Source organism: Loxodonta africana, chromosome 2 (genome assembly GCF_030014295.1).
Source record: "Loxodonta africana isolate mLoxAfr1 chromosome 2, mLoxAfr1.hap2, whole genome shotgun sequence".
Taxonomy (NCBI): Eukaryota; Metazoa; Chordata; class Mammalia; order Proboscidea; family Elephantidae; genus Loxodonta; species Loxodonta africana.
In genome coordinates this window covers 220,144,677-220,288,855 of record NC_087343.1, presented here as the reverse complement: position 1 = coordinate 220,288,855, position 144,179 = coordinate 220,144,677, and the positions used below count along the sequence as shown (strand labels likewise).

General features: G+C 42.9%; 1 protein-coding gene and 1 non-coding gene across 2 annotated transcripts; one reads left to right on the top strand and one right to left on the bottom strand.

Annotated features, from left to right (window-relative positions):
• The first annotated feature begins 12,225 nt into the window (after positions 1-12,225).
• Positions 12,226-12,332, top strand: LOC111753099 (U6 spliceosomal RNA). The gene has a single exon (XR_002787954.1). It is a non-coding gene; the product is annotated as a U6 spliceosomal RNA (small nuclear RNA).
• A 42,904-nt stretch (positions 12,333-55,236) lies between these two features.
• Positions 55,237-136,030, bottom strand: PCP4 (Purkinje cell protein 4). Its single transcript, XM_023559108.2, has 3 exons — positions 135,934-136,030; positions 97,237-97,288; positions 55,237-55,820 (listed from the first exon to the last, which is right to left on the bottom strand). Exons 1-3 carry the CDS (start codon positions 135,940-135,942, stop codon positions 55,693-55,695), a joined length of 189 nt encoding a protein of 62 aa, XP_023414876.1. The 5' UTR covers positions 135,943-136,030; the 3' UTR covers positions 55,237-55,692.
• Positions 136,031-144,179: the final 8,149 nt, after the last annotated feature.

Below are 144,179 nucleotides of genomic sequence, written 5' to 3'. Positions count from 1 at the left end.
ATACTTAGGAATAAATCTAACCAGGGATATAAAAGACCTATACAAAGAAAATATAATAATAATACTTTACTTTGTCTTCTCGAGAGGCCCTTTGAAATCCTCTATTCAGTTCTTTTACTTCATCAATTCTTCCTTTGGCTTTAGCTGCTTGATGCTCAAGAGCAAGTTTCAGAGTCTCCTCTGACATCCACCTTGGTCTTTTCTTTCTTTCCTGTCTTTTCAGTGACCTCTTGCTTTCTTCATGGATGATGTCCTTAATGTCATTCCACAACTCGTCTGGTCTTCGGTCGCTAGTGTTCAATGCGTCAAATCTATTCTCAAGATGGTCTCTAAATTCAAGTGGGATATACTCAAGGTCATATTTTGAATCTTGTGGGCTTGCTTTGATTTTCTTCAGTTTCAGCTTGAACTTGCATATGAGCAATTGATGGTCTGTTCCACATTTGGCCCCGCCCTTGTTCTGTTTGATGATGTTGAGCTTTTCCATCGTCTCTTTCCACAGATGTAGTCAATTTGATTTCTGTATGTTCCATCTGGCGAGGTCCATGTGTATAAAAAAAAAAAAAAAAATTTTTTTTTTTTTTTTTTATGTGTATAGTCGCCATTTATGTTGGTGAAAGAAGGTATTTGCAATGAAGAAGTCATTGGTCTTGCAAAATTCTATCATTCGCTCTCCAGCGTTGTTTCTATCACCAAGGCCATATTTTCCAACTGCTGATCCTTCTTTGTTTCCAACTTTTGCATTCCAATAGCCAGTAATTATCAGTGCATCTTGATTGCATGTTCGATCAACTTCAGACTGCAGCAGCTGAGAAAAATCTTCTATTTCTTCATCTTTGGCCCTAGTGGTTGGTGCGTAAATTTGAATAATAGTCGTATTAACTGGTCTTCCTTGTAGGCATATGCCTATTATCCTATCACTGACAGGGTTGTACTTCACGATAGATCTTGAAACGTTCTTTTTGACAATGAATGCAACACCATTCTTCTTTGAGTTGTCATTCCCAGCATAGTAGACTATATGATTGTCCAATTCAAAATGGGCACTACCAGTCCATTTCAGTTTGCTAATGCCTAGGATATCGATGTTTATGCATTCCATTTCATTTTTGACGATTTCCAATTTTCCTAGATTCATGCTTCATACATTCCAGGTTCCGATTATTAATGGATGTTTGCAGCTGTCTGTTCTCATTTTGAGTCGTGCCACATCAGCAAATGAAGGTCCCGAAAGCTTTACTCCATCCACATCATTAAGGTTGACTCTGCTTTGAGGAGGTAGCTCTTCCCCAGTCATCTTTTGAGTGTCTTCCAACCTGGGGGGCTCATCTTCCAGCACTATATCAGACAATGTTCCGCTGCTATTCATAAGGTTTTCACTAAATGCTTTTCAGAAGTAGCCTGCTGGGTCCTTCTTCCTAGTCTGTCTTAGTCTGGAAGCTCAGCTGAAACCTGTCCTCCATGGGTGACCCTGCTGGTATCTGAATACTGGTGGCACAGCTTCCAGCACTACAGCAACACACAAGCCCCCACGGTACGACAAACTGACAGTATTATAATGACATGTGCAAAGAGCTGGAGATGGAAAACCAAAAGGGAAGAACACGCTTGGTGTTTCTCAAGCTGAAAGAACTGAAGAAAAAATTCAAGCCTCGAGTTGCAATAGTGAAGGATTCTATGGATAAAATATTAAACGATGCAGGAAGCATCAAAAGAAGATAGAAGGAATACACAGAGTCATTATACCAAAAAGAATTAGTCGATATTCAACCTTTTTAAGAGGTGGCATATGATCAGGAACCAATGGTACTGAAGGAAGAAGTCCAAGCTGCTCTGAAGGCATTGGCAAAAAACAAGGCTCCAGGAATTGATAAAATATCAATTGAGATGTTTCAACAAACAGGTGCAACGCTGGAGGTGCTCACTTGTCTATGCCAAGAAATATGGAAGACAGCTTCCTGGCCAACTGACAGGAGGAGATCCATATTTATGCCTACTCCCAAGAAAGGTGATCCAACCGAATGTGTAAATTATAGAACAATATCACACACAAGCAAAATTTTGCTGAAGATCATTCAAAAATGGCTGCAGCAGTATATCGACAGGGAACTTCCCAAAATTCAGGGTGGATTCAGAAGAGGACGTGGAACCAGGGATATCCTTGCTGATGTCAGATGGATCCTGGCTGAAAGCAGAGAATACCAGAAGGATGTTTACCTGTGTTTTATTGACTATGCAAAGGCATTCGACTGTGTGGATCATAACAGACTCTGGATAACACTGCGAAGAATGGGAATTCCAGAACACTTAATTGTGCTCATGAGGAACCTTTACATAGATCAACAGGCAGTTGTTCAGATGGAACAAGGGGATACTGATTGGTTTAAAGTCAGGAAAGGTGTGCGTCAAGGTTGTATTCTTTCACCACACCTATTTAATCTGTATGCTGAAAAAATAATCCGAGAAGCTGGGCTACATGAAGAAGAAGGGGGCATCAGGATTGGAGGAAGACTCATTAACGATCTGCGATATGCAGCTGACACAACCTTGCTTGCTGAAAGTGAAGAGGGCTTGAAGCACTTACTATTGAAGATCAAAGACCACAGCCTTCGGTATGGATTACACCTCAACATAAAGAAAACAAAAATCCTCACAACTGGACCAACGTGCAACCTCATGATAAATGGAGAAAAGATTAAAGTTGTCAAAGATTTCACTGTACTTGGATCCACAATCAACAGCCATGGAAGCTGCAGTCAAGAAATCAAAAGACGCATTGCTTTGGGCAAATCTGCTGCAAAGGACCTCTTCAAAGTTTTGAAAAGCAAAGATGTCACCCTGAAGACTAAGGTGCGCCTGACCCAAGCCATGGTATTTTCAATCACATAATATGCATGTGAAAGCTGCACAGTGAATAAGGGAGACCGAAGAAGAGTTGACGCCTTTGAATTGTGGTGTTGGCGAAGAATATTGAATATACCATGGACTGCCAAGAGAACGAACAAATCTGTCTTGGAAGAAGTGCAGCCAGAATGCTCCTTAGAAGCAAGGATGGCGAGACTGCATCTTGCATACTTTGGACATGTTGTCAGGGGGGATCAGTCCCTAGAGAAGGACAGCATGCTTGGCAGAGTACAGGGTCAGTGGAAAAGAGGAAGACCCTCAACAAGGTGGATTGACACAGTGGTTGCAACAATGAGCTCAAGCATTACAATGTAAGGATGGCGCAGGACCGGGCAGTGTTTCATTCTGTTGTGCATAGGGTTGCTATGAGTCGGAACCGACTTGAGGGCACCTAACAACAACACAACAACATACAAAGAAAACTACAAAACACTACTGCAAGAAGCCCAAAGAGACCTACATAAATGAAAAAACATACCATGCTCATTGGTAGGAAGACTCACCCAGAACCCAGTGCCGTCGAGTCGATTCCAACTCATAGACTCAACTTTTTGAAAATGTCGATGCTACCCAAAGCAATCTATAGATGTAAATGCAATCCCCATCCAAACTCCAACAGCATTTTTTAATGACATGGAGAAACTAATCACTAACTTTATATGGAAAAGGAAGAAGCCCCAGATGAGTAAAGCATTATAGAAGAGGAACAAAGTGGGAGGCCTCACACTACCTATCTCAGAACCTACTATACAGCTACAGTAGTCAAAACAGCCTGGTACTTGTACAACAACAGACGTATGGACCAATGGAACATAACTGAGAATCCAGGTTTAAATCCATCCACCTACAGGCACCTGATATTTGACAAAGAGCCAAACTCCATCAAAGGAGGAAAAGGCAGTCTTTTTAACAAATGGCGTTGTCATAACTGGATGTCCATCTGTTAAAAAAAAAATGAAACAGGGTCCATACTTCACACCATACACAAAAACTAACTCACAATGGATCAAAGACCTAACTATAAAACCTAAAGTGATAATGATCATAGAAGAAAAAAATAGGGACAATGCCATGGGCCCTAACACATGGCATAAATACAATATAAACCCTAACTAATAATGTATTAACACCTGAAGATAAACTTGATAACTGGGAGTGCCTAAAAATTCAACACTTGTGGGGCCAAGATGGAGGACTAGGTGGACGCTACCGCGGATCCCTCTTGCAACAAAGACTCAGAAAAACAAGTGAATTGATCACATACATAACAATCTACGAACTCTGAACAACAAGCACAGACTTAGAGACGGAAAACGAACAAATGCGGGCAGACAGCGACCGTTTTCGGAACTAGGAGCCAGTGTACCAGGCAGATGACCTTCGGAGCCCGATCTGGAGCAGAGCCCAGGGGGGCAGAGGGCACAGACAAGGGGCCCAGCCCTACCCCTCCGAACCCATCCCGGGAGGGAGTCTAGCTGGTTGGCGTGGGCGGCGTGGCGGCACAGCCGGAGGGAGAAGCACCCAGGAGGCAGTGACTGATCTTGGAGCGGGGAGAGCAGTGTCCCAGCCGGGGAGCCGTCCCGCCGGGAGTTTGGCGGGAAGCAGGCGTGGCGCAAGCGTGGGGATTAGCTATATTTCCCTAAAGCGACCCCGGGGTGGGGCCCACACGTTCGTGCGGGGGACACCCACCCAGTTCGCGTGTGCGGCGCGGTGCACCGGAGGGAGAAGTCCCCGGGAGGAAGTGACTGGTCTCGGAGCGGGGAGAGCAGCATCCCAGCCGGGGAGCCATCCCGCTGGGATTTGGGCACTCGTGGGTGGGGCGTGAGCGCGGGGTCCAATTATATTCCCCTGAATAGACCCCGGGGGCGGGCCCACCTGTTCGTGCAGGAGACGCCCACCCAGTTCGCGCTAGCGGTGCTCCGCACCGGAGGGAGAAGTCCCCGGGAGGAAGTGACTGGTCTCGGAGCAGGGAAAGCAGCGTCCCAGCCGGGGAGACGTCCCGCTGGGATATTGGCGAGACCGGGCGGGGTGTGAGTGCGGGGATCAGTTATATTCCCCTGAATTGACCCAGGGGGCAGGCCCACCTGGTCGTGCAGGTGACACCGACCCAGTTCGCGCGAGCGGTGCGGTGCAGTGGAGGGAGAAGTCCCCGGAAGGAAGTGACTGGTCTGGGATTGGGGAAAGCAGCGTCCCAGCTGGGGAGCCGTCCCGCTGGGATTTGGGCTCGCGCGGGCGGGGCGTGAGTGCAGCGTCCAATTATATTCCCCTGAATAGACCCCGGGGGCCAGCCCACCCGTTCGTGCGGGAGATGCCCACCCAGTTCGCGCTAGCGGTGCGGCGCACCGGAGGGAGAAGTCCCCGGGAGGAAGTGACAAGTCTCGGAGCGGGGAGAGTAGCGTCCCAGCCGGGGAGCCGTCCCGCCGGGATTTTGGCAGACGGGGGCGGAGCGTGAACGCGGGGATCAGCTCTATATTCTGTGGTGCTACACTCCTAGCTCTCTGATCCCTCCCCCACCCTCCCCAGGCGGCTCCATTAACATCCGAATACCCTGAGCCAGAGGGAGAATTCAGATAGGGATCTGACTGCATTTTTTTTATAGCTGATTACCTGGAAAATCTAGTTTCCCAGTGATGGCTCGGAGACAGCAGTCCATATCAAACCACATAAAGAAACAGACCATGACAGCTTCTCCAACCCCCCAAACAAAAGAATCAAAATCTTTCCCAAATGAAGATACAATCCTGGAATTATCAGATACAGAATATAAAAAACGAATTTACAGAATGCTTAAAGATATCACAAATGAAATTAGGATAACTGCAGAAAAAGCCAAGGAACACACTGATAAAACTGTTGAAGAACTCAAAAAGATTATTCAAGAACATACTGGAAAAATTAATAAGTTGCAAGAATCCATAGAGAGACAGCATGTAGAAATCCAAAAGATTAACAATAAAATTACAGAATTAGACAACGCAATAGGAAGTCAGAGGAGCAGACTCGAGCAATTAGAATGTAGACTGGGACTTCTGGAGGACCAGGGAATCAACACCAACATAGCTGAAAAAAAAACCAGATAAAAGAATTTAAAAAAATGAAGAAACCCTAAGAATCACGTGGGACTCTATCAAGAAAGGATAACTTGCGAGTGATTGGAGTCCCAGAACAGGGAGGGGGGACAGAAAACACAGAGAAAATAGTTGAAGAACTCCTGACACAAAACTTCCCTGACATCATGAAAGACGAAAGGATATCTATCCAAGATGCTCATCGAACCCCATTTAAGATTGATCCAAAAAGAAAAACACCAAGACATATTATCATCAAACTTGCCAAAACCAAAGACAAACAGAAAATTTTAAAAGCAGCCAGGGAGAAAAGAAAGGTTTCCTTCAAGGGAGAATCAATAAGAATAAGTTCAGACTACTCAGCAGAAACCATGCAGGCAAGAAGGGAATGGAACGACATATACAGAGCACTGAAGGAGAAAAACTGCCAACCAAGGATCATATATCCAGCAAAACTCTCTCTGAAATATGAAGGCGAAATTAAGATATTTACAGATAAACACAAGTTTAGAGAATTTGCAAAAACTAAACCAAGACTGCAAGAAATGCTAAAGGAGATTGTTTGGCCTGATGACCAATAATATCAGGTACCAGCACAATACAAGGTCACAAAACAGAACGTCCTGATATCAACGCAACTCAAATAGGGAAAGCACAAAAACAAACAAATTAAGATTAATTCTAAAAAATAAATAAATAAACAAAATAATACACATAACAGGAAATCATGAAAATCAATAGATAAATGATCACAATAATCAAAAAGAGGGACTAAATATAGGAGGCATTGAACTGCCAGATGGAGAGTGATACAAGGCGATATAGAATGATACGTTAGTTTTTTACTTAGAAAAATAGGGGTAAATAATAAGGTAACCACAAAAAGGAATATCAATTCCATAACTCAAGAAAAAAGCCAAGAAAAACGTAACGACTCAACAAACATAAAGTTAACCATTATGAAAATGAGGATCTCACAAGCTACTAAGAAAAACGTCTCAGCACAAAAAAGCATGTGGAAAAATGAAATGGACAACAACACACATGAAAAGGCATCAAAATGACAGCACTAAAAACTTATTTATCTATAATTACGCTGAATGTAAATGGACTAAATGCACCAATAAAGAGACAGAGAGTCACAGACTGGATAAAGAAACATGAGCCATCTATATGCTGCCTACAAGAGACACACCTTAGACTTAGAGACACAAACAAACTAAAACTCAAAGGATGGAAAAAAATATATCGAGTAAACAATAAGCAAAAAAGAAGAGGAGTAGCAATATTAATTTCTGACAAAATAGACTTTAGACTTAAATCTGCCACAAAGGATAAAGAAGGACACTATATAATGATAAAAGGGACAATTGATCAGGAAGACATAACCATATTAAATATTTATGCACGCAATGACAGGGCTGCAAGATACATAAATCAAATTTTAACAGAATTGAAAAGTGAGATAGACACCTCCACATATATAGTAGGAGACTTCAACACACCACTTTCGGAGAAGGACAGGACATCCAGTAAGAAGCTCAATAGAGACACGGAAGACCTACTTACAACAATCAACCAACTTGACCTCATTGACTTGTACAGAACTCTCCACCCAACTGCTGCAAAATATACTTTCTTTTCTAGTGCACATGGAACATTCTCTAGAATAGACCACATGTTAGGTCATAAAACAAATCTTTGCAGAATCCAAAACATCGAAATATTACAAAGCATCTTCTCAGACCACAAGGCAATGAAGCTAGAAATCAATAACAGAAAAACTAGGGAAAAGAAATCAAATACTTGGAAAATGAACAATACCCTCCTGAAAAAAGACTGGGTTATAGAAGACATCAAGGGGGGAATAAGAAAATTCTTAGGGAGCAATGAGAATGAAAATACTTCCTATCAAAACCTCTGGGACACAGCAAAAGCAGTGCTCAGAGGCCAATTTATATCGATAAATGCACACATACAAAAAGAAGAAAGAGCCAAAAGCAGAGAACTGTCCCTACAACTTGAACAAATAGAAAGTGAGCAACAAAAGAATCCATCAGGCACCAGAAGAAAACAAATAATAAAAATTAGAGCGGAACTAAATGAATTAGAGAACAGAAAACCAATTGAAAGAATTAACAAAGCAAAAAGCTGGTTCTTTGAAAAAATTAACAAAATTGATAAACCATTGGCTAGACTGACTAAAGAAAAACAGGAAAGGAAACAAATAACCTGACTAAGAAACGAGAAGGACCTCATCACAACAGAGCCAAATGAAATTAAAAGAATCATTTCAGATTACTACGTAAAATTGTACTCTAACAAATTTGAAAACCTAGAAGAAATGGATAAATTCTTGGAAAAATACTACCTACCCAAACTAACACATTCAGGAGTAGAACAACTAAATAGACCCATAACAAAAAAAGAGATTGAAACGGTAATCAAAAAACTTCCAACAAAAAAAAGTCCTGGCCCAGACGGCTTCACTGCAGAGTTCTACCAAACCTTCAGAGAAGACTTAACACCATTACTACTGAAGGTATTTCAAAGCATAGAAAAAGACGGAATACTACCCAACTCATTCTATGAAGCTACCATCTCCCTGATACCAAAACCAGGTAAAGACATTACAAAAAAAGAAAATTTTAAACCTATATCCCTCATGAACATAGATGCAAAAATCCTCAACAAAATTCTAGCCAATAGAATCCAACAACACATCAAAAAAATAATTCACCCTGATCAAGTAGGATTTATACCAGGTATGCAAGGCTGGTTTAATATCAGAAAAACCATTAATGTAATCCATCACATAAATAAAACAAAAGACAAAAACCACATGATCTTATCAATAGATGCAGAAAAGGCATTTGACAAAGTTCAACACCCATTTATGATAAAAACTCTTACCAAGATAGGAATTGAAGGAAAATTCCTCAACATAATAAAGGGCATCTATGCAAAGCCAACAGCCAATATCACTCTAAATGGAGAGAACCTGAAAGCATTTCCCTTGAGAACGGGAAGCAGACAAGGATGCCCTTTATCACCGCTCTTATTCAACATCGTACTTGAAGTCCTAGCCAGGGCAATTAGGCTAGACAAAGAAATAAAGGGTATCCAGATTGGCAAGGAGGAAGTAAAGCTATCACTGTTTGCAGATTACATGATCGTCTACATGGAAAACGCTAAGGAATCCTCCAGAAAACTACTGAAACTAATAGAAGAGTTTGGAAGAGTCTCAGATTATAAAATAAACATACAAAAATCACTTGGATTCCTCTACATCAACAAAAAGAACACCGAAGAGGAAATAACCAAATCAATACCATTCACAGTAGCCCCCAAGAAGATAAAATACTTAGGAATAAATCTTACCAAGGATGTAAAAGACCTATACAAAGAAAACTATAAAACTCTGCTACAAGAAATTCAAAAGGACATACTTAAGTGGAAAAACATACCCTGCTCATGGATAGGAAGACTTAACATAGTAAAAATGTCTATTCTACCAAAAGCCATCTATACATATAACACACTTCCGATCCAAATTCCAATGTCATATTTTAAGGGGATAGAGAAACAAATCACTAATTTCATATGGAAGGGAAAGAACCCCCGGATAAGCAAAGCATTCCTGAAAAAGAAGAAGAAAGTGGGAGGCCTCACTCTACCTGATTTCAGAACCTATTATACAGCTACAGTAGTCAAAACAGCCTGGTACTGGTACAACAACAGGCACATAGACCAATGGAACAGAATTGAGAACCCAGATATAAATCCATCCACGTATGAGCAGCTGATATTTGACAAAGGACCAGAGTCAGTCAATTGGGGAAATGATAGTCTTTTTAACAAATGGTGCTGGCATAACTGGATATCCATTTGCAAAAGAATGAAACAGGACCCATACCTCACACCACGCACAAAAACTAACTCCAAGTGGATCAAAGACCTAAACATAAAGACTAAAATGATAAAGATCATGGAAGAAAAAATAGGGACAACCCTAGGAGCCCTAATACAGGGCATAAACAGAATACAAAACATTACCAAAAATGATGAAGAGAAACCAGATAACTGGGAGCTCCTAAAAGTCAAACACCCATGCTCATCTAAAGACTTCACCAAAAGAGTAAAAAGAACACCTACAGACTGGGAAAGAATTTTCAGCTATGACATCTCCGACCAGCGCCTGATCTCTAAAATCTACATGATTCTGTCAAAACTCAACCACAAAAAGACAAACAACCCAATCAAGAAGTGGGCAAAGGATATGAAAACACATTTCACTAAAGAAGATATTCAGGCAGCCAACAGATACATGAGAAAATGCTCCCGATCATTAGCCATTAGAGAAATTCAAATTAAAACTACGATGAGATTCCATCTCACACCAACTAGACTGGCATTAATCCAAAAAACACAAAATAATAAATGTTGGAGAGGCTGCGGAGAGATTGGAACTCTCATACACTGCTGGTGGGATTGTAAAATGGTATAACCACTTTGGAAATCCATCTGGCGTTATCTTAAACAGTTAGAAATAGAACTACCATACAACCCAGAAATCCCACTCCTCGGAATATACCCTAGAGATACAAGAACCTTCACACAAACAGATATATGCACACCCATGTTTATTGCAGCTCTGTTTACAATAGCAAAAAGCTGGAAGCAACCAAGATGTCCGTCAACGGATGAATGGGTAAAAAATTGTGGTATATTCACACAATGGAATACTACGCATCAATAAAGAACAGTGACGAATCTCTGAAACATTTCATAACATGGAGGAATCTGGAAGGCATTATGCTGAGCAAAATGAGTCAGAGGCAAAGGGACAAATATTGTAAAAGACCACTATTATAAGATCTTGAGAAATAGAAAAAACGGAGAAGAACACATATTTTTGTGGTTACAAAGGGGGGAGGGAGGGAGAGGGCTTTTTATTGATCAATCAGTAGATAAGAACTGCTTTGGGTGAAGGGAAAGACAACACTCAATACAAGGAAGGTCAGCCTAATTGGACTGGACTAAAAGCAAAGAGGTTTCCAGGATAAAATGAAAGCTTCAAAGGTCAGCGGAGCAGGGGCTGGGGTCTGGGGAACTTGGTTTGAGGGGACTTCTAAGTCAATGGGCAAAATAATTCTATTATGAAAACATTCTGCATCCCACTTTGAATTGTGGCGCCTGGGGTCCTAAATGCCAACAAGCGGCCATCTAAGATACATCAATTGGTCTCAACCCACCTGGAGCAAAGGCAAAGGAAGAACACCAAGGTCACACGACAACCAAGAACCCAAGAGACAGAAAGGGCCACATGAACCAGAGACCTACATTATCCTGAGACCAGAAGAACTAGTTGGTGCCCGGCCACAATCGATGTCTGCCCTGTCAGGGAGCACAACAGACAACTCCAGAGGGAGCAGGAGACCAATGGGATACAGACCCCAAATTCTCATAAAAAGACCATACCTAATGGTATGACTGCGACTAGAGGAATCCCGGAGGCAATGCTCCCCAGACCTTCTGTTGGCACAGGACAGGAACCATCCCCGAAGACAACTCATCAGACATGAAAGGGACTGGTCAGCGGGGGGGAGAGAGATGCTGATGAAGAGTGAGCTAATTAAATCAGGTGGACACTGGAGAGTGTGTTGGCAACTCTTGACTGGAGGGGGGATGGGAAGATAGAGAGAGAGGGAAGATGGCAACATTGGCACGAAACGAGAGACTGAAAGGGCTGACTCAATAGGGGGAGAGCAAGTGGGAGAAGGGAGTAAGATGTATGTAAACCTACATGTGACAGACTGATTGGAATGGTAAATGTTCACTTGAAGCTTAATAAAAATTAATTAAAAAAAAAATTCAACACTTATTCTCATCAAAGACTTCACCAGAAGAGTAAAAAGATAACCCACAGACTAGGAAAAAAAAAAAAAATTGACTATGACATATCTGACAAGGGTCTAATCTCTAAAATCTACAAAATGCTTCAACACCTCAACGACATAAAGCTAATAATCCAATTAAAAAATGGGCAAAAGATATGGACACTTCCCTAAAGAAGACATTGGGGTGGCTAACAGACACGAGAGGAAATGTTCACAACCCGTTAGCAGCCAAACTCTTAACCACTATACCATCAGTGTTTCCCTGTTAGTCATTAGAGAAATGCAAATCCAAACTACAATGAGATACCATCTCACCTCAACAATACTGGCACTAATCAAAACAACAGAAAATAATACTCACTTTGTCAGCACATGTACTAGAATTGGAACAATACAGAGAAGATTAGCATGGCCCCTGCACAAGGATGACACCCAAATTCATGAAACATTCCACTTTTTAATAAGAAATTAACTTGAGCTGTAAACTTTCACCTAAAGCACAATAAAAAAGAAAAGAAAAGAAAATAATAAATGTTGGAGAGGTTGCAGGGAGATTGTAACTCTTATGCACTGCTGGTGGGAGTGATATGATATGTTATAACCACTACAGAAAATGATACGGTGCCTCCAGAAATAGAAATACCATATGATCCAGCAATCCTACTCCTAGGAATATATCCTAGAGAAATAAGAGCGGCCACATGAATAGACATATACACATCCATGCTCATTACAGCATTATTCACAATAGGAAAAAGATGGAAATAACCTGTGTGCCCATCAAGAGATGAATGGATAAACAAATAATGGTATGTACACACAATGAAATACTACTCGATGATAAAGAACAATGATGAATCCGAGAAACAGCTCACAACATGGATGGATGTGGAAGGCATTATGCTCAGTAAGTCAATCACAAAAGGTTAGATGTTGTATAAGAGCACTATTATAAAAGCCCAAGAAAATATTTACACACACACACACACAAAAAAAACAAACAACAAAGAAATGATGATTAAGGAGGAGAGGGGAAATCACTAAATAGTTGACAAGTGTCAACTTTGGTGAAAGGAAAGACAACACAAGATGTTGGGGAAGTCAGCACAACTTGACCAAGGCAAAGTCATAGAAGCTTCCTACACCACCACACACCCATTACTATGGAGTCAATTCTGACTCATCGTAACCCTATAGGGCAGAGCAGAACTGCCCCATAGGACTTCCAAGGAGCAACTGGTGGATCCAAGTGGCCGACCTTTTGGTTAGAAGCCAAACAGTTAATCACTGCACCACCAGGGCCCCTAAAAGCTTCCTAGACATATCCAAATACCTTGAGGGACCGAGCTGCTGGGGCTGAGGACTGGGGACCATGGTCTCTGGAGATACCTATGTCAATCGGCATAACATAATTCAAAAATAAAATATTCTATATTCTACTTTGGTGAGTAGTGGCTGGGGTCTTAAAAGCCTGGGAGCAGCCATCTAAGATACATCTATTGGTCTGGAGCAAAGGAGAATGAAGAAAACCAAAGATAAAAGGAATAGATTAGGCCAAATGACTAAAAGAGCACATGAACCACAGCCCCTCCCAGCCTAAGCCCAGAAGAACTAGATGGTGCCCAGCTACCACCACCAACCGTTCTGACAGAGATCACGATAGAGGGCCCGGACAAAGTGGGAGAAAAGTTTAGAACAAAATTCAAAGTCACTCAAAAAAAGACCATACTTACTGGTCTGACAGAGACTGGAGGAACCCCCAAGACTATGGCCCCCAGCTACCCTGCTTACTCAGAACTGAAGCCACTCTTGAAGTCCACCCTTCAGCCAAAGATTAGGCAGGCCTATGAAGCAAACAATAACACAGTTGAGGAACGTACTTCTTGGTTCAATCAAGTATAGAAGACCAAATGGGCAGCTCCAGCCCAAAGGCAAGACAAGAAGACAGGAAGGAACAAGAAAACTGGACGAATGGACACAGGGAATCTGGTGTGGAAGGGGGCCGCATGCTGACACATTGCAGGGATTGCAACTAATGTCACAAAATAATTTGTGTATAAATTTTTGAATGAACAACTAATATGTGCTGTAAACTTTCACCTAAAGCACAATAAAATTAAAAAAAAAAAGAAGAAGAAGCTTCCCTTGGGTACAGTGTTTTGGGGTTGTTTGTTTGGATAATAAATTCACATTATGAAATTCACTTTGGATTTGGGACTCAGTAATAAACTGCCACTTATCAGGATCCAACATAAATGTTTTCCTGATTTTGCACCAAAGTGACTAATATAAGAGTTTTCATATCTGAAGTCATTATCTCCCCCATTTGATAGGAGCGAATTTGTTCTGTTTTCTCTTTAAACACTCCTTTCTCCAACTTATAGCCTTTGTGCAGCATAACTTCAACAATATCCAGAAGCAGTCACTCAGCCTTTCCCGCACTGCAAAGTCTCAATAAAATCAGTACATAAGGCCTAAAGAAACCCTCATCTAAATCATTGATAACTTTACAACATGAGGTTTTCCTTTTGTCAAGCACAGCATTTTTTATGTTCTCTCTCCCAGATTGAAAGCTTCAACAGTCAACCTGTGAATTAAAGACCTCACAGCATTGTAACCTGCCTAACAATTCTACTTTTGGGGCTGTGGGGAGGAAGACTTGTAGAACCTACTACATTCACCAGTTGCATCTTGACAGGCTGCTTCCATTCTTAACGATAAGCACTTTACATTTTCTCTAAGATCATTCTCTACAGCTAGCTGTTATGGATGGAATGGTATTCACCAAAACCATGTGTTGTAAACCCTGACCCCTACACCTGCGAATCTGGGGCGCTGGTGGAATAGTGGTTAAGTATTTGGCTGCTAACCAAAAGGTTGGCCGTTCAAATCCACCGGCTGCTCCTTAGAAACCCTTTGGGCAGCCCTACTCTGTCCTACAAAATCTCTATGAGTTAGAATCGAATCCATAGGAACGGGTTTGGGTTTGGTTTTTGGTATAACTATGGATATAACCCCATTTGGAAATAGGGTTTTCTTTGTTGTGTTAACGAAGCCTTATCAGTGTAGGATGTAACTTAAGCCAATCACTTTTGAGATATAAAAAGAGAGATTGGGCACAGAAGAAGGATGTACAGATGAGGTACGACAGATGCTACATGGAGATCACAAAGGAACTGAGGAACAGAAGCTGAAAAGAGACAAGGACCTTCCCCAAGTCCACAGAGAGACAAAGCCTTCCCCTACAGGTCGCACCCCTTCGTGGTACTTCTGTTACAGCAGAACTAAGAAACTAAGACACTAGTCACAAAGATAAATGGGAAAACTAAGTATCGGATTTTACATCTTTACATTTCACAAGCTATATTCATCATTTCTGCCTTAGAACTAATAGTTTTAACAATTCCTTCTCATTGCACTCTGGGCCATTCATGCCAGGATACCCAGCAGTGAAGGAGGAAGAAGCAAAGTAACAAGACAACATGGCACAACTTCCTGGGTGCCTCTTCTGGAAACACTGATATCGTTCTCTCGTCGGTGATTCAAATGTAAACACTGGAGTATAACAGGCAATATGAATCTTTGCTAAAATGCCAGGTGTTAAACATATCTTGGGCCTTTGGGCTGCTCATGTCCTGGACTGGACATGACAAGAAGCATAACTTACAATTTCTCCTCTGTGGCCTCAGAAAATAGGTGAATCCAATATGAACAGCCATTGCAGAATGAGAACTTCAAAATGGCTCTCTCTGTGATTCAAAAATATCACAAAAAACTCTATTGCAAGGTGATGGACACTGCTAATTCTCTCAGGCTACATTCCTTCAGCAAATATTTATTGATGTATGCAAGTGTGCCAGGAACTAAGCTTTGCTCTGTTGCCCCACTATCTTTCCTGGATCTGGTGCATTGATTTGCTCTCTTTGTTTCTTAGAACACTGAGCTGGCTTTTGAGGCCCACTTAGGAGGCCCCACTCAACTCTCAGTTGAAGCAGAAGGTTTTCGTTAACATTTAAATTAAGTAATAATAAAACAAGGTGATGGGTATATTGGTTTCCTAGGGCTGCCAAAACTAAGCAAAACAAACTGGGTGGCTCATAGGAACAGGCATTTATTCTCTCACAGTTCTGGAGACTAGGAGTCTGAGATCAGGGTATCAACCATGCTGATTCCTTCTGAGCCTCTAAGGGAGAATCTACCCCATGGTTCTCCTCCAGCTTCTGGTGAAGGCTGGGAATCATTGGCAATCCTTGGCTTGTACAGCCATCTTCACATGGCCATAGTCTCTCTGTCTCTGAGTCTCTTCTCTTTTATAAGAACACCAGTTACATAAGATTAGGACCCACGGTTTTTTAGACTCCAGTGTGACCTCATATTGACCTAACTGATAACATCTTCAAAGACTCTGTTTCTAAAAAGGGTCATATTCACAGGTATCAGGGATTAGATCTTCAACAAATCATTTGTGGGATTACAATTCAATCTATAACAGCTGGGAACTGTGAATAAGCCTGTGCCAAAGAAGATCCTATTATGTGCTGAAGACAGGCCAGGGTGTTTGGAAAGTGAGAAAAAGCACATGTCCTGATTCTTGTCTTTAGATTACATATGACTTCTGCGTGCAGAAAAATGTACACATGAGACAAATGATGAACAACTTAAAAGAAACAGAAGAGAAAGTATACTATGTCACAGCACATGCTGGACAGCTGCTGAGTATGGGCAACCTGGACAAGAGAGTTGACAGTTCAAACTGTGGTACATTCAGAGAATAGTCTGTAAGTTCATACCAGCAAGGGGGTAGGAACCAGAGGCTACAGAAGGAAGCAGTGAAACATCCAGAAGAGATGGAGAAATCAAAATATGACAGCTGTTGTTATTAGGTGCCGTCGAGTCAGTTCTGATTCATATCGGCCCTGTGTTCAACAGAATGAAACACTGCCCCGTCCTGCGCCATCCTGAAAATCGTTGTTATGGTTAAGCCCATTGTTGCAGCTACTGTGACAATCTATCTCGTTGAGGGTCTTCCTCTTTTTTTGCTGATCCACTGCTTTACCAAGCATGATGTCCTCCAGGGACTGACCCCTCCCAAATATATCCACAGATTGTTTTCCAGGATGGGGCCAGCCCAAGGTAGAGATTTCAAAGACAGTTTCAGGGCAACCTGCCATTTCTGGCAGCTTTTCCTACATACCTTTTTTTAATTGTGGTAAATATATTTGTAACAAAACATTTGCCATCTCAACATTCTTCATGTGGACCTATTCAGTGACGTTAATTACGTTCATCATGTTGTTCAACCATCACCATTATATTATTCATTTCCAAATTCTTCTCTCACCCTTAGCAGAAGCTCACTGTCCTCTAAGTAATGACTCCTTCTTTCTCCCTACCTCCAGCCCACCCCTGGTAACCACTAATAAATTTTGGTCTCTATGTTATTGTTGTTGTTGTTGCTAGGCGCCATTGAGTCAGTTCCGATTCATAGCAACCCTGTGTTCAACAGAACAAAACACTGCCCAGTCCTGAGCCATCCTCACAATCGTTTTTATGCTTGAATCCATTGTTGCAACCATTGTGTCAATCCATTTTGTTCAGGGTCTTCCTCTCTTTTGCTGACGCTCTACTTTACCAAGCATGACGTCCTTCTCCAGAGACCGCTGCCCTCTGATAACATGTTGGTGTCTATACACTTGCCTGTTCTAGATTTTCATATAAGTGGGATCATACAGTATTTGGCCTTTTGTGACTGGCTTATTTCACTCAGTGTATTTTCAAGGTTCATCCATGTTGTAGCAAATATCAGAACAACTTCATTTCTCCTTATGGCTGAGTAATATTCATTGTGTGTATATACCACATTTTATTTATCTGTTCATCTGTTGATGTCATACCTGTCTAGATCTTCCTTTTCCAAGCATTTTGACCACAGACCCTGGAGTTGACTGGGTCTGCCATGGGGATAACAAAGCCCTTTCACTGGAGTCTTCCTCTGTCTGCCCTAACCCTGAAGGAGCCAGCACCTTCTCAGAACACAGAAAGCCCTTCAACCACCAAACTCTAGAATTGAAGTACTTTCCCAGTGGTTGAGGGTTCTGGGCTAACAATCGCCAGGTTTCCCCATGTGGTCGCTTTTTTGTACCTAGAACACAACTGCCCCAGAACAGTTTTGACAAGCCACCTACAACGTTGAGCTGCCATACCCCACATAAGTAAGTAGCATGTTTAATATTAACAGATTTTTCTGTTTACATCATTTGCTGTTTAATGGTCCTACTGTAGGTAATCCTCAATACTTTTAATATATCAGATTAGCTGTGCTCCATTGTTTCTAGCCTGTTCTTTCTGGGAAGCATTTTTGTAGACTCGTTAGTCAATCAGCTAGTCTTTGTGGAAGCAAATGTATCTTCAGGATATCTCACTTTTGATGAACAGAAGAGATGAGAAAGAACACCAACCTACCCTCTAGAACAGCATTGGTTAGGGTAGCCGTATTAGTGTACTAAAACTGCTGTAACAAATAACCCCAAACTCGGTGGCTTAAAACAACAGAAATGTATCCTGTTTTAGTATGGGAGGCCAAAATTTCTAAATCTGGCAGGGCTGCGATACTCTGGGGGCTCTAGGGAAAGTCTCTTTCTTGCCTTTTCCATTTTCTGGTGGCTGCCAGCAATCCTTGACTTACTGCTCTATCACTCCAATCTCTTCCTCTGTGTTCAGATTATCTCCTTTTCTGTCCGTGACATCTCCCTCTGCCTCACTCTTAGGAGGACTTGTCATTGGATTTAGGACCCACTGGATAGTCTGGAATGATCTCCTTACCTCAAGGTCCTTAATCTAATTACATCTACAAAGACCCTTTTTCCAAATTTGGTAACACCCCCAGTTTCCAAGGATTAAGGCATGAATATACCTTTTTGGGGACCACCATTTAATCTGCTACAGTGAGAAACCATCCCAGTTTTCCTGGGACTGTGGGGCTTCCTGAAACTTGGGACTTTCAGGGTGGACATGGAGACTAGTTTGTCCCCCTAACCCTGGAAAACATTTCTAGAAGACTAATACCCTTCAGCAGAGTAAGGCATTGGTTCTCAAAGCGTGATCTCCAGACCAGCAGCATCATGAGGGAACTTGTTAGAAACACAAATTCTTCAGTGCCTCCACAGACCTTTTCCAGTTGCCATCAAGTCAATTTCAATTCATGGTGACCCCATGTGTGTCAGAGTAGAACTGCACTCCATAGAGTTTTTAATGGCTGAGTTTCAGAAGTAGAGCACTGGGTTTTTCTTCCAAGGCATCTCTGGGTAGACTCAAACCTCCAACCTTTCAGTTAGCAACCGAGTACGTTAACTCTTTGCACCACCCAGGACTTCTACTCCAGACCTATGGAAGGAGAAACTCTATGGTTGAGGTCCAGAAATCTGTGTTTTAACTAGTGCTTCAAGTGATTTTAATATACAATAAAGCATGAGAACCAGTGAAGTAATTTTGGATCTTGACCTAAACAGAATAAAAGAATAGGAAAAAAAAAAAAAATCCAACTGGAGTTATTGTTCTTAATTCTGGCAACATATTGGCCTCACATGAAAAGCTTTGTAAAATTGCTGATGCCTGGGCAACGTAATTGGTCTGGGGTGGTGCCCAAACAGTGGTATTTTTTACAAGCTCCCCAGGCAATTACAACGAGAGTCAGGGCCAAGAACCTAAGCTGCAGGGCTTGATCTAGGGGCAGCTAATGAGCAGGTGAGCTGGAGGAGGTGTGGGTTTCAGGAGAGGCGTGCCACATTCCTTTGTGCTCTAAGTCACAGAAATCAACAGCACTATGCTTTTATGTTGAACTTACAAAGAATGAAAGACCGTATTTCTTTGGTCTATATACTCATGGGCTACAAAAAGTAATTTCAGGGTAATTTGGAAAACTCAAGTATATGAATAGCTTAGGTGTAAAAGAGGTCCCAAATTAAGACAGAGTGAGTGAGCATTTAATGTGGAAGAAGGGCAGAAAGAAGCTATTTCCCACATATGGTAGTGTGAGGCCAAGAAACTGTATCAGATTGGTAGGATGTTGTCCTTTGTCTGTATAAATCTCACCATTGCAGAAATATTCTGGCTTCCATCTTGTTTCTCTCCACACAGTCTAAAATCATTGGGTTCTTTCCCCCAAGTGTGTCTTAAATGGAGCCTAAGCTTGGCTGCTAACCAAAAGATTGGGGGTTCAAGTTCACCTAGAGATGCCTCAGAAGAATGCCCTGATGATCTACTTCCCAAAATATCAGCCAGCCACTGAAAACCTTTGGAGTACAGTTATACTCCAGCACACACGGGGTCATCATGACTCGGGGACAGCTCTATGGCAACTGGTAACTACAGCATTTAAAACCAGGAAGCTGATGATGGTGATCTGAGAGCCCACTTTATAGAAGCCATGGCACAGATAAGATGACCCAGGAGAGAGGAAACGAAGGCTGAATGTAAAGTCTGAGGCAATTCCCCCATTTATTACTGTGTGGGAGCAAGAGGAGGACCCAATAAGGGGAAGCAAGAAATCAGCAGAGAACAGGAGTGTCAAGAGAATAGAGAAGCAAAGAGTTACTGCTAAGAAAGTGCAATCCAGGATGATTTTTATGGACTGAATTGTGTCCTCAAGAAAATGTGTACTGGACTCCTGACTCTTATACCTCTGGATAGGTAAATAAGGTTTTCTTTGTTATGTTATGAGGTCATATCAGTATAGGGTACTTCCTAAACCTAATTCCTTCTGAGTTATGTAAAGAGGGGCATGGCCACTAGACAGTAGAACAAAAATGGGGGAAGACAGATGCTATTTGATGATGATGAAGCAGATGAATCTATAAGCCCAGAAACTCCGAGGATTACCAGGAGCTACTAGAAGCTGAAATAGGTGTAGAAGGACCCCTCCCATTCCAGATTTCTAGCCTCTTCAACTGTGAGAAAATAAATCTCTGTTCTTTAAAGCCATTCACTTGTGGTATTTCAGTTACAACAGCTTTAGGTAACTAAGGCCAGTGATCATCAGTGGCATTTGGAAGTATAGAATTGGGAAGTGGGGCCAGTCTGCAAATGCCTGGTGGGTAAGCACTTTCAAGAAATGTAGACAAAGGGCAGATAGTGTATGGTCCCACTTATATGAAATACCGAGAATCGGCAATGCACAGAGACCAAGGTTTATCAGTGGTTACCGGGGACTGAAAGGAGGAGAATATGGGGAGTTATTGTTTAAAGGGTACAGAGTTTCCATTTGTTGTTGTTGTTAGGTGCCGCTGAGTCGGTTCTGACTCATGGTGACCCTACGCACAACAGAACAAAACACTGCCTGGTCCTGCGCCATCCTTACAATCATTGTTATGCTTGAGCTCATTATTACAGCTACTGTGTCAACCCACTTCATTGAAGGTCTTCCTCTTTTCTGCTGAGCCTATACTTTGACAAGCATGGTGTCCTTCTCCAGGCACTGATACTTCCTGACAACGTGTCCAAAGTATGTAAGATGCGGTCTCGCCATCCTAGCTTCTAAGAAGCATTCTGGTTGTACTTCTTCCAAGACAGATTTGTTCATTCTCTTGGCAGTCCGTGGTATGTTCAATATTCTTTGCCAACACCACAATTCAAGGACATCGATTCTTCTTCAGTCTTCCTTATTCATTGTCCAGCTTTCACAAGCATGTGATGTGATTGAAAATACCATGGCTTGGGTCAGGCGCACCTTAGACTTCAGGGTAACATCTTTGCTTTTTAACACTTTAAAGAGGTCCTTTGCAGCAGATTTGCCCAGTGCAATGCATCATTTGATTTCTTGACTGCTGCTTCCATGGCTGTTGATTATGGATCCAAGTGAAATGAAATTCTTGACAGCTTCAATCTTTTCTCCATTTATCATGATGTTGCTTATAGGTCCAGTTGTGAAGATTTTTGTTTTCTTTATGTTGAGGTGCACTCCATACGGAAGGCTGTCGTCTTTGATCTTCATTAGTAAGTGCTTCAAGTCTTTTACACTTTCAGCAAGCAAGGTTGTGTCATCTGCATAACTCAGGTTGTTAATGAGTCTTCCTCCAATCCCGATGTCCCGTTCTTCTTCATGTAGTCCAGCTTCTCGGATTATTTGTTCAGCATACAGATTGAATAGGTATGGTGAAAGGATGCAACCCTGACCCACACCTTTCCTGACTTTAAGCCACTCACTATCCCCTTGTTCTGTCTGAACAACTGCCTATTGAGCTATGTAAAGGTTCCTCACGGGCATGATTAAGTGTTCTGGAATTCCCATTCTTCGCAGTGTTATCCACAGTTTGTTATGATCCACAGCCGAATGCCTTTGCATAGTCAATAAAACACAGGTAAACATCCTTCTGGTATTCTCTGCTTTCAGCCAGGATCCATCTGACATCAATAATGATATCCCTGGTTCCACGTCCTCCTCTGAAACCATCCTGAATTTTGGGCAGTTTCCTGTCAATATACTGCTAAAGCCATTTTTTCAATGATCCTCAGCAAAATTTTGCTTACGTGTGATATTAATATTGTTCTGTAATTTCCACATTCAGTTGGATCACCTTTCTTGGGAATAGGCATAAATATGGATCTCCTCCAGTCAGTTGGCCAGGAAGCTGTCTTCCATATTTCTTGGCATAGATGAGTGAGCACCTCCAGCTCTGCCTCTGTTTGCTGAAACATCTCAATTGATATTCCATCAATTCCTGGAGCCTTGTTTTTCACCAGTGCCTTCAGAGCAGCTTGGACTTCTTCCTTCAGTACCATCGGTTCCTGATCATATGCCACCTGTTGAAATGGTTGAACGTCGACTAATACTTTTTGGTATAATGACTCTGTGTGTTCCTTCCATCTTCTTTTGATGCTTCCTGTGCCATTTAATATTTTCTCCATGGAATCCTTCACTACTGCAACTCGAGGCTTGAATTTTTTCTTCAGTTCTTTCAGCTTGAGAAATGCCGAGCGTGTTCTTCCCTTGTGGTTTCCTATCTCCAGCTCTTTGCACATGTCATTATAATACTTTACTTTGTCTTCTTGAGCCACCCTTTGACATTTTCTGTTCAGTTCTTTTACTTCATCATTTCTTCCTTTGCTTTAGCTGCTCGATGTTCATGAGCAAGTTTCAGAGTCTCCTCTGACATCCATTGTGGTCTTTTCTTTCTTTTCAATGACCTCTCGCTTTCTTCATGTATGTCTTCATGTCTGTCAGTTCGTCGTACTGTGCGGGCTTGCGTATTGTTGTGATGCTGGGAGCTATGCCACCAGTATTCATATAACAGCAGGGTCACCCATGGAGGACAGGTTTCAGCTGAGCTTCCAGACTAAGACAGACTAGGAAGAAGGACCTGGCAGGCTACTTCTGAAAATAATTAACCAGTGAAAACCTTATGAATAGCGGCAGAACACTGTCTGATATAGTGCCAGAAGTTGAGCCCACCCCCAGGTTGGAAGGCACTCAAAAGATGACTGGGAAAGACCTACCTCCTCAAAGCAGAGTCAACATTAATGATGTGGATGGAGTAAAGCTTTCAGAACCTTCATTTGCTGACGTTGCATGACTCAAAATGACAAGAAACAGCCAAAAACTTCCTTTAGTAATTAGAACCTGGAATGTAAGAAGTATGAATCTAGGAAAATTGGAAATCGTCAAAAATGAAATGGAATGCATAAACATCGATATCCTAGGCATTAGCAAACTGAAATGGACTGGTAATGGCCATTCTCAATCGGACAATCATATAGTCTACTATGCCGGGAATGACAACTTGAAGAGGAATGGTGCTGCATTCATTGTCAAAAAGAACATTTCAAGATCTATCGTGAAGTACAATGCTGTCAGTGATAGGATAATATCCATACACCTACAAGGAAGACCAGTTAATATGACTATTATTCAAATTTACCCACCGAACACTAAGGCCAAAGATGAAGAAATTGAAGATTTTTATCAGCTGCTGCAGTCTGAAATTGATCGAACATGCAATCAGGATGCATTGATAATTACTGGTGACTGGAATGCAAAAGTTGGAAACAAAGAAGACGGATCGATAGTTGGAAAATATGGCCTTGGTGATAGAAACAATGCTGGAGATCGAATGATAGAATTTTGCAAGACCAACAACTTCTTCATTGCAAATACCTTTTTTCACCAACATAAACAGCGACTATTCACATGGACCTCTCCAGATGGAACACACAGAAATCAAATTAACTACATCTGTGGAAAGAGACGATGGAAAACCTCATTATTATCAGTCAGAACAAGACCAGGGGCCGACTGTGGAACAGACCATCAATTGCTCATGTGCAAGTTCAAGCTGAAACTGAAGAAAATCAAAGCAAGTCCACGAGAGCCAAAATATGACCTTGAGTATATCCCACCTGAATTTAGAGACCACTTCAAGAATAGATTTGACGTATTGAGCTTCTATTTAGGTGATTAAAAAAATTGGAGATGGATAATGGTGATGGTTGTATAACAAGATGACTGTAATTAATATCACTAAATTATACACTTAAAAATGGTTAAAATGGCAAATGTTTTGTTATATATATTTTACCAAAATATGTATATATATTTTTTAAAGTAGTCAACTTTTTAAAGAAATTCATCCGTGAAGGGAAGAATAGAAGTCTTAGAAAGTACCAGAGTCACTGTGGAGGTAATGTATTTCCAGAATATCTCGCTTTTGATAGGCACAAGAAATAAGAAATATTCCCATCCTTGAAGAGCAACGGTTAGGGCTACCAACAATCCCATTTTTCTTGGGATTAGGGTGTTTTGTTTTTTAAAGATAGAGTAGATTAGGCCTACTGCATATTTTTATGCAGGAAGAAAGGAGGCTATGATGAGAAGGAGACTGAAGCTTTAAGAAAAGGTGTGAAATCATTGTGGATTCCCTTTCCTGAAAAGGCAAGAAGGATTGTGATCCAGAGAAAAACAGCACTTGGATGCAAACCAAAAAGTTGGTGATTCAGACCCACCAGCCACTCCTTGAGAGAAAGATGTGGCAGTCTGCTTCTATAACTATTACAGCCTTGGAAACCTGATGGTTTTTCTGTCCTATAGGGTCACTATGAATCGGCATGGATTCAAAGGCAATGGGTTTACACACTCACACTATTAGTCTTGGATGAAGAACAGCTAAAGTTTTCCTTAGAAGCGAGGATGGTGAGCCTTCGGCCCACTTTCTTTGGATATGTCATCAGGAGGGACCAATTGCTGGAGAGGACGTCACTGTTGGTAAAATAGAGGGTCAGCAGAAAAGAGGACGACACTCAATGGGATGGATTTACACAATGGCTGCAACCATGAGCTCAAACATAGCAATGATTGTGAGGATGGTGCAGGACCAGGCAACATTTCATTCTGTTGCAAGTATGGTCACCATGAGTTAGAGTGAACTCTATGGCAACTAACAAAAACAACACCACATTCACACTAGGGGGAGTTTGAGGATTTCTTTTTGGCTCCATCAAAATGACCTGCACATAGCAATGAAAAGATCTAGCCAAATATCTCTGTGTTGAAGCCACCAGTCAATAAGTTCTATACACAGACACTTTTTTTTTAATAATTTTTATTGAGCTTTAAGTGAACCTTTACAAATCTAGTCAGTCTGTCACATATAAGCTTATATACACCTTTCTCCATACTCCCACTCATTCTCCCCCTAATGAGTCAGCCCTTCCAGTCTCTCCTTTCATGACAATTTTGCCAGTTTCTAACCCTCTCTACCCTCCTATCTCCCCTCCAGACAGGAGATGCCAACACAGTCTCAAGTGTCCACCTGATACAAGTACCTCACTCTTCATCAGCATCTCTCTCCTACCCCTTGTCCAGTCCCTTCCATGTCTGATGAGTTGTCTTCGGGAATGGTTCCTGTCCTGGGCCAACAGAAGGTTTGGGGACCATGACCGCCGGGATTCCTCTAGTCTCAGTCAGACCATTAAGTATGGTCTTTTTATGCGAATTTGGGGTCTGCATCCCACTGATCTCCTGCTCCCTCAGGGGTTCTCTGTTGTGCTCCCTGTCAAGGCAGTCATTGGTTGTGGCCGGGCACCATCTAGTTCTTCTGGTCTCAGGATGACGTAAGTCTCCGGTTCGTGTGGCCCTTTCTGTACAGACACTTTTTTAAGGCACTGCCCTTCAAGTATGAATTGACAGCCAAGGATCAGCAGGCATTTAACAAAAGCACCTAGTGCAGTGTTTCTCAACCACGGCACTATAGACATTTTGGGCTGGACAATAATTTGTTGTGGGAGCTATCTTGCGTGTTGCAAAATGCTTAGCAACATACCAGACCTCTACCCACTAGATGCCAGTAGAACCACATCCCAGTTGTGGCAACCAAAATTAACTCCAGACATTGGCAAACATCCCCTAAGGATAAAATTACCCCCCAGTTGAGAACGACTGATCTAGCATGAATGGAAAGAGAAATTATAAAACAAACAAAGAGAAAAAAGGGAACAGACCACATAGGAAGAATAATAAATCACTGGGAAGAAAAACTATAACTAATATCCTGATAGATATGGGTAGACACTGTCTTTATAAAACAAGAATAAAGTGTGATTCAAAACAATTACATTTAGGAAACAAAAAATAGTGTATGTTAAAAACTAAAAGTATGTATACCGCCATGGTAGTCAAAACAGCCTGGTACTGGTACAACAATAGACATATAGACCAACGGAACAGAATTGAGAATCCAGATGTAAATTCATCCACCTTTGAGCAGCTGATATTTGACAAAGGCCCAAAGTCTGTTAAATGAGAAAAAGACAGTCTCTTTAAAAAAATGGTGATAGCATAACCGGATATCCATGTGCAAAAAAAGAAACAAGACCCATATCTCATACCATGTACAAACACTAACTCAAAATGGATCAAAGACCTACATATAAAATCTAAAATGATAAAGATCATGGGAGAAAAAGTAAAGACAATGCTAGGAGCCCTAATACATGGAATAAACAGAACACAGACTATAACTAACAATGCACAAACACCAGAAGAGAAACTAGATAACTGGGAGCTCCTAAAAATCAAACACGCTCATCAAAAGACTTCGCCAAAAGAATAAAAAGATCACCTAAAGACTGGGGGAAAAAAATTGGCTATAAGATACACAATTAGGGTCTAATCACTAAAATCTACAAGATACTGCAAAACCTTAACAACAAAAAGACAAATAACCCAATTAAAAAATTGGCAAAGGATATGAACAGACACTTCACCAAAGAAGGCATTTAGGCTGCTAACAGATACATGAGGAAATGCATAGGATCATCAGCCATTAGAGAAATGCAAACCAAAACTACAATGAGATACCATCTCACCCCAACAGGGCTAGCACTAATCCAAAAAACACAAAATAATAAATGTTGGAGAGGTTCTGGAGAGAGACTGGAACACTTAAATACGCGCTGCTGGTAGGAATGTAAAATGGTACAACCACTTTGGAAATAGAATTGGCACTTCCTCAAAAACTTAAAAATAGAACTACCGTACGATCGAGCAAGCCCACTCCTTGGAATATATTCTAGAGAAATAAGAACCGTCACATAAATAGATATATGCACGCCCGTGTTAATTGCAACACTATTCACAATAGCAAAAAGATGGAAACAACCTAGGTGCCCATCCACAGATGAATGGATAAACAAATTATGGTATATTCACACAATGGAATACTATGCAACAGTAAAGAACAATGATGAATCTGCAAAACATAACATGGATGAATCTGGAAGGCATTATGCTGAGTGAAATTCATCAGTCACGAAAGGACAAATATTGTATGAGACCACTATTATAAGAACGCAAGAGAAGGTTTAAACACAGAGGGAAACATTCTTTGATGGTTACAAGGGTGGGGAGGGAGGGAGAGGGAAATTCACTAACTAGATAAAAAAAAAAAAAAATAGATAGCAGACAAAAATCATCTTAGATAAAGGGAAGGACAACACACAATACAGGGAAGTCAGAACAACTGGACTAAACCAAAAGCTAAGAAGTTTTCTGAACATAACCAAACACTTCGAGGGACGGAGTAAGTGGGGCTGGGGTCTGGGGACCATGGTTCTGGGGGACATCTAGGTCAATTGGCATAACCAAGTTTATTAAGAAAACGTTCTGCATCCTACTTTGGTTAGTGGCATCTGGGGTCTTAAAAGCTTGCGGGCAACCATCTATGATGCATCAATTGGTCCCAATCCACTTGGAGCAACTGAGAATGAAGAACACCAAAGACACAAGGAAAATATTAGCCCAAGAGACAAAAGGGCCACATAAACCAGAGACTCCATCAGCCTGAGACCAGAAGAACTAGATGGTGCCTAGCTACTACCAATGAACATCCTGAGAGGGAACACAACACAGAGTCCCTAATGAAGCAGAAAAGTGGGGTGCAGAACTCAAATTCACATAAAAAGACCAGACATAATGGTCTGGCTGAGACTGGAGGAAGCCCACTCTAGGAAACTCTATGGGTCAGTTCTACTCTGTCACATGAAGTTGCTATGAGTTGGAAACAACTCAATGGCACACAACAACAACAACAACAACATGGTGGTTATATAATGGCATGTAATTACTAAAATCATGAAAGTGTATATTTTTGAAGAGTTAATTTTATTATCTGTAAATTATACATCAATGAAGCTAGGGGAAAAAAGGGCATAAGAAATCTGAAAATAATTATTCACAACCTAAAATTTTATATCCAGCCAAACTAACAGTGAATTATAAGGATAAAAAGACAAGTATTATTTTAAAAAATGCTAGGTCTCAAAAATTATACCTCCCAGGTACCCTTTCTCAGTAGCAATCCAAAGATATATTCTATCCACATGAGGGAGTCAACACAGAACGAGAAACACATGAGAACCAGAAGACAAGAACTCCAGCACAGGAAAAAGGTTCAGTGACTACTGGAGGGATAATGAATAGACATCTCACAATGAAAGCTGTGTGGAAGGCCTACTGGAACAGCAGGAGAGCAGGATGTCTCAGGAAAAAAATGAAAGAGGCTACGTTTTACCTGATGTATTTGAATATATTGAGGAGAAATACACTTCTGGTTCAAAGTTTGGGATTAAAATAGTGGTAAGTACAAAAAAAAAAAAGGAGCCCTGGTGGTGCAGTGGTTAAGTTCTCTACTGCTCACCAAAAGTTTGGTAGTTTGAGCCCACCAGAAGGCCTATGGGAGGAAGATGTGGCAGTCTGCTTCCGCAAAGCTTTATAAACTTGGAAACCCTATGGGGCAGTTCTACTGTGTCTTATAGGGTCATTAGGAGTTGGAGTTGACTCAGAGGAAATGGGTTTGGTTTTGGGCTTTTTTCTTAAGTACATAAAGGCGGCATTGGTGGTTCAATGGTAGCATTCTCACCTTCCATGTGAGAGACCCAGGTCTGATTTTCGGCCAAAGCAACTCATGCTCAGGCACCACAGGTTTCAGCCAACCTTCTAAACTAAAATGAGCTAGGAAGAAAGGCCTGGCAATCTACTTCTGAAAGTCAGCCAGTGAAAACCCTATAGATCACAATGGTTCAATCTGAAACCAATCATGGGCATGAGGCAGAACCAGACAGCATTTCTGTCCATTGTGCATAGGGTCACCATGAGCTGGGGCCACCTCAACAGCAGCGAACGACAGCAGCAAGTACAGGAAGTCCCCAGGGTATGAATATGAGACTTAAGGAGGACTGGTACTTGTCCTTTAACGTTATGTAAATTTGCCCTTACTTTGGAATGACTGGACCAGCCCCCACTCGAAACAAATTCTTCATGACAATCACCTTCACTTGGTGCACATACAGCTTTCGAACCATTGAAAAGGCTTTGAGCCTTCTCCTTTACTAACCAAAACCCCAGACTCATGGCTGTAGAGTCCATTCCGACTCATAGCAACCCCATGTGTGTCAGCGCTCCGTAGAGTTTCCAAGGAGCAGCTGGTAAATTCAAACTGCCAGCTTTTGGTTAGCAGCCAAGCTCTTAACCAGTGCCCATCAGGGCTCCTTCTTGCACCAACGTAACGCTACATAAGAACCATATGCACCTGTTCCCACTTACCTACATATTTGACTTAAAGATACACCTAGGAATGAACAGATCTTGTTGGAAATCCAGTCACTGCCTGTATATAAAAACTAAGCAAAGGAAAAAAATTAGACAATTATGAACACGAGGGAAAATATTAACATAACATAGTATGAAAACACCCGAGCTGATTGAAACATAACTTATATTGGGAAGGATAGGAGAAAGGGAAAATCAGGAGATAAATCCTCCACTTAGGAGGTCAACACAGAATATCTGAAACTGAAAAATCAAGAAAAAGTTACATAAACGTATGTTCTAGATATGTAGATATCAAGGCTGGAGGAAACAGCTGAAAAAGTTGAAAGACGCCTTCCTTTGAAAAGAGGTCATCAGGGTGGGAATGGTAGGGGACAGCCCTGTTGTCCTAAGCCTTACAGAGTCATACAACATTTTTAAGAAGCAAATTTGAACTAAAAACAATGAAGGGAATGCATCAAGGGGGATGTAAAATGCGTGCCCTGATAAAATGGCTAAGCTAGGGGCAGAGGCTGAAAAGGAAGTGAAGCTCAAATGGAGGTGGTTGGAAGGAATGAATGAGGAGCTCAGGGCCATAGTTCAGAGCATGGATGATGAGCAAGGTCAGCAAATGATGAAGGTTGTAGACATGCAGAGGGCATGAGTAGAGGCAGTGAGGGTGTGTGTGTGGGGAGGAGTGAAATCTAACGTTATGATTAGAGCATTTGGTTTTGAAAATCTAATTTTATTTCTCAGACAAAATGTCCCATGTGCTTTATTCTAAATAATTTCATCAATAGAGTAGAGTTAGAATAGTGAAGGGCAGTTATCAAGGCGATAGCTGTTACTGCCCAAGTATTAAAGAGACAGGGGACATAAACATGCAAATGCTATAGCATTTTCTTGGAAACCCTGCCTTTCACAGATGAATGTACTTATCTTTCAATACCCTGGTCTGCTCTTCAAGATTAACTGAAAGTCTGCAGGACTCGTGATAAACATGAATAGAAAAACAGAGTCCGAATCGTTACGTGGACACAATGCTTTAAGACTTGGCATCAAAGGACATCAAAAGCATGGTGTTGTTGTTAGGTGCTGTTGAGTTGGCTCCAATTCATAGCGATCTTATATCTGTTAGTGTTGACGTACTGTTGTGGCTTGCATGTTGCTGTGATGCTGGAAGCTATGCTACAAGTATTTCAAATATCATCAGGATCCCCCAGGATGGACAGGTTTCAGCAGAGCTTCCAGACTAAGAGTAGGAAGAAAGGCATAGCAATCTATGCCCCAAAATTAGCCAAAGAAACCTTACTCAAAAGCATAGATGGTCTGAGAACCCCCAAGTCTAGAACACAGCCAATAGCTTTGAGTGGTTTTACATATATCAGCAAAATGAAAATGACCACGAAGCCCAACTTACAGGATTTTTGTCAGAGTAAAACAAGATCAAAGTGAGAGAACCTAGAGGGGTGCCTACACAGGTGTGTCTCAACACTGCCAGCCCTAAAGGTGTGCGTCCTGCAGGTGCGTCTCCCACCCACACATGGTGTCTGCCTTGGTCGTCTAGTGCTGCTATAACAGAAACATCACAAGCGGATGTCTTTAACAAAGAAGCTTATTCTCTCACAGTCCAGTAGGCTAGAAGTCCAAATTCAGGCACCAACACCAGGGGAAGGCTTTCCCTCTGTGTTGGCTCTGGCGGAAGGTCCTTGTCATCAGTCTTCCCTTGGTCTGGGAACATCTCAGTGCAGGAGCCTCAGGTCCAAAGGACGCGCTCTGCTCCCGGCACTGCTTTCTTGGTGGTATGAGGTTCCCATCTCTCTGCTTGCTTCCGTTTCCTTTTATCTCTTGAGAGATAAAAAGAGGTGCAGGCCACACCCCAGGGAAACTCCCTTTATATTGGATCAGGGATGTGACCTGGTAAGGGTGTTACAATCCCACCCTAATCCTCTTAACATAAACTTACAATCACAAAATGGAGGACACCATAGAATACTGGGAATCATGGCCTAATGAAGTCAATATGCACGTTTTTGGGGGGACATAATTCAATCCATGACAGTGTCTGTTCCTCTTTTCTGCGAGGTTTATACCCTACCTGGCAATGAACTTTGGTGTGACCTTGACTTTCCTTCCCTATTAGGCTGCCCTTGACTTTTCTTCCCTATTAGGCTGAACCATATTAAAGAGAAAATACTCCGTCTTATTTAACTTAAAACTTTCAGCCTGGTGGAGTGCAGGGACTTGCAAATAACAGGTGCTCAACCTCTGTTGTGAAATAATGGGTTTGTAAACTGATGAGCATCATCCAAGGATGCTTCCCCTCTCCAAAGGATGGCAGCATAACTAAGAAGTTGTTTGGGATTCCACAAAGAGGAACCCATGGAGATTCCCTTTATTTCGTCCATGGGACTTGAGCTGACAACAGGGCTCGTCTCAGACCTGTTAGCTGATGCGATGGAAGATGTAGACTCCCTGGCTGCCCACTTCCTGTTGATAAAATATGAATTCCTCATCTTTCATTCATAAATGTATTGATTAGGATGGTGTTAGCTGCTATAAAATATAAACCCCAAATCTCAGGAGAGTCACATAATAGACTTTGTATATACCCATGTTAAGTCCAAAAGAGGTATCCTGAATGTCAGGCAAGCGTCCACATGATCATCGGGGACCCAGGTCCCTTCCATCTTGGGGCTCTGCTCTCTTAAATCAGTTCCAAAGTCAACCTAGTGATCATCTCCTTCCTGTCTTGAAGGGGGAAAAAGAACGGAGGATTACATCAAGCAAGTTTTTTTTGTTTGTGTGTTTTAATGTACCGGGCTTAAAAGTGGCTCTCATTGTTTCTGCCCACATTCCATTGGATGGGACTCAGTCACAGGGCCACAACTAGCTGTGAGAGAGACTGGGGAGTACCTACTGGCTATGTTCCCAAGACAGGGTGAACTACTAACCAGCTCTGCCATTGTGGCTGATTTTTTTAAATAGATCACCAGGCCTTTCTTCCTAGTCTGTCTTAGTCTGGAAGTTCTGCTGAAACCTGTTCAGGATCATAGCAACATGCAAGACTCTACTGACAGACAGGTGGTGACTACACTTGATGTACATTGGCTGGGAATTGAACCCAGGTCTCCTGCTTGGAAGGAGATGATTTTCTTTCTTCTTTACTTTCTTTGTTCTTTTTTTATTCTCCTCCCTTCCTGCCTCTCTCCCTTTCTTTCCTCTTTTTACCCTTTGTCCATTCTCACTCCTTTCCTGGACTTTATTTCTTTCAAAAATTACTTATGTTTTGGTGGATGGTTGGTGATGTATAAGACAGATCTGGACCAATAACCAGTAACGAAGTACAAGATTACACAAGCTCGTTTTTCCCCCTTTGGTCTTCTGCAAGCCAGCAGAAAATTTTCCAGAACAGAAGGGGCAACAGTGAGAGAGAAAGCAAACCAAGCCCCCTCCTCCCCCCATGCCATGGATCCAAGTCCTTCTTGCTTACAAATATGCTGTGTTGCTCTCTTTAGACAAGGTCATTTGGATCCAATTCAAATGAGTTTCCAATTGATGTTTTGCAGCTTGATGTAGATTACGCTAGAGTTGCTGAAATGCAGTTCCATAAACAGCCAAAATAGAAATAAATTTGCAGAAGCCTCTCACTCCAAAGTCAATAATTGTGCTTGAATTACACTCACCAACTCTCCACCTACCCAGCTTCTCTTCTGTCAACCATCCTTCAATCAACTTGAGTCATCTGCATTGTCAATCCTCCCTGTCAATCAGAGTCATCCAGTAACCGAACCAGAAGATAAGCGCTTTGGCTGTTCCTCTGGTCATTAATGTGTCCTTGAACAACTCATTGCGAAGAGAAGGAAATTGAGACACTTTCCAGGAAGGAAGAAAAAAGCATTCCAGAGGAAAGGTAGCACTAGATAAGCACTTTGCTACACCCAGGTCAGGGGGAAGTGGTAGCTCAGTAATAGAACTCTCGCCTTCTATGTGGGAGACCTGGGTTCGATTCCCAGCCAATATACCTCATGTGTAGCCATCGCTCATCTGTCAGTGGAGACTTGTGTGTTGTTACGGTGCTATCTTGGTTATCTAGTGCTCCTATAACAGAAATATCCCAAGTGGATGGCTTTAACAAAGAGAAATTTATTCTCTCACAGTCTAGTAGGTTACAAGTCCAAATTCAGGGTGTCGGCTCCAAGGGAAGGCTCTCTTTCTCTCTGTGGGCTCTGGAGGACTGTCCTTGTCCTCAGTCTTCCCCTGGTTGAGGAATTTCTCAGGCCCAGGGACCCCAGGTCCAAAGGATACTCTCTGCTCCCGGTGCTGCTTTCTTGGTGGTATGAGGTCTCCAACTCTCCGCTTGCTTCCCTTTCATCTTTTGAGAGAAAAAAGGTGGGGCAGGCCACACCCCAGGGAAATTCCCTTTACCTTGGATCAGGAAGGTGACCTGAGTAAGGGTAGTGTTACAATCCCACCCTAATCCTCTCAACAAAAAATTACAATCACAAAATGGAGAACAACCACACAATACTGGGAATCATGGCCTAACCAAGTTGATACACTTTTTGAGAGGGACATAATTCAGTCCATGACAGGTGCTTAACCAGTTTTGGCAGAGCTTCCAGACTAAGACAGACTAGAAACAAAGGCCTGGGGGTCTACTTTTGAAATATCAGCCAATGAAAGCGCTATGGATTACAATCATCCAATCCAGTTGTACATGGGGTTGCCATGAATTGGGGACCAACTAGACAATAGCTAACAACAACATACTCAGGTCACCCTACAGTGATGAGTAAAGGAAGGCCTGAGAAAATGCTTGAGAATCTGTGGGGAACGGTTGCAATGGTGTCCCTCAAGGACAAGTGTCACAGAGACAGCATGGTACAGAGACGAAAGGCAGATGTTCCAAAAACAGGCGCTCAGATGAACACAGTGGTTCCACTATGCACAAACATCCTTGGTAAAGTCATCCAACCACTCTGTGTCTCAGGTCACTCATCTGAAAACTGGATATACTAAGAGCATCCACCTTAAGGAGTCTCTACTTCAGGGATTCCCTGGGTGGTGCCAACGGATAACATGCTTAGCTGCTAACCACAAGGTTAGAGGTTCAAGTCCACCCGGAGCCACCTCAGAAGAAAGGCCTGGTCGTCTACTTCATAAAAACCAGCCATTGAAAACCCTATGGAACACAGTTCTACACTGACACACATGGGTTGCCATGAGTCAGAATGGATTCAATGGCAACTGATTTTGGTTGGTTATGTACCTCAGAGGTTTCTTGTGAGAATTAAAATGACATAACCCTTGCAAAGTCCGTAGCAGAATACCTGGCACAGAGTACGTGCTCTGCGAGAATTAGTCATTATGTGGGAGACTGGCTGGGTGCTTGACAATTCCACTTCCTTCTCTGGGCAAACAGAAAGACTGTTTCCCAGAATGCCTTACAGTTAGAGCTGTGCCATGTGATTGATTCTGGCCAATGGAATGTGTATGGAAGTGCGTACCACATCTAGTCCTGACAATAAAACAAACTATGTGTACTGAGTTGGGTAGAAAAAAAAGATATGTTCACGTTCTGACCCCCGGAATCTGTGAAGGTGACCTTGTTTCGACAAAAGGATTTCGCAAATGTAATTAAGTTAAGGATCTCAAGATGAACTCATCCAGGTTTTAGGGTGGAAACCCTGATAGCATAGTGGTTAAGTGCTACAGCTGCTAACCAAGAGGCCAGCAGTTCAGATCCACCAGGCACTCCTTGGAAACTCTACGGGGCAGTTCTACTCTGTCCTATAGGGTCGCTATGAGTCGGAATCGACTCAACAGCAGTAGATTTGGTTTGGGTTTTAGGGTGGGCCCTAAATCCAATGTCTGGTATCCTCACAGGAGACAGAAAGGGAAAGACACACAGAGATACAAAGAAGAAGGCTATGTGAAGACAGAGTTATACATCTAGAAGCCACGGAACCCGAAGGATTGCCAGAAGTCACAGAGGCAAGGAGAGAGCTGCGGAACAGATTCTCCCTCAGTGTTTTCAAGAAAGAACCAGCCCTGCCAACACCTTGATTTTAGAGCTCTGGATTCCAATTGTGAGTGCGTAAATTTCTGTTGTTTTAAGCCATCCAGTTTGTGATAACTTCTTATGGCAGCCTTAGGAAACTAATATACAATATAATCATCCAAGCTCTTTCTATTGGAAGCAAACAATCCAGTGATAGCTGAGTCACCCAGGGGATGGAGCCTGCCTCACTGAGCCACCCATGGGTGGAGAGCTGGCCAGGAGAGTGGCACAACGCTCACCAGGCTATACAGGAGTGATAAACACACGTTTGTGTATTAAGCCATTTAGATGTTGGGTTGTTTGTTACAACAGCTGACATTAACTATCCCAAGAAATTCAACTATTATTATTTAGGGATCTAAAGTACAGATCAGGAGCCCTGGTAGCACAGTGGTTAAAACGCTCAGCTGCTAACTGACAGGTGAGCGGTTCGAACCGACCAGCCACTCCTTGGGGGAAAGATGTGGTGGTCTGCTTCCATAAAGATTTACAGCCTTCAAAACCCTATGGGGCAGTTCTATTCTGTTCTATTGGGCTGCTATGCATCAGAATTCGACTCAACTGCAATGGGTTTGGTTTGATTTTGGTAAAGTAGGGATCTAGATGAGCTAGAAAGAATGTGTAACCTGAATAGCAGGGAAGATGGAAAGAAGAGGAGATGGGCAGCCCAGCCTCTCAGCCTCAGTGGTTTATCAAGTTCTGGTACCATTCCAGGGGATAGAGGTCCAGGATAGAACGACCCACATGGCCATGTTAGTAGCCCCAACTTGTCCCTAAAAACTACCTGAGTTACTGTCCATTCAGACACTAAGTCAGACCACTTATAACAAACCAGTGTCACAAAGCCCATTAGCCCCATGGAGAGAAATGAACTTAATTTCATGGAGAAAATTCCAATTGAGAATGAACATAGTCCCAGGCTAGGGGAAGCCAAGAGACCCCATAGAACTGATTCAATGAGACAGAGCATTTGGTTTAAAGCAAGATAAAACCAGTTGCCATGGAGTCAATTCTGACCCATGGTAACCCCAAGTGCATCAGAGGAGAACTGTGCTCTGTAGGACTTTCCAGAAGTAAATTGCCAGGCCTTTCTTCTGCAGTTCCTCTGGCTGGACTCGAACCTCCAATGTTTTGGTTAGTAGTCCAGCATGTTAACCATAAGCACTACCCAGGGACTGGGCCATGTGCAGGCTGGGCCATGTGCAGGCTGTGGAGTCGAGTATCTCTGCAGTCTGGAGACAGTGGACAGTGTGTGTCCACCAGAGAAGCAATTGCATGAGGCATAGGGAACCCCCTGGGAAGCAATTACCCCTGGGGCAGAAAGCTTCCAGGTGACTAACATTAGACTTCTGCTCAAGGGGTTATTCTCAGGGAGAAGGGCCGTTTTGGTTATGGCCTCAGAGTTGGGGGGCAGAAGGGGCTTTAATAAAGAACAAAGAAGTAAACAGTGTCACACCTAATCTAGAAGAAGCACAGTGGCCCATGAGGCAATGTGTAGCATTGCTGTGGGGGATAGGGTAGAGCTGTGAATGTGTTACACCACATCCCTGTTCTAACCCAAGATGTAGAAGCAGATCCAAAAAAAAGTCAGTATATCCCAGAGACCTGACCACCAAACCATATCATGCAAATCAATAAAGAAAGCAATGTCTCTGACTGTTGTTGTTGCTGTCCAGTTGAGTTCAACTCATGGCAGCCCTATGTACAACAGAATGAAACACAGTCCAGTCCTGCTCCATCTTCACGATCACTGGCACGTTTAAGTCCATGTTGTGGCCAATGCACAGTACCTTCCAACCTATATTGTGTAGTACATTCCAGCGCTATATTGAGAAATATTCTGTTGTGATTCACAAGGTTTTCATTGACTAATTTTCCAAAGCAGACCGCCAGGGCTGTCTTCCTAGCCTGTCTTAGTCTGGAAGCCACCACCTGTCTGTCAGTCACACAGTGGTGGCCTGTGTGTTGCTCTGTTGCTGGAAGTTATGCCACTGTTATTTCAAATACCAGCAGGGTCACCCATGGTGGACAGGTTTCAGCAGAGCTTCCAGGCTAAAAATATCCCTGAATCAACCTGAAATTCCTGTTCTGCTAACCTGAAAAAGCCAGGGGAAAGTATGCATGCAGTTCCCAAGGGGCCACAAGGGAAGGTTTTGTGGCTGAAGTTCCTGTAATCAAATAGAAAGACGTGGTCTTGTTATGGATGTGGTGGCCCTCATCCTTAGAATATCCTTTATCTTCTTCTCTACCCCTCCAGGCCTCCTCCAGAAGCTTCCAGCTGCCCAGCCTGCTCATGAAGGCCTCTCCATCTCTCAGGACACATTCACTTTTTCATATGCCTGAGTTCCACTGTGGCATACCTCACATTGCTCTCTGACACTTATCACTTGCCTCCTCATGTATCTACACCTTGTCTCCCCAATAGGAATTAGCATCCCAGGAAAAGTGGAGCTCATGTCTGGCCATCTTTGCATCTTCAGGACATAACCAGAGCCTGATACTAATCAGATTGTCCTATTCTACCTTACTATTGAGTCAATTTTGACTCATGGCAACCCCATATATATCAGAATAGAACTATACTCCATAGGGTTGTCAATGACTGTGATCTTTCAGAAATAGATTGCCAGGCCTTTCTTCCAAGGGGCCTCTGGTTGAATTTGAACCTCCAACCTTAGCAGCTAAGCACTTAACAATATGAGCCACCCAGGGACTTTTTCCTTCAAGGAAGGGAAGGAACTAACTCTTGCTGTACAAAATTTAAGTCAATTCTTATCCATTTTAATCATAAGAGTGAATTTTTTTTAATAAAAGGGGGTGGTGAAAAAATATGATGTAAATAAAACATATGGCCCATATGGTTTTAGAATTTTTGGAACCTGGAGTTTTAGCTAAAAATCTTCCTTGCCATATGGCTTGGGTTAGGTTCCCTCAGAAGCAAACTATGTGTGAGAATTTGAACGCAAATGGTTTATTTGGGGGGGTTATCCAAGGAAGCATTGGGAGGGAAGTGGTAACATGAGATGGGGAAGGGAGGGAAGCCAATGAAGGGGGGTGTGTTTTAACATTGGAAACCCTGGTGGTGTAGTGGTCAAGCACTACGGCTGCTAACCAAAAGGTCAGCAGTTCGAATAAACCAGGTGCTCCTTGGAAACTCTATGGGGCAGTTCTACTCTGTCCTATAGGGTCACTATGAGTAGGAATCGACTCGACAGCAACCAGTTTGGGTTTTTTGTTGTTGTTGTTATAATATTAGGCTGGTTACTATGTGAGCATTCAGGGCTCAGTTCCACTACGAAACTCTGGGGGGCAGTATAGAATATGCCTCTGAGTGATGTTGCCCTGGAGAGAGGGACCTGGGGTATTTCCCACCACTTCCATCAGTCACTAGCAGGAACTGTTCTGAGCAGCAGGGACTCCCATCAATTCTGGCTGCCCTGCATGCAGACTGGAAGGGGCCCTCCGGGAGGCCTAGTTGCTAGAAGGAGGCTGTTGGCATTGACTGCAATGATGTGGGCTGCAGACATTTGGGCAGGTACACGTCAGAGCGATCAGTTTTAAGTCCCCAGGCCACACGATGCCAAGAGAAATGGATAGCTGCCAATTGTCTGGGGCACCTGGGCCATGTAGTGCCCACCTACATGGTTTAGGCCAAAAAACGATGCCCTGTGCAGTAGAGAGTGTGTGTTGGCCCTCTATATTCACTCTCCCAATCCTCTGTCCACTTTCCTCTCTCTGTGGCTAGAACGTGGACACGGAGATGATCAATCTTAGACCACGTGGGAAAGCGCACCCCAAAGATGGCCAAACAAGAAGATGGAAGAATACGGGCCCCTGATTCCACAGAGCTGCTAAAACAGCCCTGAGACACTGCCATCTGGACTCCTCCAGGTGAGAGAAATCAGCTCCTTTGTTTGAGCCCCTATTATTTGGGGTGTGGAGCCCTTGGGTGTTGCAAACAGTTAATGGGCTCAGCCGCTAACCTAGAGGATAATGGTTCAAATTCACTCAGAGTTGCCTCGGAAGGAAAGCCTGGCAATCTACTTCTGAAAAATTAGCCATTGAAAACCCTGTGGGACACAGTTCTACTCTGACACACATGGGGTCGTCATAAGTTGGAGTCAACTCAATGGCAACTGGTTTGGTTTGGGTTTTATTTGGGAGGTTGGTTAAAGCAGCTGAACTTATACCCTGATTGCTACATCCCTTCCCCACCACACTGTTGAAATTTGGACAGAAATACCAATGGAGTAGGCCATTATTTGTTTCTTCCCACCTTTCCTCCACTTCCATTCCCAGGGGATTCAGTAAAACGATTGGGCAACTCAGAGAGCAAGGGACTTGCTTGGGAAGAAGTGCAGCCTCCCTTGTCTGATGGAGGTTGTGGCTTGGTTGTGGCAGCCTTGTGTACGGGTGAAGCCCCATCAAGAGATGCACTGCTGGGTCTCTATGCCTGGCCTGGCTGTGCAGCGTGGGCAAGGCTCTCCATCTCACAGAGCCTTGCTTTATTCATTTATAAATTGCGAAGGTGGATGAGATACAGGATCCCTAAGGCAGCTCGCAGCACTAACGCACTTTGATTTATGATCATGAAGGCACAGAAGGGAGCTGAGATGAAGTGTAGGAACTGAGGAAATGAGAGTTGGATTGAGCCCCGGGCTGTTTGCAAGGGAGCTGTAAAACACCTTTGTTCGTTCAGACCCAGACGATAGCAAAAGCCAGGCCAGCCACTCCACCAACTGCTCCTTGGAGTTCCTTCAGCATCACATGCCCAACTAGGAGTTTATCAAACTAACCAAATACCCCCTTCCAGCTTTATGAGCCCTTGGCGCATTTACACCAGTGGCCTGGGCAGGGAAGCTCTTCTTCCTTTGCTTGGAGCTTGACAGCTTTATAAGGACACAGGACGTGCTGGAAGAGCACAGTGGAGGAATACAAATGATGCAATGGTGCAAAGCTCTGCATTGTCAACCCTGCTCACAGCACTGCAGTAGCAAAGCCATTCACACGGCCAATGTGTTTATCAGCTTGGCTCAGTGTCCTGGTGTTGCAGAGGCTACTGGCTTGACTACAAGCAAATTACACAGAAGAGCTTGAGCTTCACCTGACCTATGAGAAAATATGTGGCAATATCCAAATGCTGGCACAGGCCAGCTGCAAAGCAGGCCACTTCTACTTTGAGACTAGCCTCACTGTTGTCCGGTCATGGGCAGCTGCAAATGCCATAATGCTGCTGGGCTACTTCAGCTCATCAGCACCTCCTGTTCAGGGGGTCATGCGAAGACTATGAGTGTGTTGCTGCTGCTATATCTTCCGTTCCCAGGGACCTGGGTTGGTGACACAATGGTCTGCCGTTCATCTCAATGCATCACCGCTGTTTCACTTGCCACTGAGTTTTGAACCCCAACAGGTATGTATTTGGCCCCTCAAAAATGTGTCTCTAGGAGCCCTGGTGGCACAGTGGTTAAGAGCTTAGCTGCTAACTAAAAGGTCAGCAGTTAGAATTTACCAGCCTCTGCTTGGAAACCCTATGGGGCGGTTCTCTATCCTGTAGGGTAGTTGTGAGTCGGAATCAACTCAAAGGCAATGGTTTGGTTTTGATATGTCTATAAGCACCCAGTTACTAACCAAAAGGTTGGCAGTTTAAAACTCCCTCCCTCCTCCCCAGCACCTCTACAAAAGAAAGACCTGGGGATCTGCTTCTATAAAGATTACAGTCAAGAAAATCCTATGGGCAGTTCTATTGTCACATGGGGTTGCTATGAGTTGGAATCGACTTGATGACACCTAACAGCAGCAACATGTCTGCACTGTCTTTATAGAGAGAGATAAACATGGTCTCCCACCTTAAGGAATTCTCTGTTAGCTGGGACAATAAAATTATTATATGTGTCACAGTTAAATTACTAGAGCACACAGGTGTTAAGGTTCTAAAGACACAGCACAGAAAATATCGCCTTATTAGTTTCCTATTGCTGCTATAACAAATGACCTTAAACTTTGAGTGTTAAAGGAATACACATTTATTATCTTACAGTTCTGGAGGTCAAAAGTCCAAAATGCATTGAAAGTTTGCGGTCATGGTTTCATGGGTCCTTCCAGTTAATTGATCTAATTTCGTGTTTTGTGCTTCTTTTCTACCTCCTAGTTCATTGGGTAGTGCCTGGGGTCTTAAGATCTTGCAAGTGGCCAGCCAAGGCACAACAATTGGTCTCTATTCTCCAGAAGCAACAGAGGAAGGAGAGTCAGGCATAGGAGAAGGACATGAAACGTATGGCTAATTGCCTCCATGAATAACTGCTTCCTTTGACTGCAGCTACCATTACTGAACATTTTAGTCAAAGATTCTAAAGAAGAATATTGACCAGAAGAGGGAAAATGCATAATAGAATTTCAAAATCTCATGGAACCATGGAGGTTGGGGGAACCTCTGTTTTAGGCTGGTTTCTCTAGAGAAGCAAAACCAGTAAAGCATATAAATACATATAGAGAGGGGATTTATATCAAAGAAATGGCTCACGATGTTGTAGAGGCTGGAATGTCCCAAGCCCGTGGGTCAAGATAGAGGCTTCTCCTCATTCATGTAGCCTCAGGGTCTGGCAAACCCAAGATGGCAGGCCAGAGAGCAGGGCTCTTGCTTACAGACTAAGAAAATCAATGAATCCCAAGATTGGCCAACAAGACTGCAGGTAAGCTGCTAGCTCAAGTCCCAAGAACCAGAGATCAGACAAACAAGAGCAAACTCAGGATCCAGTGCAGGCAATTTTTTTTTTTTTTTATTCTGTCTACCACCAGTATTGGAATTCTGAGGCAGCAGGATTCCCTAAGGATTGGAGAGTTGAGAGGAGCATCATGGGGGCCACTGAAGAATGTAGAATGCTAGGAGTCCCTGGGTTGGGCAAACATTTAACACTCTCAGCTGCTCACCAAAAGGTTGAAGGTTCAAGTCTACCAAGAGGTGCCTTGGAAAAAAGGTCATTGAAAATCAGCCACTGAAAACCTTATGGACGACAGTCCTACTCTGACACATATGGGGTCACCATGAGTGAGAGTTGATTGCAATTTTTTTTTTTTAACAGTCCTCTACACGGATAGGAAGTATTGTAAATTACAGAAGGCATTGGTGTCTAATGCCTTATATTGGGTGGTGTAGGTGTCAAAGACAGTGGGCCCTCAAATCAGATCCAGATGAGAAATGCAACCTCATTCCTTGCTAGTTGCATGACCCTAACTATGTTTCTTGTCCTCTTTGAGCCTTAGTTTACTCATCTGTAAAATAGGTATAAAGTACAAGTAGTCCTCAACTTACAACATATTCAAGTTATGACGAACTGCACTTATGACTGTCTGTTTATTTTTATGATTTGTGTGTTTTTTATGTACATATTAAAATATATCTGTAAGTTTATATGTAGTAATCCCAACCCCCAAATACAAATAAAGATTGGATTTATAAAGATACTGATAATAAAAGGCAATAATAATGAAAACTAAAAAAAAAAAAGAGGTGTTCCACTTACATCAGAACCAACTTATGACAGAGTTGTCAGAACAGAACCCCGCCATAAGTTGGGGGACTACCTGTACTTACGTTATAAGATTGTTAAGATTAAGTGAAGAAATTCATGTAAGGTGCTTAGCACCTTGCCTCCACCTGACACACAGGAAGGATTCCATACCTGGTGGTCTTTCTGAATTCCTCCCTACCACTCTGGGGGCTTTATTATACCCACTTTATGGATGGGGAGATTGAGGTAACAGGAGGTTATGTTTCTTTCCTAGAATGACACCAGTACTAGTGACTGAAATGTGGTCTCCAACCACAAGCCCAGGGCAGGCTGCCCAACAGCAAGGGCAGTTTGAGAGGAGGGGTTATGTTCCATACAGAAGGGGTTACATGGGAAAATGTATGATAAAAAGGATCCTGGAAGTCTTAATAATTGTAAGGCAGTATTAAAGCACCTGTTGTTCTTGAGGCTACCACGGGCTTGGGGATTACTTTGGTCTCTTGGTGGAGAACTGGGGGAGGTCTAGAAATGTACTTGCATCTTGGTGACTAATTGCCCTGAGTTCCACTGTAAGTCTATCCACTGCAAAACCAAAACCAAACCAGCTGCCATAGAGTCAGTTCCAACTGACGGCAACCCATGTGTGTGAGAGCAAAACTGTGCTCCATAGAGTTTTCAATGGTTGATTTTTCAGAAGTAGATTGCCAGGTCTTTCTTCCATGGCACCCCTGAGTGAACTCAAACCTCCAAACTTTTGGTTAGCAGCCAGTCTCCTTAACTGTTTCCACTACCCGTGACTCCACTCATTGTAAAGAGTGCAGAAAAACAATGTATAACCCAGCTGGATTTCTAAGACCCTCTTTAGAAAAGAAAATTAAACATTGAAGAGTACAAGCTGACTTTGAACCCTAAAGTTCTACTTGGCCTAAATCAGTTCTGATTTGATGGTTTACCAAATGGAAACACAGGATTTCTCTGCAGACCTCTGCCTTCCCATACGCTGGGGAAGCTGATGGTTTCTGCGAAGCACACTGAACAAAGCCAGGCACCTATTTACCCATGCATTCTTTCAGCAAGTTCTCACAGAGCACCCAATCTGCCAGGAAAAGAGATGTCCCCAGTCTCATAGAGCTGAGTGACAGAAATGAGTGTTAATCAAAAAATCACAGAAATAAGTGTGAAATTAAAGCAGTGATAAGTACTATGAAGAAGTGGACTTTGTATTGGGGGGGCATGTGAGGGAAGGGGTTGTGTCGAAAACTACAGTGTTTTCTCCAAAACTGATTTCCTCTCCCTCCTGGACACACAGGTAGGCTGGGTGTTCCAGCTCCCCTGGCAAAGACGTGTGGCCCGGTGACTTGTCCTGGCCAATGGAATGTAGACGGAATTGATAGAAATCACTTCTGGATCTGGCCCTGTCTTGGTTAGCTGCTATAATAAAAAAGCCCACAGTAGGTGGCTTTTAAAAACAGGATTTATTTTTTCATTGTTCTGGAGGCTAAAAGTCCAAATCAAGGTCTTGACTGTGTCAATTATATCTATGTGCCTCTCTCCTAGTTTCTGATGTCTGATGGCAATTCTTGGTGATTCTTTGCATGTAGAAAGGTCCTCACATGAAGTCATCTTCGCCCTGTGTCAATTCTTCTCTTTTTTAAAAACACCAATGAGAAGGGATTAGGTTTAGGACCCATCTTACTTTGGAATGACCTCATTAACACAACAAGAGAAAATCCCTCTTTCTAAACAGGGTCACATTCACAGGTACAGGGGCTAGGACTTCAATACCTATTTTAGAGTGACACAATTGAATCCATAACAGGTCTAAGCAACCCTTATGCCATCTTCCACACGGACATGGAGACAGCTCTGAAATACCTACACTGCGTCAGACTCTGCGATATGTGAGAAATAAATGTCAATTCTGTGAAGCCAATAGGTTGGGGGGGTTGTCTATTAGATCCAGGTTTGATTCCTGGCCAGTTGGCCTCATGCACAGCCACCACCTGTCTGTCAGTGGAGGTTTACATGTTGCTATGATGCTGAACAGGCTTCAGTGGAGCTTTTGGACTATGACAGACTAGGGAAAAAGGCCTGGCAATCTACTTCCAAAAATCAGCCAATGAAAACCCCATGGATCAGAGTGGCCCAATAAAAGGAATGGCATAGGACTGGACAACATTTTGTTAAGTTGGGCAGTGGGTCAACATGAGTCAAGGGCCAACCTGAGAGCAGGTAACAACAGCAACATTGCTTACAGACATTAGTTTTACCCTAACTACTCTGGGAAGTAACCTGTCAGCTCAGAACTAAGGGTGATAGGAATGAAGCAGATTCAAAGACAGGAGCAGATGGAAAAGATGGAGAGGCACATTCAAACACCCTGGTGCGGGAGGTGGGAGGGCACATCCAAAGGATTGGAAACACCCAGAAAGTGAGGGGACGGTAACCAGGTGCAGCTCCTTGGAGTACACATGAGACTTTGGCTTTATCCAAAATAAGACAGTGGAGACATTGAAGAATTTTAAATTTGGGGCTAGGAAGGCATAGAAGAGATGATATAATCTGATTTTTATGATCTTTTTTAAAGATTCCTCTAGCTGACACAGCTATGCAAAGACATTCGACTGTGTGGATCACAACAAATTACGGGTAACATTGAGAAGAATGGGAATTCCAGAACACTTCATTGTGCTCATCAGGAACCTGTACCTAGACCAAGAGGCAGTCGTTCAAACAGAACAAGAGGATACTGGGTGGCTTAAAATCAGGAAAAGGGAATGTCAGGGTTGTATCCTTTCACCATACTTATTCAATCTGTATGCTGAGCAAATAATCCCAAAAGCTGTACTATATGAAGAAGAGCATGGCATCAGGACTGAAGGAAGAGTCATTAACAACCTGCGATATGCAGATGACACAACCTTGCTTGCTGAAAGAGAAGACTTGAAGAACTTACAGATGAAGATCAAAGACTAGAGCCTTCAGTACAGATGATACCTTAACATAAAGAAAACAAGAATCCTCACAACGAGACCAATAAGCCACTTCATGATAAATGGAGAAAAGATTGAAGTTGTCAAGGATTTCATTTTACTTGGACCCACAATCAACATCCATGGAAGCAGCAGTCAAGAAATCAAACGATGTATTGAATTGGGCAAAGATGTCACCTTGAAGAATAAGGTGTGCCTGACCTAAGCCATGGTATTTTCAATCACCTCACATGCATTTGAAAGCTGGACAATGAATAAGGAAGACTGAAGAAGAATTGATGCCTTTGAATAGGGAAGAATAATGAATATGCCATGAAGTGCCAGAAGAACAAACAAATCTGTCTTGGATGAAGTACAGCCAGAATGCTCTTTAGGAGCAAGGATTGCAAGACTACATTTCACATACTTTGGACATGTTATCAGGAGGGATCAGTCTCTGGAGAAGGACATCATGCTTGGCAGAGCATCAGTGAAAAAGAGGGAGACTCTCAATGAGATGGATTGACCCAGTGCCTGCAACAATGGCCTCAAACGCAGCAACAATTTTAAGAGTGAAGCAGAACTAGGCCATGTTTCGTACTGTTGTACATGGGGTCGGTAATTGACTTGATGGCACCTAACAACAACAACTAGCTGCCACAGGAGCTACAATGGAATGGAGAACATAGGTGCAATGTTGGGAGATCAGTGGTATGGATGCTGGATGGTGTTAAATCTATCCCCATTACTAACTCCCTCTAGGCCTTGTGGCTGGTCAAAATTAGAAAGTCAGCCACAAGTTTTTCTGTCAAGGGTTGAATACCCCTGTGCATGGCTCCCAACACACTGGTTAGAGTACTTGGATTCAGGTGGACACAGCTACACTGGTAGTGATATTTTTGGCATCAGTGGCATTTGCATGAGAAAGCAGCAAGGAAGAGTCCCCTGTTTCCCACCTATTTTATCACTGGTGTGAATTCATCCATATCTAGGTGTTTCTGTACAGCAATCCACTCATTAAGTGTGACAGTTAATGTTATATGTCAACTTGGTTAGGCTATGATTTTCAGCAGTTTGGCAGACACTGTACTGGGTGCTCTTCCATAAAGTAATATAATGTAATTACCTTCCGTAATGTGATCTGATATGGGTACCCAATCACTTGAAAGGGGAATTTCCTCGGGGTGTGGCCTGCCACCAGTATATAAATGGATATTCTGGCAAAGCTTTCTCTCTATCTCTCCTTCTCCCTCTCCCTCTTTCCCTCTCCCCTGCACTCTTCTCATTGCTTGACCTCCAGTTCTTGGGATGTAAACCTGTAGAAGTCTCCAGCCTGTTGCCTGACATGCAGATTTTAGACTCTCCAGCCCCACCAACCCCATGAGCCAGCTGAAGTCTCTAGTCTGCTGCCTGACCCACTGATTTGGGACTTGCCAGCATCCGCAATTGTGTGAGCCATTTCCTTGAATGATTCCTCTAGAGAACCCAGACTAGGACACTAAGTTAAAGCCTCACCTGGCTTTGGACAAGACAGCCATCTAACTTGGGCTCTCAGGTCCATTTTGCAGGTAAGGTAGGAATAGTTGGTGTTAGGGATTGAATTGTATTACCCCAAAACTATGTGTAAAAGTCCTAACCCCTGTACCTGTACATATGACCCTCTTTGGAAATACGCATTTTCTTTGATTATGTGAATGAGTTCATACCAGAGTAGGGTAGGGCTTAAGCTTAATCACTTCTGAGTTATAAAAAGGCTTTGAGTTTGTGTTTATGGTGACGAAAGATTCAGCAGCGCATGTTGGTGATGGTTGCACAACATGATTGGTGTAATTGGTGTCACTGAGAGGTATGCATGACAAATATTGAAATGGCAAATGGTGTGTTATATATTTTTTTACAACATAAAAAAGGATAAACAAACAAGAGCAGAAGGGACATTGAGACAAACACAGGAAGAAGATAGATGCCAAGGAATGCAAAGGAACTCCCAAGACGTCTGACAATGAAGGACCTCCCCTAGAATTGGTGCCCTGAATTTGGACTTCTGGCCTCCTGAACTGTGAGAAAATAAATTCCTGTTCTTTAAAGCCACCCACTTGTGGTAATTTTTGTTGCGACAGCATTAGGTGACTAAGATGGTAGGTGACCATAAGAAAGACTCCCAACATCTTGGTCAGTTGGCATAACATAGTTCATAAAAAATAAAGCTATACATCCTACTTTGGTAAGTAGCATCTGGGTTCTTAAAAGCTTGCAAGCACCCATCTAAGATCCATCTATTGGTCCCATCCTGTCTGGAGCAAAAGAGAACGAAGAGAACAAAAGACACAGGGAAATATTAGCCCAAAGCACTAACGGACCACATGAACCACAGCCTCCACCAGCCTGGGCCCAGAAGAACTAGATGGTGCCCAGCTACCTACCACCAATGGCTCTGACAGGGATTGCAATAGAGGGTCCCAGACAGAGCGGGAGAAAAATGTAGAGCAAAATTCAAATTCACACACACACACAAAAGACCAGACTTACTGGTTTGACAGTGACTGAAGGAACCCCCGAGACTATGGCCTCTGGACACCCTGCTAACTCAGAACTGAAGCCACTCCCAAAGCCCACCTTTCAGCCAAAGATTGGACAGGCCTATAAAACAAATAACACATGTGAGGCGTGTGCTTCTGAGTTCAATCAAGTACACGAGGCCAAATGGGCAACACCTGCCCAAAAGCAAAGACCAGAAGGCAGGAAGGGTCAGGAAAAATGGATGAATGGACACCAAGAACCCAGGGTGGAACAGGAAAGGGGGAAAGTGTTGATACATTACAGGGATTGCAACTACTGTTGCAAAACAATTTGTGTATAAAATTTTTGAATGAAAAACTAATTTGCACTGTAAGCTTTCACCTAAAACACAATAAAATTTTAAAAAATCCCCCCTAGAAGCCTGCAAAGCACCTACAGGGAAACGCATTTCCATCCTTGAAGAAGAGCCATGGTTCATGGGTCAGCATGTCTTCTGGCCACCAGGTATGAGAGAGACCCTCCAACACAAGCACATTCTCCATTGAAGTAATGAGAGTGCTTACCTTTTGTTTGTTTTGTTTTTTTTTTTTTTTTAAATCTCTGTGTTCAGATCAGCTTTACAGGGCAAGGAGGGGAAGAAAAAGAGTTCGGTTTTTCCCGTTTTACAATCCTCCTGCCGTGAAACTAGCAATTCATTTATCAATAAACCCTGGCATGGCACTGCCCTTCCCTGCACCAGGACACATGCGTCCTCCCAAACCCATCATTATCCACGCTCTGCACACCCCCAGTTCCCAGGGGTGTCACGTGAAGCTTAGCAGCATTCTGCTTACCCTTCATTCTTATTCAATTAAGCGACTGCTAGCAAAAAAAAAAAAAGGCGAACTACTGCCAAAAGGGCAATGTGGCACCGAACAGAGGCCATTGTCACAGCCATAAGGAAAATGGAGCCAGCATTAAAGCAATAACTAGAAGAAATAGTGGCGGGTAATGAGTATAAATCTGAGTCCTGCAATGAATCAACTGGGCAGTAAATAAAGTCCAATTTATGATACAGCCTGATCAAATCGCAGCAAATGAAAGCCAAGGCAGGCTGAAGAGCACTGTTCCTGTGAAGCTGGGTGTTGCAGAATGACCAAGGGACCTCACCTCGATTTTCCAAATTGGAATTAGGTGGAATCTCCTAAATATAACATGAATGTGAATGCTCACTTTATTATGCACAAATCCTCAGTCAGCCCTCACCCTTGGCTCTAACCCTAAAGTCTTTCTCTCTAACCAACCAACCAGTTGCCCTCAAGTTGTCTCTAACTCATGGGGACCCCATGTGTATCGGAGTAGAACTGTGCTCCATAGAGTTTTCAGTGGCTGATTTTTCAGGATTAGATCACCAAACTTTTCCTCTGAGGCACCTCTGTGTGGGCTCGAACCCCCAACTTTTCTTTTAATAGCTGAGCTTGTTAACTGTTAGCATCACCCTGAGACTCCTCTCTTTCTCTAACCTTCTCTTAAAAATTGTGCTTATTTATCTAGTTAATCTTCAGGGTATATAAAATTTATACATTCAAAGGTACAATAAAAGTCCCCCAATACTGAAGAAAAGATCACTCTATGAAATTCAAATTGGTCAACCTCAGATAGATAACCTATGGAAAGGACCACCTCGTGAGATGGTAGATGACTGTTACTTTTGAGCCTGGAACAATTCCTACGCTTCCCTCCAGGTACAAGAATGAATTATCAGGAAGACAAAACAGAAAACAGAGACAGAGAGACAAAGGAAATAAAAACAATAGATGAGAACGGACACAATAATCACTATTTGCAAATGATAGGATTGCCTACCTGAAATCCAAAAGAGTAGAATGAAAAATGATCAGATGTCATATAGTTCAGAAAGATAAGTAGTTATTTAGGTAAATATACAGAAATCAGTAATTTTCCTAGGTAACAGCAGAACCAATTAGAGAGGGCTTTGGAAAATATTCTATTAAGAAGGACAACAAAAACTGTGAAATACCTAGAAACAGAACAAAAGAAATAGGCAAGACCTATACGAAGAAAACTATAAAACTTTACTGAAAGTCATAAAATGTTATAAAGACAATAATATAAAGAAGTCAATTCATCCCCACCAGGCCCCAGTCTATTTATAAATTCACTGTAACTCTGTCTGCCCCTGGTGTTCTATTCTTTTCTCGGATGCCTTGTATGTTCTATTCTTGGATGTCTGTAAGACCTGAATAATTCTTTTTTTAGCAAGTTCAAGTAGGTTTCTGTTCGTTGCATCCAAATGACTAAATCAACCAGCAGGAGCCTAGTCTACCACCTCCACCCTTCTCTCCTGAGGCCAGGTATCTTGGGTCACTTACTGTATCTTCTTGCATCTCTCTCCAAATGGGCTCTTACAGCTTCTCCATGGCTCCTCAGAGCCTGTGTAACTTCAGCTTGGATCTAACTTCTACCTGCAGAGCCCAGGCTTTGGCCCCAGTTCCACATCTTCTTCCCATGACTCAGCTTCCATGACTCTTAGTTCAAACTCACAAGACAGAGAATCTGATTAGTTAAGCCCATCTCTTGGCTCATGTATCCATCACTGGTCCAAGGGGAGCAGAGTCCCATGATGTGTGTTGAGTCAGGAAAAGGGATGTTGGTGAAGGAGACAATGGTTGACTCTTAACCACAGTGGTTTATCAATAATAAGAACTTCCATTTATTTCACACCTACACTGAGTATTGAAGAAAAAAAAAAAGCAAAAACCAGTTGTCATTGAGTCAATTCCAATTCATGGTGACCCCATGTGTTTCAGAGTAGAACTGATCTCAATAGGATTTTCAGAGGCTGGTGGTTCAGAAGTAGATTGCCAGACCTTTCTTCCAAGGTGCTTCTGGGTGGATTTGAGCCACCAACCTTTAACCAAGCACTTAACCATTTGCACCACCAGGGTAACACTTTAGATTGGGTCAGGCATTCATTTATTTTATCTTCCTAACATTGTCCCAACCACCTTGCCAAGTAGATTTTACCATTACTTTAATGTTGTAAGGGAGTCCCTAGGTGGAGCAAACAGTTAATGCATTTGGCTACTAACTGAAAGGTTGCAGGTTTGAGTCCACCAGAAGCACCTCAGAAGAAAGGTCTTGTGATCTACTTCCAAAAAATCAGCCATTGAAAACCCTACAGAGCAGTTTTATTCTCATACAAGCGGGGTCACTATGAGTCAAAATCAATTCACTGGCACCTAACAACAACACTGTTAAGGAAACTGGCTGCTTGAGGTAGATGGCTTATCTGTGGTGGCTTGGTCAACCTGTAATTTAACAATGAGTCCAGTTCCAAGTCTCCAGTGCTTGCAACACTGCCTACTGGCCTCTCTGAGTTTGAATAACAGAGCCACATCTCTCAGGTCTGCAAGGATCCTCTGGGCCTACAATGATGAGCACCTCTTTTCTAGGCCCTTGCCCAGAAAGCTTCTCCGCCAACACTTCCCAAGCCTGGATGAGCAGCCTACCCTCTGTTCTGCCACAGCGTGGCCCTCAACCCTCTCTGTACTGGTCTCTCCATTCCAGCCATCTATTTACCTGGGGCTTTTCCCACCAGCCTGCCAGCTCCTTGAAGGAAGAACTTTCTCCCTGGTGGCCATAGCACCAAGCATAGAGTCCAGCTCTGAATAGGGAGTCAACAAATATGTGTGGAATGAAATTGAATTAAGGATGCTTCCACGTTGCTGACATCCTGTGCAGCTCTACTGGGGCGCAGACTGTGGAAACTCCTTTCTCCTCTCTTGGATGAAAACTGCAGCCCAAGAGAAGGGAAAGGTCCTAGGCCACTTCTCTCTCCTCAGACTCCATGAGACCGTAGACAACCTACCCAACTCCCATGCTGAAGGGGCACATGGAGTCCCCCTTGCTGTTTGCTGGAGTTGTGGGACCTTGTGAAACCTACTGGGAAGTGAAAACTTGAATTCAGCCCTGTGGCTCAAAGGAAGTCAGATATACCCTTGTCCTGTGATTGGGACAAAGGTGGCATATCGGAGCCATTGAAGGGCCTCCCCAAACTTCCCAGCCCCACCCATCTCCACTTTCACCTTTATGCCCTCAAGAAGACATTGTGACCAAGGGAGTGTCCCCTGTCCCTCGGAATGTGGAGGAAGGAAAAAGGAATTGAGATCCAGACCCCAGGATGTTCTCTTCTATGTGGAGAGCCCCCTTTAGGCGGAGCATCTTCGCTGTAAAACCAGATCTGCTTCCAAATGCCAATGTTTGGAGCAGAGCCAGAAAGAGCATCAGGGCTGCTCCTCACCCAGTAGGGGGAGGCCCCCACTTCCTTTATATAAAACATCCAGAGAATTGAGGGGATGATGGTGGTACTGGAAGTATGGGATAAGAAAGGAGTTGATTTGAATTATGGAATCATTCTTGTTTTTCCCAACCTGCTTACATTGGTAGCTTAGGGAATTCAAAGGAAAGTGCTACACAGTCTTTCTCATCTCTGTGTTTTCAGTGCCCACCCCCACCCCCACCCCATGTCTTGGGATGATTTTCCTGAAGCGTCACTTGAACCTCCTGCCCTCTTTGCAGTGGAGATGGGAGGCCACCTGGAGGCCCACCCAGAGCCTGGTCTGGCTGGTAGTGCTGAAGCAGTCCTGTTAATTCTCATCCGATTGGAAATCGATCTGAGGAAGCCATGAGTTTCCCTGTTCCCGACACCAAAAAAATTGTCCAGCAGGAAGGATTTCCTTCCACAAGGCAATAAATGCAATTTCAGATGGATTTTTCGAGACAGGCAATCCTCATAAGCCTGCCAGTTTTTCTCCATCTGTAACATGGTGACACCAAACGGGGTCTGGCCAGAGGGGCAGCATCTCCCCCACCCACCAGTCATGTACTGGCCCTCTCCTGGCTTCTACCATAGTACCCTTGCACGCTCAGACACACACATGTGTACACATGCACGCACAGCACGCACACCACTGCCTGCCTTTCTCTACCGTGGTGACCGCCATATTTACCCACCACCCTGGCCCTGGGGTAAGGGGCTGTTGGAGGAACCACCACTCCAGTTGCCAATGATTCTGACTTAGGTCGACCTTGTGTGCAAAGGAAAGAGATGCAGATACCTCACAGTGGTGCGCTGTGCTGACATGGAGCCATCCCGGGGTTTTGAAGACTAGATGTGGCTTCCACATCAGGTTCTCACATGGCAAAGGTCAAATGCCTGCCATAGGTGACATGGGGACTATGTGTCCTGCCACCTGTGGCCTGAAGGCAGGAATGTACTCAAACAATAGAAGCCAAACCCACTGCTTCGAGTTGAAACGAGTCAATTTCAACTTACAGTGATCCTTTTGGACAGAATAGAACTGCCCTACAGAGTTTCCAAGGCTGTCAATCTTCACAGAAGCAGACTGCCACATCTTTCTCCCGTGGAGCGGCTCGTGGGTTCCAACCACCAACCTTTCAGCTGGTATCCAAGCACTTAACCACTGCACTGCTGGGGCTCCTGGAACATACCCAGTCAACTGGAAAAAGCCAGTAGCTCTTAAGTGGAGAGGTCCTCTCCCCGTGATGAATCTCTCCTCGCTGCCTACAGAACCCCTTTGGGGTGTGTGAGGCAATTTATCTGTGACAGTGGGAGGAGATGGGGTGGGAGAGAAGCCAGACAGCATCTCCAGATTGTGGGTTATGGTAAATCGCCCTAGCAGGGAGAAGATCACAGTGCGAGGAGCATAGAAAAGTCTAGAGGAGGTGGAGGAGCCAGGAGAATGCGTCTCACGCCTGCATCCCTGCTGTCGCAGAGAAACTGCAGGTATAAAGCCCGTCGCCCCCATGGTGCGGCACCCCCTCTGGGTTTCTGAAATTTATGCCTGCTGGGTAAATCTGGTGGCACGTTCTCAGTGCACATGGGTCACCCTCCCCTTTTTGTTCTCCTGGATGAGTCATAATTTCTCCAGTGAAAATTCTAAATCGATGGCACCCCAGGATAGAGGGGGGAAATGAGGTCTCTTATTCCTATCATAAGAAGAAAGTGTACTGCTATTGCTAGCTGGCAGTTAGTATCCTCCAAATGAGACAGGCACAGCTGAGACTAGATCCCTCATTTTGGGCAGTAAAGCTCATAACGGAAGTCGCCCTTCACCATTTAAGAACCCATTGCTGTCAAGTCGATTCTGAAGTATAGCATAGCGACCCTATAGGACAGAGTAGGACTGCCCCCTAGGGTTTCCAAGGAGCAGCTGGTGGTTTCGAACTGTCGACCTTTTGGTTAGTTGCCGAGCTCTTAACCACTGTGCCACCAGGGCTTCCAACGTTTAAGAGAAGGAAATAGGCAGCTGGTTTGCACTCACCTGCAGTACGAAGTAACTTCCTAGATTAATAGAGAGAGAAAGGCAGACACTTTAATTACTCTTCTTAACTCTATTTTATTACAACATCAGGCAAGATAGTTGCAGGAGGAATGATACTGGAGATCGACACAGAGATGAAACCACTCACAATCTCATTGTTTTACACCTTCCTACAAGGGTATAAGTATCAGGGGTTTCTGTACATGCATTTTAAGTTTGCTTTGTGTGTGTCAGATGTGGATGGATAGTTTCTCTCTAGGGTGTTGTTGTTTTAATTCCTTGACAGGTGATGGCTGTATTCAGTGTCTCCTGGTGCACTATGAAGGGGGTCTCCCACTAGGACTGGGACCCCGCCTTCTTCTTCTGGAATTTTCTGAACTGAGACTGAATAGCCACTGCCGCGCGTTCTGTCTCTGGTGCATCCATGTCGATGTCAAACTCTTCTTGAACTTTCTTCTGCCCATCTGCAGAAAGAAAAACATGAACATAAGGCAATCACTGAGCTGAAAACAGGAGGGCAGACAGCAACTCTACGTGAGCAACAGCCGGCCAGTCCTACGTGTGGCACACTCAAGACTTCCCTCACCACCCCGAGGCCAAGACCTAGTTTGCAAAGTAAAATTCAGTGGAGCGTTTGTTTTTTTTTTTTTTTTTTTGACCCTCGTCAGAGTTCAGAACCTGCTGTCTTCTGGCTGCCTGGGCTCCACACCCGAGAGGACAGTGAAACTCAAGGACATAGTCTAAGCACGGGACACAGTCTTAACATTCCCTATTTCCTGCATATGATGTCCTGCTTCTTATGGCTACTTTTTACATATGGTTTGAAAAATATTAGCTGTGCTGTTACCTTCTCTGATATCTCCTGTAGAAAGGATTTAAATATTGTTACAGGTATGGAACCCACAGTGGCTGATATCACAACAGCTCTGAGTGAACAACTTCACCAACTGAGTTTCAGTTTATACATCTTCTGCTGATGAGATCTGTTTATTGTAATAAAGGCTTCTGTTTTTATCACTATTATGACCGAACGACACCATATGACCTGAACCTTCACGAGCTTGACATCTAATTCCAATGAGATAGGCTTGAAAATTCTCTCACTAAAGGCAGAAGGATTTGACTAATTCACACAGTAATTACCTTTGAAAACAGGACATGCAAAAAAGCAGAATGATAAGTTGAACTGCCAAATGTTGTCTTATATATATTTTTACAACAATAAAAGAAAATCTGGAAAACGTATGATTGTCCTTTTGTTGCTGAGTACATTACTGAGCACTGGCCAACTTCTAACCAAATAGTAAATACATAGAAATTTAAAATCCTCTAGCCCTGGAAGTGAAGAGTTTTTACAAATCACTGAGCCCAGTCAAAATCAGAATCATCAAAGCCATCATTTTTTTTTTTAATACAGACACTGGTGCCTCCCTTCCCCAGACTCGGGGTACCTCTTTGCACAACCCCAGTGGCAGCCATGAAGGGTGCTCCAGAAAGCAAGGCCCAGGTAAATAAATTGGTAAGTTGGTATCCCTGGGAGTGTGGCCAGACATCTCTACTGTTTTAAAAAAAACCCTCAGGAGATTCCAAATTGCAGCCAGAGTTGATATTCAAACCCCCCACCCCCACATTTACAGATGAAGTGACTTTTAAGACCCTGAATTCACTCCAGGCAGAATTGGCGACAGGACCTACCTCTCCTGGAACCTAGACCAAGAGCCTGGCAGCCCCCTGGGCTTGCACCTGGAGCAGAGGGCCCGCAGCATGGGAGCACATGTAGCTGGTGGGTAGTGCATCTTGAGGTAGTAGAGCAAGACTTAGCCAGGCAGGAGCAGCAGAGGGGGCTCTATTCCTGACTTTGTCCCCAGGCAGCCTGAGTTCACCCTTTAATCTAAGTGTGGTTCAGCTACTTCTCCGAGTGACTTTGGAGGAAGATGCTTAGGTCTGGGCACTGGGGTACCTGGCAAGTAAGGGAAAAGTTCCTCTCCTGCTTGCTCTAGTATTCTAGTGTTCTTTCTCTCTGTCTCTCTTCAGCTCTCTCTCCTCTCCTTGTCTCTCCCCCCCATCTCTCTTCCTCTCTCCCTTTTTCTCCTTTGCTGTCCCTTTCTCTCCTGTGTCTCTCTCTTCTCTGTCTCACCCTCTCGTTTCTCTCCCCTCTTCTCCCCTCTATCCTCTCTTTCTTTCCCTCTCTCCTCTCCTTCTCTTTCTCTCTTAGATAAATGATCATCAACCCTTATTTCAGATGCATCTGGTAGTGTGACATTCCCTTTGCAGATCCCTGAGCAGGCTTCGCTCAATTTTCCTAGAGATTAAGCAGGGTCGGCCTGGAGCCCTCCACTTGCCCCTCCATCTGGGAGGAAGGGCCTCTGGCACGTGCTTTGCAAGCCTTATTGGATTGATTGGTCGATGACCTAAATCAGTGAATCGTCTTCCTTTATCCTAGGTTTGCTGCCAATGCCCCTAAAAGCAGAGACTGCGAATGCACCGATGTCAGGAATATTGGGAGCCACCTTTTTTTATCCATGGGAGCCCAGATATTCAGGACTAGAGGAACGGCTTCTTACTGCATCTGGAAGCCATTCACACTTTTATCTCTACTGCACTTTCTTCAGGAAATCTACTAGGGGCAGGGCCACTGGGAAGGCCAGAAGTTCCCTGGAGATTAAGTTGATATTTAAAAAAAAACCCTCAACTAGTGCTATTACATGAGCCTGGACTAGAAAGCATATATCTAGCAAACCCATAATACGAATGGCTTTCAGATGTCTTCTCCACTTCTACTAACAACAATAAGCCCTTTAGGACCAATAGCATATAAGCAAAGATGTCACTTTGATGACTAAGGTGCACCTGAGCCAAGCTATGGTCTTTTTAATCACCTCATATGCATGCAAAAGCCAGAGGATGAAAAAAGAAGGCAGATGAAGAATTGCTTCATTCAAACTGTGGCATTGGCAAAGAATATTGAATATACTGTGGGGTACCAGAAGAATTAACAAATCGGTCTTAGAAGAAATACAACCAGAATGCCCCTTAGAAGCAAGAATGGAGATACTTCATCTTGCTTACTTTGGACACATCATTAGGAAAGACAAATTGCTAGGAAAGAACATCATGTTTGGTAAAGAAGAGGGTCAGAGAAAATGAGGAAAACCCTCAAGGAGATGGATTGACACCATAGCCACAACGATGGACTCAAACATACGAACGATCACAAAAATGGGGCAGGACCAGGCAACGTTTCATTCCATTATCATAAGATCTCCATGAATCAGAGCCAACTCAATGGTAACTAACAAAGATGGCAGCACTAGGAATTGCCATTTTTTCATAAAATGGTTTAGGGTCCCAAGCCCTTCCTCCTCCCAGAATAACTCTTGCATCAACCATATAGTGATTGCAAAGGGGGAAAATTAGCTTTGATTCAAAAGAAGAAGGGTGATGTCTTTTTTAGAGTGTTGCTGCAACATGAGGATTTCGAAGGGACCAATTCATCTTTTCCCTTTTCTAATAATATAATGAAGCAGCAATATTATTTCTGGATAAATGATAAAATGAAGATGTGGAAAATTATGTATATTTAGGGAATATGCAATAAGACAATACGGAAGGGTAATAAAAAATCAGTTTTACAATTGTATCTTAAACTAATATCCTAAGCCCAAAGTGATTCATTGATTCCTCCTGGCTTTGAAAAATATTAGTGTTTAAAACAGAAACCACTAATATTCAAGGAAATGTTACTTGCTGTTTACTTCATAGATGCACAGATTTCTTGGGGAAGGTATGCCATCTTCACACTTTCACAGAACCAGCCAACATGTGTAAACCAGAGTAGAAGGGACACTGATTGTGGGCGAGAAGGCACGACTAATTAGATTTGGTGACACATGGGTCAACCAAACAATGTAAGAGTGTAAAGATGCTCAGTGATGTCCTGGGAGGCTGGGAAAGGACTGCTCCAAACACCCTGGACCTCGGTGGAAACAAAGGAATGATAGCGATGAGCCTTGGGAAGGACTATGGCCAGTTACACAGCCCACAGCAGCTATGTCCCTCTCCAGAGCCTCAAGACCCTACAGATATTGAAGTCATTGAGTGTTATGGAATTTAATTGTGCCCTCCAAAAAGATATGTTGAAGTCTTTATCCCTGGTACCTGTGAACTTGACCTCGTTTGAAAACAGGGCCTTCGAAGATGTTATTAGCTAACATGAGGTCATATTGGTCCTAATCCAATATGAGCATTGTCCTTATAAAAGAGGAGAACAAACATGGAGACAGATACACAAAAAGGAAAGCAGCCATGTGATGACAAAGGCAGTTACAGCTACAAGCCAAGGAATGCCAAGGGTTGCTGGGAGCCATTAGAAGATAGGAGAGGGGCATGGAACAGATCGTTTCTCAGAGCCCTCAGAAGGAATCAACACGGCCAATGCTCTGAATTCAGATTCTCAGCCTCCAGAGTTGTGAGACAATAAATTTCTGTTCTCATATGCCACCCAGTTTGTGGTACTTGATGACAACAGCCCTAGGAGACTAATGCAGCTGTGTAAGTCAATCGGCACTTACACCAAGAGCTTTGCTATTGTGTTGGACGCGATGTGCCAAGAGCTGCAGAGGCAGGAGGGAGTGAGGTGGGCAGGAACATGATGTCCCTGTCTCTGCTCATAGTGAAGCTCATTGATTGACGGGGCCCCAGTGTGGGTGGGAGGAAACACTGTCCATGACAGCAGGCCAAATAGTCACCAAACACAGTGGGCAGGGGTGCTGCTGGAGCATCAGGCAAATAGGTAAGAGCCCCTCTCAGCTTCTCAGGCAAGCAGGAGGCTTCATGTTCTGGGCTTGGTTCCAGGTGGACACAGCTCCGCAATATAAGTCATGAAGATGAAGACCATACTTAACCTTGTTCAAAAGAGAGGCTTCCCACTGACAACCAGCACCACCCACAGCTCACTAGTCATGTAAATACTGTAAACCTGGGGCAAAACAGTCTGGCGGTTCTTCAAGCGATTAAACATAGAGTTATCACATGATCCAGCAATCCCACTCCTAAGTATATACGTAAGAGAAACGAAAACATACGTCCACACAAAAACTTGTACCCGAATGTTCATGTCAGCATTATTCACAATAGCCAAAGAATGGAAACAACCCAAATGTCCATCAATGGACAATGGATAAACAAAACGTGGTCTATGCATACAATGGAGTATTATTTGGCCCTAAAAAAAGGAATGTAATACTGATACATGCTACAACATGGATGAACTCTGAAAACATTATGCTAAGTGAAAGAAGCCAATCACAAAGGTCATATATTACATGATTTCATTCATGGAAGTTCAGACTAGGGAATTCCATAGGAATAGAAAGTAGATTAGTGATTACACAGGGCTGGGAGAGAATGGAAGAACTGAGGGAGATAGTTAAAGCACTTGAGGTTTCTTGTTGAGGTGACAAACATGTCCTAAAACTGATTGTGGTGGTGGTTGCCCATATCTATGAATATTGTATACTTTAAATACGGGTAGATTTTATGACCCATGACTTATATCTCAGTAAAGCTATTTAAAAACAAAACATGGAAAATGCAAAAGAAGAGTCTTCTTGGGTCTCCACAGCAAGGAAGGCAGTGAAATTTTAGAGCCCTCAGCCAGCTCCTATGTCCAAGAGAGGCCAGTGAGTCGAAATTAACTGCACAGGAAAATGTCCTTCTCATTTCCCGAGTGCAGCACTGCCATTTCCCTTATACTTCTATTTGATGCTTCATAAAGATGTTTGAAGATATATATATATGGACTGGGTGGGCTCTACCTGACATTTTTAATTAAGGTCCTGCTACCTGAAGTGAGCAAAATGCAACGGCAGTAACTCCTTGTAAACTACCTGGTACTGCACAGTTGTGGTTGTTCATATCTCTCTGGGGTTTCAGAATTCTGTCATTTCCCCTCTGTGTAGACATTCTGAAGATGACTCAAGAAAGGTCAACCATACCAATGAGCTGATTTGATGTGAAAAGGTGTTGTTGTTGTCGTTATTGTTGTAGCTGCTGACTAGTCAGCCATCTACTCATGGCAACCCCATGCACAATGGAACAAACGCTGCCTGGTCAGCATGGATGCGACCATTGTGATCCATAGGGTTTCCACTGGCTGATTTTTAGAAGTAGATTGCCAGGCCTTTCTTCCCTGTCCATCTTAGTCTGGAAGCTCCACTGAAACCTGTTCAGCATCAGAGCAACATATAAGCCTCTAGTGACAGGTGGTGGCTGCATGTGAGGTGCATTGACCAGGAGTCGAACCCGAGTCTCCCACATGGGAGATGAGAATTCTACCACGAATCACTAAAGTAAAAAAGATAATGATTGCCAATTCCATTAGAGGATGAGGAAAAACCCAACACTATGCGCTGTACGGAAACTGTGGTGGCGTAGTGGTTAAGTGCTACAGCTGCTAACCAAAAGGTCAGCAGTTCCAATCCACCAGGTGCTCCTTGGAAACTCTATGGGGCAGTTCCACTCTGTCCTCTTGGATCACTGTGAGTTAGCATTGACTCGACAGCAATGGGGTTTTTTATGGGCTGTATCGCTAGAAAGTGTGACAAGGATGCCCATAACCGTAATATCCTGTGTCCCTGGTGAGCCAGGATCCCCACAAATCCTTCAAACTTTGCCCAACTTGGTCAGGTCCAGCCCCTAAGGACATGTGGCAGTCTAAGGAAGTCAGAACCACAATCTGTAGTGAAAAGTCAGATAACTGGTCAGATTCTGTGGGATCATTCTCATTTTATTTACCAGTAGCCATTGAGTTGATTCTGACTCATGGAGACCCCCTGTGTGTCAGAGTAGAATTGGCCTCCACAGGATATTCAATGGATGATTTTTCGGAAGTAGATCGCAAGGCCTTTCTTCAAAGGAGCCTCTGATTGGACTTGAACTTTCAACTTTTCAGTTAGCAGCCAAGTGCCTTAATTGTTTGCACCACTAGGAACTCCTCTCACCTCTCTAGCAGCTCCAAATTGTCTTTCTGGGATCAAAAACTACTGCTGCAAAATAGCCCCAAGCGGTTGGGCTTTCCCCCTGGGCAGAATCTTCATCAAATAAGAAAGGGATGAGGCTGAAATGACACTACCTGAGAGCTTAGGACATCTCATGACTCAGTATTGCCACAACCTTCCCCCTAGGAAGCAACACAGTCCTATTTGGAATTATACTTTGCACTAGTATAGATATTTCTTACACTATTTCCCTCAAGTGTTGTCTTTTCTTTACAAACTGAGACAGAAAGTGGCACCTGCTGTTATGCGTTTTATTGTCATAAGAGAAATGCGAAGGTATCCCTTCTTAAAGATGTAATTTAATGCTCACTCTTCACTGAGCATTGAATAGATCTTCCCTCATGGATTTCAGTGGAATATTTTACAGATAATTTAATGGCAAATGTATAATAGAGAATCATAACCATAAAAGTAAGGGATTATTACCAGTTGAAAGACAATCCCAAATGAAAATTACAAGTCTCTAATGTTGTAATGGAGTCCCTGGATGGGGCATACAGTTCACATACTCAGCTACTAACTGAAAGGCTGGCAGTTTGAGTCTACCCGTAGGTGCCTTGGAAGGAAGCTTCGGTGATCTACTTCCGAAAAATCCTCCATTGAAAATCCTGTGGAGGCCAATTCTACCCTGACACACGTGGTATCACCATGAGTTGGAATTGACTTCAAGGCAGGCAATTAAAAAAGAAAATCCACAGAATGGGGAAATGGCCTGATTTTCCAAAAATCTCTTTGTTTTTATTGTTAGGTGCCGCCAAGTTGGCTCTGACTCATAATGACCCTATATACATCAGAACGAAACATTGCCCTGTCCTGCGCCATCCTCATAATCATCGTTCTGCTTGAGCCCATTGTTGCAGCCACAATGTCAATCCATCTTGTTGAGGGTCTTCCTCTTTTTCACTGACCCTCGTCTTAACCAAGCATGATGACCTTCTCCAGGAACTGGTCCCTCCTGATAACGTGTCCAAAGTACTTGAGACAAAGTCTAACAATCCTTGCTTCTAAGGAGCGTTCTGGCTGTACTTCTTCCAAGACAGGTTTGTTCCTTCTTCTGGAATATTCAATAATCTTCAGCAATACCATAATTCAAAGGCAGCAATTCTTCTTTGGTCTTCCTTATTCATTGCTAGCTTTCACTTGCATATAAGACAATTGATCATGGCTTGGATGAGGTGCACCTTAGTCCTCAAATTGAGAACTTTGTTTTTTACCACTTCAAAGAGGTCTTTTGTAGCAGATTTGCCCAATGCAATGCATCATTTGATTTCTTGGCTTCTGCTTCCATGGTGGTTGATTGTGGATCCAAGTAAAATGAAATCCTTGACAACTTCAATCCTTTTGCCATTTATCATGATGTTGCTTATTGGTCCAGTAATGAGGATTTTTGTTTTCTTTTTGATGATGTTTAATCCATACTAAAGTCTGTAGTCTTTGGCCCTTATCGGTGAGTACTTCAAGTGCTCTTCACTTTCAGCAAGCAAGGTTGTATCATCTGCATATCGCAGGTTGTTAATGAGTCTTTCTCCAATCCTGACGCTACGTTCTTCATATAGCCCAGCTTCTGGGATTATTTGCTTAGTATACAGATTGAATTAGTATGGTGAAACGATACAACGCACACCTTTCCTGATTATAAACAACACAGTACCCCGCTGTTCTGTTCGTATGAGTGTCTCCTGGCCTATGTGCAGGTTCCTCATGGGCACAGTTAAGCATTCTGGAATTCCCATCTTCACGATGTTATCCATAGTGGAATGTCTTTGCACAGTCAATAAAATACAGGTAAACATCTTTCTGGTATTATCAGCTTTTGCCTGACATCAGCAATGATATGCCTCCTTTCAAGTCCTCCTCTGAATCTGGCTTGAACTTCTGGCAGTTCCCTGTTGCCGTATTGCTGCTATCGCTTTTGAATTATCTTCAGCAAAATTTTACTTGTTTGTGATATTAACGATATTGTCCAATAATTTCCATATTCTGTTGAATCACCTTTCTTTGGAACAGGCAAAATAAGGATCTCTTCCAGTCAGCTGGCCAGGTAGCTGTCTTACAGATTTCTTAGCATAGATGAGTGAGCACCTCTAGCGCGGCATCCATTTGTTGAAACATCTCAGTTGATATTCCATCAATTCCTGGGGCCTTGTTTTTTGCCTATACCTTCAGTGCATCTTGGACTTCTTCCTTCAGTACCATCAGTTTTTGATTATATACTACCTCCTGAAATGGTTGAACATTGACCAATTCTTTTTGGTAGAGTGACTCTGTATATTCCTTCCATCTTCTTTAGATGCTTCCTGTGTGGTTCAATATTTTGTCCGTAGAATCCTTCGATACTGCAACTTAACGCTTGAATTTTTTCTTCAGTTCTTTCAGCCTGAGAAATGTCAAGCATGTTCTTCCCTTTTGGTTTTCTAACTCTAGGTCTTTGCACATTTCATTATAATACTTTGCTTGAACCACCCTTTGAAATCTTCTGTTCAGCTCTTTTACTTCATCATTTCTTCCATTCGCATTACCTGCCCTACATTCAAGAGCAAGTTTTTCAGAGTCTCTTTGGACATTCATTTTTGTCTTTTCTTTCCTGTCGTTTTAATGACCTTTTGTTTTCTTCATGAATGATGCCCTTAATGTCATTCCAAAACTCAACTGGACTTTGGTCATTAGTGTTCAATGCATCAAATCTAAATTCAGGTGAGATATACTCCAGATTGTACTTTGGCTCTCATGTACTCATTCTAATTTTCTTCAACTTCAACTTGAACTTACAGATGAGCAATTGATGGTCTGTTCCATGGTCAGCCCATGGCCTTGTTTTGACTGATGTTATTGAGCTTCTCTATCACTTTGTTCCACAGGTATAGAGGATTTGATTCATGTGTATTCCATTTTGTGAAGTCCACATGTATGTTTATGTTTTTGAAAAAGGATATTTGTGATGAATAAGTCAATGGCCTTACAAAATTCTATCATGCAATTCCTGGGGTCTTTTCTATCACCAAGACCATATTTTCTAATTACCAGTCCTTCTCTGTTTCCAGCTTTTGCGTTCCAATCACCAGTAATTATCAATGCATCTTGATTGCATGTTTGATTACTTTCAGACTGCAGAACTTGGTGAAAATCTTCAATTCTTCATCTAGGCATTAGCAGTTGGTGCATAAATTTGAATAATAGTTGTATTAACTGGTCTTCCTTGTAGGCGTATGGATATTATTCTATCACTGACAGCGTTGTACTTCAGAATAGATCTTGAAATGTTCTTTTTGATGATGAATGTAAAGTCATTTCTCTTCAATCTGTCATTCCAAGCATAGTAGACCATATGATTTTCTGATTCAAAATGGCCAGTACCAATCCATTTCAGCTCGCTATTGCCTAGGATATTGATCTCTGTGCATTCCATTTCATTTTTTGATGACTTCCAATTTTCCTAGATTCATTCTTCATACATCCCACATTCCAGTTATTAATAGGTGTTTGCAGCTGTTTCTTCTCATTTTAAGTCGTGGCATATCAGCAAATGGAGGTCCCAAAAGCTTGACTCCATCCACATTATTAAGGCCGACTCTACTTTGAGGAGGCAGCTTTCCCCAGTCGTCTTTTGAGTGCCTTACAACCTGAGGGGTTCATCTTCTGGCACTATCTCAGAAAATGTTCCACTGCTATTCATAAGGTTTTCACAGGCCAGCCTTTTTCAGAAGTAGGCCACCAGGTACTTCTTACTAGTCTGTCTTTGTCCGAAAGCTCCACTGAAACCCGCCCACCATGGGTGACCCTGCTGGTATTTGAAATACTGGTGACATAGCTTCTAGCATCATAGCAACATGCAAACCACCACAGTACGACAAACTGACAGATGAGTGATAGAAACGGGAAGTCAAACCAAAACCAAACCCAGTGCCGTCGAGTCGATTCCAACTCATAGCAACCCTGGTTATCAAATCATTGGACAGATACCTATTGAGCACCTAACCTAACTTCTGGGTTTTAAAGGCTTTCAAACAGTTTTATATCCTTTGCCTCATTTAACCTCTACAAGAGTTTATAGAAACTGCAGGAAAAAGTCACTGTCTCCATTCTACAACGGCTCAGAGAAGATAATGCACCTTGTCCAAGGTCACCTCTTGAGTATGTGGCCATAGGCTGACCTAGAATCCAGGTTTTGGTCCAAATCCTGTTTATACACTGCAGCATTGAGCTACTTCTGGCCCCTTAGATGTAGGTCAAGACGGCAGACTTCTGTAAGGACCAGCTGATGACCCAAGTCTAAACACATAACACAGTCAACCATTCTGCAAAATCTGCTTGTTTACTGGATGATCTGGGAGAATTAGTTCCAAATTCATCATTCAGCAAAGGATTTAAAAGCTCACTGCTATTGTAGGTGCTGGGAGAGAGCAGAGAACACACCCAAGTTTCTCCTTGGGTCACAGGGAAAACAGGAAATAAAAAGGTAAATGCAAAAATAAGTAATTGAATCCCAAAAATTCCAAAAATAGGGCAGGGTGCTGAGTGGGAGAGCAGGAGCGAGCCCAGGTTGTCAGGGAAGACCCCAGAAGCAGAGACAGCATGCAAGGATGCTCATCCCCAAAGCCACCCTTAACCTATCTGCCTCGGAGGAGATGAGGCACACTGGCTCTTCATCCATGAGAAGCAACACTTTCCAGAAAATGATTCTACAATCTCAAATGCTTAATGCATATTCTTGAAAAATTAACAGACATGAAAAGTCATCAAGGGCATAACAGAGCTATTCAAGTATACTGACAGCCACAGCCAGCGAGATGATAAAAAGTGTAAAAAGCTGCGTAATTCAGAAATATATCATAGAAACCCCTAGGCATTGGTGAAGGGAATTCTGAAATACATTTGTCTCAAAGTTTACGGGGATGTAAGTTCATTGCCCAGAGGTACTGTCAATAAGTCATGAACACAGCAGCATTTGGTTTTCACACACACACACACACACAAAAAAAACAGGTAAAGGCATTCATTTGCATACTTATAGCCCTCCATATCTTAAGATTTATTTTATAGAAACAAATTACCTCCTAAGGCCTAACCCTCTAGACCAAAAATTTGACCACAAGCAGTAAACTGGGAATATAATTGTTGTGAGCAGGACTTTCCTTGATGAGGAGTTGAAGCACATAGCCTACCATAAAAGGGTGTCGATTTTAGCATGCCAAAAAGAAATAACAGTCATTGAGCTTAAGGAGGCCTTGCAAACGAGGTATTTGGATGCCAAGGGTCTTAGAACGTCCTGCCTCCTTTTAAATTGTAGTACTAACTTTGAAATAACTAACATCTGTCAGTTGCGTTGCCTTCAATATAATTAAGCTAATTGGCACAGAGCCCTTGGCTCCTGGGGTCCTCTTAGTGGGATATCCACCTCTCCCCCACAGCGAGGCCACCTGATTGGCCAAGGAGAGCCAGTGGGGGCTCCATCATTAAGGACCCAAATGGAGGCCCCTGAGGCAAAGCAGAGTCAGAGACAGGTAAGCAAAGCAAGGAAGGATTGGAATCTTTATCCCTTAAGCCTCAAATTCAACCAGGTGATACCCAGCGAACAAAGCATCTAGCGTTAATGAAAAGGTCAATTTCTCCTGAGGAAAATAACTAAGTTTTTATGTACGGTACATAAAAATGCTGGCACACAACAGCACATTTTACGAAACATCAATAAAGGATAAAGACAATGTTCTCTTTATAAGGCTGGAAAGAGTCACTGGAAAGGCCACTCTGTCCTTCATCCAGTTATTCCTGAGTTATAAACAGTCGCTCCGTGGCTGGGGAGGAGCCTGGAATCCCAGCAAAGCCAGCACCGGAGCGCCAAGTGATTTCTCTTTCCTGCCGGCCAGCTCTGTATTTATTGAACGGGGGCTGCTGGTGCGGAGAATTGCAATTTTCCAGGTCTTTGCTAAGCGGCAGAGATTAATGAGCAAGGTCAGGCATTAGCAGTGCCAGGCAACAGGGCTTTCTGTGTCTATTGTGTTCTCCAGATCAAATTAAAACACAATTCCTTCTTCTTCTAACTTTCCATTTACCAAGTTAGCACGTTTTTTTTGGTATTTACAGTGATTTCCAAGAGACGAAATTCACTTTTGTCCTAAAATAAAGGTATGCTGAAACCTAGAGTCTTCGACTGTTCGAATCAGGTTCTGGTTACATACAAAATCTCATCTGGTCAGCTACAAGTGATATTTTATCTCCAGTTCTTCTAGGTCCTCCATTTCTGATTATTCTGTTTCTCTGGCCCCTTTCTAAATTCACCCTTGCTTATATAGCAACCCAATCACTACATTTAGATAATCAAGTGCAAATCTGGGGGAATCATTTGAAAAGAGTAAGCCTTGATAAAATCAAATCTTCCCCCAAATTCATTAAGCCTATGATGGAAACATGGTGTAGTGGTTAAGTGCTACGGCTGCTAACCAAAGGGTCGGCAGTTCGAATCCGCCAGGCGCTCCTTGGAAACTCTATGGGGCAGTTCTACTCTGTCCTATAGGGTCGCTACGAGTCGGAATCGACTCGACGGCACTGGGTTTTTTGGGGATGATGGAAACAGGCAACCTTGGGGGGTACAAACAGTTAACGTACTCGGCTGCTAACCAAAAGGTTGGAGGTTTGAGTCTACCCAAGGTGCCTCAGAAGAAAGGCCTGGTGATCTACTTCTGAAAAGCACCCATTGAAAATCCTAGGGCACACAGTTCTACTCTGACACACGGGGGTCGCCATGAGTCAGAATCAATTCTGTGGTAACTGGTATAAAGAGAACAAACAAAAAAAACAAGACATCAGTATCACTGCAAAATAATAATTTTTCTCTTGGAAAGGCAAAATTAGTTCCAGTCCAAAATGCCTACATTCTCCAGAAAAAAAATCAAGCAAGGCAGAGAGGTGTACTGAGAAATAGCTTAACCAGGGAAGGCCTGAATTCAAGTCCTGACGGCTAGACTGTGGTCCAATCATTTGCCTTTCTGAATTGTAAATCCTTCCTTGTGGTTGCATGAAACGGGGGGTGAGGATGGTGAATCTAGCCTTGTTTCTCTGGTGAGACAGTTGAGGGGCCAAGGAGAGAATATGCTTTCAAAACCACAAAGAGAAATTACAACAACCCAAGTGCGGAGGAATGCAGACTGGCTGCCTGATGTCGTCAGTTCGAGAATTTGCCGGGGTGGTGATCAAGGAGAAGACAGGAGCACAGGATGAAAATGTCGCAAAACAAGCTATTTTTTGGGATAGCACTTGGACAGGTTTACGTGTGGGGGAGTTCCTCAAAGCCTGAGACCTTCTGGAGACAGTGGCAATGGGGCCACCCAAAAGGGAAAGAGGGCAGGGAACTCCCAGAGGAGAAGGGAATTGGAGGGGGTGCTTCTGCGTCTAGGTGATATCACTTAGCAGCAAGGTGGGGAATTTCTGGGTCAAAGAGCTGCTAAGGGCAGGAGCAGTTTAGTATCATTTATAGGGTTGGTATGAGTCGGAATCAACTTGACGGCACTGGGTTTGGTTTTTTTTTTTTTTGGATAGCCTCCAGGGTTTCTCTTATCTAGAGCTAGCAGAGGCTGGGTAGTTTCTCAGTATATACAAAGCAGGCAGGCCCTAAGTGGTGAACAGTCTGCTTATTTGGGCTACATTAAAAACAATTGGGTACAAAAAATCTGAGTTTGGTGCTGGCAGGGTTATATATTTATTTATTTTTAAATTGTGTTTTCGGTGAAAGTTTACAGCTCAAGTTAATTTCTCATATAAAAATTTAGACACATATTGTTATGTGACATAGTTGCAATCCCTATAATGTGACCGCACACTCCCCCTTTCCACCCTGGATTTCCCATGTCCACCAGCTCCTGTCCCTTCCTGCCTTCTCAGCCTCCCCTTGGACAGGAGCTGCCTATTTGGTCTCATGTATGTGCTTGAACTAAGGGGCACACTGTTCACGAGTATTATTTTATGCTTTATAGTCCAGTCTAATCTTTGTCTGAAGCATGGACTTTGGGAATGGTTTTAGTTCTGGGTTAACAGAGCATCCGGGGGCCATGGCTTCAGGGGTTCCTCCAGTCTCAGTCAGACCATTAAGTCTGGTCTCTTTATGTGAATTTGAGTTCTGCTCCACACTTTTTTCCCCTGCTCTGTCAGGGACTCTCTGTTGTGTTCCCTGTCAGGGTGGTCACTGGTGGTAGCCGGGTACCATCTAGTTCTTCTGGTCTCTGGCTGATGGAATCTCTGGTTTGTGTGGCCTCTTTGTCTCTTGGGATAACATTTTCCTCATGTCTTTCGTATTCTTCATTCTCCTTTGCTCCAAGTGGGTTGGGACAAATTGATGCATCTTAGATTGCAAACTTTTAAGACCCCAGACACCACTCACCAAAATGGGATGGAGAACATTTTCTTAATGTACTTTGTTTTGCCAGTTGACCTATATTTTCCCCAAAACCATGGTCCCCAGACCCCAGATCCAGCTACTCTGTCCCTCAAAGTGTTTGGTTGTGTTCAGGAAACTTAGCTTTTAGTTTAGTCCAGCTGTACTGACTTCCTCTGTATTGTGTGTTGTCCTTCCCTTCACCTAAAATAATTCTTGTCTACTGTCTAGTTAGTGAATTCTCTTCTCCCTCCCCACCCTCATAACCGCCAAAGAATGTTTTCTTTTGTGTTTAAATCTCTTTTTGAGTTCTTATAATAGTGATCTCATACAATATTTTTCGTTTTGCAACTGATTTCCCTTAGCATAATGCCCTCCAGATTCATCCACATTGTGAGATGTTTCAAAGATTCATCACTATTCTTTATCATTGTGTAGTATTCCATTGTGTGTATGTACCATAATTTGTTTATCCATTCATCTGTGGATAGGCACCTGGGTTGTTTCATCTTTTTGCTGTTGTGAACAGTGCTGCAATGAACATCGTTGTGCAATATCTATTCATATGATGGCTCTTATTTCCCTAGGATATGTTCCAAGGAGTGGGATTGCTGGATCGTATGGTACTTCTATTTCTAGCTTTTTAAGGAAGCGCCAAATCAATTTCCAAAGTGGGTTGTAACATTTTACATTCCCACCAGGAGTGTTTAAGTGTTCCAGTCTCTCTACAACCTCTCCAACGTTTATTATTTTGTGTTTTTTGGATTAGTAGTTGCAGGCAGGTTGTTGAGCTAATGGGACCCAGTCAGTTGTGAAGAAGCAAATACTGTAGCACCAATACACAGAGGCCATCCTTGAATCATTTATATAACCTAATGCCTTCTCTCACCTCTCCTCCCTCTCCCAGAGAGGCGGGGAAGCTGGAGGAAATTCATTCCCAGATGAGTTGGAGTAGAATTCTGCAGCCCAGGCACTGGTGAGACCTGAGAAGGTATCAGTGAGCCCCAGAGGTGACAGCCAAACATAGAAGAGTCCATACTCTCGCAAGCACAGAGGCAGAGGCATTGGGGTCCTCTGGGGCAGTGTGGTGGCATTCCACTATCCAGTTCCTGGTGTCCCAGATGCCATGTGCCAGGCAGAGGCAGCAGGTGGGGGGGCGTCTGCTGCGACAGACCCACCATGTGGTTGAGTGTTTTTTCCGTGTGTATTCCTGGCTGTGCACCCATCAGGCTGGGTTCTCTGCCTCCCAGAAATTCTGTCAGGGGTATCGGTACCTTGCAGAATTTCTGGGAGGTAGGGGCCCCCTCTAGTTTTTGTGGAGGCAAGGGGAGGATAGGTAGAGCTCATTCATAGGATTAAAACAAACAAACAAAAAACCCCAAACCGGTTGCCGTCGAGTCTACTCCAACTCATAGAGACCCTATAGGACAGAGCCCCATAGGGTTCCCAAGGAGCAGCTGATGGATTCAAACCTTTTGGTTAGCAGCCGAGCTCTTAACCGCTGAGCCACCGGGGTTCCAACTCAAAGGATTGGCTTACTGCAATTATTATAACTATAAATGAAAGAGTTTATTCTATGTTTTTAGGGATAAGATTCCAAGCTTTCATTTGATTTGTATAGAAAATTCTTTAGTACACATTGGAAGATAACTTGAATGAAAGTAGGTAAATGAGAATCTTTTGGGAATCAGGGCAATATACCAAATATTTCCTTCCTCTTCTGAGCACATTGAACTTTCTTCCCAGGTATCAGCAGCAAACTTCCCTAGCATCAAACTACAGAAAGTCCAAGGTTGCCTTTGACAAAGAAAAACTTCTTCAGGCTTATTGGTGGGATGGAGAACAAATGGATCCTCTAACACTTTAGACAAGCCCTCCATGAGCACCAACCAGATACCTAAGGGCTTCAGAGGCTCCAGGAGCAGAAACATGTTGTGGCCAGGTCTGCTCATTGCTTTCTGCTTGTCTATTTATCCCTTTCTTCTTTCTTATAAAGCTCCTGATTTGGGGCTAAGTACATGGCTAACCAGAGCGAAGTTCCCAGCCCCCTTGCTCTTGGAATGGCCATATGACTAAATTCTGGTCTATAATGTAGACAGGAGCACAGAAATGCCCTGAAAAGAGAGATAACATAAATTCTTTTTCCTTTTTCTGCTGACTGGAATGCAGGTGAAATGGCTGCTGCTCAAGCAACTATGCTGGACAGTAAGTTGGAAGCCTTATGGCCAGGATGTGAAACAGTAAGACGTCCTTAAAGCCACCTGCCTACCCTGGACTTCCTGCCTCCAGACTTCTTCTATACGAGAGAAAGAAGCTTCTTTATTGTTTAAGCTGTTGGGGTTTCTGCTTCTTGCAACTGGACCTCATCTACTTATAATAAGTATATATCATCTGAAAACATTTCATTTCAAGCCAGAAATTCAGATAGACATTGCTGGTATAACTTTTCTTCGCTTACCTATATGCCTTTTCTTTTGTTACATACCAAAAACAAACCAAACCCAGTGCCATCAAGTCAATTCTGACTCATAGCGACCCTATGGGACAGAGTAGAACTGCCCCATAGAGTTTCCAAGGAGCGCCTGGCAGATTTGAACTGCCGACCCTTTGGTTAGCAGCTGTAGCACGTAACCACTACGCCACCAGGGTTTCCTTTACATCTGTCTAATTTCTGACACGGATGGTCGTTGAGTTTATAGCATTTAACCCTTTTAAAAGCCCAGCTATTTTTTTTTTTTTCACAAACATCTGTTTTATACTCAGTAACCTTTGCCAACCATCATTCTCAGGCTTCCCTGCTTCATGTTTTCCTTTTTCTCCTTTGTGGAATATCATCTTCTTCCTCCATGCCCTTCTCTTTCTGGCTTTGGAAAGTTGAAGCTTCTCTGTACTTGAAAATATAGAAACCTACTGCAAGGAAGGGCAACCTCCTAGGAGGGTGTTTTCCCTCATCAGGTTTTAGTCCACTCCTTCATTCAGCTCCAGGTCCTTTTTGTCTTTTCCTTTATAGTTTTGGAATAATTTGAGTTGTGCCCTTTCTCCTAGATTACCTAGTTTGGCCAGGCATCAATGGACCATCCTGAAAATAATCACTTCCTTGTCAGACTCACTTTTGTCCCTAGCTCCTACACTTCGAAAATATGGGCTTTAAAGGAGGAAATCCTTGAGAATCTCATCATCATCGTGTATTTTATAAAGCTCTCAGTTCTTTATAGAAAGAAAAGTTACATGCAGTTATAATTTCAAGATATATCTAAGTAGCCTCAAAGGAGCATCAGTTAGCCTAATTCACATGAAAACCTGAGTGAAGCCTATTGAATTTCTAACTCTCCTTGTCTCATAATTCAAGAGAGATTTTGACTTAACACAGGCGAGGAGAAGCCAGGACAAATGGGCTATCTTCTAGGAGTCGAGCAAAAGGAAGAGAAAAGCTGATGAGACCGAGTCCAGGCTGCCTTGTGATTTGAAATCAGCTGCCAAGCTAAGGGTTCCTGGATGGCACAAGCAGTTTGTACTTGATGACTAACCTAAAGGCTTGCAGTTCAAACCAACCCATAGCATGGAAGAAAGGCCTGGCAATCTGCTTCCATAAAAGATTACAGCCAAAAAATACCCTATAAAGCAGTTTTACACTGTAACACATGGGTTTGCCATGAGTTGGAATCAACTCCACAGCAATGGGTTTGGTGGTTGTTGTTGTTGTTGTCAAGCTAACAGCATGGATCGATAAAGTATTAAACACATACCAGAACAGGACCAAAGCTGTTTCCAAACTTTGGGACTTACAGACTTTTCTCCTTCCCTATGTTCTCTGTGGTGCTACCCATTTCAAAAGGCATCTTCATCCTTGACGGGCGTTTCTGCATTTTTCTTGGACCCTCGCCATCAGCTAAGCCGATGGGCTGCACTATCTCACCAGACACACCATCATCCTGGCTCTTCAGCCTTCCCCTCTAATCCAGGCAGACAGGCATTTTCCTTTGTGGACTTCCGGGGACTCCAAGCTTTCTTAGACGCCATGAGTCTATTCGGTAGATGGGTCAGTTGTATGTAGGATGCAAATCTCTGACTGACACAGTGAAAGCCGTGTGTGAAGCCAAGCCAGGACCAAGCTCGTCCCAGGTCCAGCTGCAGCAAGCTGATGAGTCCCCACGACCGCTCCTGCTCTCAGAACTCAGATTGTCACCGACCTTGACTCCCCATCCAGTCATGTGTCGTATGCTCTGCTTCACTCTCTTTACTTTTCGTGTGTGATGAGCAAACAGGAGCAGAAATGGACACGACTACACACATCCTCCATTTCCCATATTTGAAAATTCTGAACCTCAAACATTCTGAGCATGACCAAGTATTCCATGTCAGAATGTCACAAAGGTGGGGAAGGGTTCTGCACAGAGGCGTGGGCCTACGTGGCTGATTGTGTCTTTATGTGTCAGCAAAGGTGTGTGTCGAGCTTCAAGGAACTGCCAACTGTGGAAGTGACACACCCCACACTCTGGTGTCTGGATCCCACAGCTGCATTCCTCCGAGTCACTTCTCTTCACAGGTGTCAAGCCAAGACATATTGCTTCCATTTGCCTTTTAAAATTGATACTCGCTTAAGAGCTCATGGCAGGACACTTGAGGATTTGGTGGAAATAGCTTTTCAGAGGGTGTCATCTTAGGCTTTGAGTCTTATTATTCAGCTTACCAGAAAGATGAGTTCACATGTTTGTAAGAGGAGAATGAAAAAAGATTAAACACCCAACAAGGAATAAAAGTTTTGTTGTTGTTGTTATTAGTTGCAGTCAAGTCAGCTCTGACTCATGGTAGCCTTATGTATAACAGAAAGAAATGTTATCCAGTCCTACACCATCTTTGTGGTCATTGTTATGTCTGAGTCCATTGTTGTGGTTATTGTGGAAATCCATCTCATGGAGTGTTTCCAGGCATTTTCACTGACTCTCTACCAACCATGATGCTTTTTTCTAGCAATTGATCTTCCCTGATAAAGAGGGAGACCCTCCGTGAGATGGAATGGCACAGTAGCTGCAACAACGGGCTCAAACAATTGTGAGGATGGTGCAGGGCTGGGCAACATTTTGTTCTGTTGTGTCTAAGTCACCACGAGTCAGAGCCAACAGAATGGCCACAAATAAAACATGACAGGAGACCAAGGCCTCTGTCCTTTATCCACTTCCTTGAAGCCTCTCCATCCGAAAGTTCTCATATACCAAATATAAATCAGAGTATTATCATTTCTTTTGAGAATTCCAAAGATACTTCCAGTGTCAGGCAACAAGATCTAAGATTATTCAGTTTTGAAATTTTTTTTTTCAAAAACATAATTTTTCCAAGGATCAACATTGAGCTATGTATTTGCCCCTTGAAGCATTCTGATATAAATAGAGGTAGTAGAAGCTACTACTATGACCATGCAAAGACATTCAACTATGGGGATCATAACAAATTGTGGATAACATTGAGAAGAATGGGAATGTCAGAACACTTAACTGTGCTCATGAGGAACCTGTACATATATCAAGCGGCAGTCCTGCTAACAGAACAAGAGGATACTGCATGGTTTAAAGTCAGGAGAGGAGTGCATCAGGGTTGTATTCTTTCACCATACCTATTCATTCTGTATGCTGAGCAAATAATCTCAGAAGCTGGACACTATGCAGAATGGGGCTTCAGGATTGGAGGAAGAAGACTCATTAACAACCTGCAATATGCAGATGACACAACCTTGCTTGCTGAAAGTGAAGAGGACTTGAAGCATTTACTGAGGAAGATCAAAGACCACAGCCTTCAGTGTGGATTCAATGTAAAGAAAACAAAAATCCTCACAACTGGATCAATAAGCAACATCACGATAAATGCATAAAAGATTGAAGTTGCCAAGGATTTCGTTTTACTTGGATCTATAATCAACACCCAGGGAAGCAGCAGTCAAGAAATCAAACAATACACTGCATTGGGCAAATCTGCTGCAAGAGACCTCTTTAAAGTGTTAAAAGCAACGATGTCACCTTGAAAACTAAGGTGCACCTGACCCAAGCCATGGTGTTTTCAATCGCCTCATATGCATCCAAAAGCTGGACAATGAATAAGGAAGACCGAAAAAGAAATGATGCCTTTGAATTGTGGTGTTGGTGAAGAATATTGAATATACCATAGACTGGCAAAAGAATGAATAAATTTGTCTTGGAAGAAGTACAACCAGAATGTTCCTTAGAAGCAAGAATGGCAAGAATATATTTCACATACTTTAGACATGCTGTCAGGAGGGATCAGTCCCTAGAGAAGGAGGACATCATGCTTGGTAAAGAAGAGGGTCAGCGAAAAAGAGGAAAACCCTCAAGGAGATGCATTCACACAGTAGCTACAACAATGAGCTAAAGCATAACAATGATTGCGAGGATGGAGCAGGACCGGGCAGGGTTCCACTCTGTTGTACATAGGGTCTCTATGGGTTGGAACTGACTCGACAGCACAGAACAACAGCAACAGTAGAAACATTTCTGTCTAGATCAAAAACTTAAGTAGTGGTAAAATACACCTTTTTGGTTGCAATAGCTCAAGGGAGCATTAATAGAGGGTGATATCAAGGAACTGATGGAAAAAACCAATTAAGGTAGAATGTGAAGAGAAAAAATGTCTAACATCAGTCTATTAGAGAATGGGAACGTCTCCCAGGAGCAGTAGCATCTGGCCTTTTGCCAAAGTCATTTTAAGCTGAACTGAGGAAATATACGTCAGGGAGTTATATTTTGCCAGCTGTAAATGGCCACAGTGACCTAATAGGATATTTCTAGCTCAGATATGTAATTGGCAAGATTTTAGAGTTGTGTTCAACTTTGCGATGTGTGAGCAGAATAAGACTGAATGCTCTTTCTCCAAGTAGCTCACAATGTCTTCTAAGACCCTCTCCTACTCTCCCCAAAATGAATCTGGCTCATAATTTCATACCTGGAGCTCAACTCCTGCTTGGATTACCACCATTTAAGGTGTCAATGGGCTTGATTTACACAAAAGGCAAGCGAGGATTTTTTGAGTAGTTGAAAATCAATATTCAATTATCAGAGGGTTGGAAATGGTATACCTGGCAATGTCATGTAGGTTTCCAAAGATGAAAAGACACAGCTGTTGCTATGGGTTGAATTGGGTTCCCTAAAAATATATGTTGAAGTCCTAGCCCCCAGAACCTCAGAATGTGGTCTTACTAAAAATAGAGCCATTGCAGATGTAATTAGTTAACATGAGGTCATACTGGATCAGGGCGGGTCCTAATGTCTTTTTGACTGATGTCCTCGTAAGAGAAAACAGTGACACACAGAGAGACACATAGAGGGGAGATGGCCATGTGAAGGTGGAGGCAGAGAGTGGAGTGATGCATCTACAAGCCAAGGAATGCCAAGGATTGCTAGCAACCATTAGAAGCTAGCAGAGAAGCAAGAAAGGATCTTCTCCTAGAGCCTTCAGAGAAAGCACAGCCCTGCTGACACTTTGATTTCTAGCCTCCATAACTATGAGAGAATAAACTCTGCTGTTTTCAGCCACCCAGGTTGTGGCAATTTTTTACGACAGCTCTAGGAGACTGACACAACCATCATAAACACTCACTAGCAGGTGACAACACATGGCTTCACCTGGCATTGCCTAGGCCCACAGGTGAAATGGTTATAAAGTTTCAAAAGAAAAATTGTAGTACCTTTTTGGCTGCAAAATTGCAGTGACAATTTAATTTCAAGAGTAGGGGAGAGGTGAGAGCAAGCTCTTTGTGTGCATAGGTGTGCTCATTGTCACCATGCAAGGCCCTCCACCTCTTGCATTTCTGTCAAGAGTGGACCCTTGTCATCTATACCTGGGCTCACCTGCAGGCTGGTCGCCAGCCCAGCAACCTCATCACAGAACTAAATGTATATAGTACAGGAATGTCCAGAAAAATAACCCCAGTTTCCGTATTGAGTATTCAGCTAGTTGGAAATGCAGTTTGTCCAGATAAAAGGCCAAATTTTCCCATTTTCACCCATTTTTTTGAAATAGTTATTTGTTATCACACATTCACAGCCAGTGACAATCCTATTCAGATTCCGTCCATTGTATCTTCTTTCCCCTCCACTGTCTCCAACCAAGAAATACCACCATATTTCTCCTCTGGACTCACAAGCAATATTCCCTCAATGTGTTCAGAAAATGAAGTCAAAAGAAGTCAAAGATTCTTTAGTGTCCCAGGAAAGAAACAGCCACAGGATCAGGAAGTATTGAAATTAGACAAGAGCCTAAAGACAGCGTCATCCCACAATGAGGACCCAAAGAGATGGCGAACCACCAGCAAATGGCAAAACCATATCGTTCAGAAAGCATCGAGTTACTGTTTATGGTGATGGAACATTTGGCAATGGATATCGGTGATGCTCACACAACATGGTTGATGTAACTACTGTGACTGAAATTGGTACACGTGAAAAATGTTGAATTGGCAAATGTGTTATCTGTATTTTACAACAACTAAAAAAAAACAATGGGGGGGACTGAAGAAACTATGAGACTCGTTCTTACGCTGCTGATGAGCAAACAGAGAGTCAGAGATAGTTTCCTTGCCAGACCTTCAATGGGAACAGACTCAGGGATGCTGCAGTGAGCGAATGAATGGCTGGAGAGTAAGGAAGAACTAAAAGCAATTCATTGAAATCCCAAAGAAAACACAGCCTTCATAGCAAGGCGAGAAGGGAGCGTCAGCTGATTCCATGGATAACCCCAGTTTAAAACTTCCAACTGCTAAAAACTTCTCTATTTGCTCTTGAAATTCCTACAGAACAATTATCGAGCTGCCATTCTACCTGAGGGGAACATTTCGAGCACTTTCTGTGATCAGCAGATACATTCTAATCTACAACAAGCGTCTTCATGGGCCATCATTGATGATCTAGCCCATTTTCAAAGCGCACTGTAAAAGTGCTTTTTTATGGACTGGTGGGAAATTGAATTTTGGCGAATGCACACCAGTTCACACTGCTGAAAGGTTGATGTTTGCACTGCAACACTGAAGTCCAAATATCTAAGAAAGGGGCAAGAAGACAAGAAGACACAGCCTCTAATTGTCAGTGGTTACTAAACTGTGGGAAATGAGTTCTCTCCGTGTACAAAAGTCAGATGCATTGTGCCAAGCTTCTGCAAACTAGCTGTGATAGGGGGGATTCTGGAGTGGCGCCTTAGCTCACATCCGCATCTGGCCACGAAACCACCTCCCTGACATCAAGGAGACTGGGTTTTCTAAATGAATGCCACAGCACAGTTCAATTTTCAATTATCTTCAGGGTCTGGCATGGCAGAATGGTAGAGAGAGAAGAATGGGCTTTAGAAATATTGTTGAAGCTACTTGCCAAGCACAAAAACAGCAGCAAGCTTCCATTTCGCACAATCATAAATTACTAGACGGAATATTCTCGTAAATGTCCTGGCAGAAGAGACCATATCCTAGTCATCCCAATGTCTGCTCCAACCCTGGCCCCCATCTGGGTCTGTCAAACCAATACATATTACAGCTGACCATTGGTGTTATAGCTTGGGCTGTGTCTCCCCGAAAGATATGCTGAAGTCCTAACCCCTGGTACCTGTGAACATGACCTGGTTTGGAAATAGGGTATTTGAAGATGTTATCAGTTAATATGAGGTCATACTGGAGTAGGGTGGGTCTTAATCCAATCTGAGTGATATCTTTTCAAGATGAAGAGAGACACTGATAGACAGACAGAGGAAGGACGCTTGGTGATGCTGCAACCCAGAAACACCTGGAAGAGACAAGAAAGGATCTGCCCATACAGCCTCTGGAGAGAGCATGACCTGGCTGACACCTTGATTTTGGACTTCTAGCCTCCAGAACGCTGAGACAATAAGTTTCTCTTCTTATGAGCCATCCATTTGGTGGTGCTTCGTTACAGCAGCCTCAGGAAAGAAAGGCAATTTGTCTACACAACTCTAGATCACAATAGGAAGTCAGGTGTCAGCTGGAACATGAACCCAAAAGACAAGAACCCAAAAGATTTTCAAGGAGTTCATAAGGAGCATCCATCTGTTGGCTTGTTTTTTGTTTGTTTTGATTTGCTTTGCTTTGCTTTGTTTAAGGGGGTGGGTAACTTTCAAGGGAAATTTAATTTTTTTAGTGTCTTATTAAATTCAGTCTAAAACCAAAACCAAACCAAATCCGTTGCAGAGGAGAATTGCACCATAGGGTTTCCAAGGCTGTAAATCTTTACAGAAGCAGACTGCCACATCTTTCTTCCACAGAGTCACTGGTGGTGTCAAACCACTGACCTTTCGGTTAGCAGCTAATCATTTTAACCACTGTGCTACCAGGGCTCCTTACTGCAACACGGAAACCAAACTAAACCCATTGCCATCAAGTCAATTCAGACTCATGGCGAACCTACAGGACAGAGTAGAGCTGCCTATAGGACAGAGTAGAACTGCCCCATAGGGTTTCCAAGGAGCAGCTGATAGATTTGAACAGCCAACCTGTTGGTTAGCAGCCATAGCTCTTAACCACTGTGCCATCAAGTTTCCTAAATTCAATCTAGTGATGCACAAATAATTAGCCCACTCAACCATGATGAGAATGACAAAAGTGTTAAATGATAGAAGAAAGGGAGTAGTGAGACAGAGATAACTGGTAAGAGGAGGTAGTGTTTGGCCTGAGGAGTTACAAGATCTGCCCACAGAGAAAATCATGGTGAAAGGCCAGACTAAGAAGCAGCCATTTCTATAAAAAGCAAATAGTTGTTGTTGGTTGCCATTGAGTATACTCCAACTCATGGCAACTCCATGTGTGCAAAGTAGAACTGTGCTCCATAGGATTTTCAAGGTTGTGACCTTTAGAAGCACATTGCTAGGCCTTATTTCCAAGTGCCTCTAGGTGGGTTTGAACAGCCAACCTTTTGGCTAGTAGTCGAGCACTTAGCCATTTGTGCCACCCAAACCAAACCAAACCCATTGCCATCAAGTCAATTCCAACTAATAGTAACCCTAAAGCACAGAGTAGAACTGCCTCATAGGGTTTCCAACGAGCACCTGGTGGCTTCCAACTGTTGACCTTTTGGTTAACAGCTGTAGCTCTTAACCACTATGTCACCAGGGTTTCCAAGGCTGGAAAAAGTGAGGCTTGCAAAGAATTGCATTTTAATTCAATGACCTTACAAGAGTGATTATCCTTCTTCCCTCTTGAGCTTTCAGTACACAGCTTACATTAAAGGGGCTCCAGTTCACTTCTTTATGAAATACCTTCACTGAGGCACCTGAAAGAAAATTCCCTTGGCTGTGTTGCAAAAGAGAGGGATTAAATTTTCGGTCTGTTTTGTACTTCATTAGAAAAAGGACACTGTCACTTCTGATTTTTTTTTTTTAAAGCAGCTTGTATTCCAGTCAGACGTTTGAAGTTTAATTCAAGGCTCTGAAACAAAGGAATCCAAAAGGGACTTGAAGGAAAGCACATCTGCCCCTTGACCACACTCCAGGACAATGAAAGCAAAACCGACTGCCTTCTGTCTGTGCTGCCGTTCTAGGTAGCTGGGGACAGCTCACCATAGATGCAGTTTCAATATGGCTTCCCAGCCCAGATCAACATCTAAAGCAACAGGCAGGCAGCAGCCTTGCCATCCCAGCCTCCCTGGGAACACCTGGAGTCTGCTGGGGGCTCCAACTTCTCCCCTCCTCACCTCTGGGCCAGGGCAGGGGGTGAGTCTGGTGGAAGAAGGATGTGGACTCCCGTGGGCCCCAAGGAAGGCAGACTTTTTGGCCTACAGTCCCAGTCCCTGGAGAATGAGCTAAGGCCTGATCAAACTTCGCCCTGTTTGGTTCTTGTTGTTATTAGCTGCAATCTAGTCTTGCCCCCAACTCATGGCGACCCCATGGACAATGGAACAAAACACTGCCCAGTCCCACACCATCCCTATGATCAGTTTCTAACCAGATCATTGTGATATACAGGGTTTTCATTGGCTGATTTTCAGAAGTTGACGGCTAAGGCTTTCTTTCTAGTCCGTGTGGAAGCTCCATTGAAGCCTGTTCAGCATCACAGCTACACACAAGCCTCCACTGAGAGATGGGTGGCGACTGCATATGAGGTACGTTGGCCAAGAACCAAACCCAGGTCTCTGGCACGGAAAGCGAGCATGCTACCACTAAATCACCAATGCATCTCTTTCTTCGGCTGTGATAAACCTGGCTTAAAGGGGGCCATGCCTGCTCTGCCCTCTGCCCACATCCCAGTTGGCCTGTGTGCCATTAGGTTCATTTGATCAGCCAGGGGGAGATCTGCACAGAGCTGTATCTTCCCTCAACACCCCCTTTCCCAGCTGCCTCCCAAATTACCTCCCCTCCTGTGGCTGTCTCCTCCCTTTGCTTCCTTAATGACAGATGAGGGAAGGGAGAGGCGTGGAGGGGCGGGCAGGGAGCTCCAACTGACTGCCTTGAACACAGGTTAACCTTCACAGGGACAGACTAATTGCTACAGGAATGTCAAATATGTCATCTTTCAAAAACAGATCTGACAGATTTCTTTCTTTTAAAAATATTAAGCCAGCCAGTGGCACTACACAATTAAAAAAAAAAAAATGATGATATTGAGGGACCACTTTTCTTTCCTCTTTTTTCCTGCAATCAATGCAGAATTTGTATGCAAAAATCATTCCTGCATTGTCTTTGGGAAGGGGCAATCATTTAGAGTATAATAGGCTACATTTTTTAATCAGGGAAGATGAGGGGCATGGAGTGACCTGGCCCAAAGGCTGTGTGATGGAAAGTGTGTTGGCAAGAACTGAAGCAAGAGCCTTGATACAAAGTCATTTTCCTCCTTCAGATTCACTCTCCACCCTCTTCCTGCTCTACCTAACCATGGCTTCACGACTCTGGTTGGGTTCACCCAATGGTAGGCCATAGACGTGATCAGGAGAGAGAGGTCTGAGTATTTATCCTCTTAGCTACCTCTCTGTAAGTTGGCCAGATAAAACACAGGCTTCCCAGTTAAATGTGAATTGCAGATAAACAATAAAAATAACTTTAGCATAAGTCTATCTCAAATATTCCATGGGACCTACTTATACTAAAAATATTTTTTTTAATCTGAAATTCAAATTGAATTAAGCATTCCATATATTTATTTGCTAAATCTGGCAGCCCTACAAATCTCTCCAAAGTTGCCACAGCTCAGCTGTGTGCTTCAAGAGAAGGCCACAGCCCTCATCTGGCTACCCTCCCTATAGCACCCTCTCTGGACTCTGATGCCTCACCTTTCGGTCCTACATTGCTAGCCCAAGGTGTCACATTATCTTTTTTGGCATTTCCTAAACCCTACACATACCTTTGCAAATAGTCACTCAGTAGTAACTGTTGTTGCTATTAGGTGCCGACAAGTCAGCCCCAACTCATGGTAACCCCACACACAGCAGAAAACGCAGATAGGACCACTATGACCCTATGACCCATAGGGCTTTCCCATTGGCTGATTTTCAGAAGAAAATGCCAGACCTTTCTTCCAGGTCCATCTTAGTCTGGAAGCTCCACTGAAGCCTGTTCTGCATCACAGCAACACACAAGCCTCCACTGACAGACAGGTGGTGGGTGCACATGAGGTGCGTTAGCTGGAAATTGAACCCAGGTGTCCCACATGGAAGATGAGAACTCTACCACTGAACCACCACTGTCCTCATTGGTTATAAAACTCTCCTCAAATTACCACCTCCAGGATTCTAACTGATAACGTTTGTCATTAAGGACTTTCTACACCACTCTGCTGGCATGGCCCTCTGAAAAGATTGCAATCCCAGATCTGAGTATAGTGCTGGTAGGTGCTCAGCAAATATTTCTTAAAAGGTAGATGGATAGATAAGAGAAAACTAGATTCTAGAGTCTGTTACCTTCACAATATCTCCTTTCTAAATGTTGCCTGTTGCCGGCAAGTTGATTCTGACTCATAGCAAGCCTATATGATAGTAGAAGTGCTCCCATAGGGTTTCCAAGCCTGTAATCTTTGTGGAAATGACTGCCAAATATTTATTCCATGGAATGCCTGGTAGTTTCAAATTGCCAAACTTTCAGTTAGCAGCTGAGGACTTAACCATTGCACTACAAGGGCTCCTTTTCTCTGAATATTAAGGACCTATTTAAAAGAAAAAAAAAAAATTTTTTTTTTTTTTTTTAAATACCTAATCCTGAAGGGATTAAATTCTAACCAGCTGTGATGGTTATGGTTGTGTGTCAGCTTGGCTGGGCCATGATTCTCAGTGGTTTGGCTGTTATACAATGATGTAGTTTGGTGGTTATGTAATGATGTAATTTGGCAGTTTTGTAATGATGTAATTATCTTCCATTTTGTGATATAATGCAATCATCTTCATGATGTGATTTGATGTGATTAGCAAATCAGTTGTAAGGGCAGTTTCCTCAGGACTGTGGCCTGCATTCAATATATATGGACATTCTAACAAAGCTTTTGCTCACTCTGGATCCTGCGTCTGGCTCATCATCATCTGACCTCTGGTTCTTGGGACTTGAGCCAAGTGGCCTGCCATATTGGCTGCTGATCTTGGAATTCGTTGGCCTCCACAGCCTGTGAGCCAACAGCCTGCCATCTTACCTTGGATTCATCAGCCTTTGCAGTCCATGGGCCAGTGGTCTGCTGTCTAACCTGTTGATTTTGGGTTCGTCAGCCCCTGCAGATACATGAGTAAGGAGAAGCTTCCTGACTGATGCCTGACCCACAGTCTTGGGGCTTGCCAGCCTCTACACCCTCATGAGCCATTTCCTTGAAATCTCTCTCTCTCTCTCCAGCATGTAATTGAGGCAAGGGTGGGGTGAGAGGAGAGTAAAACAGAGATATAAGTATGCTCAGGTTAACTATTGTGTAGCTTGGGCTTCCTCACAGCATGGCAGTTTTGGGCCAGCCAGACTTCTTATATGACAACTAGTTTCTCTCACCGTGAGTGTTGTAAACCAGAGGAAGTGGGAGCTGCTAGTTTCTTAAGGCCTGGGCCCAGAAACTGATATTACATCACTCCTGCTGCATTTTATTGGTTTAAGGAGCACAGAGCCCACCCAGGTGCAAGGTAAAGGGACTTAGACTCCCTCTTCAAGGAATTTGCCACCATCTTTAGTCTATAATGAGATATGATCCAAAATAAGAACTCATACAAAATCACAACCAATGTAGAAAGTGATCCATGAATTTTGACCAATTCCATTAAAAAGTAAGGAAAATATAAACAGCAAGACAGTCCTATGCCCCTTACTTTGAAACTAGAAGGTCCATTTGATTCAAATGAATTTTTCCTACCAAAAAGTTTCTAATTATCTATCTACTATGCTTAAACCAGGGTAGCAGTTTACAAGCGCCGAAAAGAAAATGTATTGTGACATGAATGATATGTACTTAATTGTTAAAAAAAAAAAATGTGTATGGGATATCTTTCATCAGGGTGAGGCTCATGGGTGTGGGACCTGCCCAGTCACACAGGCTTGGTTTAATGCTCTGCTATTAAAACTCTTAATAATGTTTGAACAAGGGGCCCTGCATCTTCATTTCTCACTGGGCCTTGCAATTATGTAGCTAGTTCTGTTCTTTACAGACAGTTGAAAAGAAAGAGGGGACTCAGAGGGTTAAGACTAAAAACAAAACAAAACAGAAACAGTCGGTGTCGTCAAGGATGTGGAGAAACTAGAACCCTCATCCATTGCTGGTGAGAATGTAAAATGGTGCAGCTGCTGTGGATAGCAGTTTGAAGATTCCTCAAAAAGTTAAATATAGAATTACCATCCAAAAACCAAAACCAAACCCAGTGCCGTCGAGTCGATTCTTACTCATAGAGATCAGGAGCGCATGGCAGATTTGAACTGCCAACCCTCTGGTTAGCAGCCGTAGCACTTAACCACTACGCAACCAGGGTTTCCTAGAATTACCATAGGATCCAGAAATTCCACTCCGAGGTAAATACCCAAAAGAATTGAAAACAGGAATGCAAACAGAGGCTTGTGTGGCAGGATTCACAATAGCCAAAAGATGGAAACAGCCCAAGTGTTCATCAACAGATGAATGGATAAACAAAATGTGGTACATCCAGGCAATGGAATACTACTCTGCCGTAAAGAGAAATGAAGTCCTTATAGATGGTACAACATGGATGAACCTTGAAAACATTATACCGAGTCACAAAAGAACAAATGCTGTATGATCCCACTTACATAAGGTATCTAGGATACGTACATGTATAGAGATCAAGTTTATTAGTGGTCACCAGGGGTGATAGGAAGAGGGGAAGAGGGAGACCTTGCTGAGGGGGCACTGAGCTTATGTTAAGGGTGACAGAAAAAAAATTGGAAACAGATAGTGGTGATGTTTACACGACGTGAAGAACATAATTAATGTTACTGAATTATGTAAAAATGTTGAAATAGCAAGTGTTTTGTTGTACATGCACTTGTCAAAATAAAAACAATTTTAATTAATTTTTTTAATATAAGAAAGGGAGGGGAATAAGTTTGTTGGAGCCTTATCTTTTAATGTCCATGGCTGGGTGAGTTCATCCAGTCTCAAGACAAACACTGGTGCATGGTGTGCCCCCTGCCCACATCGCTGTCTTGACTGCCCAGAGCAAGCACCAGAGGGACCTGCCCTCCACCAGGCCACTGTGATGCCTGCCAACCTGCCAGAAGAGAGCACACATCCAAAAAATTCACTATCGCATTTTGAAGTAATTCATAAAAAGATAATTCAGAGCCAAATCTATTCTCAGCTTGCCTAAAGTTAATGGAAATTGGTCACTTCCTGAAAACAAGAACAGTCCCATTTAGGGGAGAATGAAATACTGTACTTGGAGCAAAACGGCATCAGCGCCACTTCTTGTTTAAGTTGTTTGTTAACAGCCTTGACCCAAATCTTCACAATTAATGAGTATTGATCGGAAACTCCAGCTTGCACTGATTAAGAATGCTGGAAGAAGCTGATTGATTGTCTGGAGTGGAATTTACATGAGCTCAAAACATTTCCCAGGTGCGCTCCCCTAAGCTGTGCTTCAGAACTGCTAGATTAGCTCATCGAGAGCTTTGTCTGGGCACCCAGAGGAACCTCTGCCCTGGGGTTCAAAGTAAGCTCTGTGGTTGCTCCAAGGACACCTGAGGCCAGGGACGTGTACAGGGACAGAGAGGCTTCCTTTTTCCTGTGCTATGTGGTTGGGAGAACAGCTCTAGCCTGCCCTGCAAGGGAGGTCCCAGTTTCTAAGACAATTCAGCCACCGAGAGCATCCTTTCCCTGGAAGGAACGTAAGCATTTCTATACACCTGGTTGTAACCTCAGATGGACCTCATTAATGTGAAACCCACAGATTTAAACCATCTTACCATTTCTTTCACCATTTAGCCCCATCACGTGTCTTGGAAGAAGTACAACCAGAATGCTTCTTAGAAGCAAGGATGGCGAGACTTTATCTCACATACTTTGGACATGTTATCAGAAGGGACCAGTCGCTGAAGAAGGACATCATGCTTGGTAAAGCAGAGGGTCAGCGAAAAAGAGGAAGACCCTCAACAAGACAGATTGACACAGTTGCTGCGATGATGGGCTCAATCAGTAATGATTGTGAGGACGGTGCAGGACCAGGCAGTGTTTCGTCCTGTTGTGCGTGGGGTTGCTATGAGTTGGAACTGACTCAACGGCACCTAACAACAACATCATTTAGCTACAGCAATGAACTCAAACCTACCAATGATCATCACGAGGATAGCACAGGACGGGGCAACGTTTCGTTCTGTTATACATAAGGTTGCCGTGAATTGGATCTGACTCAACGAACAACATCCTTTAGTCCAAGCTAAAGTTCAAGGTGGTTCTCTGAAAACCTGCTTGCTGTGCAGATTAATTCTATAAATAAAATGAGAAGTGTTTATCCAAGTTAAAAGACTGAAATGTTTTCAAGCACTTGAGAAATATTATTCCCAGACAAATAATTGGTAAGCAGAAAATGAAGCATTCCTATCTCCAGATTCAGGTAGGACCTGAAAGGACAGAAGGATCACCATTTTCTGGTTCAAGCTACTTCATAGGCTTAAAAGCTCTTAAACAGCAATTCTTCAGCATAATTTATAACTTCAGTTTTTCACCAAGGCATATGGGACTTCTCCCAGTTTAGTGATATGGAGCAAAGTCTTGTCTTTAGCAGGTCTAAAGTTATCAAGCATTCAATCTTAAAAAAAGAAAAAGTAAGAATGAACGGAAAGGGAAAAATGTGGATAAGCCCCCCCCATGAGTATACTACAGCAATGTTTTGTTTTTTGAAAATGAAAGTGGGCTGTCCCTGTCATAAGTCTGAGGTCACACATATTTTCCAGAGGCTAGTTAACTAAGGAGTGCCTGGGTGGTGCAAAAGGTTTGCATTTGATTATTGACGGAAAGGCTGCTGGTTTGAGCCCACTTGGCGGTGCCAAAGAACAAATGCCTGGTGACCTGCTCCTGTAAAGATTATAACTAGGAAACCCTAAAGAGTAGTTCTACTCTGTGACACATAGGGTTTCCATGAGTCAGAATTGACTGAATGGCATCGAGTTTCTTTTGTTTTGTTTTAGTTAACTAAATTGATGAGATGATGGCACTGTTGAGACTAGGTCCAAGCTTGGCCCTTATGTAGTCCTATCAATCTCATTCTGTTCCTTGGACTCAGACCACAGTCCCACCCACCCTTGCTAGTTTACAGACAAGAACCCTGGACAAGAAAGAACTCGGGACAGAGCCCAAATGGAGATAATCTGATGTGAGTGGACCAGATGACCAAAACTTTCCTCCTGGGCCCACCTACTTTCCTCTTATGTGACCATGGGCAAGTCACCTGACTTCCCCCAGGAATCTTCCCTAATGAGATGCTGTTGCTGGTAGGTGCGGTTGAGTTGGTTCTGATTCATAGGGACCCTATGTACAGCAGAACGAAACACTGCTTGGTCCTGTGCCATCCTCACGATCGTTATGCTTGAGCCCACTGTTGCAGCCACTGTGTCAATCCATCTCCTTGAGGGTCTTCCTATTTTTCGCCAACCCTCTACTCTACCAAGCATGATGTCCTTCTCCAGGGGCTGGATAAAAAAAAAAAAAAAAAAAAATAGCTGCCACAAAATCAAGCAAAAAGATCACGTATAAGAGCATTTTTAAACTATACAAATCTATACTTGATTCTGACTCATGGCAATGCCACATGTACAGAGTAGAACTGCTTCATAGGGTTTTCAAGGCTTTGGAAGCAGATCGACAGGCCTATCTTCTAAGGTGCCTCTGGGTGGGTTCGAATCGCCAACCTTTCAGCTAGTAGTCAAGCATTTAACCATTTGCACCACCCAGGGACTCCTACAAGTCTATACAGATATAAGGACATATAATCAGGGATCAGTAGACATCTCTGCTCCTATTGACAACACGTCAAGCATGTTTACTTCAAAGGCAGTGGATTAGAGGCATCCTGTTTACCCAAGATGTTACTTGCTCATGAAAGTTGTTATAATGCTAAATCTGAAGGGGAAAAATAGTTCACTCTTGTAACTGAGATTGACAGTAATAAAACAACCTTCTCGTGTATTGACTCACTTGTTGAACAATATTACCTTTGCCGAGATTTATGTGGAGACCCTGCTGGGTTTAGAGCCCAGGCTTAATAAGCAATTCCAATTTCATTTTCTCCCCGTCTCAATCAATATCAGAAGCAACCTTGTGTATCCATCTCTTCCTTCTGGAACATAGATTCTTTACGGAGTACAAAGCAAACATCCAGAGAATATAAACTGCTAGTAAGTTTTGAAAGCCACATTAGGATGTTAACTACTCTTGTTGAGAAATATTTTTTTCTAGTTGCTTGAAATACGGAAAAAAAAAGGAGAGATGAGACTCCAGATGGAGACCAGAGTCAGTTGACTCCCATTTGAATATGTATATGGTGCCCCACAGCAGCACTCCTGACATCTCAGTGTGGTGGATTCTGAGCTTGGCGCAGCTTGCGGTTTTATCACATGAGCAGGAAACAGATTTAGGGCTCTCTGGCCTGGGAAACGTTGCCCACCTTAGGGACTGATAACTTTAGGGAGGCACTTCTGACATGGAAGGAGCCCTGGTGGCGCAGTAGTTAAGCACTCTGCTGCTAACAGAAAGGTCAGCTGTTTGAACCCACCAGCCTCGCTGAGGTCCTAAAAAGATTACAGCCTGGGAAACCCTCTGGGGCAGTTCTACTCTGTCCTATAGATGGGGTCGCTGTGAATCGGAATCAGCTCAAAGGCTCCAGGTTCATTTTGGTTTAGGTTTTTTTCCACAGCAGTCTGCTAGAGTTGTAAACAGCACATTTCTGATGCATGTCACAGCTTGAGGCCCTAAGTTGTCTTTCCTTTTCAAAGAGGCTTAGGGTAGCAACCCAAGTTACCAGCTAAACTCCTGTTGACACGGATGCAGAGTTGGCGTGTTGGACCCTTGGTGTGGAACACAGCGTCACATCCCCTGGCTTTCAGACATGGGCCCCAGAAACAGCACAAAGCTAAATCGCAAGGCTGCTTGCTGTCACCCTTTTTCCACCCTCATACGTTGATCTGATCACTTTCATATTTGAAGCAGAACGGTACTGCTTTAGTCAGTAGCCGGGGAGAATCCCACCATAGCCTTTCTGAGAATTGTGTTTCTTCCTCTTGCCTTCCATCCCAGTCGTCCTGTGCAAGGGAGGAAGTTCAGTCAGGCAGCGCCTTCTGCCAAAATTGACCTCTCCTGGATGCAGTAATGAGTGCCTAATCACCTCTCCTACCTGGGCGCAATGTCTGTTCCTTCTTACGCCAAGCTAATGTTTCCCCCTCCCCGCCACCCGATGGCTCTCCCTACACATTTCCACAGACCAAAAAGAGGTGATAGTTTCAGTGTATCAGACACAAAATTTGCCCAAATTAATCGGTCCTGGAAAGACCATCAGAAACCCTGGTGACGTAGCGGTTAAGAGCTACAGTTTCTAACCAAAAGGTCAGCAGTTCAAATCCACCAGGAGTTCCTTGGAAACCATGTGGGGCAGTTCTACCCTGTCCTTTAGGGTAGCTATGACTCAGAAAGATCGTCATACACTTTGACACCAAAGAACAATTTTAAGTCTCTGCTATAGATGAGCTGGAGCCAACAGCATTTTTTTTTTTTAAAGGGTGGGTACTGCAGCAATAGGTATTCGATTCTTTTTTTTTTTTTTTCCAATCAGTTTAATGTTGTTGTTGTTAGTTGTTGTCAAGTCAATTTTGACTCATGGCAATTCCATGTGTTACAGAGTAGAACTGCTCCACTGGATTTGACTATAACCTTATGGAAGCAGATTTCTAGACTTTTCTTCTGCAGTACTGCTGGGTAGGTTTGAACCACCAACCTTTAGGCTAGCAACTGAGCGGGAACCATCCATGCCACCCAAGGACCTTCTCAGTTTAACGGTAGCGTATGTATCTATCTGTCTGTAACTGCAGGCCCTTCTCAATCTCTCCACCTACTTGATGGTAGGAAAACAAGAAAATTACCATATGTGTGTGTATGCCCTGAAAATCCATAAGCGAGATATACTTCTTTGTATGGTTTTGGTTTTATTCAAAACAGCAAGAGTAGGTACTCAGCACAACAATATTTTGTCTTACTCATTCTTAGCAATTGTACCAAACCGAAAATCTTAAATGCACCTAGCACATCCCGACACGTTGTAGAAACTTCTCAAGCCACAACCTCTTTCTCGAAGAAGGGGTGCACATATTCCAGGATGGACCCTACGTTTTTGCTGGGCGACTCACACCTCAAAGAAACGACAACTGCAATGATCCTTGTAGATAGTTTAGAAGAGTGCTTTCTTTTGGAGCGTTTTGCTACAACCTGGATTTGAGGGGATTCTTTTATTAAAATCAAGTACATTTCATATGCTTTTCACCCCCAAATGCCAGATCCCTTTGGAAACAAATGTACTGCAGCTCACTAAGTCAAGAGAAATCCATTCCGGTTTTAGAAATTCAATTTAGCTTGGGTAAGCTCTGAAAGTAAGCTCTGTCAAGAGGTTTATTATTCATAAATCTTTCCTCTAGATTGGAAGTCTCCCAGCAACCACTCTCCTCCCAGTATTTTTCTACTTGTGTACGCCAATAAAGAAATTTAACTCTTGGAGTCACTTTGGACTACTACCATCAAGATATTCAGCAAAATTGTTGTCTTACAAAAAATCTTTTGGCAGAGACTGGAGAAACCCCGAGATTACGGCTCCCGGACACCCTTTTAACGCAATACTGAAGTCATTCCTGAAGTTCACCTTTCAGCCAAAGATTAGACAGACCTATAAAACAAACAATAACACACAAAGTTCAACCATGTATATGAGACTAAATGGGCACACCAGCCCAAAAGCAAAAACAGGAAGGCAGGAAGGGGCAGGAAAACCGGACCAATGGAAATGGGGAACCCGAAGTGTATAAGCAGAAAGCGTTGACACATAGCGGGGTTGGCAACCAATGTCACAAAACAATTTGTGTATTGCTTAATGAGAAATTAACTTGCCCGGTAAACTTGCACCTAAAGCACAATAAAATAATCTTTTGGCTGTGTCTAAACAATTAATTTTGTTTTAAACAATTAATTGGTGATGATTAATCTAGGTCCAGATGGTTGTATCTGTATTTATAAACACATTGGAAATTAAAAAGAGCATTCTAATTCAGATAAAACAAACAAACAACAAAAAAAAACCCCATTGCTGTCAAGTCAATTCCAATTCAGAGACCAGATAAGGATTTGTAACTGGAGCTATGAACTATTGTTTCACTCAAATAAGGGTCAGAGCAAGAAACAAATGAAATCTTTGGCTTAAACTAAGTTAACAACCAAAGCTCTGTGTTCACATAGGAATGAAAGAACTTGACCCATCCAGATCCCAGTGAATTCATTTTAAATAAAGTAAGATGTCTGAAAAACCTGATTCCATGCTACAGATGATACTATGAAATCTAGAAACACAAGGAACGTCTGGATTTGTTGAGTGATATATACAAAGGTGTGTGTTCTGGGGGAGTGAGAAAGATATCAGGAGCATTCTGAATGGTATGGAGTATATGTCACAGTTCACATCGATAAACACCGTGACAACAGAGACAACAATAAAAATAAATCTTGGAATTACAAGAAGCCTGATTCCCAGCCAATAGCCCTCTCAAGATAATGTTTAATGTAACAAAATTTCAGCACAGCCCAAGAATTTAGATGCCCTCTGGAGTTTTAACATAAGATATCTGACTTGTATCTTCTGTGATGTGAACTATAATTTCAAGGTACCTATAATTCACTCCCATAGTCTTCATGGTTAAATAAAGTGTTAAATAAAGACCTCTCAACCTAATTTAACATATTTGGAATAAGAATACTTTGAGATTTGGAAGAATAATAAATTTAGGGGTATCCATTTTATGATTAATTGAATACTATCCAAACCTCATAACATTTTGATGCTTTAGTCTTCATATTTCTATTCTCATGGGTCTTTATTCCTTCAACACACATAGACAGCTTCATTTGATATTAATAGGAAATATACATTAAGATAATAGATCTCCCTAGAAACCCAGGATGACAGAGTAAAACAATTTGAATTTCAATGGAATAAATTAAAACAGAAACTCCAAGATAATTTTCTCACTTCAGGGATTTAAGAATAAAATGCCTTTTGGACTACCGTAGGCCTTTATTCCAATCATTTTGGCCTGCTACTGGCTTTTGTCTTTGCTCATTTTTAAAGGCAAAAGCACAAGCTTAATTTATAATAATGTATTATGTACATATATTAAGGTACAACATGTTAAAAATATTTTGATTTACGTTGTTGCTGTTGCTAGGTGCTGTCAAGTCAGTTCCACCTCCTAGCGACCCTATGTACAGTGCAACGAAACACTGGTCAGTCCTGGACCATCTTTACAATCATTGCTATGTTGGAGTCCATTGTTGGAGACATGCGTCAATCCATCTTATTGAGGATCTTCCAATCTTTTGCTAACCCTCTATGATGCCATCATTCTATAATTATTGAATAATCCCTAATTCTTATATCCCTTTTCTCTGCTCAAAAGTGAACTGTTCTTAAAACATAGAATTATATAATCAAAATCTTCATCCATAGTTATCTTGAATTTTCCCATTCAATTAACTTTTATTCTTCCAGAAAAGACTCGCCCCAGTTTCTACTGGGGTGGACCAGTTTTTGCCTGAAAGAATTTCTGTGCCTTTGAATGGCAGGAAGAAGTATATTCTGTAACAGCTGGCAATTCTCTTTGGTGGAAAACACTGAGCAAGGAAGACCGATGAGACGCCATGGCAAAGCTAGGGGTGCAGAAGCATCAGACACATGGGACCTATTCCTGGATTGGCCACCATTCCTCCTGGCAAGTATTCAGACTCCAGACTCCTCACACATGACACAGGAGTTCACTAGAGCAGCAGATCTGAGTATGGACCCGGAGCCCTGGGGTGCCTCCCTCCTTTGAGGGAATCTATAAGATCAAAAATATTCTTATAATACTAAGACATTATTTGCTTTCTTAACTTTCATTCTCCCAGGGGTACACCATGGAATTTTCCAGAGGCTACACAACATATACTCTCACAACAGACTGAATGCAGAAGCAGATATGAGAAGACCACTGTCCTCTATTAAGCCAGGCATAAAGCAATTTGCCAAAATGTAAAACATTGCCACTATTACCACTAAATTTTTATTTGTTTGTTTTGGAAAATATAATTATTCCCCATAAAAAAATGCTCTCCTCTTAACATGTTTATTACTTTATTCTTAATGAATTAATAAACAACGCTTTTTATATTTCTTAGTTTTGATTTCTAATATAGGAAACATCAGTAGGTATCACCAACATACATAAAAGTTCTTTGGGGTATTCAAGAACGTTTAAGAAGGGAAAGAAGTTGTGAGACAAAAAAAGTTTGAGGACCGCTGCAGTAGAGGATATCTGAGATGTCTTTTGACTGTAAGAGCTGTGATTCTAAGGTTGTGAGGTTCAATCAAAGTGACTTCCAATGAGCAGAGGGACATTAACCTATGAACAAGCAAAAACAGCTAAGGCCCCATAAAGCCTGTACATCAGTTGGTCCTTCCTTGTTTAAAAAAAAAAAAAAAATTTTTTTTTTTTTTTCAGGCAGCTCTAATTCTGCTCTGCCATTTAAAGCCCCATTCTTTGTTCCATCTGCTTTCTGACCTCCTTGCCAACATCCCACATCCACCCCGACTCATGAGCAGAAGTCAAGAAAAGCCCAGGGGGTAGGGCACACTGTCAAGATTGAGGACTACCTTTTTCCTCCCATCCGGCTCCAATCAGGGCATTCTCAGGCACTGACCTCTCTACTTATTAAAGCTCCTAGACCCTGTCCTCCATGGGGTCACCATGCTGGCTTTGCAAGATAGGATGCTCCAAATGAATGGACATGTCAGCAGCCCAGAGAAAAGTACAATGGGGAGGATCTATTCTTTCTCAGCTTCAGTCAAAGTCACCACAGAAGACCCAAAGTGGTTTACAGCTGCTATTTGAGATTGGCATTACCCAGAATTTGATTGGTGAACACCATCATAAATTCTACCCCAATGAAAGCAGGAGTAGCCTTCCACAAGAGGTGAGTTCATTTAGTAATTAACAGAAAGTAAGAAGCCCTTGGGTCTTCTGACCTCACCAGAGCCAGAACTGTAGACCTCAATGCTCAGAAGAGTTTTTTCATTATATACTTCCCCTCTCCATCACAGCCACTAAGCTGGGAGTCTGGAACTTAAACCCAGCTATGTCTCCTATAAGATCTATGATCTTCTTATTCCTGTCACATCCCAATTGCCCCACTTCAAACCTGAGTTTCCTCATCCATAAAATATGATGACAATCCCTACAAGGCTGTGGGGGAGAGCAGAGAGAAGGTCCTATCAGTATTGTTATTTAGATTTCCTGGAGGACAACCGCCTGGACGCTCACTGATTCAGCCCCTGTCCTGGGAACTGCATTGTTCCCCATATTAGGAGGAAGGCTAAAGCAAGTTTTAAAAATCCTTTCATGAGTTTCTCACTTCACAGTTTGCAAAGCACTTATCTCATTTGATCTCATTTTATCCTTGCAACAACTCAGATGATTCTCACCAGCGCTAATGAAGAAAGCAGAGAACTATATTTGCATTGTAATTATAATGTCACCCCAAATGGGAATCATCCTTTGGGAGGCAAATGGTTCTGAGCACTGCATTTAGCTAGCCTGACTTTCTTTAGGAAACCAGACTCTGGTGCTCACTATGAATTGCTAAAACCCTTTCTAAACTTAAGCACCGACACATATAGTAAGCTGATTTGAATAGAAGACATGGTCCACACCTGCTGCACACCCAAGGCTGCATATGGGAAAAGTGAAGTTGGACTATTCATGTCAACTTACCATTTTCACCAGATGTCTTGTCTTTTCCACTGGTTGCCCCAGAACCTTGTCGCTAAAGATATATAAAAAAGAAAAGAAAAAAGAAGAACTGTTACCACATATAGTCAGAATTATTTTTGTCCCCTTTAGAGTTTCAAATATCGTTTGCATTATACCAAGTTCTATGTCACTTTAACTCAGATGGTTAAATTACGATGCTCAAGACACCAGAGCCATGAGCTCAACCCAAGAAAGGAGCTGGTACAGTGGCAAAGACTCTGTCCCTTGTCCACTGGTCTACTAAGGCTGTTCACTAGTCACAAGGGAAACCAGATGAGAGACTATTGTAATACGAGGGCAAGAGCCAAGGGTTTGTGCAACTGCAAAATTGGAACCATCCTATCTGTCAATGATGGGTGTTACATGGCTATATTATCATTCCAATCACTATGCCCCTGTATTATTTTTAGATAAATTTTAATGAACTAAAATACTGACGAATAGGTAAAGCATAGGACATTTAAAAGAGAGTGAAACTATTCTGCATGATAGTGTCATGGTGAACATAGGACATTATGCATTTCTCAATATCCATAGGACCGTACAACACAAAGAGTGAACCCTAATGTAAACTCTTCAGTTATTAATGATATTAATATTAATAATACACCACCCATTGTAACAAATGCACCACAGGAATGCAAGATGTTAATAATGAGAGAAACAGTGTATGGGGAGAGAAGGAACATATGGGAACTCTCTGTACTTTCTGGACAATTTTTCTGTAAACTTAAATCTTTCTAAAAGTAAAGTGTATTGAATTAAAAAAAAAAACCTTATGTTGATAGTCAATTTCTCCTATCATTGAGTTATTTTTTTTGTCATTTTTTATGCCTATCCTGTGCATTTTCATTTTACCAGGTTTGACCAAAAAAAAAAAAAGACCAGACTTATGAAAATTCTATGGTTAGTCTTGAATCTTCAGGCAAGATTCTCTATATATCTGTTGTGTGAAATGCATTACATGTGTAAACATACAAGCATATATCCTCAAAGTTTATCCAGTTACTGTCTTTAAATAATAAAGCTGACAACTCATAAAAGGATCTTCATAACTCTTCTGGTACATGGAGAGAGAAGTATTTTATCAATTCAATTTTTTGATCATTACCAGAAAATATGTTTAAAGTTAAAAAAGCTTAAAGAGACAAACAAATCTTTCTTATATGAAATCCATCCAGAGTGTTCCCTAGAAGCGAGGATGACGAAGCTTCAGCTCATGTACACATCATCATCAGGAAAGACTAATCACTAGAAAAGAACGTCAAGTTTGATAGAGTAGAGGGTCAGTGAAAATGAGGGAAACCTTCAGTGTAATGGATTGGATTATAGCCACAACAATGGACTCAAACATACCTACGATCATGAAGACGGCAGAGAACTGGGCTATGTTCCCTCCTGTTATACATAAGGTCACCATGAGTCAGAGCCAACTTGATGGCAACTGACAACAGCAAAGAGACTGTAAAGTCTCTAACTTTCACCTAAAAAGAACAAATGAGGCCCTGGTAGGGAGTGTGATTTGTTCAAGATTACTTTGGTAATTAATTAGTTGGGGAGTCACTTCCTTGCAGGAATGTCATTGTTACATAATCATTCAAATGGAATCCTAGAAAGGGGGGCAGACACTGAACACAGAGAAAACCACTACTTCTTTTTGTATGTGACCCCCACTACAGGATAAGTTGGTGTTAGGTGCCATCGAGTCAGTTCCAACTCACAGCGACCCTATGCACAACAGAACGAAACACTGCCCAGTCCTGCACCATCCTTAAAATTGCTGTTATGTTTGAGCTCATTGTTGCAGCCACTGTGTCAATCCACCTCGTTGAGTCTTCCTCTTTTCCACTGACCCTGTACTTTGCCAAGCATGATGTCCTCCAGGTACTGATCCTCCTGACAACATGTCCAAGGTATGTAAGATGCAGTCTAGCCATCCTTGCTTCTAAGGAGCATTCTGGTTGTACTTCTTCTAAGACAGATTCGTCTGTTCTTTTGGCAAGCAATGGTGTATTTAATATTTTTCACCAACACCACAATTCAAAGGCGTCAATTCTTCTTCGGTCTTCATTATTCACTGTCCAGCTTTCACATGTATATGATGTGATTGAAAATACCATGGCTTGGGTCAGGGGCACCTTCGTCTTCAAGGTGACATCTTTATTTTTCAACACTTTAAAGAGGTCCTTTGCAGCAGATTTGCCCAATGCAATGCGTTGTTTGATTTCTTGACTGCTGCTTCCATGGGTGTTGACTGCAGATTCAAGTAAAATAAAATCCTTGTCAACTTCAGTATTTTCTCTGTTTATCATGATGTTCCTCATTGGCCCAGTTGTGAGGTTTTTTGCTTTCTTTATGATTACGTGCAATCCATACTGAAGGATGTGGTCTTTGATCTTCAAGAGTAAGTGCTTCAAGTCCTTTTCACTTTCAGCATTCAAGGTGGTGTCGTCTGCATAACGCAGGTTGTTCACGAGTCTTCCTCCAATCCTGATGTCCCATTCTTCTTCATATAGTCCAGCTTCTTGGACTATTTGCTCAGCATACAGATTCAGTAGGTATGGTGAAAGGATACAACCCTGACGTACACCTTTCCTGACTTTAAACCAATCAATATCACCTTGTTCCATCTGAACAACTGCCTCTTGATCTATGTAAAGGTTCCTCATGAGCACAATTAAGTGTTCCGGAATTCCTATTTTTCGCAATGTTATCCATAGTTTGTTATGATCCACACAGTCAATGCCTTTGCATAGTCAATAAAACACAGGTAAACATCCTTCTGGATGTGAAACCAGGAATATCATTGCTGCTGTCAGATGGATCCTGGCTGAAAGCAGAGAATACCAGAAGGATGTTTACCTGCGTTTTATTGGCTATGCAAAGGCATTCAAATTATTAACAGGACAAGAGTTTCCTCAAAATTTATAAATGGCCTCAGGACTTCAGCCTAAAACAGAATCATAGAAACAACCAGCAAGTCACTTTAGTTTTCAATGTTGTCATGAGAAATCCCCAGATCATTAGTCAACTCTTGATTATTGGCAGTTGCTTTCAAGTTTAATGTAGTTAAATAGGGTGGATGATAAAGACCTGTGTAAAACAAGTTCATCATTACTTTGCAGACTTATTGCCTTGTGCAGTTGATAACTCAAGAGACTAAGTAAAGAGTCTCCTATTTATTACCACCCCCGCCACACACACCTACACACCCATCCAAGTCAATATAAAATACATATGTCCTTCCAGGTTGTTGTTTGCTGCTATCAAGTCGGCCCCAGACTCACAGTGATGCACAACAGGATTGGTCCATTGTGATCCATCGTGTTTTTACCGGCTGAGTTTTTTTGAAGTAGATCTCCAGGCCTTTCTTCCTAGTCTGTCTCAGTGTGGAAGTTCCACTGAAACCTGTTCAGCATCATAGAAACAAGTCACTACTAAGAGGCCTGCACTAATAGATGGTGGCTACACATGAAATGCGTTGAATCTGGGTCTCCTGCATTGAAGGCAATAATTCTACCACTGAACCACCACTGCCTTCAAACCAGCTGCCGTAAGTCGACTCCAGTTCATGGCAACCTCGTGCATGTCAGAGTAAAACTGTGCTCTGTAGAGTTTTCAGTGGTTGATTTTTTGGAAGTAGATCACCGGGCCTTTCTTCCAAGGCACCTATGGATGGACTTGAACCTCCAAATGTTCAGTTAGTAGCTGAGTGCATTAATCATTTGCACCACCCAGGGACTCCCTCTCAGGTCACGGGGAGGAAAAGCCTCCTTTCTCCTGCAGGGAGTGAAGAGTAAAAGCGACAGGTAGGAAGGTTACATAAATGTGGGTCCCTTCTTCATATTTAATTTGGAGCATCTTGAATTTGCAAAACCCAAGACCTGCCTGTTTTCACATGGATATACAAGGTTGCAGTCCTTAGCCAAGCATCTATTGTTCATGAACAAACTGCCATTTAAATCTCAAGTCATAGCATCTCTCCACTACCCAAAATGAAAACCAAAAAACCAAACCAGTTGTCATCAGGTTGATTCTGACTCATGGTGAGCCTATGTGTGCAGAGTGAACTGTAGAACCATGCTCCATAGGATTTTCAAGGCTGTGACCTTTCAGAAGCAGATTGCCAGGCCTTTCTTCCAAAACACCTCTAGGTGGATTTGAACCACCAAACTTGTGGTTAGTAATCAAGCACTTAACCATCTGGGCCACCCAGGGACTGCTACCTAGTCAACCTGTTAGATATACCGCTTTGATTTAAAATAGCTAACGTGGGGACAAGATGGCCGAGTAGTCAGATTACTCAGGTGGTCCCTCTTACAACAAAAGCTCAAAAAAACAAGTGAATCAATTATATATACGACAAGGTAGGATCCCTGAACATCAAAGGCAAAGTTAAGAAACTGGACTGAGCAGTAGGGGGAGGGAGAGACTGTTCAGAAGCGGTTCCCTGACTCAGCAGGAATCAGCACCCCTCAGCCCCAATCCCCTGGCATGACTGTAGTTTCCTTAGCCACAGACAGCCAGCCACACAGAGTCTACTCACATCTCTGGAATCAGCAAAGAACAGCACTCTTTGCAAAAGATAAGTGTTTACGTCTAATTTACTGCATGGATCAAATAGCACCCCTTTCAAAAGAACTCTCTCCCACGTATCTGATCCCTCCTCTCTCTGCCCCAGGCTCCGAGCTGGCTTCAGTGACAGTCGATTTCCCTGGGCCTGAGATAGGTCACGCTGCGTGCGCTGAGCCATTCTTCCAGCCTTGGAGAGGAAAAAAATTAACAAATGGGGAAAAAATAATCTACCGGCTCCCCTAAACTGGTAACTTAAGGCAGAGGTAGCTCCTGTCCAGGCACAAACAGTGTGTGGACTTTGAACGCCTTTCACCCCTGCATGGACCTGCGTGGCCCCATTTCAGCAGCTAGGCCCTTGTTGTCACAGTGCAGGCATGTATATGCCTGAGGTCTGACTTTAACTCTTTCAGTTGTGTGGTGGAAAGGCAGGTTTTTGACATTTGACTCCACTCTGCCTAAGCTGGGTACTCACCTATCCACTTCAGGGGCCTGAGGACTGGTAGCTCCACCCATAACACCTAGCCACCTGCAACAGAGGTCCAAGGATAAGTGGTCCCTTCCAGTCATTACACCTAAAAGCATTGGGTACCTATGGTACAGCTGCAGAGCCCACCCACCTGTGCACTCTAGCAAACAGGGACATGCCTTCCTCGCAGACACTCAGAGGATGGTTGTCAGCCCTGTGCCTTGCTCAGAGTGTGACCCCTGCTGCAACCAGAAACCTGTGCATACACCAATCTCACTGCTCCTCTAAGACTGAAGGTGAGACCCTGCACCACAGTTGGTGACCAACTACCTGGACACCTGAGCTGAATCCATATAAGAAAAGTGAATGGACTCCTAAGCTCATATACCCGGTAACAGCTCTAGCCATCCCGTGACAAGACGTTAGAGCCTCAAAGGCTACAATAATCAAGCTAGATCACTGGAGCAGCCTATCCGGGTATATCAAAACAAAACAAAGCAAGAAGCTAGGACACAGTAAGCAAACATAAAATAAATTAATACGATAACTTATAGATGGCTCAGAGGCAACACTCAATATCAAATCACATAAAGAAGTGGATTATGATCATGTCAACAAGCTCCCAAAATAAATAATCAAGGAATCTTCTGGATGAAGAAATCTTCCTGGAATTAGCAGAGGTAGAATACAAAAGATTAATATACAGAACTCTCCAAAAGATTAGGAAAGAGATCAGGCAAAATGCAGAACAAGCCAAGGAACACACAGATAAGGCAGTCGAGGAAATTAAGAAGGTTATTCAAGAGCATAATGAAAACTTTAACAGGCTGCAAGAATCCATAGAGAGACAGCAATCAGAAATTCAGAAGATTAACAATAACATTTCAGAATTAGACAACTCAATAGAAAGTCAGAGGAGCTGAATTGAGGAAACGGAAGTCAGAATTATTGAAAATGAAGATAAAACACTTGGCACCAATATATTTGAAGAAAAATCAAATAAAAGAATTAAAAAAAAAAATGAAGAAACCCTAGGAATCATGTGGGACTCTATCAAGAGAAATAACCTACTAGTGATTGGAGTACCAGAAAAGGGAGAGAAAGCAGAAAATATTATAGAGAGCATTGTTGAAGATTTGCTGGCAGAAAACTTCCCTGATATCACGATGGAAGAGAAGATATCTGTCCAAGATGCTCATCAAACCCCACGCAAGGCAATCCCAAAAGAAAGTCACCAAGACATATTATAATCAAACTTGCCAAAAACAAAGATAAATGGAGAATTTTAAAAGGGGCTAAGGATAAATGAAAAGTCACCTACAAAAGAGGGTCAAGAAGAAAAAGCACCGACTACTTGGCAGAAACCATGCAGGCAAGAAGGCAATAGGATGATGTATCCTTGAAGGAAAAAAATTGCCAGCCAAGAATCATATATCCAACAAAATTTTCTCTCAACTATGAAGGTGAAATTAGGACATTTCCAGATAAACAGAAGTTTAGGGAATTTGCAAAAGCCATACCAAAACTACAAGAAATACTAAAGGGAGTCCTCTGGTTAGAAAATCAATAACATCAGATATCAATCCAAGACTAGAACACAGGACAGAGCAACCAGATATCAGTCCAGATAGGGAAATCACAAAAATAAATGAAGATGAAAAAAAAAAAAAAACACTCAAAACAGGGAAACATACATATCATTATGTAAAAGATGACAACATTAAATCAATAAAAAGAGACTAAAAAATGCAGTTGTACATAAAATAGTTAACACCTTGTTTACATATAGTAGATTTGTACCTAATAAAAGTGCCCCTCTCTCCTTGCTTGTCCTTACTTGGATGCCTCCCCTTTTCAGTCATGAAGCTGGTAAGATTGCTTCATGGAAATGATAGAAATCTTCTGACCGCCATTGTGGAGGGCCAAGCCAACAACACAGTAGCAGTCCCCAGCTCAGCTACTTTAGTGCTTAAACCCTCCACCCTTCCCCACAGAATTTACAGACAGCCCAGAAACAAAAATTGAATTCCATGGAATAAAAGGACCTTGATTGAGAGTTGAATAAAGTCAAATTAAATGGAATCCACACACAAAATGGATTCACCCCCTATGCCCACTGTCTTTAAATGTCTTAGGCTTTGACACCTTTCAAATGTCATGAACACCTAGCTCCATAGACGATTACTTTTTAGAAACCTGAGGAAAACCAAAATGACAAGTGCACAGGTGAGAAAGGAAGTCATTTTTCAGGATTTCTAAGACGGGGTTTTGGAGCCAGGTCTTATCTGATGGAGGTGGAATGAAGTTGATGGCTGTCACAGGAGACAGTGCCTCGCATCAGAAAACAGGCCTGATGGAAAAGATATAATTACCAAAAGCCTCTCATCTCAGAATCCTTTGAGATCTTGCAACCTTTTTAAAGCAAGACTGGGGGTAAAAAAGGGGAGAACTATCCAAGGGTGTGCCTATTCCCAGTGTCTAGGGTGGCCATCGAGGTCCCTGGATGGCTCAACTACTAACCTAAATGTTGGTAGCTCCAACTTGCCCAGCAGCACTGTGGAAGAAAGGCCTGGCAATCTGCTCCCATAAAGATTACAGCCAAGAAAACCTTATTGAGCAGTTCTACTCTGACACACATGGGGTCGCCATGAGTCAGAATCAACTCTGTAGCAAATGGTTTGGTTTAGAGTGATCACTACGCATTATTCTATCAGCAGGTGAGGTATCAGCAATAAACGGGAAGGGTCTATGCTGGGCTGGGAGTCTGGGTAGTCTTAGCTCACCCATGCTGGGACCAGACAGGACCTAAGCACTCACAGATATCATCCAGGCATTTAATTCTCACAGCATCCCTAAGGAGCTATCATTATCACATTGTTATCCAAATCAGCCTCATTTTACAGGTAATATCCTAAGGCACAGAGAGGAACTTGCTCAAAATCACACAGGAAAGAAGTGGAAGAGACAGAATTCAAACCCTGAGACACCAGCTCCAAAGCTCTCCCTCTTAACCACTATGCCTGAGTGTCCCTCAATATCATAGGTAGCATCCCTCCTGAGGGCCTCCATCAGCAGGGGACAGTAATGAGGCAGGCAAATCCAGGTTTTAAGGTTACCGTGACTTCATTAGGAGTCCCTGGGTAGTGCAAACAGTTAATGCATTCAGCTGCTAACCAAAAGATTGGCAGTTCAAGTCCACCCAGAGGCACCTTGGAAGAAAGGCCTAATGATCTGCTTCCAAAAAGTCAGTCATTGAAAACCTTATTGAGCACAGTTCTACTCTAACACAGATGGGGTCACCAAGAGTTGGGGTCACCATGAGTTGGGGTCGTCAGGACCCATAAGCTGAGAGTTTTGAGGGCATTTGGCTTACAGGAAGAGGCAGAGTCAACCCAACAGTGGATGGCTCAATTATATAATAGCTGTGAGATCTTTTGTGAAGCTTAAATAACATAAGAACCCAAAAGTAGGTTATGCTAAAATGAATAAACAGATGAATGTAGGTCTTTCTCCAGCGGTCCACTAGGGAAAAGATTCTTTTCATGAGGTGATAGAAGTTAGAGTCCTATGAGAGAGGCCTCCTTCTTTCCCCACCCAACTCTCATCCCCAAGGGAGATAAGACCCCAGTATACTCCCTCTATAAGCCCCAACCATGATCTTCTCCTCATCCTAAAAAAAAAAAAATCTGCTGCCTGGAAATAATCACGTCTCAACAGTATCACCTATACCAATTGGACTTATAAACAAAATCAGTGTTAAGGGAAAGGGGCATGCATGATAAACTGCCCTCAGCACAAGCCCTGAGATGAGAGTCTGGAATTCTGAGCTCTTTCCCTGAAATTTCAGAAATGCTTGTGTGATATCATACCACCACTTCATTATTCAGTTTACATATCAATATGACCTAATAGATTTGATTATGCAGAAAAGTTCTCTCTGGTCAAGTACATGCAATACAATTCCCAGGTTCACTCAGAAGGGAAAACATACTGTCAGAGTTATCTAGAAAACCAAGCATGCTTAAGAGCTTCATGAATGTGGCATTCAATAGCTTTCTATCAGGAGAAATTTGCTTTGATGTTTTCCCACAGATCTAGATAGTCAAATGTCATGGCCACTAAAACAGCAGAGGTTGATATAGGTGGGCTTTTGCCCATTTTCTTCTCTTGGGGGTACAGACAAAAAAAATCAACCTCAATTTTAACAACAGCAAAAACAGAGCCATTAGATCTTAGCATAATTTTGCTTCCAGGGGAACACCACCATGATGCTTGCTGTCTCCTCCTGGTCATGGTACTCCGCACAGGTGTCATATTCAGGTCCTACTCCCAGCCACACCCCAACTCTAACCACCTCATTTTCATAAGATGTTTCTGTCTGGGACTCTTCGCAACACCTTGTCCCATGGCAGGCACAGCACCTTCTCCCACATTCTCTTAAGTGTCTAGAATAAATGTCCCTTCCTTCTTCCACCATCTGAAATCATTGTCCCTATTTTTCAAGCCAACTGTGTTTATACTCCTCTGGCAATTCTACTGTCATCGCCAGAGACCTCGTCAAGGGACAGACGATCCATTGTGGGGGAGTGTCTCCCCCTCAGATTTACTTTCACAATCGTAAATTATAAAACCGCTTGGCTCCTCAGAGCAAAGACACCTTTTCCTCAAAACCAGCCTTTGGATACCAACCTCCTTTCACCATTAAAAAAAAAAAACATTAGGAAATGCTAAATACCCACCTACGGTTGCAATACAAGAACTTAAAATTAAAAAGTATTAATCTCTTTCTCTACCACAAAGCGACTGGCTTATACGCATGCTGTGGAACCATTGAGTAGCACTGGGGGAAATTAACCAGCTGCTGTCAAGTCGACTCCAAGTCATGGCGACCCCATGTGTGCCAGAGTAGATCTTTCAGAAGTAGATCACCAGACCTTTACTCCAAGGCACCTCTGAGTAGACTCAAACCTCCAACCTTTCAGTTGGCACCCGAGCACCTTAACTGTTTGCACCACCCAGGGCCTCTAGCATTGAGGACAACTGATGGAACTCGGCAGAACCCCTTCCAGATGAGGACTACTCTGGGTTCTCAACCCTTAAACACTCACCAAGGGGCTCACACCAGTCTCAGAAAAGGATATTTCCTACCTTTGTGATGTTCACTAATAAAAAGTTGTTGTTGTTGTTGTTGCTGTTGTTGGGTGCCATCAAGTCAATTCTAACTCATAGTGACCCTATAGGACAGAGTAGAGCTACCCACAGGATTTCCTAGGTATAATTTTTATGGGAGCAGATTGTCAGGTCGTTTCTCCCATGGAGCCACTGGGTGTGTTCTAACAGCCAACCTTTCAGTTAGCAGCTGAGCACTTAACCACTGTCCACCAGAGTTCCTTAATAAAAAAAGAGTATTTCAGAATTTAACAAAGCTCTAATTAAGAGGAAGCTAAAAAAAGAATAGGTATATGACAGGTCCTTGTGCCTTAAATGCTGCTTCTTATAATCTAGTACATGTCAGGCGGCCAAAAAAGGCAGGAGAGGTATTTAAAGGGATAATGTTTTAAGTCATTTTTCCTGAAAGTTCCATAGCACCAAGGGCTGCATGAAAATAACAGAGAATACATCTTAGTCTGGGTTTCCCAGAAAGCAGGGCCTGAGGCAAATGCCGTTGGTGCTACTACTTTATTAGTGAGGGTGACGCCAGGATGCAGAAGAGATGGGAAGCAGGGAAGGAGAAGGAGTCGATGGGAAGACATGCCATCAAGCTGGCCACTGCTTGGTGCAGCCAGCTGCTGATCCTGTGGGTCTGTCCTCCAAGAAGTTGTGTGAATTGCCTTTGAGGGCAGCTATATTAGTCTCTGGGGCCCTGGTGGCGCAGTGGTTAAGCATTTGGCTGCTAACCCAAATGTCAGCAGTTTGAATCCACCAGCTGCTCCTCGGAAACCCCATGGTGCAGTTCTACTCTGTCCTATAGGGCTGCTACGAGTCAGAATCCACTCAACTGGCAACGGGTTTTTGTTTTTTTTATGTGTTAGTCTCTTAGGGCTACCACAGATTGGGTGACTGAAAACAACAGAGATTTATTGTTTCACCAAATCAAGGTGCTGATAGAGCTATGCTCCCTCTGAAGGCTCGAAGGGAGGACACTTCCTTGCTCCTCCTAGCTTCTTACGGTTGCTGACAATCCTTGGCATTTCCTGGCTTGTAGATGCATCACTCCGATCTCTGCCTTCGTCTTCACATAATGTTCTTCCCCGTATGACCATGTGTCCTTTTCTGTTTTTATAGGAACGCAAGTCATTGGATTTAGGGCCCTCCCTAATCTGGTATAACCTCATCTTAACTAATTACATCTGCAAAGACCCAAGTAGATATGAATTTTGTAGGGACACTATCCAACCCAACACTACAGAGCCTCGGGGGAGAAGGGAACACGTTTGTCCACCAGTTTCCCATTGGTCCAAGGTTTGCACATGGAGTGCTGATCCCCAGTGCTTCTAGACTGTGCACACGCTCCTAGCATCTGCCGTGTGCTCCAAAAGGAAGCCCCAGGGCAGGAGGTGGAGGCAGTGAGGTTCTGGCAGGCTGCACCCACCTGAAGTCTGTCGGAGCCCAGGCAGAGCTGGCCACCCACGAGTGTCCTCACTGAGAGGATGCAAAGTAACAGGAAGAGGTTCTGATTAGCACATAAATTTGTCTGGTGACTTCTTTGTTTCTACTAAGTTGCAAAATCATGGGCAATCCCTTCATATTAGATGCCCCACTAACTGAATCAAAAGACAAAAAACCAAACCCACTGCCATCAAGTCAATTCTGACTCATAGTGACCCTACAGGGCAGACGTAAAACTGCCGCAGAGTTTCCGAGGAGCACCTGATGGATTTGAACTGCTGACCTCTTGGTTAGCAGATGTAGCACTTAACCAGGGTTTCCACTAACTGAATTAAAAAAAAAAAATGAGTAGTCCATACTAATTTTCAGACAAATAACCAGCTCTGAATCCATTTTTCCCTGTACTTTGAGCTCGCAAGGGATATTAGGGTACGTCTGACATTTCTATGCTCAATCCAGGAGCTACACAAGCATCAATCATAATAATATAAATTAATAGTGTCAGGTTGAATAGAAAATGTGCTGGCATCCAGAACTCGTAAACAACTCAATGGCTGTGTTCATCACAAAGCTTATGGTTCCTTTGAAAATGAGAGACTTGATGACTTCCTGGTCCACTATTCTTGCTAGCAAAATCTGTTACAAAATTGTAGTGATCTTTGAGTTATCATCTTCAGAGAAGGTGAATGAGACTTTTATCTCAGGCACAGGATTTTAAGGGGGATGGCAAACAAACTCAAGATGCCAAAATAAATGATGTTTTAATACAATATGCTTAAAAATCAAAATTAATGCAAAATTCAAGATGAACAAAATACTAAATTTTTAAATAAAGACAAGATCAGTACTATTGACGTCTCCCTTTACCTCTGGCTCTAACGCAAGCAGCTCAGTGCTTCCCTAAAGCAAGTAAATGACTCAAAGAACTGAATAGTTTCAAGGGTTTAGGAAATTATTCTAACAGTCATTGAAATTCTCTCTTTACACCTTTCTCATGGGTCATGGTTATAAGTTAAGAATTCATGTTGTCATTTTGTGAGTGTTTATTATATGATTTCTAGAACACTAGGGTGGAAGAGCCCATCTTCCGTAATTCCTCAACCCTGTCCTTATAATCAGGTATACCTCTCATATGCCATGTTTGAAACCAAATTACCAAAGCCTGTTTCCTCATTAATGCTAACTCAGAACACCAGACACATCCTGTCTGTTTGGAAAAACCATTCAACCCAGTACATATTGTTGCATCTTTAGGATGAAACACAAGTTCACATTAAAAGACAATTATTTTTACTCCAGAAGGCCGAAGACAATGAAACGTGAACTGAATTCCAGCTGGTTAAATTTGGAGTGCAAATGACAATCCAAGAACATTTTCTGAAGCTATACCTAAAGCATATAAGTGGATAAATTTGTACTCACTCTAAGAACATGGCTTGGTATTTAATTTGGTGAGACAAAGCCTGACAAGTGGGTCACCACTTATGGTTGGGGAACCCAGAGGCTTCTGAAGCAGTAAAGGCCCAGATCATTCCCATATTCCCCAGGGTTCTACCCATACCCTGCCCTTTCCTCCTCATCTCCCTAGTATGTTGTTGCTTTTAGTTGCCATTAAGTCAACTCCGGTTCATGGTGACCTTACGTACAGCAGAACGAAACGTTGCCAGGTCCTGTGCCATCTTCATGATCATTGGTATGTTTGAGTCCATTGTTGTGGTTATTGTAGCAATCCATTTCATTGAGGGTTTTCCTCGTTTTCCCTAACCCTCTACTTTATCAACCATGGTGTCCTTTTCTAGTGATTGGACTTTCCTGATGACATGACCAAAGTAAGCATCCTGCAATCTTGCCATCCTCACTTCCAAAGAGCATTCTGGTTATATTTCTTTTAAGACTGATTTGCTTGTTCTTCTGGCTGGCCAACCCCACAATTCAAATATATCAATTTTTCTTCTGTTTTCCTTTTTCATTATCCATCTTCCCAGTACTCTTGCCCATTTTGCCACCAAATATTGAAAAAAAGCCTTAAAGATGCATTTGACTTTGGTAACACCAAGACAGAAAGAAAGAAGATAATTTTCATGCAGCCAGGTCTGCAAGGGACAAAGGGCAAAGTGACCCTACAAAGATGTTGCTTACAGAGGCATGTTTCAGCTCCATCATCAAGCCATCATTGAAGGTAGTGAAATGGCTACTCACTGTCAAGGTATCAACCTTTCCACTAGTTGCCTCAGAAAGAAAAATCTGCAGCTAAACACTTTTGGTGTCTCCCAAGCCAAGAACTAAAAGATTACTTTTCAAGCGGAAAATCGAAACTAGGTATATCTACCAATATGCAAAATAATGTGAGTGAAGGCGGTGGGTACAGCGGCAGACCCAGCCCAACTGCCCTGCAGGGAGGTGACGCATTCCTGGACTGACTGCTTTTGGCTTCTAGGACCTGGCACTGGGTGAGGCTGGAGGGCCCTGAGAAGAAGGGTGCATTCCTGCCTTAGCTCAAAGCCTGGTGGGGCAGATGGAGAAGAAGCAAACCATCTCACCAGGGAGAGGTAAGATCTGTGACCCAGGAATGACTAAGTCAGGGGCATAGGGAGGGACCCCAGCTCACACCAGAGAGGTTGGGGGTCAAGGAGGGCTTCCCACATCCTGAGGGAAGAGTGTGAGTCACTAGCTCCCCAGAAGATGCATATTGCTGAGGAAATCCCCCATTGGAGCAGCTGTTTCCTCCCTCTGAGAAAGAAAGATGGTAATCTCTGACTCCTACTGGCCCCGATAAGGGACCCGGAACCAGCAGGTGTGCAATCCACATCTGCTCCCTGCTCCATCCAGGATGGTGCTTCCCAGAGGAGTCATCTCAAGTGAACAACTTATCTGCATCAAGGGAGGCTGCTCTTAAGCATTTTGTCCTCTGTTCCCAACATCTGGCCTCTGTTGGCCCCTGTCTACCAAGTTGGTGTACAGACTCCACGAAGGATGGAAGGAAACATCTGTCTCATTCTCATGGTGGCTTGCAAGCTCTTGTTAGCAAGTGCTGCTTAATGCCATCTATTCCCTGGTGATGCATTTTCTCTGAAGTTATCTTCCTCCGTGGTGCTGTCTTCGTTTTGTGCTGTAGCATCCTGATATTAAACATTTCTAATGATTCCAGGGTTTTCAGTACCCCTGAAATGGTAGCATCGTGATGAACAGCTCAGAGAGGCCATAAATAAGAGGAAAAGCCCACATCCGCAAGTCTTTGGCGTAGCTTTGCACACTCACCCTCGGGGTCATGAAATCTCAGATAGTGCAGATTCTTCCCGGAACCAATGCCCTCCACTGGAGAGACATTAAGACACAGAAATGCCCCAATTATCCCAGCCAGCCCTTCTAAGCATTTCTTCTGTGGCTCTCTTCTGATCACCATGTTTATAAAGCAAAAAGACGTGTTTCTAATGTGTTGTATTTAATGTTTTATGGAGAATCGTGAGTCTCTAAGATGAAACACCAGACTTTAAATGGCCGAGGGAGCAAACCCACAGCAATTTGGCAGTGCAGTGGATAAACAGCTGGGCAGACCAGCAGGTAGCTGATGACTGCCCGGGGCCACTGCCATCCTTAGGCACCTGGCTTCTCGGGAACATCAAAGGCACAGCATTAAAGCACCTTCCAAATCAAAGTCCCCAAATTTGTCTGAAGAGAGATAAGACTCTCCTGCCAACATTTTGTAATAAGGAGAGAATAGATTTATTACTCACCACCGACATTTTTAAATCTTCCCTAATTCCCCTAGTAGCATCTCAAAAGGTGAACATTAAAAGCACCACTCATTTAATCCTTAAAGATGCAGAAACTTAAAGTTGTCAAAAGCAACTTCAGCTGGAAGGGTTGAGAAAAATAGCTGGTTAAAGAAAAAGCGGGGGAAGGGATCTTAAATGACAGGACATTAATCTTTCTAATTCTTCCACTGCGCTGCTCTCACCTCACAGAGACCCTCAGGCTGAAATTCTGCCCCCAATACTACGTTCTATTCCCGGCATTTTTATCCTGACCTTTTGAGTCGTAGAAATAATTGCATCCCTGTTAGTCTAGGCAGACTCTGTGAAAGGACCCTCACTTTCAGAGATGTGTGATTGCTCTGTGGAAATTCACTTTATATTTTATCCTACAGACGAATCTGCAAAATGAGCATTTTCTGGTCCGTTCTGCAACTGATCACTGGGATGGCACAGAACCAGGCAGTATTTCGTTCAGTTGTGCATGGGTGGGGTCGCCAGGAACCGGGGGGCTGACTGAATGGCAGCTAACAAAAACAGCAACCCTTAATTACCTCCTTTGTATCAATTTTCTTTTTAAATAAAAGTGTGTTCTATTTATGAAAGGCGGGTAAGTTCATCAAGAAAATTTTGGAAAATAAAATCACCAGGAAGAAAGTGGAAAAAAAAAAAACAAAAAAAACCTATAATCCAACTCCCACTGCCCCGCTGCCTTCGAGTCGAATCTGACTCATAGCGACCCTGTAGGACAGAGTAGAACTGCCCGATAGAGTTTCCAAGGAGCGCCTAGTGGAATCGAACTGCTGACCTCTTGGCTAGCAGCTGTAGCACTTAACCAGTACGCCACCAGGGTTTCCATAATCCAACTAGTCAGAGTTAATCAATGATGATATTTCAAAAGGTCTCTTTCCCATCTTTTTTTCTGTGTGGACGTACATACAGTCTCTGTTTTATAAGAAGTATCTGTCATGGATTGAACTGTGTCCCCCAAAATATGTGTATGCCAACTTGTGTGCGCCATGATTCCCAGTGTTGTGTGGTTGTCCTCCATTTTGTGATTGTAATTTTATGTTAAGAGGATTAGGGTGGGATTGTAACACCACCCTTACTCAGGTCACCTCCCTGATCCAATGTAAGGGGAGTTTCCCTGGGCTGTGGTCTGCATCACCTTTTATTTCTTAAGAGATAACAAGAAAGAGAGGCAAGCAGATAGTTGGGGACCTCCTACCACCAAAGAAGGAGTGCCGGGAGCAGAGCTGTCCTTTGGACCCAGGGTCCCTGTGTGAAGAAGCTCCTAGTCTGGGGAAAGATTGATGAGAAGGCCAACAGAGAGAGACAGCCTTCCCCTGGAGCTGACACCCTGAGTTTGTACTTCTAGCTTACTTTACTGTGAGGAAATAAACTTCTCTTATTGAAGCCATCCGCTTTGGTATTTCTGTTTTAGCAGCACTAGATGACTAAGACACTATTGTATGCTACACATATCATTTCTAACAGTTGGTGTGTTCATCAGCTGCAGGTATGTGATGCAACTTAGAGAGCAGCTGTCACGATGGCCTCGGTATAAGATCCTCTATAATTTCATTGATGTGACAGCGAGAAATGTCTGGCTGAGGCTGGATGGAGATGCCCCAGCTCACATGCCCATCCTCTGTCCTCTCCGCTTCTAAGATCTTACGAGAACCAGAAACTGTCATCACTCTCTTGATCACTGGTTAAATTTCTCTGACTTCAGCTTTTAATTACAAAGCACCGTTTAGAAATTATTGCAACATCTTATTTAATTTATTTGCAAGCTTATGTGTTCATGCAATTCTAAAGACAGTGTCAGTACCTTGTATCCAGGGCTAGGTTTATTTCGACTTAGAGTGGGATGAGGAAGGATGTGGGACCTGAGGTTGGGGTGAAGGAAGAGACCGACTACAAAGGGACACAAAGGAACTCTTTGAGGAGACAGAATATTCCATATCTCAATTATGAGACCATAGACATGTGTCACAACTGATCAAACTGTACAAGTAAAAAGGGTAGATTTTAGTATATATAAATTATATGTGTGTAAATTATTAAAGGTATTAATTGTACATATATAATAAGTACATATAAATTAATAAACCTGATTTTAAAAAAAGAAGGGGAACGAGGGTCCTGAAATCAGACTGCCCAGGTTATCCCAGCCCTGCCACTTAGCATCTGTGACCCTGAGCAGGTCACTTAACTTCTCTGAGCCTTGGTTTCTGCTTCTACAAAATGGGGGTAACAATCTCTCTACTTCATTGGGTTGTGAGAATTCAGTGAAGTAAAAATACTCACATTGCATGGATCTGGGCCCAAAAGGGAATAAGACTGCAAAGAGCAGGTAAAGCAGGCTTAATTCCATTGTATACAGTGTGCTGTATAGTTGAGGGCACCAAAAGCAGACCGGGCTCTGCCATCGGAAGACTGGTATTAACTTGTAGTTCTCACATATGGACACATGATCCTGGATAAGAGATTTCTTCCTCTGAACGTCTTAATCTGCTCAGTTTCTTCTTCATGGGGAATTCAAATGAATAAAATAATATAAAGCACTACCTCGTGTGGCTAGTATAAGAATCCAAAGAGAAATTATTAATATTTGTGTTTCTTTTTCACAAAGCATGTAACCCCTACCTGTATTAGTGGTTAGGTTATCATTTCAGTCACAGTTTCTTAGACCTCTGATTCTGGGGTGGGTGTTTTTTGTGTGTTGGGTACAGATCACAGCCTCTATTTTGCTCTAGAAAGAGAAGCTGCAAGAGCAGGTAGGCTGACAACTGAAGGAGGAGTGGGAGAGGAACCCAGGGGAATTTGGGGGCCCGGTAACTATGTGTGGCTCTTCTCAAGTCTGAGGTTGTATAAATGGTCATGTGAATCAGCACACACCTATACCGTACCCACTTAGCCCAGCGATGATCGTTAACATGCCTTCAGCCATCTTTCCACCACCCTTTGTCTGTCTGTAGTAGTGGGGTGGCGTGTATGTTGCTTATGATGCTGGAAGTTATGCCCCCGGGATTTCGGATACTAGCAGGGTCACCCATGGCAGACACGTTTTAACAGAGCTTCCCAGACTAAGACAGACTAGGGAAAAAAAGCCTGGCGATCTACTAAAAATTAGCCAATGAAAACCCTACAGATCACAATAGAACATTGTCCAATATAGGGCTAGAAGATGAGCCCCCTAGGGTGGAGGGCACTCAAAATACACAGTAGCCGCAACAATGGACTCAAACATACCAACGATCATGAAAATGGCACAGGACTGGGCGAAATTTCTTCCTGTTGTCCGTGGGGTCACCGTGAGTCAGGGTTGACTCGACAGCAACTACTACGACAGCCATCTTTGGAGGCTCCATGGATCCATAAGGATCCAAAATGACGCCTGAACGTGGATCTCATTATCCACCTCCTGCCTCCAAACTGCATGGGGAGAAATTCTCCTTCATCTGAGTTATCCTCAGAGTAAAAGCTGTGGATGGGAAGGCCAGATGCTCTCTAGAACAGCTGCTGTGACTGAAAAGTAGACAACCGTAGGCTCTCAAACAAAGACGCAGATATCCAAAAGTTTGACTTCTCACAGTGTATACAGAAGGTACCAGATTAAGCAGAGCAGAGAAGGACAGGAGAGCTTGCTTTCTCTCCACATCCCTAGTGGACACGGCTGGCCAGCCAGATGCCATGAGGAAGACAGGAAGTGAAAAATTTTCAATAAAAGATACATCTAAATGCAGAAATTGATACTTGACTGTAAATTGACCCATTTGAGGACAAGTCTATCTTTTACAAATAATTAGGGGAAAAAATCCACAGACCTGGCCAGTTTTGGGGAATGAAACAAAGTCTATAAGGTGAAAACATCAAGCCTGCCTGTCCCTCCTAGAATGATGTGATTTTTGTAGAGCACTTTTATATTTCAGTAGCTGGGGAAGCAAACGTGAGGTCAAAAAACACACATGCGATCTCCCCAGATGACAGGAACTGGCCACAGCGAACACAGCCTCTTTGCTTTGCTTTCACCAGCGTCTCGTTGCAAAAGAGCCAGTAAAACATCGTACTGGGTGTATTAAATGAAGTCCAAAGGATGGCAGAAGACTAAAGAATGAAAACAGCCCCTGCCCAGGGACATCTGTCCTGTTGGTCCCCAAGCAGTCATCCGTACTAGGTGGAATGGTGGCGCCATGGCTACACGTGCCATTTTGTTCCACCATGGCTGAGCCCTCATGGCCTGTTTCTGCACTCTGCTTCCTCGTGAAGTAAGCAAAAAGGTATGCCTGAGAAGAAAGGACACTAAGCTAATCCATTATCCACGAAAACCCCATATGCAAGGTTGTGTTCACAGATGAAGTCTCCAAGTTTGGGCAAAGACTTTCCTTTGAACTGAGGCGTAAGGTTTCACCTCTGCAAATGCAAGTGCCTATGTTTCTAAAGAAAGGAGCCCTGGAGGCGCAGTGGTTAAGCACTCAGTTGCTAATTGAAAGATCAGCAGTTCAAACTCACCAGCGGCTCAGCTCCCGGGGAGAAAGATGTGGCAAACAAAGCCTACGAAGCGGCTCTATTCTATCACATAGGTTTGCTATAGGATTGCTATGAGTCAGAATCAACTCAGTGGCAATGGGTTTGTTTTGTTTTTTCTTGTTCGTTCATTTGTTTTGGTTTTATGTTTCTCAATAACAATATGGAAACGCCGGTAGTGTAGTGGTTAAGTGCTATGGCTGCTAATCAAGAAGGACAGTAGTTCAAATCCACCAGGCCCTCCTTGGAAACTCTATGGGGCAGTTCTACTCTGTTCCAGAGGTTGCTATGAATCAGAATCAACTCAATGGCAATGGGCTTGGCTTGGGCGATAACAATATAAATAGCCATGACCTAGAAAGGTCCCTGGGTAGTGTAAAGAGTGAATGCGCTTGGCTGCTAACCAAAAGGCTGGCAGTAGGAACCCACTTGGCAGCACCGTGGAAGTAAGGCCTGATGATCTACAAATGTAAGATTAAAACCCGTTGCCACTGAGTCGATTGCATTAAAAGCCCAATGGAGCACCATTTACTGTGAAACTCTTAGGGTCACCATGAGTCAGAATCAAAGCGACAACTGGAAAAGAAAGCAGTCACGCTCTGAGATGAAGATGACTATTACCCCAATCTGATGCACACAAATATCGAGACACAGAGAGGTCAAGTAACTTAGCTGCCAAGTGAAGAGGGTGGATTTTGGATTTGAACCTGGGCAGTCTGGCGTGGGAGTCTGGACAAGCTTTGGCCTTGGGAAGACGGGAGATCTGACTTTGCTGACCGTCTCTGTCACTGAGTATTCAGACCTTTTATGCCTCAGTCCATCTGGGAGCAGAAGGGGGATCACGCTTCCTGCCCCCTTCTTGTTTTACAGCAGCATTATGGGAGTGTACAACATCCCACAAAAGCTCTGTGGTGAAAATGCTTGGACCGTTTCAAGGAAACAATTGGATGAATACATTCCAAGAGATTGTCAGGGAACCTGGACATTCATCACAGTGTCCAGCGTCCTCTCTGCTCTCAGGTCTGCAAACATATGCTTCCAGCACCTGTGAGCTTGAAGCTCTGGGTCCAGGAAGACAGCTCTCGCTCTCTAATTCACTCTGCCCGGGTGTCCTGATTCAGTTTTCACACGTTTCATAGACTCACACATCTGTTCCTCCTGTAAAGGCAGAGGACCGTGCCTGGCGCAATGGCTTCTCTGTGGTGAACTGAGGATGTTTATTGGCACCACGCTATGAAGTCTGCCTCTCCAAGAGGTGGTGTTATAAGACTTCAGTGCAAGAGACTCTTCTTTATTATTCTTTTGTTTAAGTGAAAGTTTACAATTCAAGTTGGTTTCTCATGCAAAAACTTATAAATGCATTGTTAAGTGACCCTAGTTGCTCTCCCTACAATGTGACAGCACACGCCTTTTCTCCACCCTGTATTTCCCTTGTCCATTCAGCCAGCTCCTGTCCTACTCTGTCTTCTCACCTCACCTCCAGATGGGAGCTGCCCACATAGTCTCCTGTGTCTACTTGAGCTAAGAAGCACACTCCTCACCAGTATCATTATATGTCTTATAGGTCAGTCTAATCTTTGCCTGAAGAGTTGGCTTCACTAACGGTTTTAGTTTTGGGCTAACAGAGAGTCCTGGGGCCATGACCTCTGGGGACTCTTTAGCTCAGTCAGACCATTAAGTCTGGTCTTTTTGCTAGAATTTGAGGTCTGCATCCCACTTTTCTCCTGCTGCATCAGGGATTCTCTGCTGTGTTCTCTGTCAGGGCAGTCATTGGTGGTAGCCAGGTACCATCTAGTTCTTCCAGTCTCAGGCTGATGGAGTCTCTGGTTTATGTGGCCCTTTCTGTCTGCAAGAGACTCTTTTTTGGTAGTAAAGAAACAACCAGGTTTTTCTCTTCCCACCACTCAACTAAAATGAAAATAGCTTTAGAAAATGGTAGCAATCTGAGGTTGTATACTTTTGGAAGGAATGGGAATGTTTTGTCCTAAATCAGCAGTCACGGCTAAAGAAGTGAATTGAGACATAGATTAGGAGGCAGGTTAAAAGTTACATAGATCATTCATTAGGTTGCTTCCTGCAGTGAAAATTCTAATAATCTCCTCCTTAAAATAAACACGTCACCCCTCACCAGCTGGCAATTCAATATAACAGGGATACCCATTGCCATCGAGTCTATTCCGACTTATAGTGCCCCTATAAGACAGAGTAGAACTGCCCCACAGGGTTTCTAAGAAGCTGCTGGTGAATTCAAACTGCTGACCTTTTTGGTTAACAGCCATAGCACGACATAGCTCTTAATGACTGTGCCACCAGGGCTCCATAACAGGGATATTTGCCCCGTATTTCATTTTCAAACCTGATTCCAACTCATGGTGACCCCATGTGTTACATAGTAGAACTGCTCCAGAGGGGTTTTTTTGCCTATAATCTTTACAGAGGCAGACCACCAGGCCTTTCTTTCCCAACACTGCCGAGTGGGTTCAAACCACCAACCTTTTGGTTAGCAGCTGAGCACAAACTGTTTGCAACTCCCAGGGACCTTAAAGAAGTGAACTGAGACATAGATGAGGAAGAAATTAAAAGCTACATGGACATCGGATGGGTTGCTCCCTGGGGAGGTGAAAATTCTGACAATCTCCCCAGTACAAATACATGCATCCCCCTTCACCACCTAGCAAATCCATCTAAGTGGGATATTTGACCTGTATTCCACTTTCAAACTCTTTTGCATTTTTTTGGTGTTAAGCTTAATTTTAAAGAACAACTTAATTTTCTGGGAAATAAACTCAGTTGTAATTTAACAAGGCTGTCTTCCAGGAATGATGCCGTTATGAACGGGAAAAGCTCACCCCACCGGGTTGCTTCATATCTGAACATACTGATCCTGGCTATTAATAAGATAAACCACTTTGCTTCCCAAGCCCAGTGTGTAAAAATGTTTCTTTAATCGAGCAAGCCTAACACATCTTTTTCTGTGTCTCTTGTATGCTGTGGACCTCAAAAAAAAAAAAAAAAAAAAAGTGCTGTCAAGTCGATTCTGACTCATGGTGACCCCGTGTGTGGCAAAGTAGAACTGTGTTCCATAGGGCTTTCAATCACTGATTTTCCAGAAGTAGATTGCCAGGCCTTTCTTCTGAGGTGCCTTTGGGTGGACTCGAACCGCCAGCCTCTCAGCTAGTGGTCAAGCACTTAACGGTGTGTGCCACAAGGTAAAGACAAAAAGCTTTATTGTGGGAAAAGCCTCAGGGCAAAACTGGTCACCTGAAGCTTTCAGTTGAAGAAACAATCAATACTCAGTAAAGATGTTTAGAATCGAAATGCAGAAATGTTTTCACATTGTGGTTCTAGGTTAGCATTCACGTGTTTTCCAAGTGGTTTTGTGTCAGTTGTATGACTTCATCCTCTAAAGAGCCCTGCAGGGTAGACCAGCATCACCTAGATTACTTGTTCAAGTGTGCTTCTAAGTGGGCTTCATTGGAGCCCCAAAACTCCATCTGATTTGGGCGAAAGATGTTTAAGCAACTGAGTTCCATGGTCAGGCTAAACCTATTCCAGACCTTTACTTGAACAGAAAAAATATATATGTCCATTTCTTTTTTTATATTATATATATATATAGAAGGATACAGACATCCCAATGGAATTGAATGGTGTTCCATCAGTTCTTTCTTTTTTTTCACTAAAAAGCAATCGAATGATCCAGCACTCCCAATCCTAGGTATATGCCCAGAAGTGAAAGCAGGAATGCAAGCAGAAACCCATACTGTAATGGTCACTGTGGCACTTTGCAGAATGGTGAAAAAGTGGAAACAGCCGAAATGTTCATCAGCAGATGAATGGGCAAAGAAAATGTGGTATATACACGCAATGGAATATTACCCAGCCATAAAGAGAAATGAAGTCCTGATGCCTGCCACAGCACGGATGAACCTTGGAAACATCATGCTGAGTGAACTAAGTCAGTCATGAAAGGACTAGTGCTATATGATCTCACTTACATTAAATAAGCAAATATATTAAACAACAACAAACAGATTCTTAGGGGTTACCACAAGTGGGAGGGAGGGGAGGGAGAGCTTTTGCTTAGGGGGCATTAAGTTTGTGTTAACGGTGGTGGAATAATTTGGAAAAAACAAAAAGCCAAATTGGTTGCTGTAGAGTCAATCCCAACTCATGGCGATTTCCTATATCAAAGAGTAAAACTGCTCTCTAAGGTTTTCTTGGCTGTAATCTTTACAGAAGCAGATTGCCAGGACTTTCTTCTGTGGTATTGCCGGATTAGTTCAAACCACCTTTAGATCACTAGTTGAGTGCAAACTGTTTGTGCCACCCAGGGACCTAATTTGGAAAAGATTCATGATAAAGGTTGCATAATATGAAGAATGCAATCAATGTCATGGAATTATATACGTAGAAAATGTTGAATTAGGGAATATTTATTAGGTATGTTTTCACCACAATTTAAAAAAGCAATTAAGCAGCCCCCCTACTCTCACCCAGCGCTGGTTTTATGGGCATGTGACCAGTGTGGGCATACAGTACCCCATGCTCAGAAGGGCCCCACGCTCGGTTTAACTCTCTTCAGCCACCATCCTGAAATTCTTAACTGTGTAACCAGGGGCCCCACACTGTTGTTTTTCACTAGGCCCTGCAAACCATATTCCAGTTCCTGCCTCCACCCACGAGTTGCGGTCTCTCTGGGACTTCCCATCTCTATCTGAGCTACGTCACCTCAAAAACGGTCTACTGCAGGGGTGGATGATCACAGAACTGCTGCTTGTTTTTAAATTGCCTCACTCCTGACAGAGATCTACTTGACTATTCCATTTATTTCTTGCTTCCTTGTTGAAATATTGAATAAGAACGAACGGGAGCAGAGTCCCCTGGGGCCACTGCTTATAGTTCTGCAGTTACATTACGCTGCATTTATATTTTTGTCATGTAAAAAATTCAAAATCCTCATCCAAAATCCAACTGTGGGGCAGCTCACACATGAATATATCAGCCAAATCTGGTTCTTAGCAAAGCAGGATGACAAGAACTCATAAAACATTGCCCCAAAATAATACGAATCTGCTCTGAAGATGTGAAAGATTAAAACCTAGATTAAAAAATAATAATAATCTAACTATGAACTGGAAGGAGGCTTTTGGTGGAGGTATTTGATAAATTGTTATAGCTATTTTAAAAAGTAAACTTGAAGAAGAGTAAAATTGCCCACATTTCTGAGGTATAGAACACTGCCAGAAATAATATTTGAGCTGTGGCACTGTATTATCTAGATATTTTGACAGGACTTATGCATATGTGAGAATGGAGCTATAAATACAGGGATGAGCCCAGCCCTTGAATAAACTCCAAAAAGAACAAAATAATAATGGTTTGGCTCCAAGATACAAAGAGAACAGTGATAATCCATTCTGGGCAAACACTAATCCTCTCACAGTAGGTATATTACAGGTATATGTCTAAATTTCCTTAAGCCTATCTCACTATAGAACATTTAACTTTTCAAAATAAAACAAGATATACACTTCCAAAAATATTATTGGCTGTCTTCATGTAATCTCCTTCCAATGTACTAAAAATAGTTTTTCCAATTAACACTTTTTACAAAAGATGTATTGATAGAACCCAAATATTCACTAATAAAACCAAAAAAAAAAAAAAAAACCCTTGCCATTGAGTTGATTCCGACTCATAGCGACCCTATAGAACAGAGCAAAACTGCCCCATAGGGTTTCCAAGGAGCGCCTGGCGGATTCAAACTGCCGATCTTTCGGTTAGCAGTCGTAGCTCTTAACCACTACACCACCAGGGTTTCCGCATTCATTAATAAGGATGAGAAAATGTCCAACATTTTAAAGCAATTTTTATGACCAGGCAGGAGTTAGAAATTAACCATAGTATCATAATAGACATAGATCCATTCCCTGAATTTGGAAAATTACTACATTCTCATACCCCAAATTAGCCAGTAGCTATGGCAGCACTTGGAGCCCTGGTGGCGCAGTGGTTAAGCATTCGGCTGCTAACCAAAAGGTCAGCAGTTCGTAATCCACCAGCCGTTCCTTGGAAACCCTCCAGGGCAGTCCTACTGTGTCCTGTACGGCTGCTATGAGTTGGAATCTACTAGAGGCAATGGGCTCGATTTTTGGTTTGATGGTAGAGCTGTTATTTAATCAACATACTTTTGTAAGCATCAGCTCCTTTGGGAGAGCTTTCCTGAACATTCTTTTCTACTCTTCCCAGCCCTGCACAATGACAAATTAATCAATGCTTCCCTGGCACTTGGTTTACTGAGTGAAAAGACTTGTAGTCTGTATGTTGTTGTTAGCTGCCATCGAGTCAGCCCCCAACTCTTCGCAAGCCCACGCACGATGGGATCAGACCGTTGTGATCCACAGGGTTTCATTGGCTGAGTTTTTTTTTTTTTTGTCAGGAGTAGTTTGTCAGGTCTTTCTTCCTAGTCCACCTTAATCTGGAAGCTTCACTGAAACCTGTGTAGCATCATAACAACACGTAAGCCTCTGGTGACAGATGGGTGGTGGCTGCACCTGAGATGCATTGGTTTGGAAAGAAGCCCACCTCTCCCTCATGGAAAGCAAGAAATCTACCACTGACTATAACCCCTGTTAAAAAAAGAGAGAGAGAGAAAGAAAAAACACTCATTACCATCAAATTGATTCTGACTCCTGGCAACCCAGGTATGGCAGAGTAAAATGGTGCTCCACAGGGTTTTCAATGGCTGACTTTTCAGATGTAGATTGCCAAACCTTTCTTTCAAGGTGCCTCAGGATGGACTCGAACCTTTGTCCTTTTGGTTAGCAGCCGAGGGTGTTAACCATTTGCACTTCCCAGGGACATGGACCCTGTAGTACAGTTAATTTTGTCTGATTCTCTCTCCGCCTCCCACCGCCCCCCCCCACCAGCAGCCTATAAGCTCATTGAAGGGAAGGGACTATGTCTTATTTATTTGCCCAACACAATGTCCCACATACATGGGTAATCCATCGATGTGGGTTATGTGGTATGTGCCAGGGGAAGAAAAAGGTGGAGAAGACACACTCTCCACCTTTCAGAATTTCATAATCTGGAAGGCAGAAAAACTGTGACTGGTAAAACACACGATTACAGATTGTACATGCAAAGATTTGACCATAGAACAAGCCACCATTCCTCGGGCAAGAGCTTTCTAACAGTTTTATGTTTTTGGTTCCAGATTGCTTTTTCTTATTCAGAACGAGACATGGAGGGTCAGACAAGGCATGGAGGTGATTGCTGCTATTCATTCACACCAAATCAAGGAAGCTCTACTGAACAAGGTAGAAGAAAACGCTGTCGGCGAAAGTCTTACTGAGATATCGCACAGGAGTAGCAATACTGGCATTTACCCAACTACCCTTCTCCAGGTGTGGTGGGCTGGGAGGGTGCACAGGGCAGAGTGGAAACTGGAATCCCTAGAAACACAGTAGAAGGCGTCATGAAGGAAAAGAAGGGCTTTCTCAAGATTGCTGTCATTGGGTTTTTTTTTTTTTTTTTTTCTTACTGAAGATTAATAAAAAAATATCTAGGACAATAATGTTTTTAATCTATTTCATGCCTAAGCCCTAAATGGAATCGGGACAAGTGTAAAAGAAATTGGGTCATAGCCAGAATAGAAGTGAAAATGAGAAATTTAATGGAATAAGAAATGTGTCAGTGCCTCATCTGGTTTTTCCTTAAAAGTCTCTGCGGTTTTGGACAAAGTTAACCTTTGGGCACCAAAAATCAAAAAAGCCGTAGTGATTGCCATCGAGTCAATTCTGACTCATCGTGACCCTATAGGACAGACTAGGACAGTCCCCTAAGATTTTCAAAGCTGTAAATCCTTACAAAAGCAGACTGCCACACCTTTCTCCCATAACGATGCTGGGGGGACACAACCACCAACCTTTTGGTTAGCAGCGGAGAGCTTAACCGCTGCGCCACCAGGGCTCCTTCCTTTGAGCATGCAGTCCTTTATTTTAAAAGCACTGCTGTGAATTAAATGACAATGGTGGCCTCCTTCAACTTTCTGAATTCTAAGTAGCGCCTAGAGAAATGACCGTCACTCTCCAGGCCAAAGGTCTTTAAGCAGGGTGACTGCATCCCCAGGAGGGGCAGGGCCTCCATGCTCATCTGCACAACTCCAGGAGCACGGTTCACGTCAGTGGCAGAAGGAATGCACCTCCGGAATTACAAGGTGCTTAAACAAAAAAAAAAAAATTTTTTTTTTTAATTGTCACAGGGTAAGAACTTCAGAATTTCTATCTGTTTAGAACCTTAGAACAATAAGAAGGAAATGACAACCAGTTGTCATCGAGTCGATTCTGACTCCTGATGGCCTTATGTGTGTCAGAGTAGAACTGTGCTCCAAAGGATCTTTGATGGCTGATTTTTCAGAAGCAGATCAACAGGGCTTTCTTCCGAGGTGCCTCTGGGTGGACTTATATCACAAACCTTTCTGTTAGCCACCAAACATGTTAACCATTTGCACCACCTAAGGACTCCAAAAAGAAATTTAGGTTTTATTAGCAGTTAACATCTATGCTTATTTGGTGGGTAGAGAAGAGCGGTAGTTCCACAACTGGGGATCATACGGGACACCTCACTGGTTGGCTTCCTCTCAGCATACCACCACGTGCTGGGTTGAAGTTCCTCGTGCTTTAATAAGAGGATTTATAGAATATACAACCTACCTTTAACTACACTAATCTTCCTACAGTAGGTAAGTGGCTTTAAAGTATTCCTGCATAAAATCACAAACTGAAAAAATACCAATACTGAGAACACAAGCAACACGGAGAAAAAGGAAGCACTAACTAACCCTCTGCTCTTAGAACTTCTTCATCAGCATCAATATGAGTTTGAAAGACACAAAAACAAGTGCAGTTACCAAGATGACTATCCGAATTCTGGATTTCCATACTTTCCCATGAACAAGGAACTTTCCTTAAGTATACAGTGTCCCTTGAAGTATCGGCTAGGGTTAGTAAGGCCATCGCAATTAACAAGACATATAAAAGCATGGGGAAACCCTGGTGGAGTAGTGGTTAAGGCTACAGCTGCTAACCAAAAAGTCAGCAGCTTGAATCCACCAGGCACTCCCTGGGAACCCTATGGGGCAGTTCTACTCGGTCCTATAGGGTCACTATGAGTTGGAATGGACTCGACGGCAAGGGGTTTGGTTTTGATTTTTTAATAAAGCTATGGTTTATTTAATCATTTCCTTGTCCTTCTAAACTTTTGCTTTCGCATGTTTTATAACTGTATTGTCCATTAGTACATATACAAGGGAGTCCCTGGATGTTGCAAACGGTTAAGTGCTCGACTACTACCCAAAGGGTTGGCGGTGTGAACCCACCCAAAGATGCCTCAGAAGAAAGGCCTGGTGATCTGCTGCCAAAAAGTCATGGCCTTGAAAACCCTTTGGAGAAGTTCTACTCTGCACACATGGCATCTCCATCAGTCAGAATCGTCTGGAAGACAACTAACAACAGTGACAGCACGTACACGTAAAAATAAATAAATAAAAATGTATTGTGCATACCTGCTCAGAGAGTTTTCCTACTAGAGCGCACCATCAAACACTTTGGATATGACTGTTCCGGAGGATTGATATCCACTGTCACCATGGACACCATTCCATTGTTCTGTCACGGATGTCTGGGAGGACTGAGGCGATAACTCCCCAAAACTGATAGGCTGAATCAGGTGGTCATTGTTAGGACAATGGCAGTTGAATGTCGAAAAGTCAAAGAATGGGAGGGAAAGGATAAAGCTGGTCATGTCTTACCACCTTCAACTGTTTGGGGAAGATGTTGCAGCAACATAATGGGTTTGAAGGTTTGCTTTGTTACTGTCTCCATCTAAAGCTCGTTGAAAAATATGACGGGATAAGATTTTTAAAGGAAGGGACAACGCTCTCACCTTCCTTGGATGTGGGCAAGGACACCGTCACTAGTGTCTCCTGACGAGTAATCACCCTCAGCAATAAGGAGACCAGATCATGGACACGCCAAAGCAGCCACTCTGGGGCTGTTGACCATTTCCTGGGTATTGGGGATTTCTTTACACATGAAAAAAAAAGAACAGTGTGGGGAAATGTGTAATTAAAAATAGAAAAGCTCAGGTACAATTAGACATTTTGCCAGGCTCAAGAAAAAAGAGTGATATTTTTACAACAACCCTTAATGAAGCAGTAGATATCACTTATTAAGGGAACTCTCTATATATCTGAAATTTTAAAATAGGCTTAATTTCTTAATTCGGTTTTTTAATATTAGAACTTACCCACGTGGTAGACATAAAAGCATACTAATAAAGAAACAGATCTAGGGAAAACATGTTTCCTTGTTTTATTTTTCCATTCTTACTTGTTTAAGACAAATATTGATGAGTATGGTTGGGGTCCTCTTCTCAGGCATTGTATAAAGTTAAAATAACGAGCTACTTAGAATATTAGCCAAGCCACAGATGTAGTGCTATGCTGACAGAAGGACCATTTCTTTTGTCATGCCAATCCAAAGTGCTTCCTACCAAAAAGCCATAATCTCAAAGCAACCCAGATCCAAACTCAAATATCAAAATATGTCATAAACAAGTATTTAAAACCTAACAATCGAAAGACATACCTTAAAGGCCATTGGGTTGAGGTTTGAAGTGTACGTGACTTGAGACATTTTAATCTTGTCAAAGTCCAACACAATCATGAAACCTTGTGGAGAAGGGGACACACACGTTCTCCATTCTAATATGGAGATATGAAAATGGGCTCATCTGAATGGTTTGATCAATTCACACTTTGCCTCCTTCCCCTTAGATATCCTTCGGGGGAGTCTTCAATTTCTGGGCAATTACCTTCTTCTTTTAAGTTTCTAATTTGTCTTCCTTTTATTTGTAAGTTGGCAGTTTAAGAGTAAAATATAAAATAATGGCATTTAGTGGGTGATTGATTTTTCTACTGGCAATGTTATAAATATGGCCAAGCATTTCCCTTTCAGAAATGGAATGAGAAGTGATTCAGTGAGATTTTGAAGCATAAATTTAGGGCTATTTGCAAAGCACAAACAATATTCAAGCAGATTGATGCCTGGGATGTGTAACTTATGCTGAATTGTTCATGTAAAGCAGCCCAGAAATGGATGTTGAATTTATAGGTTTAGGCCATTGATGGGGGTGGAAAGCTCGTTTTGCTTGTAACACAAGCAATGATCTATAGAAATTCTCATATCTATCCCCAAACAGCACCTGTATCAAAATGAACGTAAAATATTTATCTATCCATTATTTGGAAACCCTGGTGGGGTAGTGATTAAGAGCTATGGCTGCCAAGCAAAAGGATGGCAGTTCAAATCCAGCAAGCGCTCCTTGGAAACCCAATGGGGCATTTCTACTCTGTCCTGTAGGGTCACTCTGCGTCTAAATTGACTCGACGGCAACAGGTTTTTATTCATTATTTATTCCTCACTTCATTCCAAAGAATGGTAAATGGTTTACGACTGAGGATAATATGAAAGTGGAGACCCTAGTAGGCCACACAGGTGTATGGATACACAATTCCACCTCTAACCAATCCCTCACTGCATGTCAATTGTCATATATTCCTATTTCAAATATCAATTAGTTAAAAAAAAATGAAATATGCAATTTGTTTTCTATATGCTAGATATATTTTTATTTTTTTAGGTATATTTTACCTTCAACAATATGCCAGAATTTCAAACTTTGCCAACCGTGATTAGGCCCAAGGGGCTATCTTACTAATGACCCAATTTGTTGTTGTATGCTCTCAAGTGGATTCCGACCCATAGTGACCCTGTATGACAGGGTAGAACTGCCCCATAGGGTTCCCTAGGCTGTAGTCTTTACAGGAGTCAATCACCAGGTCTTTTCATCTGAGGAACTGCCAGAGGGTTCGAACTGCCAACCTTTTGGTTAGCAGCTGAGTGCTTAACCATTGCACCACCAGGGCTCCTAATTATCTGCTTAGAGTCTTTCTTATTCCCCTCTGACCACAGTCAAACTGGTTTCCTATTTCAATATCAAAACCAAACCCACTGCAGTCCAGTCAATTCTAGCTCATACTGACCCTATAGGACAGAGTACAACTGCCCCATGGGGTTTCCAAGCAGCAGCTGGTAGATTTGAACTGCTGACTTTTTGGTTAGCAGAGGAGCTCTTAATCATTGTATCACCAGGGATCCTATTTCAATACACACAAAAACACAACAACAAATACAGCAAACAGTTTTTCAAAGTATTCACAGCCCCTCCCTCTCTGGCTGCGGCCGCCCTTTGTTTGAATTTCATAGAACTTCTCTGCAGGAAGATTGTCTCAGTGGAGACAAGACTGAAATACAGGATATTGGAATTCTACATCCTTCACACTGCTCTTATATTTTCCTTGACATTTTCCCAAATGTCAAGAGTTCTTTCTGTTGAGGCTTTTCCCTTTTTTTTTTTCATTTTCTTTCCCTACCAGGAAAGCATGGTTTTACAAACACAACAATGCACCCATTTCCAATTTAAGATTTAAATGGCAAACATAGGTTTCAAGCCAGGAGTAAAGAACAAAAGATAGAACTTTTTTTTTCTCCAAGCTTATCTCAACGCAAATCTCAACATTTTAAAAAAGAGGGCGTCTGGTCCATTAGTTACATTAACTGATAAATGTACACCCCAAAATCCATGGACTCACTCAGTAACTAAACACATTCTATGGACCAAACCAGGAGCCATGCCCTGTGGATGACATAAAACCATCCCTGTCCTCTCCTCAAGAAGTTCACAGTCCAGGTAGGATAATACTAATAAATGAAGTATAACCTGAAATATACTTTAACAACATGATCTTTAGTGCTGTGTTCTGGAAAAAATATCAGTCAAATATTGTGTACATGTGTATATATGCATCCCCTGAAATCCCTACAAACCCTTTTCTAGAAAGTCATTCTAAATTAATGAAAAGCCCCAGGCTTGAGCTCACGGTATTATTTGTGCATCCAATGGACAAAGAGCAGAAGACCCATAAGCAAATTGTGAGTGCCTTCCACCTAGGACACTTCATTGGAGAGTAGAGACAAGAATTAAAAAATAATTAAGTGGAAAGTATTTTCATCAAAAATGAAAGGCACTTTCCACTGCAAAAATCCATTTTTTAAAATCACATTTTACTGAGCCTTCCATAAAATCAATCGTGAGTCATTTATTCAATTTTTCTTTCTGAAAAAAAAAAATCATGCATCTTGCATTCTGTCACTCATAATTCAAAAGACAAACACAGTGAGACTTTTTACTTCCTCAGCATTTGTTAATGAAATACAGACTGGGGGAAACAAATTATGTGGCAATCCGTCACAGTCATCAGCCCAGCAAACACATTTTAGTGTTTAATTTTGGCCTTTTCCCCAGGCAGAAGTTGAAGTTCAAAGCCAAAGTCACTGGTGTCTTTCTAGACCTAATATCCCCATTAGAGCAAAGGGAGCATCTATCATTGTGTGATCCGTCAAAACCGTATGGATCTTGGTGGATCTTTCTGCATCTCAGGGGCAGGTACAGACTCAAATGAGGTTACAATTACATAAGAAATTGACTTGTCATTTGACCTCCTGTTGCTGTGCCTTGGGATCTGTTGTAAAACCCACATTTCATGCAGTCACCCTCAGAATCTGGCCTTAACAACTGGTCTAAAATACACAGCTCCTTGCAAACCTAATCATCCACTCATTGGCATCGGTTTCAGTTCACTACGGTATCATGAGAAATCCAAAACTCTAATAATTTTCATTTTAGGTCTCCAATGGGTTACTGTGGTGGTTGACCATGTAAGCCCCAAACCAACGGTGCACAATATGTTTTAAAGCAATATCCACTTTGACAAAACAAAACAAAGCTCCTGTCCTCTCTATGTCCCCACCCTAAGATTTAAGAAGGCATATTCTTTCCTTGCAAATCTCTGTCCAGGCAATGCCAGTCACTGCTTCCTTCTTTCCTGAGAGGTTATATTGTGTGCTTTTATATACAGCCAAACGTGAGAAAGCCAGAACGTGTGTAAGGTAGAAACCTGTCAGAGAAGGAAAACATAAATATTTTCCACTAATAGAAAGCAATAGAAAAGCGGTAAGATTCCACTATGTGGAAGGCAGAAAACTTGTGAGACCTGGAAAAACAAGGCAGCCCCGTTGAGTCCTGGCTCTCACAGGTTTCACTCTATAAACCAAAAAAAACAAACCAACCCATTGCTGTGGAGACAATTCTGACTCATAGCGACCCTATAGGACAGAGTAGAACTGCTCCATAGGATTTCCGAGGAGTGGCTGGTGGATTTGAACTGCTGACCTTTTGGTTAGCAGCCAAGCTCTTAACCACTGTGCCACCAGAGCTCCTCACTATATAAGGGATTGGCCTTAAATGTCCTTGGTGTTGTCAAAGCACCCTCTGCCAAACATATACCTTTCCTGGGGGCAAGTATCTAGATGGAAGAAAGACCCGTAACCCTGGCACTGGGTTATAACATCCCATCTAAAGCAATGCAAGAAGAAAGTCCATCACAGTGAAAGCAAGGGGTTGAACCAAACCAAATCCATTGCTGTCAAGTCGATTCCGACAGAGTAGAACTGCCTCATATGGTTTCCATGAAGCCGCTGGTAGATTCGAACTGCTGACCTTTCGGTTAGCAGGCTGAGCTCTTAACCACTACACCACCAGGACTCCAGTAAGAGATTAGAAGTGTACTTGTCCCAAATGGGTCTCAAGTCTAACTAAGATCTGTCAATTGAAGTATTACTTAACTGGGACACTTCTCCCCAAACAGGGTGAAGGTGTCATTTTTAAAATCAACTCTCCAATTGTTTGCCTTTACTCAGTAAAGTCTTGCTCCTGGCTCATCTAAATAAGTTCCTTTGGAAAGCAACTTGAAAGCGAACACCTAAATAATACCATGGGACTGATTGTCATTGTTCATAGAACTCTTTTTTGAAAAAGCCATATTAGGTAGCTAGACAAAATACTCATTGTGTTGGGCAAATCTGCTGCAAAAGACCTCTTTAAAGTGTTGAAAAGCAAAGATGTCATCTCGAAGACTAAGGTGCCCCTGGCCCAAGCCATGGTGTTTTCAGTGGCCTCGTACGTGTGCAAAAGCTGGGCAATGCATAAGGAAGCCCGAAGAAGAATTGATGCCTTTGAATTATGGTGTTGAAGAAGAATATTAACTATACCATGGACTGCCAAAAGAATGAACAAATCCGTCTCAGAAGTACAGCCAAAATGCTCCTTAGAGGCAAGGATGGCAAGGCTAATCTCACATAATTTGGACATGTTATCAGGAGAGATCAGTCCCTGGAGAAGGACATCGTGCTTGGTGAAGTAGAAGGCCAGTGAAAAATAGGAAGACCCTCAACAAGATAGGTTGACACAGTGCCTGCAACAATGGCCTCAAGTGTAACAGTGATTGTGAGGATGGCGCAGGATGAGGAAGTGTTTCGTTCTGTTGTGTATAGGGTCACTATGAGTTGGAAGCAACTCGAGGGCACCTAACAACAACGACAGACAAAGGGAGCTTTTTCTTCTTCTCCTGGTGCATGGTGGGTCCCACTGGGAGACAAGAGAAAGCATTTTGTAAACATGGGCCTTCATGGTTAGAATTCCTGATCCAGCTAATACCCTTAATCCTTCAGTTTGATCCCTGCTAAACTCTCTTCCAAACCATTGCGTCGATTGCTCCAGGAACATCTGACATACTTTAATACTGAAATGTAAATGAGACGCCCCCACAAACCACCTCCACTCTCTCATGTTGCCCTAAATTTGGACTTTACTTTCCTTGCTATACTTGAGCTGCTCTTTTCAATCATATGTCATTCCTCCCCCAAAAAATGTTGTCACAAGAGAAGAAGATGTGATGCCATAAAGTCACCCAGTTTAAAGTTCCCTCTCAGGAGGACTTTGCTGTTCCACCTGATAGTCTATGAGACCTGGTGGCACAGAGCAGACCCCAGGGACTACTTGGCTTTCTGGGAGTGATCTCTGCACAATCAGGCTCCCACACTGACAGCCCCAGAAACAGCTAGAAAGTTCTAGAATTTCTGCAGCAGGACTTAAACCCTTATGATCAAAGCAGAAACTATTTGCCCACCAGACCCAAATAAATCCTCAAGTCAGAACAGAGTCAGACATAAATCATTGCTTTGACCCACTTGGCCATTAGTCACGAGAGTAAGTAATTGATCCTACAAAAGCCACTCCTGCCCTGTGAGTTGTTAAAACCAGGAGCCACATTTAATTCAGTTTCATTTAACCAAAGAAAAGGTTTTTTTTTTGGGGGGGGGGGCGGTGGGGGGATCCAGTTCTCTTCCAAGAAAGGAGATTCTGTTCAACTTTATTAAATGTTGTAAGCAGATTTAAGTTTTAGTTAAAGGACAAATTCTTACTGTCCAAGGAACAGACTCAACAGGAACTTGGAGATCAGCCAGAAGGTGGTCACTAAGCTGGCTGGGCACTTCTTCAGTGGTGGCTGGAGGGCAGGGAGTTGGGGGGGCTGCATGTTATTTGAAAGGGGGAGATGGGCCCAGAAGGAACAGGAAGAAACAAGGTGGAGAGAGCTGGAAAGGATTTGATGAGCTGCCAAAAGAGGCCAAAAAAGCGGGATTTGCATTTCATGGAATTTCATCAACATGAAAAGAACCAAAGAGAAGAGTATTTAGTTCTGCAGAAGTGGCTGGTGAGATGCTGGGGGGCAGGGAGCAGTTACTGCTGAAAAAAACCAACCCACTGCCCTCAAGGCAATTCGACTCACAGAGACCCAGCAGCTGCAATTACAGGTTCAGTGAAATGAGGTTGTGACCCTGATAAAGGGGTCAGCTCCGGAAATGCCCTGGCTCCCTGCAGACCCACACAGAGAAGCCAGCGTGACGGAGCTGTGGCCCTCTGGAGAGCCTAAATGCAGGACAGCCTGCAGGAGAGGCGACCCTCCTCCCGTGCAGAATCCCCAGGAAGCTAACTTAACTCGGGAAAGGAGCAGCCCAATGCTGAGCTGGTTTCTAAATCCTTCTCCTATGGGATGCTATTATGTACTGTATAGAAACTACCACCCCACACAAGCATCCAGGTGAGCTGACTCAAGATGAGTTGACTCTGAAATCTCTGTAGAACCCAGTAGAAAGCCCCTGGACCTAAGTCTGTAGACAATGGGAGGGCTTGTCCTCATTGCCCTACCTCCAGTGAAGACAGCCAACTTCCCTTCCTGCACCTCCCACCCTCAGCCTGCCTCCCTCTCTGGCACCAGCTGTTCAGAGAATTCCACATGCATCCCTACATCAAGATCCACCTGGCAGTTGTCTGCCCAGCATTGCAGTCCAACTGCTGGACTGCCAAGCACTAGATGGTCACCTTAAGCAAGCTAGTTAACAACTCTGTGCCTCAGTTTCCTCATCTGTCAATTGGAAATAATAATAGTACCTCCCTCATAAAATAGAGTTGTTCAAATAAGGTAGCACACGTTGAATGCTTGGCACTGGGCTGGGCATTTAGACCACTTGGCAGATGTTAGCTGTTGCTACTAAGAGACTTCTTGTCTTCCATCTCCTATTTGCTGTCTTCCCTGTTCAAACCCTTGGCTTCATCCCAAATCTGGTTCTTCCATTTTATAAGTCTCTGCCGGCTCCTTCTTTCTGGCATGTTTATATCAAAAGTCACCCATCAGAGAGATAAAAGCAGTGAGGAGAAAATTTTATTTCTGAAGTGGTTAATTTTACTCTGGAAACCCTGGCAGTATAGTGGTTAAGAGCTACCGCTGCTAACCAAAAAGCCGGCAGTTCGAATCCACCAGGTGCTCCTTGGAAACCTTATGGGGCAGTTCTACTAATTTTACTCTGGATTTCCAAAAAAAAGGATCACCCATCTGTCAAAAAGAAAGAAGATAAAAGATCTTTAAGAGTAATTATTTAAGTGGCAACCAAGAGGAAAGGAAAACCGACTTGCCTGGGTTAGCTAGTTGAATTAAAGGGTGCTGTTTTACAACCTCATTTAAAAAAAAAGGAAAAGAATGTGCTATTTTGAAACATAAAATTAGTTACCAGTTTGCCACCACAAAACATGCTATATAAACATTTTCACAGAAATGCCTTTCGATTTTATTTGTAGCCTGTCTTCTACCAATGCCTCCTCCAGTCTTATAGCCAGGTATCTATTTCACAGATTGTTAATGGGCGATACTATTTGTATTTCTTCTTCTCGGGTGCTCTGAGTAACTGAAGATGTGGTTTGTAGAGGCAACGCTTCTTCACAGCCTTGTGATAAAATGTCGCTCGACAGCAAATCCTTTTCTACCTCTCCAAAGCTTACTTTCACCGGATGGCCTGCTGGCTAGCACTCTGAAAGGCAGCCACCAAGGCTGCGAGGAGCACACACCTTCACAAGAGAATAAAATGCAAAGCACTTTCCAAAGTCACAATTAAATCCGATGCAAGCAATTAGCCCCTTTCTCTTGCAAAGGCTAACAAAAAGTTGTAAACTTAACCAAAGGCTGAGCTTGCCGGTTGCAAACCCAGACACAAAGTGTCAGCCCTCAAAGCAAATAAGCACAGGATGGATGTGTCCTTCCCCATCACTCCTAAACCCTCCACATTTTCTTAGACTAACCGCGGGATGAGGTCCCCTCTCCTCACTCCCAAGTTTCCCTCTCCAAGTAGAAACATCACTCACCTCACTCATGTTGGCTGTCGCAGAGCAGTTCCAGGATCTCAGCGCTCAGCAGGACCAGGGCTGCTCAAGGAACGCGATCCCCCGATCCTGGTTTTTCTCTTAAAAAGGGCTGCCTGGTGGCATCATGCCTCCAAAAAGCCAATGAGATTCATTCACCTGTCGGAACCCCACACATGTATCTGAGAGTGCAAAGGGCCACCTAGTGGAGCAAAGCGAAAGGACAGGCTGGGTTGCGCTCCCAGTCCTTTCTGCCAGGGAAAGAAGAAAAGGCGAGCTGGGGAAAAAAAAAAAAGTATATACAATTATTTTATAAGTTTGATTTTGTTTATTATTGTGTGTATATTATATATACACACACACACATTAATTACTTATCTATGGAGCCCTGGTGGTGCAATGGTTAAAAACTCAGGCTGCTAACCAAAAGGTCAGCAGTTTGAATCCACCAGGCTCTCTTCGGAAACCTTTTGGGGCAGTTCTACTCTGTCCTATAGGGTCACTATGAGTCAGAATCGATTCCATGGCAAGGGGTATATATAATTATTTTTATTCAATGTTATTTACTTCATACAAAAAATTATAATAAATAAAACAGTTTTTATTAATTTTAAAAATAATTATATATTTTAATTTATTGTATAAAATATTTTATTTATTTTAATTTAATTTAATTTATTTCTAAAAATAATTATATTTAAATTGTACTTTCATAATAAATAAAAATATTTTTTACTCTTTTTTCATTAAGTTTTAAAATTTAATTTTATTTATTTCAACCCCTCCCTCCTTCCTTCTCTACTCCACAAGCTCAAGTTTTCTCTCTCTCTCTCTCTCTCTCTCTCATGTCACACCCTGTATTGCTTTTCTGTGGCTGCCCTAACAAAGTGTTACCAACTAGTGGCTTAAAACAACAAGAAGGTATTGTCTCACAGTTCTGGAGGCCAGAAGTCTAAACTCAGGGTGTTGGCAGGACCACCTTCTCTCTGAAGGGTCTAGTGGAGGAGTCTCCCTTGCCTCTTCACACTTCTGGTGTTTGCTGGAGATCCTTGGCGTTCCTTGGCATCACTCCAATTCCTGCCTCCGTCTCACATGGTCTTCTTCCTTGTGTCTTGGTGTCTTCACATGACCTTCCTGCCAGGACACTAGTCATTGGATTTAGGACCCACCCTAATCCAGTATGACCTCAACTAATTACTTCTTCAGAAACCCTGTTTCCAAATAAGGTCACATATGAGGTTCTTGGTAGACATGAATTTGAGGGAATACCACTCCATCCAGCACATGCCCGGGGGGGTTTGTCCTGCCCCTGTGCCTCACTTCTCCAGGTGCTCTGCTGTTAGTGACTACTCCACCTCCTCACCCTAACAATCCTGGCAAAGTCGAGTTCCCTCCCTTGTTCTTTTCTTTGTGTCCTTGCTGCCAGGGAACAACCTAATGTGACTTCTCCTGGGTAGAATCCAAAGAACTATACTTGGAGCAGCCCTGAGGTGGAAGTGCCCTAGAGCGGCCTGTGAATATTTGAGTGACCTATTAACTGAGGATTGGGGCCACAGAAGCTACTTCACTGAATTTAGAGAAGAGTGTGAGAAGCGGTGGCATCAGGAAGAGAGGTGCTCACTGTTGGGTTCATGCAAGGGCTAACCCTACCCTGTATGAACCCAAGAGTAGATCTCCTTAAAAGTGATCCGGTGCCAGGATTGTTTCACCTTTGACCTGGTCCTGGTGGCAGTCCCCGAGTCCCTAGGAGAATTTCTATGAGCTTCACACAGAAAAACAAAAGAACAGCAAAAGAAGGGAGTAGAAGCTTTCCTAAGGAGCTGTCAAAGAAGAGAATATGAAAAATGGCCCTATGTAGAGAGTTCTAGCGGGAATACACATTTCAAGATGGAACCTCGGCAGGTCAATACAATAGTGTGTGTGCATCACGAATGAAGAAGCGGTAGATCAGTGGTAGAACTCTCATCTTTCACGCAGAGACCCAGCTTCAGTTCTCAGCCTACACATCTGTCGGTGGAAGGTTGCACGTTGCTATGATGCTGACAGGTTTTGGCGGAGCTCCCAGACTGAGACAGACTAGGATGAAATGCCTGGTGATCTTCTGCAAATCAGCCCATGAACACCCTATGGATCACAGCAGAACATTATCCAGCTCACTTGCTTTGGACATGCCCTCAGGAGGGATCAATCACTGGAGGAGAACCTAAGTCGGGGGCCCACTTGATTGCAGTTAACACCAACAATAGCACTTCATTGAAACTTCCCCCAGTGTGTTTTATTGCTGTGGATCCAGGTCTGCTCCTAGAGAGAACGAGCCATAACAGCTTTTCAACAAAGCATGACTGTGTGCTTGTGGAGGGAATAGCAGGAAGGGGAAAAGTAAGGAAATTTGCACCCTACTATCTGGACCTGGTAGCACAGTGGTTAAGTGTTAGGCTGCTAACAAAAAGGTCAGCAGTTTGAATCCACCATCTGCTCCTTAGAAACCCTATGGGGCAGTTCTACTCTGTCCTATAGGGTCACTGTGAGTCACAATGGACTCAACGGGAATGGGTTTGTTTTGGGTTTGATCTAGCTATATAAGATCTAGCCAGTCCTGGGGTGGGAGCTAAATGAGACTGAAAAGAAGATTCAAGCATCCCCCGACACCTTCCTCTTACCAAATTCCTATTGTTCCTTTCATACTTGCCCGTTGGACCTTCTATTCGGCAAGCAGAGAAGGGCCACCTCATCCCATGCCTATTAAGTTTCTTCTCTCCTTAACCCAGCACCCAGCTATGCCCTCTCCGCTTTGACTTCCATTCTCCATCACACTCCCTCCTTCAGTTTCAACTCAGGAGCGTGAGGGAAAGGCTAAATGTCCCCTCAATGGACACCAGCTGCCCCCAGGCTGCCCAGGGGGTCCAGGCCAGGAGCCCTGGCTCAGAGCTCTCTACCCACCAGGGGAACACGGGTAAGTGCAAACACCAAGCAACAAGACAGAGCTCCTATTTCACACAACAGAAACAGGCATCATTTGCTCTGAAAATCCTGACGACATTGAAGCCTTTGCAAGCTAATAAAGGCTCTGTCTGCCAGCACATCTGGGCAACCACCTCCTCATCCTCCCGTGCCCCCTCCTCTCCCCATATTTGCAGGTGTGAGGCCCAGGCAGGATGTCTTTAGGATTCCAAAGATGGTTAGAGGAGACAGAAGGAGGGACAGTTACGGTCAAGAGCTGGGACCCAGGATGGGAAGCAACAGATTGAATTGGGTTTCCAAAAAAGATAGGTTGGAATACTAACCCCCTATACCTGTGAACATGACCTTCCTTGGAAATACAGGTTTGGTTTTGTCACGTTAATGAGTCATACTGGAGTAGGGTGGTCTTAAACCTAATAACTTTTGAGTGGTGTCTTAAAAAAAGAGTAGAGTAGACCCAGAGACACACACTGGGGGGTGGGAGGGGCGCATGCGAACACGGAGGCAGATGAATCTATAAGCCTAGGAATGTCGAGGATTGTTGGCAGCTACTAGAAGTTGAAACAGATGAGGACATCCTAAATTCAGACTTCTAGCCTCCTGAGCTATGAGAAAATAAAATAGAGCCACCCAGCCATGATATTTTTTATTATGGCAGCACTAAGTAACTAAGATAAGGAGAAAACTATAACTTCTTAGGAGCAGAACCCCACCCTCCACTGGGAAAACCTATCCTGGTGAGGATTTCAACCATTCAAATCCTCGAGGTGGAAGGTGAGATCCCCTTGACAATCTTGACAGCGTCACTGTCCATGGCTTCCCTGGCTATGCTCTGGCAGAGGGGACAAGTCAAGGAGACACAGGGGGGCAGTCTGAGCTCTGCCGACCGGGCCATGGTGCAGACCAGAATGTTCTAGTAACACACAAGTACATGTAGGTTTACAACAGTCTTGGGCTTTCAGAGCAGTAAACAGTTGCTACAATTTTCCAGAGGGAGGAAATGAGATGAGTGGTACCCAGGCTGGGCTGTACCTTTGCTGATCAAAGTGTACATTTTTTTGGACAATCCAAGGGGTTATAAAGGCTATGGGAGAGAGGATGGATGAGATGATAAGCTTTTGGAGAGGAATTTCAGAGAAAAATACCAGTTGCCACTGAGTCAACCCCAACTCCTGGCAACCCCATGTGTGTCAGAGTAGAACAGTGCTCTATTGCTTTCTCAGTGGCTGACTTTCTGGAAGTGGATCACCAGGCCCTTCTTCTGAGGTACCTCTAAGTGGACTAGAACCACCAACCTTTCAGTTAGCACCTAAGAACCTTAACTGTTTGCACCACCTGGGGATTCCTCAGGGAAAGAATAGAAATACATTAAGGGGAATTTCATCAACTTTTGCCATGTGGTTTGCAATTTAATCCCTACTCCCCATCTCCCCAGGAAATCTTAAACAAGTAGAGTAAACCATGGATCTCCCATTAATGAACTGTGGAGCTGTGTCTGTTTTAAAGAACACAAATGCTGGGTATGGCCACAGAGGGGCAGTCAGGCTGCCGTGGGAAACTGACTCTTGCGGGTTACACACAAATAGTCTGAGAGTACATCCAGAAAATTCCATTCTCCTGATAGGCTCCACAGGCACTCTGGCCACAGAGCACATCTTCAGTCACCTCCTGGCCAGTGGGCCACACTTACAGCCCCATCCATTCCTTTAAAGCAGTGAAACCACCTGAGATGAACCATCAGACACATAGACTACAGGCCCCACCTTGGACCCGTCTCAGAATTCCTGGGTTGTGCAAATGGTTAATGCACTCAGCTGCTAACTGAAAAGTCCATCCAGAGATGCTTCGGAAGAAGTGCCTGGTGATCTACTTCTGAAAAACCAGCCATGGAAAACCCTACGGAGCACAGTTCTCATCTGACACACACGGGGGCTCCATGAGTCAGGACTGACTTGACAGAAACTGGTTAACGACCATAAATGGGTGGTCTTAAAAACCTTTCCATGTGGTTTTGATCAGCAGTCAGGTCTGACAACCACTTCATGAAGCAGTGATAGGACACACACACACACACACACACACACACACACACACACACACACCACTCACTCATTCCTTCCAAACTTTCTAAGTCCCCTCCTCCTCATACCTCCCCCGCAACCCCTTCTCGCCTTGCCCTACCCTCCTTTTTGAGTCTGCATGGCCATTACTGACTCATATATGTGCTGATCTTATCTATGCACCCTCAGCAATTCCCCAGTTTATAACTTTCCTCAGACCACCGAGCTCTACATTACAGAGTGGATGGAATCATGAACCAGAGCACAGAACTTCACTCCTGGGCATGATCACTGGTTTCCTGTGTGACCTTGGAGAAGTTTCTCCATTCCTCAGGGTCTCATTTCCTCCTCCAGGTAATAGAGAAGTATAAAAACCTTGCATCTGCCAACCTAAGCAAAAATATATACACTAAATATATTGAGCTGGGAAATAAATTTTGAAAGAACTTGAAGAGAATTAGATCTACAGCTTCATGTATTAGGTCTTGGGTAATACTTCAGCCTTGCTGAACTGAAATACAGGATGGAGGTTCTGTAATTTATGAGAAAATATCTATAATATGTATAGATTACTTTCACCTTCTTGGAAATGAGATCCTGCCTGAAGGTGCAGGGTTGGACCAGGCAATCTTTCAAAACCCTCCTTTGAAATTATTTATGAGGACGCTGTATGTCGATGACCTAGGGCTTTCCATCAGATTTTTTATACCAAATGCATCATTGGTGTTCAGTTTCAAGAAATGAGAGTGCTTTAAAGAAAATCCACCTCTTGCCTCATTTCTTAGCCTTTGTTTTTCTACCTGGTCACGGTGGTGGCTCTTGGCTCCCACTATGTGCAGGTACATTGCTGTCTAAATCCCTGAATCCGGACAGCTTCAGCAAAGGCAGAGAATGGGGACTTCCTCCCTAGAACTGAGACTTTATGACCCAGCCTCGGTGGTTAAGCTCTCCCATGGCTCCCCTCTGCCTTCATTGCTCCCCAGCCAGAGGCCAAGTGTAGTATCTGAGTGTCCATGCATCCCTCTGAGTCTCAGCATTTCCTGCTGAAAGGGAGGACCCAGTAGGCTCCTGTTTTTAATTCCTACAGTGGGTTGAATAAAAAACAAACAAACAAACAAAAAACCTGTTGCCATATAACTTCCCCATATGGTTTCCAAGGAGCACCTGGTGGATTCAAACTGCTGAACTTCTGGTTAGCAGCCATAGCTCTTAACCACTATGCCACCAGGGTTTTCAGTGGGTTGAATAGTGTACACCAAAAAAGATGTGTCCAATTCCTACCCCTTCACCTGTGACTGTGACCTTTTTTGGAAATAGGATCACTGCAGATACAGGTAAGATCTCAAGATGAGATCATCTTGGATTTAGGGTGAGCCCAAAATCCAACAACTGGTGTCCTTAGAAGAGAAAAGAGAGGGCACATAGACCCCGAGGAGATACATGGAGAAGAAGGCGATGTCAAGATGGAGCCAGAGATTAGAGTAACGTGTCTACAAGCCAAGGGACACCAAGGATTGTAGGAAGCCACCAAAAGCTAGCAGAGAAGCACAGAACAGATTCTCCCTCAGAGCTCCTTGAAGGAAGCAACTTTGCCCACAGCTTGATTTCGGACTTCTGACCTCCAGAATTGTGAGAGAATGAATATTTGTCATTTCAAGCCACTCAGTGTGTGATACTTTGTTATGGAAGCCACAGGAAGCTAAGGCACCACCTCCCTTTATGCTGCCTTCAACTTTAATTCTTTCTTACAGACTCTTGGCCTCTACCAAATCCACTGGATATCATGTGGTCCACAGCCAAGAGGCTACCTTGGTTTTATCTTTGGATGTAGAAATGCAACATAACTCTATAAACCTTTCTTGAAACATTTATTTATTTGATAACTCACTAATGTTTGAGCTTGTCTACTCAAGAACTGTGTCTCACCTCCTGGACATATGAGAAAGGGCAGGGCCATGTCACCTTGTTCAATTTTATATCCCTGTTACCTGGCATAGGAGTCCCTGGGTGGTACAAATGATTAAGTGCTAGGGTACTGACCCAAAGATTGATGGTTTGAACCCACCCAGAGGTGCCTCAGAAGAAAGGCCTAGCAATCTGCTTCCAAAGGGTCACGGCCATTAAAACCCTGTAGAGCTAGGTTCTACTCCTGGCATTGAATTGGCACCCAACTGTGTTTTTGAATAAATAAATATCCTTATTGATCACAAGGTATGAATGTCGTTACATGAAATAAAATTATTTTTATCTCCTTTTGAAAATGAAAAAGAGGGTATTTCAAAATCTCTTCATGCTTCCCATTAGGATATCCTCTGCCGTCGAGTTGATTCCAACTCATAGCGACCCTATAGCTAAGATTAAAAATGAAAATTAAAAAAAAAAAGTTAACAAATGTTGATGAGAACGTGGGGAAATTGGAACACTTATCCATTGCTGGTAGGAATGCAAAATGGAGCAGCCATTATGGAAAACAGTGTGGTGGTTCCTAAAAAAACTATAACATTGAGTTACCATATGACCCAGTAATTCCACTCCTAGCTATATACCTAAAAGACTTGAAAGCAGAGACTCAAACAGACACTTGTACACCAATGTTCGTCGCAACATGATCCACCGTAGGGAAAAGGTGGAAACAACCTAAATGTCCATTAATGAATGAATGGGAAAACAAAACATGGTACATACATACAATGGAATATTACTCAGCCAGTAAGAGAAATGAAGTCTTGATACATGCTACAATATGGATGGAGCTTGAAGACATTATGCTAAGTGAAATAAGTCAATCATAAAAGGGCAAATATTATATGACCTCACTTACATTGCAAGACAAGAACAGACAAATGTATAGAGACCAAAGTTTGTTAGTGGTTACCAGGGGTGGAGGGAGGGGGTGGAGGGGGTTATTGTTTATGGAGTACAGGCAGTCCCTGATTTACGACCTATTTGAGTTACAATCAACGGCACTTAAGACCACTGTTTCTGTTTGTTTTTTGTATATCTTATTATTAATATGTACTACATACAATGTTACAGCATAATTTGCTGATGTTATCATTCTCAACAAATAAAGGTCAGATTTATAAAGATACTGATAATAAAAGGCAATAATAATGAAAACTTAAAAGAAAAAGAGATATTTGATTTATGTCAGAACCAACTGGCAACGGAGTTGTCAGAACAGAACCCTGGTATAAGTCAGGGACTACCTGAACTGACCTTTGGTTT

Excerpts from the sequence above, each read along its gene's own strand:
- PCP4 (XM_023559108.2), bottom strand. Across the intron at positions 55,821-97,236 it reads CAAGACATCTGGTGAAAATG|ATGGGCAGAAGAAAGTTCAA; the intron begins GTAAGTTGACAT and ends TTCTTTCTGCAG.